Here is a 109807-nt window from a genome sequence, read left to right on the forward strand (position 1 = left end):
GCACTACTCGTGTTCAGTGAAAAAATCAAGGAAAGGAGGTATCCAATAAAGGAGATGATACACAACTTATAGTAAAAACCAATCATGGAAAAGCAGTGTAAACTAGTCGAATAAAGCAGACCGGTGACTGAATTAAAATGACGGAAAGGCAGGACAACCAAATTATTGACCAGTTACTGGTGAACAGTTAGTGTACTTATCAAAACATAAAAAAAGTTTGTGATAAATCTTATTATACAATTTTGTACAATCAACAAATCCAGTTATGAAATTAATTCATATTAGACATAAAAGAAATTTTAATACACACATACATTTATCTCTCCAATATGCTTATTGATCATTCTTATTAAAAAAATAATAATTTGATCTGCATCAGAGATGGATCTAAGCTTTGACACCACAAAGACCAGCTAGAGTAAGAAATTCATTTTATTAACTTAAATTGAGATATACTGTAAGATAGCACATTTTTTAGCGAGTAAAGTAAAAAATATTTAGTCGATAGTCTTATGACCGAGCGGTAGTCGATTACTTGAATACTCGTTGACATCCCAAATTGGTATGGTAATTTACTGTTTTGCAATAACTTTGCATACTTTTTGTAGTTAAAAGTGATACATGTGTGTGGAAATTCAAGATTAAACACTATCAATTTTTTTAAATTTTAAAATTCTGACTTATTGTTTTTTTTATTTGATGACAGATTCTGTTTTTCCCAGAGGGAACAGATTTAACTGCCAACACAAAAGCTCGGAGTAACAGGTTTGCAGAAAAGAATAACTTGGAGCCCTATGAATATGTGCTTCATCCTAGAACTGCTGGTTTCTCATTTCTGGTGGAAAAAATGAGAGAAGGTAATTGTTTATATCATTGCTTCATTGTTTTAGAAGAAAAAAATATTAAAGTCTCTGTGAATTTGTTGAAACTTATTTTAATTGTTTCACAGTGATAAGGTTTGTAGATTAATAGAAAGAATATTACTTCTCAGGCATTGACGAAGTATTGATAATGTATCATTTTCTAAATGATAGACATACCTGTGTAATCATAAATAGGTATCAATGAATAGTATTTGTTATTTTCTAGAAAGAACAAAAATGGTCTTTATTTCCTGTAAATATTGATGTTGTACATTTTGTAAACCTCATGTTCTTTGTTGCTATTCTGTATTATTGTGCTTTGCTTCTCCATAATCAGTACCCAACTATTTTCACATAGTACATATATAAACAAAGGATTTTTAAAAATAGCGTAAGCATAATATGCCGAAATATTGCACAGCTTCCTTTTTAAAAGAAAATATGTCAGCACACTAGGGGATAGAACCCACAACCCCTACAATGTCAGCGCCCAGTGGCCCACAGAAGCTAATATATTACACAATGTATCTTTAAGTATACATAGTTTCATACATTTTTCACAAAACAAGAAATAAAAAATGCAATTCCAAAAATGGTGTGCACCATATGCCAAACCCTGATTACTTTTTAGGCACAATACATGCAAAACAACACTATTATATAGCCAATAATCACTCTATTGATGATGTGTACCTATTGTCATTCTGTGATCACTCTACTGATGATGTACCTATTGATGATGTGTACTCATTGACGATGTATACCTATTGATGATGTGTACCTATTGTCATTCTATGATCACTCTGTGATCACTCTACTGATGATGTACCTATCGATGATGTGTACTCATTGATGATGTATACCTATTGATGATGTGTACCTATTGATGATGTGTACCTATTATTATTTTTCTGTATCAGTGATCACTCTGGATTCCATTCTGGATGTCACCTTAGGATACCCAGAAAACATTCCTCAGAATGAAATGGACATTCTGGAAGGGAAGTTCCCTCGACAAGTTCACTTTCATGTTCAGGCACACAAGGAGGCTGAGTTACCCAGAGACAGGGAGGGGGTAGAGAGGTGGTGTCAAGAATGCTGGCAAAGGAAGGAAAAAAAACTGGAGGAATATTATACGAAAACCAAAGTGTTCAGCAATAAGCCAATCCAAACCTGCGTTAGGGATGAGCAAGAGGTGGAACACTTGTTCAAGTTTGCCTGTTTGTTCTGGACGGTGTTTGAGATTTGTGTTATAGTGTTTTTGATTTATGCTCCTGTTCTCAGATGGTTTTCTTTGTTCTCTATAATCACATATTTGTTGATTAGTAAATATGGTGGAATCGATGCTTTATTAGACAGCGAGGCATCAGATTTGTCTAAATGAGAATCTGATGTTCAATCAATATACATGTTTTGTATAGGATTTTTTAACTTTTGGATGAATGTGACACATGTTTTTGTTTAAGTTTGTTAGATTTATAAATTATTTATAATGTTTTCCTGAATTTTAACTTTTTACTTTTTATAATTGTAAAGATTGTACATGTATATTCTTCAGAGTATAGTATTAGTAAATAGACAGTTTTTGAAAATTTTTAAATGTACAAATTTATTCAGGGCGATTTACCACATTAGTTTGTTCATTGTTTTTTGTAGCCTTTAAAAGGAAACTTCAACAGTTCATTGACTTGACATGCTTAAGATGAATGATATCACAAAAATGAAAAATTCATGTGCCTACGGGTAATACAAGTATAAAAAATATATTTCAGAGTAGAGGCACTCAAATATTGTCAGTCAAAATTAAATCCGGAGTCAGCATTAGTAGCAGAATCCACCAAAGATTTTATTCAGTCCATTTCCTCACATTTTTTACAAAATTTGTTACTGTACTTACTCTATAAATGGATATCTTGCTGAAAACAAATTATGACAAAGCTTAATACAATAAATCATGAAAAAAATCAGTGTTATCAAAAATCAAATAATAAACACTTTAGAATTCTTTTCAATATTTATGTACTATTCAGAATTTAAGATAAGGAAAGTTTGGGGGGGATAAGCAAAAAATGTCAAATTCACAGTAAATTCTATCCTTCTCTCAATGCATTGATTTTTTTTGGTTCTGGTGATCAGAAAAATTACCCATTATTTTTTTTTATTTTACCTTTTTACCATAGATAGTTTTGATTAGCTTCTGGCTTTTTCACATTTCTTGACAAAATTTATTTTTGGTTTGTCTTGAATTTATATTTTCTACCCAGTTTTTTATTATTTACTTATTGTCAGTTTGTTATGAAAAGAACTGCAAAATGTAAGAACCATGTGCGGTATTTTCAAGTTGTGGATATATTTTTTTTGTCGGAATTTTCTACTTTGCACCAAAGTGGCTTTGAAGTACGCTTTCATGAAGTACTTGTATTGTGACGGTTACCAAAGTTATGGCTTCACTTGGCTTTTATATACATTTTATTTTGCATTAATCTTCTCAAAATTCAAGATATTCATGATCAAGAGCACATTGGGTACAAGTAATTTTTTTTTGGGGGGGGGGGGGTAAATATTAAATGGGTAAATATCCTTAAAATTAGTCTGATTTCATTAAGATTTTTTTACCCATTATAGTACTGGTCCCTTGAGACATCAGTGATTCAGTTCTATATAAAGAAAATGAATTATTAGGTGTGCATGGACTTGTGAGTGATAATCTCTGTCAAACTACATGTATGTCTCAGGCAAAATTTGATTTACATATCAGACTATACTGACAATTGTGTTTTGCATTTGTATGGATGTTGGTGTGAATGATACAACTGTATTTCCAACACTTACCATATCTGTATGGCACATGCATCTTAGGAACTTAGATAGTGAATTTGAAATAAATTGATACCTTTTGGTAAATCTTTAATGTTAAAATGTTTTATCTTTGTTTTGAATAACAGACCAAACCTACTCCTCTGGTGTCTGCATGAAAATTAATATAGATTCATAGTCTTACTCTGAGAGTGACAGCCATTTTTATCAAACAGGAGACAGGACATGTGCTCAGGGGTTTGCTCAAGACTGGTAGTGTTTGCTGAGAGTTTGTCAAAAAGACTATACTCCTCAAAGGCATTTCACTAGTGTCTTTAGCAATCTACCAACCTTGCTTTTAATAGCAGCTAGTTTTAAAAATAATAAATCATTTATTATTGTTTTTTTAAAAGGGCTTTCAAAGAAAAGTGGTGCTTTCTTTATATCAACCAGTTCCATGTGTGTGTTGCACATTCTTTAAGGAACTACTGAACAAATGAAATGTGTCTTTTCTCTGGTATTGTCATTATGATAATAAATACATTTACTGTGATTCTAACTGGGGCTCATCAATCTCTCTCAGTGTCTTAGATATTGATTGATCAGAGAGCAGAGGAAAGTTTGGATAGAAAGGTGAATACTGTAAACCAACTTTTATTCGTGTGCGAGAAATTTTCGAGAGGTTCGCGAGAGCCTTGTTATCGCGAATATTTCTCGCCGCGAACCGGTCCTTAAAGTCTCTCTTTCTATTAACAGCAGATCAAAAAAAAAAATCTTGATCGCAAAAATTAATCATCGCAAACTAGTTTACCCCCGGTAAATCGCGAAATAAAGTCGTTGCGAATAAAAGTTGGTTTACAGTAGTCATTTTAGTGTGGGATATATACCAAACTCTATATATCAGGGGAAATAGCTTATATTCAAATATATTTTTCAGGAGTATTAAAAGTAATATATATTTATAAATTTTTATGCCTCCGTATCGAAGATTCGGGGGTATATAGTTTTTGCCCTGTCCGTCCATCTGTCTGTCTAGCTGTTTGTCCGCAAAAACTTTAACATTGCTCATAACTTTTGATTGGTTTGAGCTATGCCTTTCATTTTTCACATGTGTATTCCTTGTGACAAGACATTTCTTTGTGTACCATCATATTTGACCTTGGAGTTTGACCCAGTTTTAAAAATTTTCCCCAACTTTAACCTTGGCCATAACTTTTGAACAGTTGGTGCTAGGGCTTTCATACCACACATGTGTAATCCTTGTTACAAGACCTTCCTTTGGATACCAACAACTTTGACCCTTTGACCTTGACCTTTGAGTTTGAAGACTTTTGAAAAACTTTAACATTAACTATAACTTTTGAACCCTTGATGCTATGGCTTTCATACTTCACATGAGTAATCCTTTTGACAAGACCTTTGTATGGATACTAACAACTTTGACCCTTTGACCTTGACCTATGAGTTTGACCTACTTTTGAAAAACTTTAACATTGGCCATATCTTTTGAAAGGTTGGTGCTAGGGCTTTCATTCTTCACATATGTAATCCTTGTGACAAGCCTTCCTTTAGATACCAACAATTATAGCCCATTGACCTTGACATTGGAGTTTGACCTACTTTTGGAAAACTTTAACCATGGCCATTTCTTATGAACAGTTGGTTGTAGGGCTTTAATACTTTACATATGCAATCCTTGTGACAAGACCTTACTTAGGATACCAACAACTTTGACCCTTTGACCAGGACTTTGGAATTTGACCTACTTGGAAAACTTAAACCTTGGCCATATCTTTTAAACAGTTGGTGCTAAGGTTTTCATATTTCACATGTGTATTTCTTGTGAGAAGGCCTTTCCTTGGGCACCATTAATTTTGACCTTGACCTTGATGTTTGACTTACTTTTGAAAAACTTTAACCTTTTCCATATCTTTTTAATGTTTGCTGCTAGGGCTTTAATATTTCACAGGTATATTCCTCGGTACAAGACCTTACTTTGGGTACCAACTTATTTGTTTTGCATTTGAGAAAGTTTAACCTGCGCTATAAGTTGCCATACGGGGGCATCAGTGTTTCACAAACACATTTTGTTTATATATGTAGCTGCAATTAATTCAACAGTAAAGTGAAATGTTTATAATTTTACATTAATTATATGCTTTTATTACTTCCCTCTTAAGAGATTTTTTGCTCATTACCTGTACTTGATTCAGTTGCATGGTTCTTTTAATGTGATGGTTTTGGATCAGTGATTTTAAATACATGTAAGTTATATAGATCCATTTTCTAAACAAATGATGTGTAAATTCAGACACAAATCTTATTAGGTGAAGTAATCTTGCCATGTAAATAATTACTACCCCTATACTAGCTAGGATTCTTTGCAAAGGTGTGTTAATTTTATACAGAAGAATTTATATTAATGAAATTAATTCTACCAGGGAATTTTTTTTTTTTTTGGGGGGGGGGGGCAAAAAGCCCTGGCCCTAGATCAAATAGAACAAAGTTTGGTGTGATTAGTAACCTGACCAGTACAAGTACCATATTATATAGGTTTCCAAATAACACAATAGTTGACATGAGAAAGGGTTGTTATATCCTTGCATTGTTGATTAACACTATATTGCACATAAAACATTTTGACATTTGTACTGATAGATTTACAATGCATGTAACAATTTAAGTGTGACAACAACATCAGTTATAATTGAAGGCTGTGCATGCATCCCTCAGGCTATGGATCCCGAAATATTGAGTGGGATTTTACATTTACATGAGTCACGGTCATGTTACCATGGTCATTACATTAAATTTATTATGCACATCCTTGAAATTGGTGAACCAAAACTTGACAACAAATTTTATTTATTTTTTGTATTCTGTATGTGTCACATGCTCATGAATAATCTAATCCAATAGCCAATTGTGGTTATTTACCATGGTAGGTAGATGGTAGTTTTGCCCTGAATAGCAGTATACACTGCCATGCTTGAATGAGGTTCATGGAATGATTAAGAGGATAAATAATAAGAAACTTGTCACGGTAAGTGCGTCTTATATTTGTTTTGTAGTTTTCTTCTTCATTTCACATTATCGTCAGTTTGATTTTGTACTGTTCAGTTTTGATAAGATTTTAGACTGTAATTGTTAAAGTGTTGATATTACTGGGTTTAAGCCAACATAAGGTCAATATTTTGACAGCTCGTTCATCTCAGAAAGAAGTACATGTGTTATTTCCAATCACAATGCCTTTACAATGAATATATTCTGGTACTGGTAAGATAACTTTTTTTTAATCATTTACAACTTTTAAATGTTTTACCTCTCAGTATCTTTTCTATGTGCCGCAAAACACTAATTGGACAGAGATGTATTGTCTTGAGATTATTAGTTAGGCCCTTTGTTTCAGGTTTAGTGTACTGGGTTTTTTAAAACATCTTTGTGTCTAAAATTACCCCTTTTTTTTAATGATTGATCAGACCTAGACTGTCATGACAAATATGTTAATGATCGGCAAACATGCAAATTGCTGTTATTTTCTTTCATTTGATGGACTACTATAACTTTTTGGCAAGAGAGAGGCAAGTTTGCTTTAAAATATTTTTTTACATTCAGATTCACTTGGTTTAAATCAGAAAGTAATGCTTAATTATTATTCAAAGTCTTGGGGTGTATTGGTCTTTTAAGCTTATTCAGGTAGTTGACACTGGAATGACCGTGGGGTTACTGATGAAGTTGAAAAGGTCGCTGTTTTCTTGTGCAATTATCTATTATTTGTATGTAAGTGGTTTGTTATGATTTATATGTAAATGGTTCTAGTTTGCACCAGGCAATAAAACTTGGATGTCAGGTCATTTCTGATCTCATTTTCAGTTTAACAAAAGGAATTTATAGTGGAAAAGTGAGACTGAGATCAAAATTGAGCTCGTCTAAGTTTTATGGCCCCAGAGCCATTTGAAATGTAAGTTAGACTGTATCAAGAATGTTTTATTGATTAAAATACATTTTGTTGTGCATAATATCACTGTAATTGCATGTTGGCTTTCAAAGGTAATTCAAGGAGTAAATGTTTGCATTGTACTGCTGTTAATAATTTTCAAATTAGGATAATCAGCCATATAAAATTATTGATCTAAAGAACAAGGTTCACTTACCCTTTTTTTTTTTTGCCCTATGAATTTCAGAAAAATCAAAACTGCTCAGTTTTAGTTGAAAATACATTAAATTTCACTTGGACCCTTGGTGACTGCATATCTATTGAAAATGACATAATTTTCTCTCTAGTCCATGTATTTTGACATCATGAACTGCATCTTTCGAATTTGTGTGAGAGTAACCCTAGTCAATCAAAAATATGCAATAGCTCACCAACATATTTGGGTGCAGGGGAGAGAGACTAACACTAAGGCTAATAAGTCGAACAGTGTGCAAGGTCCTACCCCAAATCTCTTTGGTAGGTGTGAGACTAACCTTATTCAGTCCAATAGTGCACAAGGACTAACCCTTATCAGTTAAAAGGTGTGCAAGGACTAACCCTAATATCTCAGGTGGGTGCAAGCAATAAGCAAAATCAGTCAAATTGTTTGTGAGGACAAATACTAAATTAATGCCTTTTGGATAACTTACAATCGCATCAAGGATTTATGCTGGATTATTGTGACGTCATACTGTAGATTCCTTATTTTTCACGAGTACTTATTATTGCGAAATGGCTCTTTAACGTCAAATTGCGTGAACAATAATTTGCAAGTGGATGGTTGATCAAGAGATTTTACATTCATTTGATTTCAGCACTATAAATATAAAAGCGAGTAATTTTATTTTGCGAGTGGTGCTTCTCGCAAAATTATGCTATAATTAATTCTTCGTGTTTATTTAGGAATCGACAGTAAACAATTGTTTCTAAACATCATCAGACTTTGGTGTGTTAGACCTTTGCGCTTTAGCACAGCACGTCTCTTAGGAGATGAGCCATCAAACTTTGGCGTGACCATCAGACTTTGGCATGACCATGGAATTTTGGGGTCCTGCCTATAATATATATAGATATACCCCAGTGATGAAAAAAATTATAATAAAAAATGTTCAAAATATTCATAGGAACAGATTACAAATAAAGTTGATTAAATTAAATAAAAAATGAAGCTTTATAAAATTCCTTATTATGTAATTTTTAATAACTGGAGCAAAAGTATTTTTATGTTGTATCATTTTATGAAACGGAAACAAACGTTTCAGTTAATAAGATAAAACTATTTTGAAGTGGTATATGATATGTAATAATTTGGATTATGTTTAGAACAATTCTTATTAATAAACACTTAACAGGTCAATGTAAGGGCTTTAGTTTGCCTGCAGTGATGACAACTTCATTAATAAATTGATATAAAAGATCATGGATGAAGATCATCGACAAAACCCATACCAAAGTATACATCTGGGGAGGATCCCCCTGAAAGAAACAAAGCCGAGTGTCCCAGAGAGACAGGAGAGTACCAAGAAAGGGGAGGGGGAGAAACTGAGGGTGGCTCTACCAGAAAATTACCTTCAGCCATTGGAAGCAAAGTCTTTGGTTCAACTATCTAAACAGCCTGGTTCTCCACTTAAACCTTATAACATCAAAGGTAAGCATACATTAAATACTAAATTATGAATCTGAATAGGACCAGTTTATCCAACATCTCTCCATTCTTGTCTGAGTAGAACTGAATTTTATTCAAAGGATAAAATTAGTTTTTATCGTATCAAAGTTTCAAGAAACTCCATGGAAATACAAGTACATATGTACTTGTTACAATCATATGCATTACCTGTTTGATTGAAGGTCACAGCCAAAGTCCTCTCTTTATCAACATTGGAAAATCAAAATTATGACATAATATAGGAAACATGTATAGGCATTTTATCTGCTTTCAGGACAGATGATACAAAAATTGGATGCCTGGATTGATATATATTTTTGGACCTATATTGATTGTAAATGGTGCAAATATTAAATTTCTGAAATAGAGAGAAGTTGTAAACTTTATGATGTTCAAAATTCTGCCTTTTTGCCATCACTCTTATAAATCTATACAACTTTTTATCACATTGTAGGACGTACATTGTTCATTTTAGTGTGAAACCTTGAATGAAAAATTAAAATCTTGTTATCTATATGTGGTTAGAATTATTCATTTTACTTATATAAACATGGTTTAGATGTTATTTTCATGACTTTTTGAAAAAAAAAAGTTTGTATCATCTGTCCTTCAGAAAAGAAAATTTGTATTCCATGTGCATTATTTATAAAAGGAATTCCACATTTGTTTATCAATTAAGAGTTGTCTCCCTGGACAACACAGTCTAAAATAGATCATTTTCTGAATTTTAACTTTTCCTTTAAAAAATTGTTTATTCGAGATTAACAAAGTAGATGTTTTAAACGCCCTTGTACAAATTAAAAAGAGAAAATTACATATGGTAAACATAAATAAATAAAAACATTGAAGGTAAAATTTTGTTTCTATAATGTACATTGTCCATCAGTTGTTATTGTAGGCAGCTGTAAATAAGAAGTGATTTCTAGTTGAGATTCCGTTGAAAGATTTTTTTTAGAATTCACATCCCCAATAAACCTTAGACAAGTTGAGAAGTTTTGTGCATTTGAATGAAATAAATGAAAAGTTGGAATCTAAATACAGTTAAACCTCCTTATGTCAAAGTCATTGAGATATAGATGAAAACTTCAAGATATCAGCGGATTCAAGATAATGAGGTTAAAATCCTTAAAGAGAAAGTGGTCAAAACTTCAACTCACTTTGAAATATCCATCGTATTCGAGATATCAATGTTTGAGAAACCAAAGTTCAACTATAAATAATGTGTTAAAACTGTATGGGGATATCACCTGATACTTTTCATTGACTTTTCATGAAGTTATACATTTCTTAATTGAATACTTTCAGCTTCTCAGAAATCAAAGGATTTTCATGATAAAGTAAAGCAAAATGTGTGGGAATTTTTTGCCCATCGGGAAAAAATTAAAATTTTTCTTGAAGATTAAAAATAATTTAGGCATAACAAATTGGCAGAGCAACTTGTAAATGTCTAAGAATATGTAGAAATAATCAAAAACTGATATAACTGATTTATTGAAAATATCCATTTTATTTTATTTCCTTTACCATTTTTAGCTCACCTCAACAAAGCTGGGGGAGCTTATGTAATACCCTCGGTGTAGGCGTCCCAGGTTAAGGTTTTTGGAGCAGTTTTCTTTTCAAGTACTTCTATGGCCTATATTAGTCAGAGATGCATGGAGGATGCTTCTAGTGTGTTTCATTGTACCAGTCAAGGTTTCAGATGCTGCAATTTCAGCTAAAGAATGACCAGGTTAATGTTTTTGGAGCAGGTTAAAGTTTTTGGAGCAGGTCTCATTTCCAAGTAACTATAAGCCCTATATTGACCAAACTTGCATGGATGATACATCTAAGGATGCACACTACTGAACTTGCTTCGGATGCTGGATCTGACCTACATTTTCCGGATGAGTGACTAGGTTAAGGTTTTTGGAGTAGATCTCATTTCCAAGTAACTATAAGAATATATTGACCAAACTTGCATGGATGATACATCTAAGGATGCACACTACTGGACTTGCTTCGGATGCTGGATCTGACCTATATTTTCCGGATGAGTGACCAGGTTAAGGTTTTTGGAGCAGATCTCATTTCCAAGTAACTATAAGCCCTATATTGACCAAACTTGCATGGATGATACATTTAAGGATGCACACTACTGGACTTGCTTCGGATGCTGGATCTGACCTACATTTTCCGGATGAGTAACCAGGTTAAAGTTTTTGGAGCAGATCTCATTTCCAAGTAACTATAAGCCCTATATTGACTAAACTTGCAAGGATGATACATCTTAGGATGCACACTACTGGACTTGCTTTGGATGCTGGATCTGACCTGCATTTTCGGGATGAGTGACCAGGTTAAAGTTTTTGGAGCAGATGTCATTTCCAAGTAACTATAAGGCCTATCTGAACCAAACTTGCATGGATGATGCATCAAGGGACGAACAATCTCAAAACTTGCTTCGGATGCTGGATTTGACCTACATTTTCTGAATGAGTGACTAGTTTTAAGTTTTCAGATAAGTCTATTCCCAAGTAACTGCAAGCCCTATCAGACCAAAATTGCATAAATGTTGCATCTAGGGATGCACACTCCTAGATTATTAGTTTAGTGTGGGACTTTGCCTTACTTAAAGACAACATTCATTGAGGTGAGCTCTGTAATCTCTGATTACCTATGTTTTAGCAATAAATTCAATTGTCAAAACAAGTAGACAGTACAAGATATTGTGGTTACAATTGTGTGACGAACATTTGTACCAGTTCAAGCAGTGTGTTTAATTATTATCAGGCATTATGCTGATGTGGGTTGTGAAGTCATTGAAGCGTCCTCTACTTTTTTTAATGCTTGATTTTTTTTTTCATTATCCACTCAATCATTTAAGAGTAGATATAGCTGTTTACGGATTTGTACCCTGTTAAATGTCCAAGGTGTACCCTACTGAACAGGTGAGAGAAGCATGGAGTTTGATAACAAAAAAAACCCACTAACCTGACTACTGGGTAGGTCATTATTGTGAACTTAGCAAACAGTATTGTTCTGAGTAGAAAAGCAGCTGTAGTAGTGTATTGTAAAAATAAAATCTGTTCACAAGTAAGAGCTGATAATGTGCTGGACAGGACCCAAGTCAGGGATCACAGGCAGAGTTGTGATGTAGGGTTTTGTGTGGAAATCAATAAGACATCTTTGGTATTTAGTAAATATGAATGGCTGAGAGTAGTCAAGATTATTTGGAGATCCTTCCCGATGAAGATGAAGAAGACAAAATGAATCGGCCATCCATAGAGATACCTTTACTGGAGGGTGCACACTCGGGTAAAAACACGATATCATATGTGTGGGTGATTTACTGCTGGGTCAGATTGTGACAGTATTTTGTGCCTTAGAGTTATTGTCACTGTTTTGTCTATTCATGGATGTGAGGATTGGTCTGTATTTGTTTTCCTGACAACTGTAAGTTTTCATTCATTCTTTACATTAGGAATTCCTTGGCAATTTTATGGTAGGTCATTCAATAAGTATTTTGTGTCAATACCATCAACTGGTCAATACCTTTCCATTGTGTTTGGAGATTTTACTTAATTACTCCCCACTGCCCCAATCATTACATTCACATTGCTTTATGACCTCTGGGGGTTAATTGAATTGTTCCATGTGGGGTTACCACTGTGAACTTAAGAAGACAGGTTAATTGACCTGTGACCTAGATTTTATGTCAACAATGACAAAGCCTGACTACCAAAGTAGAGGTTTAGTGGATACTTCAGCTGTTTATTTGTGACTTGCTTCTGCTGTGGGCCTACACTCTCTAAACTCTCTGTCAATCATAGCTCATTAATTGCTGGAGTGCGTAGGCATTCACAATACCTCGGACAGTGCAGTTGTTAGCTGCCATGTGCTAGTGCATTGTTGAGATGGAATACTACAATGACTATAGGTTTACTTGTAGGGCCTCTGTTCCATATTCTAAATGTGGTATGTATTAGTTTGTCAAGTCTTTAATGTCACAAACATTTGCTATTACTTGTCTGATTGGGTTTAGAAATATAAAATAGAAGACATATAAATGAATTCCGCCTTTTTAATTTTCATGTTTGTATCAATGAGTAAAAGTTGATATGCTGACTGTTAAATTTGATCTATAAAATTGATATATTTCTTTGAAACAATGAGTATGTAACCAAATTCAAAACTAGGTCAACATTTTAATCAAATGCACATGCTTTCCTCTGGTGAATAACAGACATCCTGGCTTAATTTGATGAAATTTGGATAGGTGAAGTCCTTTTTGTAAGTCATTGTCAGCATGCAGTGTACGTTGTAGACTCAATCAATTTAAAGATGTATAAGAGAATACCAGTATTTATTATTTAGTTGTTTTTGTGAAATCTTAGGAAAAAAGTCTGTACACAAATTAAAAAGTCTATATATGATGATTTTGTAAATGTGGAAGAATAATCTAACTTCATTTGAAACAAATAATTTAAACCTGACACGTACCATTAAAAATAGTATAAAATGAAATAAATATGAAAATTTTATACTGTATGAGTTAATTACACCATACATGCTGAATTTTTTATTATTTTAAGGATCTCTGGATGTTGACCAAGTGAGCCCAGAGTTCCCCATGCAGTCTTCCGGTCAGTACCGACCAGTCAGTACGACTAAAACGTACGACTATGCAGACTGTCCACATCAATACGAGGAACTCCCACATCCTCAGTGAGTAGCTCAGGGCAGTCTATCATTGATTTACTCCATCAGAATAGTTTAATACCCTTTTTCCATCAAATATTAATTACTATATAATGGGAAAAGTTCAATAATTTCCATGTTTTGTTATTTTGCCCTTGTTTCGTGACAGATCTGTTGGTATTAATTACTATATAATGGGAAAAGTTTGATAATTTCTCTGTTTTGATTTTTTATCGTTTCGTGACAGACCTGTTGATTCTGCATAAAAATATGAGCTTTGGAGAAAGTTGATATTGCGAGATAATTTGGCAAACAGTAAAGAGTTTTGAAACAGAAATTCAGGAGGTATCTTGTATTACTTTATCAGATAACTGCATTTAATGCTTACGTCTGCTGCAGTTTGGAAGCTATCTTTAAAATACATGGAGTTGTGTGAGTGCATGACGCCATGTAGAATTTACAAGAACTTTTCATATCTTTGTTGGAAAGAAAAACATTTATCCATCATCATTTTTTTTTTCTATGGAGAATCAATAATTCAGAATTTATATGACTTTTTTATCATTTGACATTTCAGGACTTGGGTTAAAAAAACATTAATATTGTTGAATAGGATTGTAAACTAAAGAAAATGTCAATATACATCAATCCCCAAGTCACCCACATATCTCCACAAAGTGTAGTAACCTTTTAACTGAGGTTCAGTAACAAACAGGTTCTGGTAGCAATGCCTCTAACATATGGTAAAACAATAAACAAAAAATCATCAGGCTTTAAAGGAATCTGTTACTCCTGATTCATACATAATATATTGATATTTGACCATTTCCTAGGGAAGCAATGAATATTGAGAAAATCCCTGTATAATCCCGGCATAATTGGTAGATAAGCAAGGATGGGCAGAAGTTACACAGGGAAATTGATGTTATGTGACTGAGATAAAAATTACCTAATCCCCAGATAATGATTTAAGGACAAATGGTTATTAAGTATATCTGATTAATATGTAATCACTGTGCATACATACATTACAAAAAAAACAGAAATAACCAAACAAATAGTTAGTGTAGTGTCTGTTGATATTGAATCTGTATTGATTGACAATAGAATCATGAAAAAACACCTTATTGTAGAATGCTTCAGTTTCTCAGACATGCAGATGAATGTATAAGATTACAGAGTAACTTCTCTATGACCCAAATACATGAATTATGAATAAAAGGATGCTCTGTGGATGTGTTCATCCACCAACCCAGCCAAGCTTATCTAAATCATTTAAATTAATTTTGACTTTTAGAAATAATGTAATGTTGGTATATATAACTAAAAGTATTCAAGCATACTGATCTTCTCAAAATCTACCTCCTCTCCATTGCCTAGGACAAACATATGCTTTGATTTGAAACTGATACATTTTTTGAAATTTATCTTATTACAGAAATATTTCAGAATCTAATGTAAACTGTGGGTAATTTATACAGCAGTCCATGAAATGCAGTACATATAATTAGAACTAACTTTGATTCAAGTTCATTTTAACTTTTCAGGCTACAGCCCAATGGCATGTCTCCAGATTCCGTGGACACTCATTCCTCCAATGGCACCACAGTTACATCTGGAATACACTCAGAGCATGAGGAGATGGACGGGGCAGCTCAGTCATCAGAGGAGAGGTACCATTTTGTATTGATGAAAAAGTCTGGAGCAGTTGGATGTTTCTTCAGGCTCTCCAGATAATCTTAATACAAATTATTTTTGACATCATGTACACTGTCTTTGCTATATATTGTTAATTTCTTTCTTTTGCTATTTTATAAAGACTGTCAGTAAATTTTATGTTGGGAGTACTGGAACACAGAGAACAGAGCAGTAAAAACTTATCTTATTTTTCACAGGAAGAGGTTTAACCCACTATATGATGCCATGATCAACACCTCCCCCGTCATTTACAATAAAGTGAATTCTACTGTGAAGGCTAAGCAGGACCTGACAGTGATGTCACAGCTGAGACTGCTGAAGCTGGCTCTCCTCCTTCTAATACTCATCTCCATTGCTTCACTCTTCATCAGTATCTATGTTGTCATTGCATTTAGTGATGGTAAGAGTTATCTCCCTTAAAAATCTCCAACACAGATATATTTAAAAAGTAGATTTTTAGATAATCTTTGTAAAAAGAAAAGAAGAAATACCCTAGACTTTGACTGAGGTTAATTGCCATTTTAATGCACATTTTACAAATCCTTAAGTACAAATCTATGTGTAGTGTTCATCTTCTCAGGTTCGTCCATTATCACTTAAACCTTGACCACCAACTTATACATGTGTATCTGTAAATAAGTTCGTCTGAGAGTAAAATACAATATAAAGACAAATATATAGTGCATAAAGCTTACATACTGTAATATAAAGTTGGATGAGGCAGATACAAATGTGGGTCTTTGGGTCAATCTTGCTTTGGTATAGTTCTTCAAAGTTCAAGTATATGACTTAATATGGATAATATTTGGATCCATTACGAGGTCACAGTGTGATTGTTTTATAAGTTAATAAGTTCAGTAACATCTGTTTTAGGTCCAGATAAGGTAGCATCATTAAAGAGAGAGTTACAAAGTCTACAGTCCAATTATACCAACATAAAAATGAAGGTAGGTGGCAAAAGAAACTTCATGCTTTAGATTTAAAAATATATTTATGTTTATTTGGAAATGTTCAGGGCATGGAGTTAACAAATACATACACAGTAATGGTAGGGTGGAAAATGGTCATGAGGAATAAGGGATCATATTTTCAAAAGACGTCTCTTTGGAAAATTCTTAGTGCAGATAATTATACTTTGGGTCTGGATGAAATATTCAATAGAATAACTTCTTTAAGTGAGATTAAGGATTAGAAGAGCATTGTATTTTATATAATCAGAATCACATGGTCAGGCATGATGAATGTTTGGAGAGGTATACTTGATATACTCAACATGTCGGAAATTTAATCCTCTAAGCCTCAAAGAAATGAAAGTAACATCATGTATAGTTATGTATGTTGTCTTTGTTTTGATGTAAAAATCCCATAAGTAGAAGGTTAACAACCTATCATTTGTATTTTTAGATGATGATTCTGGAATCACTTGTTGCTGGCAATAAGTCTTTTGAATATATCAGTGACCTTGATGATAAGGTAATTATGTACTCTTATAAAGAGACCATGTACAGTCATGAATGTGCAGATGTATCCTGTATAAGTGTGCACTTGAATTTTCTCCTTCCATTGTTTTATATGTATTTTGCCACTTGTAGTTAGGATCTGCCTAATTCTAAAAGAATTTAAAACTTTCTGAATGTAATAACTTTAACACATATTTGTAAATACATATCCCATCCATTTTCATGGAATTGATTTCAGTCTGGTCTTTGGAGTTATATTCAGGTAAAATGGTTTTTGAGTAAAATCTGCATGTTAGATATACATGTATAAATATCTATACAAAACACATTATTTATGCATTTTCCCCTGTGCATGCAGATCCTGTCATTATCTACAAAAAACAAGAAAACCAACATCCTCATTCAAATTACATTTATACATATGTAGAATCATGTGAAGGATATTAAGTAAAAAGAAAATTATTACATATAACTTTTTCTTAATGTCGAAGAATTCTGTGGAAGGGAAGAATACTACTAAGTTTATGAACAATAAAGTACACTAATCTAACATATCTGATGTATTGGGAATATACTTTCTTCAATATGAGTACTGCTGTGTTGGAATTTTATCTGTAAATTATGGCACAGATCTGTAAGTCTCTACTCTTTTTCAGCTGATCCATTTTCAACAACAGACAAAGGAAAATATATCATCACTACATACAAACCTCCTACATACAAAGACTGACATTAATCAAATTGAAGATCACTTAAGTTACAGTTACCACAATCTCACTTCCATCATAGAATCCCAGAATGCAACATTTCAGGAACAACTCCTGAATATCAGCAAAATGCAGGGACCTCAGGTAAAAATGTCAAAATTCTGAAAATCCTCTATGTGATCATGATTTAACAATAAAACATAATTTATCCTGTTATGATATGTGTTCCATAATTCTTAAAATGTCAGAATATCGCCTAAAATTTATTGCTTTTTATGCCCTTTTCACTACAGCTTTTGAAAGACTTATTAATTAGAAAAATGTGATTACAAGCTTAAAGGGGAATAACTCCAATATAATAATTAACATAGAAGAATAAAAATGTGGAAACAAAAAATTCTTTCAAGAGAAATACTATAAATATGTATTCTTTATTAGTTTGATTTACTACCTGCATTGTGAATGATAAGAAGGTTGTTGTTGATTTATAAAAGTATGATTTACAGGGTCCTCAGGGTGTGGGTAACCTCAGTGCTTGTTTTATGGAGGAAGAAGTTTCCACCTCACCAATTGACACAACGTCGACTTCCACACTAAATCCTTTTCCACCACGGGAATATTTGGAGGTATCCATATCTTTATCATATTTCTGAATATTTACATTTGCCTTTCCTTATATGACAATACAAATTAAATTGACATTTAATTTTTAGGACACCTGAGTCACTCAGGTGACCTATTGCTATCTATTTTCGTCCATCGTCGTCCATCGTATGTTAACATTTCAGGGATGGGGTAATGGTAATTTGTAATGGTAATTGACAGTAATTAATTACAAATTTCGATGTAATTGAAAGTAATGTGTAATTGGCCCAATTTTCAATTACATGTAATTGTAATTTAATTAATTACTTTTGAGAAAAGCATGTAATTCACAATTACTTTTCAATTACATTCAATTACACTGGTGTTTGATAAATGGGAAATAGCCCCCCCTCCTTTTTTCAAATCCCAAACACTTTATTCAAGAAAGGTTAAATGATTTTTAGGACAAAATGTTCTATAATATATTAAAAAAAAATTATGTTTTCTTTATTTAGTGAATTGCTGTTTCCTCTCTTCGAAACTTTTTAATCTTATTTATCTCCTTGTTTATAAATATATTAGATAAAATCAATAATTTCAATTAAGTTGTTTATGAATTGACACTTAAAATATCTAGTTCAATGGCTTCTAATCCTTTGTTTGCCATACCTACAGCTTGTGTAAGAAGTGATTAACAGGTGCTAATTAGTGCCCTAGGGTCATGTACATATTGACACTTAACTTAGAGATTTTACACACATTTTGACTTTACCTATTGATAGTTTTATACACATACATTGACTATGTCTTCCCACAAATCTTTTTTTAAAATATATAATTTGGTGTTATAACACCAATTTTTCTATTTTGATAAAAATTTTTGGGAAGACAGTAGTTTAACACACAATATGTCAAATACTATAACATTTTGAGATGTAGAGCTTAGGATGATGAAAAAAGCAGGAAACAAGGCAAAACGCATCCATTGATTTGCATAAATATATCAGAAAGCTTAAAAACGGACACATGAATTAATGGAAAACAGCACCCAGGTCCTGGAAAAGGACCATGTCCCAGTTGAAAATTGGCTCCTTTTTCCCCAAAAATTCAGGTAACAATTCCCAACTGATGACAAAATTCAATTTTTTGAAGCTGTTTATATAGAGAAACAACATGTTTTGAATTTTAATCATTTTTAAACATATATATCATGTGTATATGGGGAACAAGTCATCTATTTAACTCTTTAATCAAGAAATAAATATAAATCAACAATATTTCCTGATTTTGCCACTTTTTCGATTAAAAATTCGCAATTAAAAGGGTACAGGACCCTGTACCAAAAAGGGTCAATTAAGCCCTGAAACTTGCTATATTAGTCAGTTTTTATTTATTCCTGTCACAAATGCTCCAGTGTAAAATATCTTCTTTGAGGTAGAAAAATCTTTAAACCTGATAGATGTAGGTTAGGGGACACAATATTTTAAATTTTCATTAACATCTAAACAATGTTTACTTAATGTAAAGAATAGTAACTGAATCTATATGAATATAAATGAACGTTCATGACTATTTATCATTGTTTATTTTTATATGTTTTTTCTTAATGTAATTTGTAATTTAATTAATTACATTTGCAAAGTAATTGTAATTTAATTAATTACATTTCAAAATCCTTGTAATGGTAATGGTAATTTAATTGAAGGTTTTGGGCAAGTAATTGTAATTTAATTAATTACTTCCCTATGTAATTGACCCCATCCCTGTAACATTTGCACATTTTCAGCTTCTTCTCTGAAACCGCTCAACCAATTTCAGCCAATTTTAGCATATGGCATCTATGTGTGAAGGGGAACAAAATTTGTGAATTTCATGGTCCCTGCCCCCCTGGGGCCTGAGGGGTGGGGCTAAAACCACCAAAATTACTGCAATCTTTAAAAATCTTCTTCTTTACTCCTGGACATCAAGCAGTCAAACTGTTGGCATAATTGTAATAAGCATTGAGCCCTCTACCAAAATTGTGAAATTCATGGCCCCAGGGTCGGGGTTCTGGTGCTAGGGCAGGGCTATATAGATCATATACTGAAAGTGCATTTTTTCTTTAAAATCTTCTTCTCTACTCCTGGGTATTATTGAAACTAATTAAATACATAGTTATGATAAGCAAGAATGACTCTATCAAAATTGTTAAATTCAAAGCTCCAGGGGCTGGGATTCTGGTGCTAGGGCAGGGCTATATAGATCATATAGTGAAAGTGCATTATTTTGAAAATCTTCTTCTCTACTCCTGGGTATAAAATAAAGTAACTAAGAACATAGTTATGATAAGCAAGGATGCCTCTTCCAAAATTGTGAATTTCATGACCCCAGGGTCAGGGATTCTGGTGTTAGGGCGGGGCTCTATTTATTATATAGTGAAAATGCATTAATTCTTTAAAAATCTTCTTCTCTGCTCCTGGGTATTATTTAAACAAACTAAGTACATTGTAATGATAAGCAATGATGCCTCTTCCAAAATTGTGAAATTCATGGCCCCAGGGACGGGGTTCTGGTGCTAGGGCAGGGCTATATAGATCCTATAGTGAAGGTGAATTATTTCTTTGAAAATCTTCATTATTTGAACAAACTAAGTACATTGTTATGATATGCAAAGATGCCTCTTCCAAAATTGTGAATTTCATGGCCCCAGGGTCAAGGGTTCTGGTGAAAAGGGGAGGGGGACTCTATTGATGATATAGTGAAGAAGCAAAATTTCTTTCAAAAATATTCTTTTCTGCTTCTGGTTAAAAAGCAAAGAAGCTAAGTATATAGTTATGATGAGCAAGAGTGCTTCTTCCAAAGTAGTGAATTCATGACCCCTGGGTCAGATATGCTGGTGTAAGGGTGGGGCTCTTGATAATGTAGTGAAAATGCATTAATTCTATTAAATAATCCTGTCTGCTCCTTAGTGTTAAGCAGATTAAGTTGATCCCAGAGTCAGAGGCTCTGGTGTTTTTTTTTTTTTTGGGGGGGGGGGGGCTCTATTGATAATAGAGTGAATCTGGTAGTTAAAATGCATCATTTCTTTAAAAATCTTCTCTGCACCTGGGCATGTCAGAGGCAAAAAGAGTAAAAGTTTTAATAAGGAAGGGTATTTTTACCAGATTTTTGAACATCTGGACCATTTCGTCAAGTGTTCTGGTCCTGGTCAGGGCTCTATTAATTTGCATTCTACTGAGGGGAGTTATTCCTCTTTGCCATTTACTTTTGATGTACTTGAGAGGTTAACTAAATCAGAGAATTATGCAAGAATTTTTATTGTATAATACAAAAAGTACTTTCATAGTTTTAATGATCAGATAGACTTGTAATTAATAGATAAATAAAAATGAGACAAAATAACTTGTCTTATTAAATGTTCATCAAAGACCAAGAGAGGCCAATGTAAGATTTCAACAGGGGATTAAAATAGTGTATGGTGATAGTGATAAATGGGGAACAGATTAGAACCTAATTTATAAACTGTAAATGAATACATGTACTAGAATAATTATTTTGTTGATCCTGGTCACCCTACTATCTTGCTTTTGGGCAACAAAGCTTCGCCTTTCAGTTCATTTCATACCAGTACTCTATGGATCCTCTAAATTGTTGTATTATACTCAGGTGACCGTTAAGGCCTTTGGGCCTTTTGTTAATGACATGAAGTTGGTCACATGATCTGACTTTTTGGCAGTCTAGACTGTGACGTCATACATGATTATGTTGCATTTCCATAACAAAGTCTAAATAGTGTATTTTTTCTTTGTAACATGAATAGATTTAAAAATGTAAATATAAAAAATAAAATATCAGAAGATTTTAATAAATATACCTTTGGGCATTATAGGATTTGATCATATGACCAACTTCATGTCATATCCCAATGAAACTTTAAAAAATGATATCTTATTTCTTAATTACACACTTATTGTTTATTGTATTTTTTTTTTTTTTGTATATTGTATTTTTGAGATAGTACTATTAATTTTTTTTTTTTTAGAAATATGTGGTGATGTTTGTGACATGTTCTATTTCTGGAGGAATGTACCACACCTTAAAACTTACGACTATAGATAGACACAAAGTGCAGTATCAGTGTGTTTGTAGTGGGCGGGTAAGTGGGGAGACTGTTAGAAGATGTCGACTTCATGTGTGGCTCTGTCCTAGACTCTCGTGAAGTCATACTAATGAACACTGGGTAAAACCCAAGGTCCACCAGCAAAATCCAAAGAAATCTAGTCAGGAACCGAATCATTATCTAATATTTTCTCTCAGAACTCTGTCCAGCCACCTATATTTATGTAACATACGACCAGATAATTTTACAAGTTCTAGAAAGATCAGCCAAATAATTACATGTACATGTATTATGGGCATGGCAATTTAATTTTACTGCATGTGTTCAATAATGTCTCTCCTGTTGATCTTGGACAAAACTTTTTTTTAAATCAAGGTGGTGAATAATTTTGCTTCTTTTTTACACAGACTAAATGTCAGATTATTTAGATAGGATATCAAATGTAAAAATCTGTTGTTACTTCTAAGATCTAAAAATAGCTTGATTTTCTCTCACTATTCTCTCCTACAAATATTCAAGATTTCTCTTTTATTGAGGACTGTTAGTTTATGGAATACAGCTTACAGATCACTATGGATAACAAGAAACCTGTGATGTAAACAGAATGGCATAATAAGAGATTTGAAGGGAAATGAAATTTTAAAAATATAGAAGTATACAAGTTTGACAGTTGTTATAGGTATAAATTGTACCTTGTTATAGCAAATGGATAAATAACCATTTTATTAATTTTATTTTTTATTTGTACCTTATGAAAATTTTGTTTGTTTCTCTTTGTACAATATATATGCAAAGGTGCTATATTGTTTCAGGTACCAATGTACTAAGTCAATGAAAATAAAATGTGATGCATAATATTGCTCTTTGATGAATTTTTATCTTTCAAGGATCAATCCTTTTGTGTTAATATTTTATTTATAACAGGTGAGAAACATGTTCTAGCTGTCTGTATAAAGCCTTAAATAAATTTTCTGAATTGCGGAAAAATCTTGTCAGCTTCAATTTTTTTTTTTTTTTTTGAACATTGATAAGTAAACAACAATAGGTGTATTTTTTTGTACATGTATTACACGTTTAATCTAATTGGATCTTTTTAAAACTATATCAATTGAGTAGCATACTTGGTAGAGTGTTATTTACAGCTATGAACATGGCCTGTGTTGGTGTTGACCAAAAGCCTGAAGTAATGGAATGATTTAAAAGTGTACCTACTAGCTCTGACTTTTAAAAAGAAGTATTTCATATGATACTACAGGAAACAATGCATTTTTTATTAGACCTAATTATATCTCTTAGAGTCTCTTAGATGCTATTATACATACCAGGCTATGTGTTAAAGTACTTACATGTATATATATATATGGTATGATATCTCTCTCTCTCTCTCTCTCTCTCTCTATATATATATATATAAGTACATGTACTGCCAGCTGCAGAAGTTATTTCCCATGAATGCCTCAACCTGTACACCAGAAGAAAGAAAATAAACAGAAAAGCAGATTTAAAACAAAAATACTCAGATTTAAGTACAGTACTCCACCCCCACAGCTCTGTATGGTGAACAGCAATGTGTTTCTGGTCCTTTATAAACAGCTGATGTCGTTATCTGATCATCTCTTGGTCTTGTACAGTATCTGATCATACAAGGAGTGTCGACCAGTGCCCCCCAGACATCTCTATCTACACTCGGAATGACTCCAATCTTTATGGAAGTATAGCACAGAAAGAGAGGTAGGTACAAATTGTTGTCTACTTATAAAAAGTAATTTAAACGTTTCATCTTAAATATTTTGATTGAAAATAAGAATAGGGGACGACCATTTGATATTGATTCGGGGGGGGGGGGGGGGGGACTGGCAAAATTATTCAAAATCAGATCATTTATTTTCTTGCCAGTCAAGGACAGATTATTTATTCATTTTCTTGGCAGTCGAATACGCATTATTTATTTTCAACATTTTCGAGGACAAATTATTATTTCCCGAATCTGCAAGCCGCCCCTCCCTTTGCAGAATCAAATGGTCGTCCCCTTAGATTGTACTAAACTTGTATAACTTTGAGGTTTTACTTCACTTTTTCTGTCTCGTTACATGTAAGTTGAGCTTAGCAAATTTTTCTAATGCCCTGAATTTGTTAAAATGCACTGAGAGTCAGTCAACACGTGGCCTTTTCAGTATTTAGAGGATGTTTTTGGTGCATTGTCTATTTGTCTGACTTGCTCTTTTTTTTTCTTTCGGTTCGTTTTTAGATGAGATGGTTCATGTGTGTGCTTCTTTGTATTTCACTGTCACAAGGTAAGACAAGGCCGTCATCAGGAGGAGGAGTGTGTTGGGTGCGTCAGTACCCTCTTTAAAAAATCGAGATTTTTTTTAAGCAAAGTAAATTCATTATTTAGTGTTTAAAATAATTTTCTTAAAAATGACTTCCAGAATATACCAGAGCCATCAAAATGGCACCCATTTTTAATTTTAACAAGATGTGTTTGTGAAACACTGATGCCCCCGTATGGCAGCTTATGGCGAAGGTTAAAGTTTCTTCAAATGCAAGTCAAAATCCAGGCCAAAAGATAAAAAAATGTTGATACCCTAAGAAAGGTCTTGTCTCGAGGAATACACCTGTGAAATTTGAAAGACCTAGATACAACTGTTCAAATGTTATGGCGAAGGTTAAAGTTTTTTAAATAAAAGTCAAACGTCAAGGTCAAGGTCAAAGTGGTTGGTATCCAAAGGAAGATTTTGTCACAAGGATTACATATGTGAAGTATGAAAGCCCTAGCACCAACCATTCAAAAGTTATGGCCAAGGTTAAAGTTTTTCAAAAGTAGGTCAAACTCCTAGGTCAAGGTCAAAAGGTCAAAGTTGTGGTTGGTATCCAAAGGAAGGTCTTGTCGCAAGGATTACATATGTGAAGTATGAAAGCCCTAGGTCCAACCACTCAAAAGTTATGGCCAAGGTTAAAGTTTTTCAAAAGTAGGTCAAACTCCTAGGTCAAGGTCAAAGGGTCAAAGTGGTTGATATCCAGAGGAAGGTCTTGTCACAAGGAATACACATGTGAAGTTTGAAACCCTAAGCACCAACTGTTCAAAAATTATGGCCAAGGTTAAAGTTTTTCAAAAGTAGGTCAAACTCCAAGGTCAAGGTCAAAAGGTCAAAGTTGTTGGTATTCAAAGGAAGGCCTTGTCACAAAGAATACACATGTGAAGTTTGAAACCCCAAGCACCAACTGTTCAGAAGTTATGGCCAAGGTTAAAGTCTCATAAAATTTTGCAAAAGTGGGTCAAACTCCAAGGTCAAGGTCAAAAGGTCAAATATGATGATACCCAAAGAAAGGTCTTGTCACAAGGAATACACATGTGAAATATGAAAGTCATAGCTCCAACCAATCAAAAGTTATGGGCAAGGTTAAAGTTGACAACAGACAGAAAGAAAAACGGACAAACAGACAAACAGACAGACAGGACAAAAACAACATACCCCCGGGATCTTTCGATCCGGGGGCATAAAAATCCGTCTTTAGGAGTTGGAGTATCCCTCTACCCCCCCCCCCCCCCTCACCACCACCAAAATGGCACTCATTTTTAATAAAAATCCGTCTTTAGGAGTGGAAGTATCCCTCTAAGCGCCCATCCACCCCTTCCTTTCCAGAAACCTGGTGACAGCCCTCTGAGGGCGACACAGCTAGCCTAGCTGCTAGGCTAGATATTTAGGCTAGCTATCCTAAATAGCAGATAGGCTACATACGTTCAAAATCTTAGCTTTGTGTAGACCTACCCTGGCTGTCTACGTAGTCACTAAGATCCTTAACACACAGGCCCGAAGAACGCGGGGGATGGGGGGGGGGGGCCCTCACTTATTTCTGAGTGAAGTATTTTGCTATATAGTAAATTTTCCTTTAGATGCTGCCCCCCCCCCCCTCCACACACACACACACTTTTTATTAATATAAGGTCGAGCACTGTCAAATTCCAGGCTTTGGACAGTTAATTAGCTTTTTGTTTGTCAGATTAATTTGGGAAGCCCCCCCCTCCCAACACACACAAATTTTGAAACTGTTGCTACGGGCCTGACGCAGCTCTGTGTAAAAGAATCAACTATTCGAATGTCTGTTTCCTTAACTTCATCGGAGAATGAAATATTTTTATTTGATTTTTTAAAAATGTCTTTTTATATTCATTAATTTAGCAATTTAAATCTGCACAAATTACGTTCCTGAGTGAAAACTTTTAAAAGATAAAGATAGATTGATGGCCTGTACCTAATGTGGTAATCACCTTCAAGCAAACTATATAAAAAAGGTCCTTTTTTCGTCTTCCAGCTCAAAGTTGTTCTAAATATATTGATCTTATAATTGTTGTGGAGTCCTCCAATGCTACATCGTTGGTCACTGCCGACGGTAAACGGACATGGCACCCGGCAATCCAGCTGTTCCTTACAAGTCTGTTGGATGGCATCACTCTTGGTGCCGAGTTCTTCCGTGTAGCCATTGTGCTCTACAGTTCCGCGGTTGATGATGTTATGACTTTTTCTGTCGACAGACAGTTTGCACAACACGCCATCTCTTACTTGCGCCCGAACTTCGAAGGAGCAAATTTACATATGGGTCTTGAGGAAATGAACCGAATGTATCAGTACTACTCACGACCAGGCGCCACTAAGCGCGCTTTACTGGTCACTGGATCACAAATTGACGATGACTCTAGCACGTTTGCTGAAGTTTGGCAAGCACGTATCATGAATGTGGACCTCCTGGCTATTGGTTTTGGTGAAAACGTAATAGAAGAAGAGTTAAAGCAGATTGCTTCCGATTTTGCCGTGACCACCGATGATATTGGAATGCTGTATGCATTAGTTAACAGAGCCCTTCAGAGGGTATGTTTAGGCAAGTAAAAATCTTTCAAAATAAAAGGACATGGGCGAACAAGATGTGCAAAATGCCTTTACCTTCAAATATATCAATTCAAATTGTAAACAAAGTATTTAAAGCAAGTTTTAATTATTGAAAGGTATGAAATTATGACAAACAAAACTCTTCTGTGGAAACATTCTCTTGGCAAAAATAGTTCTTTGGTTTAAAAAAAGATTTAAGGATTTCTTGTGATTTGAACCCAAGCGATAAAAATCCTGTATCAGTTTTTTCTTCTTGGAGACTGCCACGCTAACCACTACACCACACAACTCATTACAGTTGAAGGCATTTAAATCTTGTTTGCGATATGACCCTTGAAAAACTAGACTTCAAATATTTCTCGGAAAGATATGAATTTTGTGCGTCATAAAAGTGTATTTTTAAGGTATAGAGTGGGTCCTTGCTCCATGTTTTTGTTAAGCTTTGAAGATATATCCTTTCAGCAAAAAAAAAGGAGCAAAGACCCACCTATATAGCTAAAAAGTGTTATATATGAAGAAATGATCATTTTTGCCCACTTTGGTGCTATTGCATAGACGAGTAAGTCTCATACTTGTGAGATTGTTGTAAATTGTGGAAATTTTACATACAGTATACATTGATGCTAACTGAAATATCAAAGAAAATTGTGTTATAATTGAGAATTAATTTTTCACTTTCTTAATTGTCGAACCAAAGGCATTTTACTCGACGTGTTCGCCCATCTTCTGTGTAGCCTAGCACCTTTTCGAGTCCAGATTTTAGTAAATGTGGTCCAGCGGTCGGCTTTTCATACGCAAGTAGTATAAATAAAATGAATCTTTTGCATTTGTGTCGTTCACCCATGCTCTTTACTACAAACTTTTGTATGTGAACCTTTTAGTTGCAGAGTCAATAATCTAAGCACTAAATAATCACGACTTTTGACTATTTAATTATATTTCTTACTCTTTTTCATGTCATTCCAAATTAGTCTTTCTCCCCGTTGTTTTTACTTCTATACTATATGTACTATTAATATTACAATTGTGTTGATATTCATTAATCGATTTTTAAAAAATATTTTTCTAGACCCAGTTGACGGCATTTGGTCTTCCTGGATGAACTGGAGCACGTGCACGGCTTCTTGTAATGGTGGCTATCGCTCACGTGCACGTTCCTGCAATTCACCTCGGCCCTCCCTAGGCGGTCAGCTTTGTGATGGCATGCCAAGTCAGACAGAAATCTGCAACACACACGGCTGCCAAGGTCTGAATAGTTTTTTGTCAATACCGATTTGACTATACATGAAATGTGTTTCGTGCATAAAGGAATACAAGCAACCGCGAGTGGTAAAAATTGCCTCAGGGGTAAATGTATAGGGTGGCTAAAAAGTTCGATTTAATATATATTTTTGTTTTTATCTTATATATTTTACATTTTAAACGGTTTTTAAATACTTAGGAATGGGCTAAAGCTCTCATCATGTCAAGACAAATTTTATGCTTAGGAATTTCGTTAAAATTTTCTTGAAAAGAAGATAATTTTAAGTTTTCTCTTACGATGAAATTAATGGTGATGTAGTTTGAAAAGTGTTTCTGGATATTGTTCACTTAATAGTTTTTTGGAGAACTGCTGTACAAGTATTGTCTCTTTAGATGAATGGGGAGTAGGGATTTGGTCTACGTGGAGTGACTGTTCCATTTCATGTGGGTCAGGCAGACAAGTAAGGACCCGCTGGTGCCAGGGACAGTGTGGGGGCAAGGAGGCAGACACGGAGTTCCAGTCCTGCTCCAAAGCAGACTGTCCTTCTCCTGGTAGGTCTGATAATCTAATCACCTGGTAGGTCTGATAATCAATCAAGTGGACCACCATCCATAATAGAGAGGATTGACTACATGACATGTATTTTCCGGAGATTCATGTTACTTGACATCACCTTTCTAATAACTTTCTAGTTGATGGTGCTTGGACTGAGTGGGAAGCAAGGAGTTCTTGTGAATGTCACACAAAGACACGTCAAAGACAACGGGAATGTTCAAATCCTCCACCATCCAACGGTGGCAAACCTTGCTCTGGTTCCTCAGAAAGTAGACAAGCCTGTCCCCAAATTGATACAACACAGTGCCCCGGTAATATTCAGAAAAAAGTTTCAAATCAAATCCATTTTACAATGCATACACAGGTGCCCCCTTTTTCGGCACATATTCCTGACTTTCTGATCATTACAATACGTCCCAAAAAGCAACTCACAAAACGCAACAGCCTAACAGTTTAAAACGAGCATAGTATCCAGGATACACTAACCCCCTCCCCCCGGAAAAAAAAACATTATGTAAGATATACTTTGTTTGGATCACATTCTAATATTTAGTCTGGATATTAAATTAATTGGTTGGGAATGGGTCTTCTTTTAGAGAACGGTAGCTGGTCGTCATGGTCGGAGTGGAGCACATGTTCAAAGTCTTGTGGGGAAGGAATTTCATCTCGAACGCGACATTGTAACAGACCGCCGCCACGTAATGGCGGAGCATATTGCTCCGGGACGAAGTTTGATCAACGTAGATGCAATCTATACGCATTGTGTCAAGGTACCTTGATCAGAAGATATTACTTGTATTCAGTAATAGCTTTTAAGTGTATGCGTTGTTATAATGATTTTATATTCGCAGATTGTCCATACAAACCCTCACAACAAGGAGACAATTGGTACTTGATGATCCTCTACGACTCTTGGGTACCACAGCGCTGTTCTGATGGTGACGTTTTCTCCGCGAATGTTTGCAAATGTATTGCAAACAAAAACATCGCCGACGCTCCAAGTAAGAATCTTTGGCAGCCTTCTACCAAAATTCTAACTTTATAGATCAGAAAAATAATACATTGTGTAACATTTTTTAATACCATTTTTTTTGTCAAAGGATGTGATAAAGTTTTAAATCTGGATTTTCTGTCAAATGCCGAAAATGCTCAGAAACTGGAGTCAATGTACGATACTTTACGATACGACGGAAAAGGGAATGCAGTGTTCAATAAAGACACTAGAATAGTTTTATGGCAGTTTTATCAAATGGAGCTGGACTCCGGATTTAGACTGTCTGTCAGAGTGAAACCAAACGGTGACCTTCATTCATCAATGACTTTATTAAGCTATGGAGACTGTGCCTCAAACATGCATCCGTCCGTAACGATCATGTTTCAAACTCTTGAAGAAAAAATTGTGAAAGTGATATTTGGACTTTCTTTACAAAACAAAAGAATGATGTCCTTTCTTAATGTAACCTCCAAGGTAAGTTTATATACAACACATTCTTATTTTGTGCTTCTTTTGAGGTTTTATTTTGCGTTAGTACTGTTTGCCTTGATAATTAAGTTTCATGTATATCTTTACATTTTTAGGTAGATGACCACCTTGATTTAACTCTCCACTTCACTGGAAGAAGCTTTGGAGGTGAAGTGAACAAGAAACTCTCAACGATCACATTTTCTGAAACAGGTAAATTATACCTTGATCTATACTTTTAATTATACATACAGATTCAATCGAACATTAGAAAATTTTTAAAAAGTTGTGACAGGAAATGAGGAATCCAATCTGTATGATGTACAAGTAAATGATAAGGCCACTTTTCTCTCTCTTTCTCCATCTCAGGGAGGAAGAATTTGATCGAAAAATGTGCAATTGCAAGTGAAGGGTGCCATTGTGAAACATTACATTGTCACCTCCCACTTCCTCACTGTCACCCTTGCATTCTTTGCTCCTACCCTCCATACATTTCCTCACTGTCACCCTTGCATTCTTTGCTCCTCTTCTCTATACACTTCCTCACTGTCACCCTTGCATTCTTTGCTCCTCCCCTTCATACACTTCTTCACTGTCACCCTTGCATTCTTTGCTCCTCCCCTTCATACACTTCCTCACTGTCACCCTTGCATTCTTTGCTCCTCCCCTTCATACACTTCCTCACTGTCACCCTTGCATTCTTTGCTCCTCCTTTCCATACACTTCTTCACTTCTACCCTTGCATTCTTTGCTCCTCCCCTTCATACACTTCCTCACTGTAGTGTTACCCTTGCATTCTTTGCTCCTCCTTTCCATACACTTCTTCACTTCTACCCTTGCATTCTTTGCTCCTCCCCTTCATACACTTCCTCACTGTCACCCTTGCATTCTTTGCTCCTCTTCTCTATACACTTACTCACTGTCATCCTTGCATTCTTTGCTCCTCCCCTCCATACACTTCCTCACTGTCATCCTTTGCATTCTTTGCTCCTCCTCTCCATACACTTCCTCACTGTCATCCTTGCATTCTTTGCTCCTCCCCTTAATACACTTCCTCACTGTCATCCTTGCATTCTTTGCTCCTCCCCTCCATACACTTCCTCACTGTCACCCTTGCCTTCTTTGCTCCTCTACTCTATACACTTCCTCACTGTCACCCTTACATTCTTTGCTCCTCCTCTCCATACACTTCCTCACTGTCATCCTTGCATTCTTTGCTCCTCCTCTCCATACACTTCCTCACTGTCACCCTTGCATTCTTTGCTCCTCCCCTTCATACACTTCCTCACTGTCACCCTTGCATTCTTTGCTCCTCTTCTCTATACACTTCCTCACTGTCATCCTTGCATTCTTTGCTCCTCCCCTCCATACACTTCCTCACTGTCATCCTTTGCATTCTTTGCTCCTCCTCTCCATACACTTCGTCACAGTCATCCTTGCATTCTTTGCTCCTCCCCTTAATACACTTCCTCATCGTCACCCTTGCATTCTTTGCTCCTCTTCTCTATACACTTCCTCACTGTCATCCTTGCATTCTTTGCTCCTCCCCTCCATACACTTCCTCACTGTCACCCTTGCATTCTTTGCTCCTCTACTCTATACAATTCCTCACTGTCACCCTTACATTCTTTGCTCCTCCTCTCCATACACTTCCTCACTGTCATCCTTGCATTCTTTGCTCCTCTTCTCCATACACTTCTTCACTTCTACCCTTGCATTCTACCCTTGCATTCTTTGCTCCTCCCCTTCATACACTTCCTCACTGTCACCCTTGCATTCTTTGCTCCTCTTCTCTATACACTTCCTCACTGTCACCCTTGCATTCTTTGCTCCTCCCCTTCATACACTTCCTCACTGTCACCCTTGCATTCTTTGCTCCTCCCCTTCATACACTTCCTCACTGTCACCCTTACATTCTTTGCTCCTCTACTCTATACACTTCCTCACTGTCACCCTTACATTCTTTGCTCCTCCTCTCCATACACTTCCTCACTGTCATCCTTGCATTCTTTGCTCCTCCTCTCCATACACTTCCTCACTGTCATCCTTGCATTCTTTGCTCCTCCCCTTCATACACTTCCTCACTGTTACCCTTGCATTCTTTGCTCCTCCTCTCCATACTCTTCCTCACTGTCACCCCTGCATTCTTTGCTCCTCCTCTCCATACACTTCCTCACTGTAGTGTTACCCTTGCATTCTTTGCTCCTCCCCTTCATACACTTCCACATCCCTCCCCCCATTTCCTTTGTTGCCATCACATTCTTGCTCAATTTTACCAACATTCTAATAAGATGGGAGCAAATGACCCTATCAGTTAATCATGTATGTTTCCTTTTTAACAGAATATTTACAAAGGCAGCGAGGTCCTTTGGTGTTAGGAAAAAATGTATGTTCCAACTCTCCTGGTTTTCAAGGACTTATAAATCAGGTATTTTTTTTTTCAATTTACCTGTGCTGAAAGCTTAATTGAGCTTTTCTGATCGAAAGGTGTCTGTCATTCGTTTATCATGTGTTGTTATTCAAAACTTTTCATATTTTCAACTTCTCAAAAACCAGTGGGCCATTTTCAACCAAACTTGCTACAAAGCATCCTTAGTTAAGGGGATTAAAGTTTCTTCAAATGAAAGGGCAACAACCTCTTTCAAGGGGAGATGATTAAGAATTGGTAAAAATTTAATGGCATCTTTTAAAAATCTTCACAAGAATCACCGAGCCAGAAAAATAAAACTTTGAAATGAAATGTAGATTCAGATTTGTTCAAATCATGACTCCCAGGGCTAGGATGGGGCCAAAATAGACCAAGTTTTACATTGGAATATATACAGAAAAATCTCTTTCTGAAGAACAGTAAAGTCATGATTAGTCATATTGATATGGAAGCATTCTCAAATGGTGAAGACTCAGGTTTGTTTAAATCCTGTCCCCCAAAGCTAGGGTGGGGCAACAATGGGCAACATTTTACTTAGAAACCGTTTCTTTAAAACTATGCAAATTGAAGAAAAATGAGATCAAGGTCAAAGAGAAAGGTCAAGGTCAACGGTTTTTGATGCAGTAGAATAGCTCTCACTAAAACGTATCTGCATATTAAGTTTGACAAAATATCTTGAATGGTTTCTGCATATTAAGTTTGACAAAATATCTTGAATGGTTTATTTAAAACTGAGTTAAACACTTATTTAAGAAAGGTGAGGTTAAGGTCAAAAGAAACCTCAAGGTCAAAAAATGTTGATGCAGTTGAGTATATATTAGCGTATGGTGTTTGATAAAAATATCACGAATGGTTTCTTTAAAACTGAGTTAAACACTAATTTAAGAAAAGTGAGGTCAAGGTCAAAGGAAAGGTCGAGGTCAAAAATGTTGATTCAGTTGAATAGCTCTCAGTAGTATGTATCAGCATATGAGGTTTGAAAGCACCATCTTTAACATTTCTTTAAAACTGACTTATATACTAATTTAAGAAAAGTGAGGTCAAGGTTAAAGAAAAGGTCAAGGTCAAAAAATGTTGATGCAGTTGAAAAGTTCTCATCAATATGTATCAGCATATGAAGTTTGATAAAAATATCTTGAACAATTTATTTAAAATTGAGCTTTGAACTGAGCTAAACACAAAGCGTGTTGGAAGGACGGAAGACGGACATTACAAACTCTATAAGCCCTGGTCATATTCATGACGGGACATAAAATATCTTCTCTAAAACAGCAGGACCATGTCAGTCATATTGATATTGAAACAGCCCAATGTTGTGTTGATTTAACTTTATCTATTTCCCAACAAGGAATCAATTAAAGAGGGAAATTAAAAAAAAAATCTGCTAGCATAAAGAAACTCAGGTATGAATTGTGGCCCATGGGCCTCTCATTTAAGCAATCAAGTTAGAATTCTTGCTACAAAAGGTAAAACTGTCCATATTTTAATGCATCAACTTCACTGGTATTATGAATTAAAGGTGCATTGAGACTAAAACAATCACTTCTGAGTTGCACATATTTCAAAGTTCTACAACTACTTACTTTTAAACACTCAAAATTCCTCATGCACACATTTTTTTTCAGATACAACTCTACAGCTGTTAACATCCTGTGTGTGCTTCATCTTCTCCCAATAATACAAAGGAAAAAAACCCCAAAATTCTCAAACTGTAGACATTTCATTTTCGATTTTTTAGGAAATGTTATTATATGACATGAGCATTCATATTCAGAGCAACATCAATCTCAGTGATAAAAGTTTGATACAAATGAAATTACATGTATTTGCATATAAATGTCCATATGATGTTTTTCAGTGTGTGAATTGCTTGATATTTATCATTAAAACCTGTATAAACTTAATGATAGTAGTTCAGTTATAAATATGTACCAGCAGTATCAAATGGGATTACATTACTGTTGGTATTACACATATCACCCTGTTGTAGAGATCTGGATCAACATGATACTTAAGATTCAGACTACAGAAAAGTGCAATGTATTACATTATACCAAACAAAAAACTGACATTCCACACACTTTTAGTCTACAATTATTTATCTACAATTAACATCTTATATGTATATATAACGAGATACTTCATAACACTGATGATATGAGGCACAGAATGGAAAGCATGACAATATACATGTGCAATAAAACATCTAAGATACATTTTAAAACAAACAGCACAAGTTATGATTAAGCATGTAAGTAGAATAAGAAAATAAATTAATATAAATGGGAGCAGAATTTAATAAATCAAATTTGTTCTTAATTTTTCAAATTCTGTTCCCACTATGAATGTACGAAGAAAAATCACAAAAACATATATTCACCTACTATCTATTAAAAAAATCCAAAACTTTCACGTATTCACCTACTAATTTATGAAATACACCCAATACACCTGAATCAAATTTTAATATCCTTATACTGTATACAGCCTTTATATCTGCAACATTTACCTTTAAAATGTGAAAATTATATGGTAAATTTTTATTTACGAGTGTAATGAAATATCAAAGAAAGGGAAGAAATTCATGAACTCAAACCAAGAAGTATAGAAATGTAAACATTGAGCAAAATGAAAGATGTATACAGTATACACTCTATCCATATCATACATGTATATCATGTGTGTGTTTTGTTCGATCCCTGCAGCATTTAACAAAATCGAACAATATTAACCAGATTTCCTTCTCATATTGAGTCTGATGTAAGCACAATAAAATCATATAAAGTCAGTTAACTACACATATCAAATACGCTAAGACACTCTGATATACTGTATACAGTGTTATTTTCACCCCGTGTTATTTTTGCCCTTGTGCACTTGCGAACATTGTTGCCCCTTATAAATTCGCCCAGTCACAGTTCTGTTTAAGGAATTATACTGTGTTCTTTGAATTTGCCCTGTTTTAAATTTGCCCATCTGTGATAAGGGCAAAAGGGGCTAAAATAAAATGGGTGAAAATTTTCCTGTATACAATAAATATATTTGTGTTGTTGAGTAATGGAGACTAGATGGTTTTTCGAGAAGGCCATGTCTTGGTGTAATTATGTCCCTGGTTGTAGTGGTTGTGTTAGGATGAGGAGGTGACAGATTTAGAGATGGAGACACTGGAGGAGGGTCGTATCAGAGGAGGAGGCTGTTGTAAAATTGTCCTCTGGGGAGGATTCAATCTGTCAAAAGAAAGAAAAATCAAGTTCACAGGGTTTAACATGAACATTTACATTTGCATATGTTTTTTCCATTATACAACATTATTTGAGCAAGGCAAATTTATGTCTGTGTATAAACAGGTTCGTCACCTGAACATAAATTCATTGTCTAGTGATAAACAATTGACATAATTTCATAATGACATCGTAAGTGGTTGACATGTTCAACACATTTAATTTATACCATTGAGGTTTTAAAAAAAAAAAAGTAATGACCAAGAACAATAGTGTTCCATTTAAGATAAGTCATACATTTAATTTATACCATTGAGGTTTTAAAAAAAAAAAAGTAATGACCAAGAACAATAGTGTTCCATTTAAGATAAGTCATACGTAAAAGATTTCAACATTAAAAAAGAAGCAACGAAATTTCACATGGTTTTATTTTGGGAAAAAAGCAACTTAAATTGGGGAAAAAATTGGTAATTTTTGTGAGAGGAAAGGACAGATATTCGGCCCTAAATTGGGTGTAGAAAAATGGGTAATTCTTGATTATTTCTTTTTTAATTAAACCCCTCCCCTTCCATAAAAAGAAGGAGACGAAGGATTACCCTGAAATTTCATTAGTTTCATATGAAAATTGTATCTGTGATCAAAGCACAACATTTTTTATCTGAATATTTTAAAGTTATATTGCTTTTAAATTGGCTACATAACATTCAGATTACCGGTCTATTTTATAATTTTGCATTCGCCAAACACGTCATATTGTTTTGTTCTCCTTTTATGTAAAAAAAAAAATTAAAATATTTAAAAATAAAAATCATCATGTTATTATTGATACCGTTTTCAGAGCTCTAAAATGTGGGAGATGTTTGTTTTCCCTCCCTTTAGTTGAGTTATTTCTCCTGTTTTCTGAAAAATTATAATTTTTTCACTGGTTTTGATCTAATAAAAGCGCTCTTCCCATGAGGTCGGAGCTTCGTTGCATGTATTAGCTCTAGAATTACCACAGTTATCCAAGTAGGATTGTACCATCTAATGAGGGAAAGTTGAAAAGAACCACTTAGAGGGAAACGGGTTGACCACGAATACACAGATACATTTACGGTGAGACCTGATGAACTCAAGAACTGAAGACTATGATATATACAAAGTAAGTACCAAAAGTGAAAAAAAATGTTTATTGACTATCTGAATTCAAGATTATCTCATTGCAGCAAACTGTCCCACCTTCTGTCACTGTCAACAGTGTCGGTTCCCATTTCCTCGAATCAAAACAAAACATTTCATATAACTGTACAGTGTACATATTGTACACATGAATAATTTTAAAATAGATGAAGAATTTAAAGTTTGATACATTGAAGTTTGATATGGACAAATACGAAATTTCCATTTTATCTGTAGAAGTAACATGTTCTTCTGTGGTCCTTTTCACAAAAAATCTTACGACTAAGATAAAACTTTGACAACTTTATAATTTTTTGTTTAATAAAGATATTATTTTTTTTCTAAAATATTATTTGCAATTGTAATTTAATTTATGTAATAGAAACATATAGTTTTGTGACCTACTACAGCTTAGATACTTGTTAGAGCAAAGGAAAATTTTTGTCTTAGTTGTAGGATTTTTTGTGAAAAGGGCCACTGGTCTCTGACCAGTAGAGCTATAAACTGAATCTGCATGTACAGCCTATTCCACTTGTATTGAAATATTATTTTAAATATCACTTATTTTTAAGTAAAACTAAATCCACAGTCTGTTTCTCATTTTCTTTGCAATAAAATATCTGTTAAATTGAAATCACTTATATTGAATTATTGATTATTTTGAAGCAAATTATCGTCCGCTGAGCTAATGAGTTGCTTTTATAATGGTTATATTGAAGTCCCCATGGCCAGTGGTTGGTGACATTGCAATTATACAGATAGATGCTAAGGTGTCAGAAGATAAAATTTCACCTAATACGTTTTCATTGCATGTTTCAATATATAAGAAATAATTTACTGAGGGGTATTACATTTACATATGATCACAAATTGATGGTGCTTTTGAACAGCCATTTGAACACACACTTGTGTAAGTGAGTAATCACGAGAAAGAAAAACATTATCCTGAAATACCTAAAATGAATCAATGTCAACCCAAGATAAAATGTGAAATCTGAATCCAAATTAGTGAAGGATTTTGGGATAAATCCGAGCACACTCTAGCAAAGATATACTTGTACAAGCAGCATGCTTGTGTTATTGAAGCCTTCGAGTCCAAGCGAGCCTGGTGACTTTTCCCCTAACTGATTAAGACTAAGATTAGAAAATTATACCAAAAATTGAATGCTGAAATCAAATGGCTTTTTTCAAATAAAACTTTTATGAACAAACTATTTCATTTCCCTATTAAAATGTCGTAGATTTAATCGTGTGATTGGGGTTTGTCGATGCATTTTAAATCTAGATCAGGATTTTGAAACATCTTTTTAGACCAAGTTCACATATTTATTGAAAGAAATGTGTTAGTCCCTTGAATTTTAATATATCCAAAATAGACTGTATTAAGATGCTTGCAAAGTAATCTATTGCAGCCTTGCAATATCACCCTTGTCATGGGGTTAAAGACTTAATAAACACTACATAGGAATGATTGCATATTAATTACATGTAGACTGAGACCTATTGTAGCCCTATCCTAGCCTGATGAACAATATAAAATAACTTGAACATTACATAGCAATGCTTGACAATTAGTTTGACACATCACCCAAGTTCTTTGAAGGATACAATTACATGATAAGAAGGTGAGCACAAAACTGTGACATAAGAATGGAAATTAAGTCTATATGGTCAATGCTTTATTTTTCTCCATGAAATTTGAATGTATACTGTAAACGTACTTTTTTCCAAAGAGTCATAATTCTACAAAATCACAATATCTGTTCAATTAGTGGGCAGAAAATTACTCTGATGTTTGGATTGTCACTGTATGACCTTCATGCATTTTAAGTACATTGAAACAAATTTCCACCAAAAATTTTATAACCATATACAAAGCCTAAATAAATCCCACATGGGAAAAATAAGGTCTGCAGTACTGTGTGACATAAATTACTTCATATTTAATGCTAAAACTGTCATATTTACAGTAGAAAAAGATTCATAGATTAATAATAGGCACAGAAATTAAGTTTAAATAGGAAGTATACTGACTCAGCTACTGTCAGAATAAACAAAAAGAAAAATAACAGAAATCTGTATGGGAGATATTTCAGAAGTTGATGCTTGATGTCACTGAAGATTTCAATGTGATGACATGATAGATCTACAATTTTCCCTACCTAGTAGGCTATTAATGATGGCCAGCATCAACTTTCCATTGGCTGTGGGCTGATATAAAAGAGAAAACAAATGAAAGCAAACCCAAAAGCACATCAAAAAGAGGAAAAACAAAACATAAAAAATATATAGAATAAACCAAACTAGTTCAGAGAGATGAAAGAAACTGTTAAATACCTTGACTGTTGAGTAATCTGAGGAACCTTGAGTCCTGGGGTCTGAGGTTGTTTCAGAAGGGGAGGAGGGGCCGTAGAGGAGGCCGGTGAATTAGTACTGGTTGTAGAGTCCTCTATTCCATTGACCTCTTCCTTTAACTCTACCTCCATCTAAATATATCAATTAAGAAGAAAATAATGCAAAATTACAGCAATATTTACTTGTATAAACCCAAGTCATTTGACTTAAACAGACCGACTTTTTATGACCTGTAAATCTTTAGAATTAATATCAACTGACTAGTGTACATGTATAAAATAAATGAAGAGAAAGTTAAACCTTTTCTTCCTCTTTTTCGTCAGTGTCCAGCTTGTCTGAGGAGTCAGTTTTTCCATGTTCTGCTTCGTATTCAGCAAGAACTTCATCCAAATTGTAGCGTCTTCTAAAATTAACAAAGAAGCTACGGACATGAGCCTCTGTTTTGTTTCCAATTACCTCTGCAATTGCTTGAAAATCTTTTCCATATTTACGTACACCTGTCAAAATGAAAAAAAAAAATTGTTAATAGTTGACATATTTTTCTGAATTATTGCACATTACAGATTTCCTTCAGTTACATTCTTACTTCTTTGTCCTCAGACTCCTTTAACTATAAAGGATCTGAAGTGCACTTTAAATCAGCAGGGAAAATTCACACAACAGAATCTCATAGGTGTTACATGTATACTCATTGATAACAAGTGGTGTAACAATACAACAGTATATCATGATATGTTTGACTCAAAGTCAGTTACTGATACAGTAACCTAGAGAACCGTTTTCCCCCCTTCTATATGGTTTACAGATAATAATTAACAGCATTTAAGCAAGTTACAAATGAAACTACATTTTTAAAGATATAAAATTCTGTATAATTTATACTAAACCCTAAAGTTATTAAAAACATACTGAACCCTTCTAACTTTTGAGAAGTTGGTTTTTGTGAACTTTTTATGGAAAAAGACCTATCAGTACATATCATATTATGCAAGCCAAAAAATCAATATACAAAATATGTTTTTTGTGAATTAATGTTTATCCCTTGTGGTAACTATGATCCAATGAAAAAAACACTGACTCCCCTATACGACCTCATCTTGACCCCCTACTGGTCCTGATCTGAATAAAATTAAATTTGCAATACATAAAGATTCATGGAAATTAGTCTGTTGATGTGATGTTCTTGTTGAGAACATTTTATTCAAGATTCTATGTAAAAGTATTCTATGGCCTCATCCTATCACCGGGGGCCATGGTTTGAATGAGGATCATGACATATCAGTCTAACCATGGCCTTACTTTTAATAGATGTTTTTGCCCTAGCTTTACCAACAGTGTCATGATGTGGAGAAACTTAAACCTAATCTACAAGGAGCACTGCTATAAACTCTGATGCCTATACTGACAGGCTGCCTACATGGGATACCATTAATCTCAGCCACGCAAATGTCAAGATTATTATCACCCAAAAAGAACTTTTGTGTCAGTTTGAGCATTATGGCAGATATTCTAGAAAGGAAGTCAAAACTGTAACAAGTTCATGCATGGACATGTAGACTAAGGAAGATAATGAACAGATTTCAATAAGGAGAACTCAACAAAGTCTCTGGCTTTATGGTACTTTATACAACTTAATATGATTAAAGGTAATGACCCTCTGATAGGAGAGATAACTTCCACAGAATATTACCCAAAAATTCTCTTCTTCAGGTGTTATTTACCCAAATGTTTGTTCATTTACAATATTTCACACCTGTTGCAAGAAAAAGTTAATAACACAAACATTTTCTTGTATTTTCCTTTGCAAATATTATGAAAATTATTTATATTATTTTACCAAAACATTTACACTCCCCTTTTCTTAACTGTTATTAAATTAGAATATATGTTTATCTTTTAGTAAAAAATGTAAAAATTTCAATAATTTACATGCACCATATACATGTATAGATTTTTATTGTTGATCAACAAAATATTTAAAAAGGTAACTCTTAATGATGGACTCATTTTTTTTTTACCAACACAGAATACAATGTGTTTTCCCCACTTAAAAAGCATCTCTTCAATATGTTTTCTATTATAATTAGGTATGACAATGAAATTTATTTATATATATATACCTAATATTTTTAATTTTATGTCGTGATAATATATTATATTGCTCTTTCTTTTCACTGTCACATTTTCTTTACACCATAACAAATTACTTTCTAAGAAAGGAAGCCTCACTTCATGCTTTATACTTTTTCCCATTGGAATCTAAGGCTTTTGTTGTTGATGAAAATCAATGCTGGGAATTTCAATTTCTTTTTTTGATGAAATTTAGAACAGAGGGATATTAGACCTTTAATGGAGTCTCCAAAATTTTCAAAAGAAAAATAACCTTGAACAGCAAGAAGAAGTTCTTCATTTGTCCATCGAGCATTGATTCTTGGGTTAGTCTACAGAGAAACAAATGAAAATATCAAATATTTTACAGTATAAAAATGTGACATAAATGAGTATGAAATTGTGACACAAATGGGAGAAAAAAATGACATGTGACAATAAAGACAACTTGTATCCTGTTGTTTCCTGCTTACCTCTGGTGGTTTGACATCATCAATTCCAGCAGCCATCTTGTGTTTCTGAAGACTGAGCATCTGTTTATTATTCTGAACCTGTAAATATCACAACTTAATCAGTTCCAAGGTTCTGGAGCACATTATTTGGTCATCATGTTCTGGAAGATTTTTTTAAACATATTTTTTCTTTCTTGCAACCTAGGTCTAAAACTAAGGTCCATTTACAGTTATCACTTTTAACATTGGGTCAAATGTACCATTTTAATACTTCATTCAATATGTTTAAAATCATATGTTGTGCCTACACTGTACTCTGTTTGCCTCACATCAAGTGGTTATGCACCTTTTGAAGTCAGACTAGAACCATGACATATGATGGACACTTTCTATTTATCAAATGATACCTGTCTTTTAAGGGAAACCAGTTCCTGATCTAAAGATTTCAGCAGAGCCTCGGCTTGGCCTTGAGGACCATTAACAATGACCTGTAAATCATCATAGTTCAGGAACATGCCTCTGGGGGGCTTTCTCTTGTGCTTCATTGGATTATGTCGATGCTGTCCGTGGTCATGTCGTTTAGGACCTGCTGTTCGCATCACTCCTGTTCTCCTGTAAACAGAGCCATTAGTTTGTAATTTTTATCTATCAAAGTTTTATTTAGATGAGCCCTTTGGAAAATTAACACTCTGCATGGAATTATTGCGGACATTGGAAATAAAAAATATCACTTTTATTCTAGATATATGTAAAGGGGTGGTAAGAAAATTCCATCTGTCTTGTGCAATTTTAGAAATAAATGCCAGCAATGGTTTATCTAATAAACAATGAACTCACTTTTGAACTTTAAATTTATGTTCAAATTATGTTTGACTGAATCATGGGCAACAATTATCTCTGGTATATACCCCTAATGTTTTTCCATTTAAGAGTTGTAGATAGAACAATGATTTAATACTTTTGTACCCTGTGATCTTGATCTCATCATGATTTTGTTTCTTGTGGGGTAGGGTAATGAAGCTTAGTATATTAACTGTTAATGAAGCTTAATATATTAGCTATGAAGCAATTTTGTGGACCTCAAAAACATTGATGTTACAATACATATTTTTTGCAATACCTCCAATACTGATAACAAGAGTTACACAAGGATCCTTTGGGGGTTATATGAAGTTGAGTTGTACGAATGCCACAGTTCCCACAGGTGTCTTTTTCTTCTTTCTATAAATATTTATATTTGCATGTGATTATAGAGAGAGAGAGAGAGAAAGAGAGAGAGAGAGGATATTCAAAGTTTAGCATTGGATATGGAATTTATTTCACAAGTGGGACAGGATATTTTGATATTTTCATGAGTGCCAAGCACAGGTGAAAATATCAAAAAAATTGTCCCACAAGTGAAATAAATTCCATATCCAACTCCAAAAATATTGAATTTTCTGTTTATTACATTTTCTTTGATTTTCCCTTTGCCTCTGTCTTTCTGTAGCGCAGTGTCACAGGCTGTGACGTCATAGTTGAGCAGATGAGACATCATAGCTTAGCGATTGTGAGATTGAAAACATTGTAAACATTGATTTCAACAACATACCTGGAGAAACTTTGGCAGTTTTAGTCTCTGTCAGGATGGGTTTTTTTTACTCTCGCTATCTTATTACAGACCAGGAAGTATACTTTTTACAACATTCTTTGTGAAGGAAAGGAAAATCTCGAGTTTTGTTGCACTTCTGATATTCTGTCACACTGTGACAGAACAACTATATGATATTCTTTCACACTGTGACAGAACAACCATTTGATATTCTTTCACACTGCAACAGAACATCAATTTGATATTCTTTCACACTGTGACAGAATATCTCTTTTTTTCAATAAATAAATTACTGTATTTCACTGTATAAAATGTAATAATAGTATTTATACATTTGCTAATTAGATACTATCATGAACTGTAACAAAACTTAAAACGTTGCTGTGACGTCATGCCTTTGTTCTTGCAGTCTAAAAATTTACCTGTAGCCGTCCGATAATAATAATTAACAGTCCAATAATATATTATAGGACGGCAGTGATAACAAAATCGGACAGTAAAAAAACAACAACTAGAGTGAAATCAAGGTTTAATTTGTCCAGAAACCAAAAATTAACTTAGGGAGAAAAATTCCGGGAAAGCGAACGTGAGGAAATTATGTTGTTAAAAATAGCAAATCCAAGAAGAAGCTGGAGTTTTAACCTTCCTCAAAAGTAACACTTTCTATTCGGTTTTTGCAAAGTGTTTTCGATACAGCACCGTGAATAAGCCAATTTAAATCCATTTCTGATAAAGAACCAGTCTGCGAATCTCTTCATTTAACGAAATTTGATCGTCAATGACCGCACTTTTGAAATCCAAGATTTTCATTATATCATCCAATCAAAATTTTAGATAAAAATCCGAATTTTTACTTTAAATGCATTTTGAAGATATTATCCAACACTTTATCTGTATCAATCTCAAACGCACTTAATGAAAAAAAAAAATATTCCGAATCATAAAAAAATCCTTCTTCACCTGACCACTGTCCATAGTTCCTGCTAAGCCAAACGACTGCCTTTGAATGAATGAATGAAACAAAAGAGTTCACTCACTGATTTTACTGTCTAAAGAAAAAGAAAACTTTCTCTTTTCTTTTGTCTACTTATTAGATGGTTTCAGGTAGAAAACTATTGATGCCTGAACTCCTATTGGGTAATTATCGGACTCCTCCAGGTAACTTTTGGACATTTAAATAGCAATGTTTTAAGTAAGATATATGCCTCATACAATTCTATATGTAAAATTATCAGACTGTTTTCGGCCCTAACGGGCCTCAAACAGTCTGATAATTTTACATATAGAACAGTATTCGGCATATATCTATTACATAACAGAACTAGAGGTTCTCAGTCTATGCGAAAGTCTAAAATTTTTACAGGACATAATGTCTGGTAAAAATATATATTTTACCAGACCAAGCATTTACTTACCAGACAGACCTTTTTTCTTTAAATTTAATCATACATCATTATGATAGAGACTATTAAAAGGAGGGGGGATTCTCACTGTTAAATTGAACCTCAAATAAATCCAGATTTGAGATTATAAAAAAATTATTTTAGGGAAATGTACAAGCTTACTATTAATAATTTTCCTTTATAAAAGGTAATATACAATTCAAAACAATTTTTCCTTTTTCTGGTTATCTGACACATACAAACGAAATACACATTGTCAAAGACTTTTTTTAAACTTAAAATGCACTTTAAAATATACTTATTTCTTTCCTGAAGTAACTCATTGCAGTTACTCTTGTTTAATAATGAAAATAATTTTGCTCAAATGAATCTACGTATGAGCTATCTATGGATCTATATTCCATGACAGAGGAAATTCGAGTTAGAAATAAACGATCATGACAGGATTCTTATAGATTGAAATAAAACATTTATTACTGCTAAATGGATCAAATAAAGGATATGTGTGGACAATAAGACCATATGTACATGTAAATTCAGATTTTTAGGCCTTAATTTTTCATCGGACAATTGGTCCTGTATCCTGAATTTTTTTACCGACCCGAACCAAATTTTACCGGTAAAAACCGACGGTCCGGTCAGTGACTTTCGCATAGACTGGGTTCTGTGAGCAAGCTCACAAAATAATACCCTCTACTGCAAATTTGTTTAAAAGTGCCCATTCACATTTATTTTAAGTGTGCCCTTGAACTTGCCAAAATGACCTTGGTTAAAAAATATGATGCATCCTCTGGTCAAAAACAATCTTTAAGTGAGATATGGCTATCCAACGTTCTCCATTAGAAAATTATGGACCTGACATGACTTTTACACTTTTTCTGAGTGACTTGAACTTGTCATGACCTTGGGTCAAAATTATGACATACTTTAAGTTCACAAATAATCATTGTTTGAAATTTAAACTTCCAACAAATGACCTTGAACTTGTCAAAATGACCCTGAGTCAAAGTCATGACACATTTTAATAACATAATATTTGTGTGAAGTATGAACTAAATTGCTAATCCAGTTATAAACAGGACACAAATAGGAGTGAAACGGTTCACCGCGGTATCAATTCACCGCGGTATTTTTTCTCAGTTTGATACACGGTGCAAAATCTCTAATTTTCGGTTCGGTTCATTTTTCAGTCGGGATCGTTATTCAGTCAGGTTTGGCATAAGGTAAAACACGTTACTCAGTATAAATAAGTATAGAAAATGTAAATTTTTGATGACTGATACTGTATAGGGGGAAAATAACTCGCGGTGTTAATATTCGCTATATTCACGGTGTTGATAAATCCGTGAATTCAAGAAACAGTGAATAAGTTTTCAATAACCTCCATGCTATATTTGGTAATTTGAAAATAGATACGATAGGTATATATACGTAGATGCAGTACATTGTCATTCAGTAATTACGAGAAATAATTGTCATTCAATTATTTTAATTATCATGCTTTACTTTAATTCAATCAGCAGATAATAACCTGTAATCATTATAAAAAAAAGAAGAAGCTGTTTTACTAGACAACGCTGAATGTCTCATCAATCAAAACACATGGGACATTGGTTTTGATTACCCGTGCGTATCTAACGTTACTACGTAAATTTATTACCTGCATTATGAACTACGCTAGGTATATAAACGTGCAGTACATGGTCATTTCAGTATTACGAGTTGTACTTATCATTCAATTATTTTAATTATCACGCTTTACTTTAATTAAGATCAGCAGATAATAACCTGTATTTGTTTAAAAAAAGACTGTTTTAATAACCAATGTTATATGTTTCCTCTATCAAAAGACGTGGGTCAAGGGTTTTGATTATCCTTGCGTAACTATGTTACCACGTGTATTTGCATGTATTTGTTACCTGCATTATCATGCGTATTAGTTTTTATCGACATTTTGGTTTTTATAAATCATTCAAATAACTATCGAACTTGCTGAAGATGTGGAATTATATTATTTCGTCGACTTACATTAACACATTTTTTACCGTCCAGTAGTTTTTCGCCGCGATGTATTATACCTTCGGAAAGATCTTGGGGTGTACATGCACTCATGTAATAGCATATATGGGAAAGTCATCAATTAATTATTAAATCTAACTATTTTATATAAACCTACCCTGTGGTTGGTGAAGTGAATACATGACGCTGATTTATGTCGTTCTAGCTTTGCTATGGATTAAACATATATAGACAAGGGAGGTAACTTTTATTATATACCAATTCCGCGAATTCAACAAACCGCGATCGTGTCAGAGGAGAGAAAAACGTGAAAATTACAACCCGTGAAATTAATCCCCTATACAGTAGTTTGTTAAATAATTTTTGACAGTCAAAAAATTCTTATCAATTTCTTCTAGTCAATTTGCAAATAAAAATTCGTAAATTAAGTGACTAGATTTAGTAAAAGAAAGCATAAAACAAGGTTGAATTTGTTTCCTTCTATCAAAATGTATTGTATCGAGAATAACCGTACCGAGACAAAATTATACAATATGTATCGAACCGTGAAGGAGGTGTATCGTTTCACCCCTAGACACAAAGGAAAATATAGGGTGAGACCCCATTTTGTTCCCTGCTTAGAGGTATTTTTTAAAAATGATGCAATAGTTATCTATCTAAAACCTCTTGTCATACCTGTTATAAAATGTTTGTCTATACTGACCCATGTAATACCAAATGACCCATCACCCAACCCATTGCAGCATCTAATTAGGCATCTTATTCCAAAATGAGGTTACTATGACTGATTTAACCTGTCTTTGAGAAGCAACACACCTTTCACCTGGATGCATCTGTTGATATGGTTTGAAGATTCTAGTTCTAAAAGTGTATATGATATAAATTTGTGTATAAAATGATAAGAGGTATCTGAGGATTGCCACACCAAACTGATTTGTGAAACAAGAGGCCAATGGGCAACACAGCACCTGAACACTTTGGTTAGAGAAAAGCAAAAATCAGTTCAGTATTAAAGAGTCGTCCAACCCTACCCCAGGAGGGGCAAGGTCAAATTTACACTATGTAATGAAGCTTTCAGACAAACACAGGACACCCTTTGATCAGAAAAGCTCACTTCAGCCTTAGGCTCAGGTGAGCTAAAAAGGGTTTATAAATGTAAAAAAAAAAAAGGTAAACAATGATGCACAAATTTACCCCATTCTCTTTAGGAGTTTCTTCATCATCACCAGAGCGTTTTCCATTGGAATCCGACTCTTCATCACTGAATGGTAAACACATTTAACATAAATAACTTTCCTATCAAAGCACTGGAGTAGTTAATCAAGTTATGATGATGATAAAGGGAGCTAATTAGAACATCTCAAAAGGATTACAAGTCAATAGTTCATGATTTATGATTCAATTAAAGGGAGCTAATAAGTACCTCTCTCCTGTCTTGTTCAACTTTTTGGCCTGTTTGTCCATTAGACTTGTGCGAGATCGAGTTTTCTTCCAGGAGTAGTAATACTTGACTAGACTTGCTATGGATTTGTCTGGTAACTTTAGAGAAAGGAAAATTTTATAAAAATGCTACATCTGGGTACACTATTTCTTTTTTAATCAATAGAGAAAGAAAGTAGTCCATTGCAACAAAATTGTTCCTAAATTGCAAACAGTATAAAATTATTGAGTCACCTATTACTAAATATGTGTGGTAAATATAAAAGAAAACTCCACTTTGAAAACCATTCTCTGATTTGAGATACTTTTTAAAGGAAAGAATTGTTTGCTGTATCCATATCAATACCCTAAAATAGGGAAACTCCTTTCCTTTACCTTTATATTTTTATATATATCTTTGTGAGTTTAACACATTAATTTTGCAAGAAATTGAGTCTAGACATTGTGGTTTTAACCACTGAGTGAGAATTTGACAACTTTTTCTTTGAGGGTGCCTCATAATTCAAAAACAAATTATGGGAAAAGTTATGGGAAAGAAAGAACATTGTTACCTATGGGAAATTTATTAGTGGGCAGTACCCATCTATTAAATGATATTCTCCTTGAATAAATAAACAAATGACAAATACAATATTCTTAGGGATTAGGTTCTATAATATATACATGTCACATGACAATACAAAATGATGTCCATACCATTTGCCTAATTCTGTGGAAACTCTTTCCATGGAAACTAAATGCTTGTTCAAATAAAACTTTATCCTCCACTGTCCATTCATCAGGGAATGGGGTAAAATTGGGTAAATCTGCTAGAGCCTTCTCAATGTTGTGCTTGTGCCAAAATAACATCCCAAGTGCCTGGAAATATAAGTACGATATTTGTACTGTAATTTCTGAGGAATTCCTTCTTTTCAAAAATGTTGAAACAGTGACTTAATTTCTGCAGACCTGCCTACCCAATTGCAGAGGTGTAATCTTAATTCTCATTGTGGTGGAAATTCAGGGATAAAGGTGTAATCCATCATATTTTCCTGTTTTTATGTTTTACTGTGATTCCATATCTAAATACGCCTCTATGCTTTATATCATGTAATAATGGAAGAAAAATGTTGTCAACATAAAGTCCAATACACATGTATCGTTAATGCAGACATACAGACATTTTGGATCACCACGTACTAAACTTATTTGAACCTTTCACAATAAAGCATTTTTTCAACCACCACATCAATTCATTTAAATATCAAAAATGGAAGTGACATTCAAGTTTTCATCTTGAATTTAAAATATTTTAAGTTTGAAACAAAAGATGGATTGAGGGAATATTGAAGAAGATACAGAAATATGAGGGGAGATAATATGAGTGGGGATTAATTTTAGATGTAGTCGTTTGATACCAACAGCATTCAGTTGGAAACAACCACAATTTCAACCTATAAATGCAATTGGGTGTTATGTATTTTTGGACTCTTTTAATAAGTGCTTGGATACAGTTTCAAACAATGCCAAGGATTTGCTCGATACTGAAACAGTAAATTACAGAGAAGGCATAAAGTTTGTATACAGATCTGTGGGAAATTAATTGGGAAATTATTTTCATATTTGTAGGTTGTATTCAAAAGTGAACTCATAAAAAATTATTAATAATACAATATTTGTTCACAAAAAATTTAAAAGCATACAATTGACATTCATATGGCATAAAAGAATAATTTAGTGCTTAAAATCAGAAGAATTATGCCAAAAGCAGAAGGGTACTTAGTAGGCAGGTCTGTATCTGATGTACACCACTTGGAACAGTTTCAAGCTACATGTTACCTGCTCTGTGTTATACCCATGTTTCTCTTTTGCAATGTTGACATACTCATCAACTAAAAGCAAATCAAACAGAAATAATTAAAATAACATTTTAAAATTCTATGAGATTTTTAGTACATGTACTTTTCTGGAGAATATTAGATTCTAATAATAGTAAAGTTAGTTACTCACCTTTTCCATCTGAGAGATCTATTGCTGGAGCCCATACAAGGATGGCATCATTCCTAGGATCTGGCTTAATCTCTAATTGTAAGATACAGATAGAAAATTTGACAATTCATATAATTTTTTAGAATTTCTTTTCTCTCCTTATTTTTGAATAAACTGACCTGGTTTGTACTCTGGAACTTTAGCCTGATAGTCATTCCCTACACGCATTCCACCTCCCTCTGAAAATGATATGATTTTTAAAGCAATGATACTGTTTTAAGTTTTAAAACCCTTTAATGACATATAAATTATTTCTACATGGAAAGAAAAAATAAATTACACCTCATGTTCTCAACAGGAACAATAACTTAGCTCTTCCTTGGGACAAATAAAGGTGCAAATTTGAAATTTCCCATTTCAATACATTTTTGAGTTACTGCACAGATAGCAAAACAAGCTATGCCCTTTCACCCCAAGATCTGAAAAGTAGTCTCAGCAAAGCTCTTGATCAGACCATTTTAAATATTACAATTTTTAGTGATTCAAATTTTTATCCATTTTCAGTCAACTTATCCCATACTAAACCTAAGGGAACTGCATTTTTTAAAAGGTTCAGTACCCAGAACAATTAAGCAAGATGTCTTGGTTAGCAAAATATATTTCTAAGCACTTTCAATCTTGGCCCCACCCTGAGGCAGGAACCCGTTAACTCGAGACATGTGATTTTTAATTGGAAGTGATAGTATACGTTTGGTACACAATTTTTCAAAACGCCATTCATGAGATAAGAACTTTTTTTAAAAATATAATTCTATTTTGAAGTGTAGTCCCAACCTTGAGCATGAATCTTAATACAGGAGTTAAAATTTCCCAGAAGCAACATGTGGGACCAACTAATTCTGGATTTGGACTCGTTAATAAGAAGTGCTTGAAGACTTTGGGACTTATAGAATATTTTTAAACATATAAAAAAAAAAACATTTTTTCCCCAAATTTGTAAGGGATATATTGTAGATTCAGAGTAGGGCTTTTATACAACTGAAGAGTGACCAATGGACATTATTGGCAATGCTCCTGTATGGTGGTCTTTAACCTCTCTATTGCTTATATGTACACAATGTAGCCTGGCAGATGGTTCCATTGGATGTGTCAAAGAAAAATTAATGCTTGTACCGAGGATGTGTACAATATGAACAATCCTCAGCTGTTGTTACAGACCTGCCTTCCCTTTTTATTGCAGAGGAATAATATGAATCCTCATTTTGGTGGAATTTCAGACATAGGCACAATTCTTCATATTGTCCTATTTTGAATGTCTCACTGTGATTCTATATAATCTAAATCAGACTCAGTGTTGTACATTATATGATAATTAAGAATGAAAAAAATTATTTTCAAATCATTTACCGACATAATTTAAATTCTCTGTTCTGTAAAACAATAAAAATATCCCCATCCTTACACCCATACATGTCTTAACTATTCACTCTTAATGACGTATTTAGTCAATAGCTTGCAATCACAACTAATTCAATCTTTTGGTGGTATTACTATCACGTATCATTAAAATCATTTAAGTACATGATGAATTTACATCTGCTTCCTCTTCCAAATTCTTTGGAATGCACTGTGTTTAGGTTTGGAAGCCATATTAGTTACGATAAAACATTTTCTACATTGCACTCTTAGAGAACTTTAGTTCCCTTGATAAAGACAGTGTTTTACAGATCTTGTCTATGAACATTAATAAGTCATACTTGAACTCAAAAGCAAGTCGTCCATAACAAAAAATCCTAAATAACCTAATTAAGCAAGACATTTTAAAAGTGTAAGATAACTTTTTATGGCGTAATAGACTAATAGCATAATCTAATGATAAAATAAAAGCAGAAGAATTAAATAAGCCAAGAGCTTAAGATTAGGCAGGTATTATGCACATTTAGAGACTTTATTCATGGTGTAGTGGTCACTGAATGTCTCTGGTTTTATTTGGCAGTTTTGTTTCAGAAACAAAACGGAAAAGGTCCTAGGATAAACTCCTCCACCACTTGGCATGCATAAGAATTGGTCCCAAGCTTGTTCGTCTTTTTTCTAATGTGTATATTATATTTTTTTATATAAAAATTCAATGAATTGATCGTTTATTGTAAAACAAAAATCTGCCATTCAGCAAGCTCCAATAATAACCTTCAACTGAGTTAAATCTATCCCCCCCCCCCCCTCCCCTCCCCAACCTTGATATTACCAATTAAAAGCACTTAATGCAAGATATTTGAAATTCAAATATCTTAAATGATTTGATCAATGATTAATGACCTTTAAAAACAAGAAGAAGAAAAAATGGCATCAAAAATTTACATTGAAAGGGATATATAGCAACAGCTGTACAAGAGTTGCCTTTCCTTCATGTATAACATTATATACTTTTCAAAGTTTTTTCTCATATACTTATAAATATCTGAACTGTTACATAAGAATTATTTAAGCCATCAATTTTTATCGCTATTTTTTAGCAGAGCAAATTTTATAAGAAGGCCAAGACCTAAAAAATATTTTCTTGAACACTTTAACATAAACAATGAAAGCTGACAAGGACGACAACTCACCATGATCGGAATCATCGCTGCTTTCGTCTGATTCGTTAGGACTAGAACATCGAGATCGTCTTCCATTCCTAATATCAACAAGATTTTTCTCGGCCATAACCATCATAAAATAGGTTATTAAAATTGACCACAAAAAGAAAAAGATCCGTTCCCCACTTTGTCTCTGCAAAAGTGTTGGTTCTGAGGCACCTTACTAATTCTTCCGGCAATGACAAAATAGAACCATATCCGTTATGCCAAAACCTTATTATCCTTCAGTAAAGAAATGTGTAATTGTAATATTTATTCTGAAAATACAGCTACAGATATCATGATATTTTAAATTTGCATATAAACTAGAATTATTCAATATTTGATAAATTTTGTATTCATGCGCCAAAGCAAGTCCGAACTTATTTTGTTAATACCGTATAATTTCGACATTATATTGTTGATCGTGCCCTCTGTGCTTCCATATGTATAATTTTTCTTTTTTCAATAATTTAAAGAAAGTGTTTTGAAATTTTGGGGAGAGAACACGAAAAAAATAAATCACAAATGTTGATTTTACAGTCTTTCAATCAGTGGTCAAGAGGACGGGTTTGTTTTTTTTCACTACATCGTTCGTAGAATTTTTATACAAGATACACTGAAAAAAGATTTGTTTGATATTGCGTGTTCATTATGAAGAATATTTGCATTGGAAAAATTTCATTAAGGAAATAGTTTCAATTAGTTTTCTTCAACTGGCGTTTTTGTCAACACTTTTGTGCCCCGTTTGGGCTGCCGTAGTAATCGTTTTACTCCGTTTTGTAGTCAAATGAAATGGCCATGCGACAAAAAATATGTTTTGAAGGGGAAAAATCATTTTATTACAAGTATTATTATTTTAATTCATTTAAACTGTGAATGGTCAGAGTTTCTGATTACATTCGATATGTATATACATGATGTGCCGAATGGCGAAGACACGTGTGTACAATCATGTAATCAAGCAACGTCAACGGATGTTTCTATTCCAGAGTTTAATCCTGTGTCATGCATCACTATTGTGTTTTCCTTTTTGATCTTCTAATCTAATGTTGACATTTATCCGCTATTAATGTACTATGCCCATGATCCCCGAAACCACGACTTTAATAAATGATTTGATCGAGGAACAAAAACTAGTCTTCATGTTTTTATAGTTTTTTTTTTTAAATTATATCATTTAAAGCACACCATCCCTCTGTTCACTGAAAATGAAATCAAATTTTGCAGTTACTCTTTGACGATTTTTCTAAAAGAAGTCTAATTTCTAAGTAAAACTCAGTGCAAATTAACATTTCAGCATATTAATTTGACAGAAAGCACCTTTCAACTTAATATAGTTTTATAAAGGAATATTTGTTTTAACCATATTTTATTTGAAAATGGCAAGCAGAAAATACGGGCAAGTAACTAGTACAGAAAATCAGAAAAAGATTCGGAATCAAGTTTTAAAAAACTAATACTAATCTTTTTCCTTATTAAGGACAGATGATAAAAAAAAAATGGATGCCTGGATTGGTATATATATTTTTGGACCTATTTTGATTGTAAATGATGAAAATAATAAATTTCTATATATTAAGAATTTGTAAACTTTCTATGATGTTCAAAATTCTTCCTTTCTGCAACTCTCCTTCTTAATCTGTAAAAATTTTCGTCACCTAAAATCACATTATTGTGAAACTTAGAATAAAAAATTAAAATCGGTTAAACTTATTTATTTCACTTGAAAATAAACATGACTTAATATGGCTCTAGCACCAACTGTTCTAAAGTTAAGACCAAGGTTAAAGTTTGGTAAGTTTTTGCAAAAGTGGGTCAAAATCCAAGTTCAAAGTCAAGAGGTCAAATATGTTGGTATAACAAAGGAACTAAGGTCTTGTCATAAGGAATACACATGTGAAATATGAAAACCATAACTCCAACCAATTAAAAGTCATGGTCAAGGTTAAAGTTTTTTTCAAAAGTAGGTAAAACTCCTAGGTCAAGGTCAAAAAGTCAAAGTTGTTGGTATCTAAAGTAAGGTATAGTCACAGGAAGTACACCTGTGAAGTTTGAAAGCTCTAGCACCAACTGTTCAAAAGTAAAGACCAAGATAAAAGTCTGATAAAATTTTGCAAGAGTGGATCAAACTCCAAGGTCAAATATAATGGTAGCTGCAGAATTGTAGCTCTCTGTTTGAGAAAATTCGGACAGACAAAGCTGTCATGATGGTACCCAAAAGAAAGGTCTTGTCACAAGAAATACACATGTGGAATATGAAAGCCATAGCTCCAACCAATCAAAAGTTATGGGCAATGTTAAACAGGCAGACAAACGGACAAGGCAAAAACTATATGCCCCCGAATCTTCGAAAACGGGGACATAAAAAATGAAACTATCGTTGAAAGAAGTTTTTTTATAATGTGTATCATCTTTTAGTTGGACGACTTATATTCAAATATTTTCATTTTAAATATGATATTTTATCAATATACGGAAACTTACCTTATAAACTGCATTTTGACATATATATATATACATGTACATGTCCATCAGATATACCTGTCCTTAAAAAAAAGGCTGACAAACCAGAGAACTTCTTGTACACATGTATGTCTTGTATTTAAAAAAAAGCTTGCAATTTCTTTTGTTGGACTTATTTCGCTTTTTTTTTTCTTCATAAAACGGGCTATCGAATTCTTTTTTTTTACTGAAAAATTCTGAAGTCATTTCACTTCTGATTTGTCACTTCGCTCTAGTATACTTGCATTAAAAAAAAATCATTTCATCAGCGTCGGTGAGTATTTTAAAAAATGTATTATTTAATTCTATTTTATTTAATTTTAGAGGGATGGGGCTGCCCCCTTCTAAATCTGCGAGTGTCTTCAGCAAGGACTAACGATCACAGTGCGTCCAACTAATTTCAGGCTCGTAGCAACGGTTTCAAAAAGGGAGGACTTTAAAAAATCTTACAAGTAGGAAAAAAATTAGACTTTCCATAAATGAGAAATGAGAGGGACAACTTCCCAAAACAATGTGACAAGAAAGAAAAACACTGCTCAACTTAACCTTACAGCAACAAAAAGTGTGTGTGTGTTCGCGGGGGATGGGGGGGGGGGCAACCAGCATCTAATTGAATATTTACTATAGCAAAATACCGTATAGTCAGAAAAAAGTGGAGCCCCCCCCCCCCCCCCCCCGTTCTACGGACCCGAATTCTTACCTTTTACCTACACATAAAAGTCATCCGCTGATTTAAACTTTGAAGGTATCGATAAACACAATCGATTACAAAGATAAGGTAGATTTTATTTATTTATCTATTTTATTTTATTATTTGTTTACTTATTTATTCCTTGGTCGACATATCTATGCACTTTCGGTAAAATTTTAAATTCGGTAAAATTATTTTTAAAAAAAAGAGAGATCTTTGATTCGTTTACATTTCCGCAACCCGTGTTCTATAGACATGGAATTCCTGTGTTAATAATTTGATAAATGTATATATCGTGCTAATCAGGCAAGTAGTACTCACCGTTCTCAGTTGAAAGGGGGAGACTAAATCGTTCACAAGCAAAATAAAAAAAAAAAAGGAAAATTGTCCATACTCGAGAATATTCAATTTCGTTGGTTAGATCGAGGGGTTTGTTCCAACTTTTTTCAACAAGAAAAATCTTGAATACAATTAACATAGGAGGTGCAAAAAAAAGTGGGGGGGGGGCTTACAATCTTAATATTAAATTAACAGTAAAGTTTTATCTTCGAAAAATGAGAGGTGCCCCCCTCCCCCCCCCCCCCTCCCCGTACTACGGTCTTTCTTGAAGAAGACGAGCAATCCGGATTTTAAATGTGTGTTTTGAGAGACTTTTCACTTTAACTTCTTACATTTACTTCCTTTCTTAAGGAACCCGCGACTGAAAATGCAAGGCCGAGTTTTATCTGTTTTTTCTTGACCAGAGCACAGAAAATTTGACCATCATAAGAAAACGAAGTAGAACAAGATGTAAAACATCTAGTATTGACAACACCTTTCCGTTTGTCATGCAATTAGTTAAATTGTTTGTCATCTTCCTGTCTTTGGTTCACTGACGAGAAATTTCTTTCTTGGACGCGACAATTACCTGCGTAAACAAAAATGGACGGATCAGGACAGAACTTTGCTTCCTATGGGAGTGGACTTACTCCCCAGCACCAACAGGTAGGCTGGTAGGCTTAATTAAAGTTCATGAATACTTACCACAGGCACATGACCATATCCTACACTTGACGTATGAATGGTGTAACCCCACTCACCCAACTTATGAGATTTTTTAGACACTATAACCATAGATATATAGCTTGAATTGCTTGCTATATAGCTTGAATTAGCTTTATTAAGCTATTCAGAATAGATTAATACAGAGCTCCAGATAATTCTTTTTGCCCAAAGTGTATTTACTCCCTGAATTTCAAATCAATGCAGATTTTGATTTTCAGCAAATGATTTAATAACATTTAGGTAATATATTAATGTTATGACCTCTTTGGTGATTTTGAGCTTGATATTGAAATAAAGGTATTGTAGAATAGGAAAGAAAAAACTAAAATGACAGTTCCTGCATTTATGTCAATAAAACTTTTAAATTGCCAACAATACTTTTTGCTAAAACTGAAAACATTTCTTTTGGACAAGGAAGATCATCATACTTGCCAACTTTTGAAAATTTCCTTGGGGGAGATTGCCCATAACGACATTTTTCAAAGTTCTAAATTTACGGCATTTTGTTGTGAAAATAAGTATTTGTTGTTTTTTTTTAAATATCAGTCTAATACCTTGTATCATATATTACCACTACTTCTTAGTGTTTTCTTCTCTATCAACTTCAACAAAAACACAATATTATTTGAAATTTAAAAAAGAAAATTTTAATCAAAATTAGGGAAGTTTCTAGTATGCCGGTCCCCAGAATCACGCGATTGCGCATGAGCAGTTATTTCCCTTGCCGTTGCTATGCAGAATGTAAACAAACCGCCATTTTCCCCTCGCTTCAACAAAACGCATTCGATCGAGTGATTAGGGTTAGGGTATATTGTTTTAAGATTGGAACTGTTTTATAAATCCACTCTTAAATCTTCCTGACTTTGGGCTAATTCATGTAATTTTTGCTTACAAAAGGCACTGCCAAGTGCCTTTTGTGACCAAAAACTTGCATGAATCAGCCTAATGTTGAACCGTGCCGATATACCATCTTATAGGAGTAAAGCATGAAACATGCAAAACTTAAACAGACCGTTAATTAAATATGGCATTGTATGCGATCTACGAATTAGGGTTAGTGTATATATAGCTCGGATATTGTAACTGTTTTATATTCACCCATGCTCGCATCTATACCACTTTGGGCTTATTCATGCAATTTTTGCTTACAAAGAACAGGAAAGTTTTGCGAAACTTGGATGAATTAGCCTTGGTCTAATGTTGAAACATGCCCGATATTGTGCGCTAAGTTTTGGCAAGTAATTGGTAAAAGCGACTTACCGTTTACTTAAGCTCGATATCCTAACCTCCTAATGTCCATATTCAGAATATTTTTTTCTTTCAAATCAATGGTGATGCACAATTCAATCAACCAATTACTAGTAATTAGTTATCACTTGTTAAATCCCTGCATTTCTCACAAAAATCTCGCAATTTTAGTAGCATTTCACTTTGAGTCCTATCAGCTACTTCTTCATCAGTCTTCATTACGTCAAAACACAAGTGACGCACGTCATGAATATTTATGAGATTACGTCAAAAACTGATCATGTGACCACATTCCTAAACAACGCAAAATGGAGTTTTATCTACTAAACAAGTACGTTATTTTACGAAACCTTTTAATTCTCATTTAAAAAACTGTGTTTAAAAACCAGTTTTTTAAACCCAATTTTTCACAAGGAACACGATTTTTGGCTCAATTTTGCGATTTGTGGCCTTTTTTATCGATTTTGTCGATCGCTCACGCGATCGTATTATATTGTACACCGCCTTCGGTGGCACCTATTTTAGCGCCATATTTATAGGGACCGGTATACTAGAAGTGTTCCCAAAATTATTTAATATGTTAATATAAAGATAAACATTACCCCCCTGCCATAAGCAGTGTCATACACATACAGATTATTACATGGATAAGGATGTTAAACTTAGTTACAAATAAGCTATTATGCAAGTTACTAAAAGAGTTCATGCAGTTACTGTTTTTGTCTATTGGTAAATTACACATTTTATAAAGCTACTAAGTCACAGATAAATAATTTGTAATTTTTTTAAATCAAAGGGAATACTAAGAAGAAGTCACTTTTATATGTTTTCATACAAAGTCTGTAAAAGGCATGGTACGTCTTCTCCTTTCTAACTTTTTGTGAACCACTCCTGGAATTCTGCTTTAAAAAACTAACGGTTTGTACTTGCAGACCATAGTACCTATGTTGCAGACGTATCTTTTCAAGTTGGATTTTGGCATTGTCTTTTCCATGATCAATGACGTAGTTCGTAATTATAGTGAGAAATGCCGTATTTCCTAAACTTGAAAACCTTTTATTAACAGCTTATACGTATATTGTCAAATTTTGCTGTAAAGTGTGATCTCGTCATAAGTTTGTATCCTGTCGTGTGTATTTCTAAAATTTCCACATCTGGCATGATTGTCTAGGTTAATATACACTGTTAATGAGAATCGGGAGCAATTAAAACCACAGTAATGACTGGTTGCACAGTTGACACCTTGTTGATTACCTGTTATCAGCGGCAATAAACAGATATCTACCGATAAACATTCGAACTGTCAGAGACCAGAAGAGCTTATGCGATAGTAAGGTGTCCGTCTGTCTGTCTGTCCGTCCGTCTGTAAACAATTTTTCAAAATGCTACTCCTCCTACAGTTTTGGTCTGATTTCAATATAACTTGGCACACAAGTAGACTACACTAAGATACATAATTCTGTGTATCGGTTTTTGATTTCGATGAACAGTGTTGCCATGGTTACTAAAAATAGAAATTTCTGTGAAAAACATTCAAAATGCTACTCCTCCTACAGTTTTGATCTGATTTCAATATAACTTGGCACACAAGTAGACTATACTAAGATGCATAATTCTATATATCGGTTTTTGATTTCGATGAATGGTGTTGCCATGGTTACTAAAAATAGAAATTTCTGTGAAATACTTTCAAAATGCTACTCCTCCTACAGTTTTGATCTGATTTCAATATAACTTGGCACACAAGTAGACTACACTAAGATGCATAAATCTGTGTATTGGTTTTTGATTTCGATGAACGGTGTTGCCATGGTTACTAAAAATAGAAATTTCTGTGAAAAACATTCAAAATGCTACTCCTCCTACAGTTTTGATCTGATTTCAATATAACTGGGCACACTAGTAGACTATACTAAGATGCATAATTCTGTATATCGGTTTTTGATTTCGATGAATGGTGTTGCCATGGTTACTAAAAATAGAAATTTCTGTGAAATACTTTCAAAATGCTACTCCTCCTACAGTTTTGATCTGATTTCAATATAACTTGGCACACAAGTAGACTATACTAAGATGCATAAATCTGTTTATCGGTTTTTGATTTCGATGAACGGTGTTGCCATGGTTACTAAAAATAGAAATTTCTGTGAAATACTTTCAAAATGCTATTCCTCTTACAGTTTTGGTCTGATTTCAGTATAACTTGGCAAACAAGTAGACTACACTAAGATACATAATTCTTTATATTGATTTCTGATTTCGATGAACATTGTTGCCATGGTTACTAAAAATAGAAATTTTTTTGAAATACCTTCAAAATGCTACCCCTACAGTTTTGGTCTGATTTTAGTATTACTTAGCACACAAGTAAACTACACTAAGATGCATAATTCTCTGTACCAGTTTCGGATTTCGATGAACAGTGTTGCCATGGTTACTAAAAATAGAAATTTTCTTGAAATACTTTCAAAACGCTACTCCTCCTATACTTTTTGTCTGATTTCAGTATAATGTGGCATACAGGTAGATTACAGAGATACATAATTGGTGTTATTTTTTTTTGATTTTGTTGAATGATGTTGCCATGGTAACTTAAATCAAAATTTTTGTAAAATTGTTTTAAAAGGCTACTCCTCCTACAGTTTTAGTCTGATATAATAATAAATCTTGCCACAAAAGAGACTTAACCAAGGATCATTATTCTATTTATTGCTGTTGCAAAGTTTCAAGTCCAAGTGCTACTTTTATCTTCCTTTATAAATACAACCAGTAGAGCTACAGTCTCGTCAGAGACTTCTGGTTTGTATTGAAATGAACAAAACATTTCTTCACATATAAGAATAATTTATTCAAAGAAGTTGTACCTGTTGTAAAAGAAAATAATTTTACACAAGTGGTGTTAATTATTATGTATTGAATATTTATATTAATATCTAGCATATTTATATTTATATATTTGACCCAAAATGTGAAGTAAACAAAGAAAAACATAAGTCAGAATTGTTTGCAATATTTCGATATTTCTTCATACGTATCGATATGCGTATCATCCTCACATTGAATCGATATTATCGATTTCTCAATATATCGTCCCAGCCCTAGATGAACCCATCAGAAGAAACGTTATACATGTATATCAACTGTCCTACTTAACAGAGAACTCCAGAGAATCTAAGGGAGCTCTCAATTGGTAAATTTAAATACATGTTATGTGTGATGTCTCTCTACAGCAAGTTATTTATTGAATTGGTCTTGAAATAAAACAGATCTTGTTTTTTAGCTCTACTGGTCAGAGACCAGAAGAGCTTATGCGATAGTAAGGTGTCCGTCGTCCGTCCGTCTATCTGTCTGTCTGTCCGTCCGTCTGTAAACAATTTTTCAAAATGCTACTCCTCCTACAGTTTTGGTCTGATTTCAATATTACTTGGCACACAAGTAGACCACACTAAGATACATAATTCTGTATATCGGTTTTTGATTTCGATGAACAGTGTTGCCATGGTTACTAAAAATAGAAATTTCTGTGAAAAACATTCAAAATGCTACTCCTCCTACAGTTTTGATCTGATTTCAATATAACTTGGCACACAAGTAGACTATACTAAGATACATAATTCTGTGTATTGGTTTTTGATTTCGATGAACGGTGTTGCCATGGTTACTAAAAATAGAAATTTCTGTGAAATACATTCAAAATGCTACTCCTCCTACAATTTTAGTCTGATTTCAATATTACTTGGCACACAAGTAGACTACACTAAGATACATAATTCTGTATATCGGTTTTTGATTTCGATGAACGGTGTTGCCATGGTTACTAAAAATAGAAATTTCTGTGAAATACTTTCAAAATGCTACCCCTCCTACAGTTTTGATCTGATTTCAATATAACTTGGCACACAAATAGACTATAATAAGATACATAATTCTGTGTATCAGTTTTTGATTTCAATGAACGGTGTTTCCATGGTTACTAAAAATAGAAATTTCTGTGAAATACTTTCAAAATGCTACTCCTCTTACAGTTTTGGTCTGATTTCAGTATAACTTGGCAAACAAGTAGACTACACTAAGATACATAATTCTTTATATTGATTTTCTGATTTCGATGAACATTGTTGCCATGGTTACTAAAAATAGAAATTTCCTTGAAATACCTTCAAAATGCTACCCCTACAGTTTTGGTCTGATTTTAGTATTACTTAGCACACAAGTAAACTACACTAAGATACATAATTCTCTGTACCAGTTTCAGATTTCGATGAACAGTGTTGCCATGGTTACTAAAAATATAAATTTTCTTGAAATACTTTTAAAACGCTACTCCTCCTACACTTTTTTGTCTGATTTCAGTATAATGTAGCGTACAAGTAGAGTACAGAGATACATAATTGGTGTTATTGTTTTTTGATTTTGTTGAATGATGTTGCCATGGTTACTTAAATCAAAATTTCTGTAAAATTGTTTTAAAAGGCTACTCCTCCTACAGTTTTAGTCTGATATAATAATAAATCTTGCCACAAAAGAGACTAAACTAAGGATCATTATTCTATTTATTGCTGTTGCAAAGTTTCAAGTCCAAGTGCTACTTTTATCTTCCTTTATAAATACAACCAGTAGAGCTACAGTCTCGTCAGAGACTTCTGGTTTTTCCTATATGGTTTTAATATGGTCTCCTCTGCTTTTTAACACATCATGTACTCTTTGATAGCATTGCCGTATAAACTTTTTTTTGTCTGGCTAGTGTGACATTGTTTTTATTATGTATTACAACCGTTTCAATATCATCTTACATAGATGACACAAGCTTTGTTTTTATTATGTACAGTGCGGACTCGTTATTACGGTGACGGTTTTATAAGATAAAACGCTTATTACGTTGTAAATTCAAAGCACAAAACCATTTCTTAACAAATCTATACAAAATAGAACCGTTTATTACGATGTCCTAAAATGCCGGGACTCGGTATTACGATGTAAAAATTCTGTCCAAAATTTTTTTTCACTCCGTGTTTATTCAGTGTTGATCGACGGTAGACACTTAAGGAGACGCTAAATAAACATTGAAACACTTGTGCTCTGACAGAGTGTTAACTTGCAGGGCCGTTAGGTGATTAGTGACGCTTGACTGCACACACCTTGACTGTTCTAGCGAGGTCAGCAGAACTGGAGACATCGTGTCAAAGCCATTGTTAAACAATTAAATTTAAATTGTTTATTTATAAACGTAGTCTCTAGTTTATCTATGTCTGTAAAGTTTATTTTATCTTTTATACTTTGGTTAATAAATAAAATTAATTTATTAAATAAAAGGTTACATTTAATCTTGTGCATGTATGTTAAACACGTATTGTGTAATTTCGTTTGCAATTAAATTGCGGTAATGGACAGCTTGGGTATCAAACATAATTTTGGCCAAATTTGAACTTCACTTACGTTTTAACAGCTTTGATTGTGGCTTGGACTACCTCACAGGTGTCAGCAGAAATACAAATCGATAATTGCTGAACTGCTAATTGAACTCTGTTCAGTAATTTAAAAAATTAAATTTATTTTGACATATAGCTTGTACGTTGTCAAATTCCGTCCTTAAATATGCCAGTCACACTCTTTCATCAGTTGTTCACTGCTGCTCTAAGCTCATTGAACACCCAAAAGCTCACTAAAAATTGTTGTTTTTATGTAGTAAACGACTATAAATTGAATATGAAGACGGCTTGTTGAATTTTTTACGAACGCATTATCTACAGAGTCAGAAACGAAAGTAAAAGTAAGGAAATGGCGGTAGATAAATGAAGATCCGATAGATCGCCGAAGTTTTTATAAGAAATATACGTATTTCTTTTAAAATGAAAGAAATAGAAGAAATATCACCATGAAGATATCTATTCAAGATAAGTTGTTAATAAATCATATATGTATTAGCGTTTTGATTAGGAATTAGAACAGAAGAAGGGAACAAAAAGGCAAAAATACACCTTCCACAAAAAAAAACAAACTTTCAAAACGATGTTTTAATGGATTTTATTGGGAACTTTTATTACGTTGCCCTCGGTATTACGATATTTTCCCGTGACAAAATGAACATCGTAATAACGAGACCGCACTGTATTACACTTGTTTCAATATCATCTTACATAGATGACACAAGCTTTTGTGTTTTGAAAGTAAATATGCCTATAGTGCATAGTCCTTTTATCTAAAGAAATAAATTTTTATCTAAATCTTTGAATTCCTCCCGAACTGAAAATCGTCGTCACCATTACTAGAATATTCCTGGTTATTAAAACGCTTTTAAATCAATATTTCATTTTGAGAAAAATCAAACACTGAGCTAACCTCAATTCATATTATTAGCTAAGTTGTCTTGTATTATTCAATCCATTGTACGAAGTTCTTTTGTAGTGTATTGCTTATTTACGAATGCTAATGCATAACTGTACACCCAATTTTAATTTTCAATGCATATTTCTGCAAATACGCACCTTATGTGGAGCTCTGTTAATAAAGCTATTTATATGCATTAGAAAAAAAGTCGCAAGTATTTGACTATTCATATATATATGTACTATAGATTATCAAAAAGCAACCCATATAAAGATAGTTCTAACATTGCAGTTTTTGAATACTTTTAAGGTTTTGCCAAAAGTCAAAATGTCCAAAAATTTATTTTTACAATAGCTCCAAAACTATGTGAGGTATAAGGTTAAAACTTTTACAGTTTATAAATATATCATTGATTAACAGATAGAAAGTATCACTTGTCAATGAAAACAAATATTTAAAAAAAAAAAAAAAATTTGAGAAAAAAAAAATTCAAAAAATGTGCATACTTAAAAAAAATGCACTTGCTTGATTCTGTACTTTACGCGAAAACCATCATTGCAGAAATAATATATGTTTATCAATGAAGGGCAAGTTGGACGTGAATGGTCTCTGAAAGGCTGCTATTGAAAGCATGACATGTATAAAGACAAGACCCCTATAAAACCCACCATTTGCAATGTATTTTCGGTTTCAGATCTTAACATTTGGACAAAATAAACAGGGAAAACAACTTTCCAGAGACTATCGAAGTCCAACTTGCCTTTCGTTGATAAACATATATTGTTTCTGCAATGATGGATTTCATTAAAAGTACGGAATTAATTTGGTGTTTTTTTTAAAAATATATGCATTTTTTTAAAAAGAATTTTTCTCGATAAATATTTTCTTAAAGTATTTGTTATCAAGTGATACTTTCTATCTGTTAATCAATGATATATTTATAAACTGTAAAAGTTTTAACTTTATAAACCACATAGTTTTGGAGCTATTGTAAAAATAAATTTTTGGACATATTGACCTTTGGCAAAACCTTAAGCAAAAGATGTTTTTCCATTGTTTGGATAACTGTACACCACCTTGTGTGCATTGAGGCATGTATAAGTATGATTGCTTCACTTTGTGCTGAATTATTACCAATCATCTTGTTGACCAGAATAGACTCCTTTATAAATTCATTTAAGAAGTAACTATGTGGTCACAAATCAATTGCTTTATATATATAGCCCCAGAACTTTTATAACTTTGAGTATAGAGTCTCTCAAGGAGATGCAATTTGATGACAGAGGGATTTTTACATTGTTTTCAGAAGAGTTCAAAGTTGAATACTATCACTGCACCAAGGTGCGACTTTTTGCAGGTCCAGCACAATCTCTTGATTTAGCTATATAGCTTGAAATAGCTATATAGCTTTATTAAACTATTCAAAATAGCTTGATAAAGCTATTTTTATACAGTTTTTCACAAAAATGTTTTTTGCAAGAAATAGACAAAAAGTCACAAGTATTTGACTATTCATATATGTACTATGGGCTAACGAAACAACAACCGAAATCAAAGATAGTTCTAACATTGCAGCATTTGAATACTTTTAAGCAAAAGATGTATTTCCATTGTTTGAGTAACTGTACACTACCTTGTGTGCGTTGAGGCATGGATAAGTATGATTGCTTCTCATTGTACTGAATTATTACCAATCAATTATCTTGTTGACCATAATTGGCCTCCTTTATAATTTCATTGCAGAAGTAACTGTATCAATTGCTTTATATAGCCTCAAAACATTTAGAACTTTGAGTACAAAGTCTCTTAAGGAGACTCAATTTGATGAGTGATTTTTACATGCATTATTTTCAGAAGAGTTCAAGGTTGAATATTATCACTGCACCAAGATGCGACTTTTTGTGGATGCTGAGAAAATAGCACATTTAAGAAAAAAGTGTGATAAAATAGCTAAATCAAGCTATTTTGAATAGCTTAATAAAGCTATATAGCTAAATCAAGCTATATAGCTAAATCAAGAGATAGTGCCAGACCTGTTTTGTACATGCTGAAAAAATAACACATTTAAGAAAAAAGTGTGATGAAATAGCTACTGTAGCAGACCTGTTGAATTTTGAAATCACTGTCAGACATTTGGTCTGACACAGTCAATTGTTCTGTCGGACTGGACAAAGTTTTGTCAGACCAGATACATGTACCTTATTTTGACACTGAGAAAATAAAATAAATAACTGCACCAAAATGCCCTTTGTTATTTTCAACAACCTTCAATCTCACAAGTTTCTTTTCTTAGGATAGAGAGTCTTTAATCAAAGACATAAATGACATGTTTTACGTCTTTGCTGTAACAGGGACATATATACAGTAGTATATAGGTCCCTGGCTGTAATAAATTTAATCGACCATCGTCATCATGCGGCCATTTCTTCTTTTTTGTGACATTCACGTACGCACCCCGATCCCGATCTTTTTAAAATTTGGGTCATGCTCAATTTTTTTCAAACAGTCATTTGGACCAACATTTTCTTGAAAGTTATCAGTCCAGACAATTTTTTTACCAGGCCTTACAGACAGGACCGACAGATTTTGACAAGTCTGCTGTAGATCACTTAATTTTTGCTAGATAGTCATAAACTCTTTGTTAGCAAGACAAAATTTTCACGAATCGTGTGTATTGCTCTATATAATATTTAGAAATACTAATATATGCAAGAATGAAATTTTCGCGAGCACTCTGTCTCGTGTTATTATGTGAAAATAAAGTTCTCACAAATAAAAAGTGATTTACAGTTAATCAAGTTATTCTGAATAGCTCTATAAAGCTATATAGCTAATTCAAGCTATATAGCTTAATCAAGAAATTGTGCTGGACCTGTATATAGCATATAACTGTATAACACCTTCATTCTGATATGATTTTCATTTATAGCTCTACTGGTCAGAGACCAGAAGAGCTTATGCAATAGTAAGTTGTCCGTCGTCCGTCCGTCTGTCTGTCCGTCTGTCTGTCTGTAAACAATTTTTCAAAATACTACTCCTCCGACAGTTTTGATTTGATTTCAGTATGACTTGGCACCCAAGTAGACTACACTAAGATACATAATTCTGTGTATCGGTTTTTGATTTCGATGAACGGTGTTGCCATGGTTACTTAAAATAGAAATTTCTGTGAAATACCTTCAAAATGCTAATCCTCCTACAGTTTTGGTCTGATTTCAATATAACTTGGCACACAAGTAGACTACACTAAGATACATAATTCTGTATATCGGTTTTTGATTTCGATGAACAGTGTTGCCATGGTTACTAAAAATAGAAATTTCTGTGAAAAACATTCAAAATGCTACTCCTCCTACAGTTTTGATCTGATTTCAATATAACTTGGCACACAAGTAGACTATACTAAGATACATAATTCTGTGTATTGGTTTTTGATTTCGATGAACGGTGTTGCCATGGTTACTAAAAATAGAAATTTCTGTGAAATACATTCAAAATGCTACTCCTCCTACAATTTTAGTCTGATTTCAATATTACTTGGCACACAAGTAGACTACACTAAGATACATAATTCTGTATATCGGTTTTTGATTTCGATGAACGGTGTTGCCATGGTTACTAAAAATAGAAATTTCTGTGAAATACTTTCAAAATGCTACCCCTCCTACAGTTTTGATCTGATTTCAATATAACTTGGCACACAAATAGACTATAATAAGATACATAATTCTGTGTATCAGTTTTTGATTTCAATGAACGGTGTTTCCATGGTTACTAAAAATAGAAATTTCTGTGAAATACTTTCAAAATGCTACTCCTCTTACAGTTTTGGTCTGATTTCAGTATAACTTGGCAAACAAGTAGACTACACTAAGATACATAATTCTTTATATTGATTTTCTGATTTCGATGAACATTGTTGCCATGGTTACTAAAAATAGAAATTTCCTTGAAATACCTTCAAAATGCTACCCCTACAGTTTTGGTCTGATTTTAGTATTACTTAGCACACAAGTAAACTACACTAAGATACATAATTCTCTGTACCAGTTTCAGATTTCGATGAACAGTGTTGCCATGGTTACTAAAAATATAAATTTTCTTGAAATACTTTTAAAACGCTACTCCTCCTACACTTTTTTGTCTGATTTCAGTATAATGTAGCGTACAAGTAGAGTACAGAGATACATAATTGGTGTTATTGTTTTTTGATTTTGTTGAATGATGTTGCCATGGTTACTTAAATCAAAATTTCTGTAAAATTGTTTTAAAAGGCTACTCCTCCTACAGTTTTAGTCTGATATAATAATAAATCTTGCCACAAAAGAGACTAAACTAAGGATCATTATTCTATTTATTGCTGTTGCAAAGTTTCAAGTCCAAGTGCTACTTTTATCTTCCTTTATAAATACAACCAGTAGAGCTACAGTCTCGTCAGAGACTTCTGGTTTTTCCTATATGGTTTTAATATGGTCTCCTCTGCTTTTTAACACATCATGTACTCTTTGATAGCATTGCCGTATAAACTTTTTTTTGTCTGGCTAGTGTGACATTGTTTTTATTATGTATTACAACCGTTTCAATATCATCTTACATAGATGACACAAGCTTTGTTTTTATTATGTACAGTGCGGACTCGTTATTACGGTGACGGTTTTATAAGATAAAACGCTTATTACGTTGTAAATTCAAAGCACAAAACCATTTCTTAACAAATCTATACAAAATAGAACCGTTTATTACGATGTCCTAAAATGCCGGGACTCGGTATTACGATGTAAAAATTCTGTCCAAAATTTTTTTTCACTCCGTGTTTATTCAGTGTTGATCGACGGTAGACACTTAAGGAGACGCTAAATAAACATTGAAACACTTGTGCTCTGACAGAGTGTTAACTTGCAGGGCCGTTAGGTGATTAGTGACGCTTGACTGCACACACCTTGACTGTTCTAGCGAGGTCAGCAGAACTGGAGACATCGTGTCAAAGCCATTGTTAAACAATTAAATTTAAATTGTTTATTTATAAACGTAGTCTCTAGTTTATCTATGTCTGTAAAGTTTATTTTATCTTTTATACTTTGGTTAATAAATAAAATTAATTTATTAAATAAAAGGTTACATTTAATCTTGTGCATGTATGTTAAACACGTATTGTGTAATTTCGTTTGCAATTAAATTGCGGTAATGGACAGCTTGGGTATCAAACATAATTTTGGCCAAATTTGAACTTCACTTACGTTTTAACAGCTTTGATTGTGGCTTGGACTACCTCACAGGTGTCAGCAGAAATACAAATCGATAATTGCTGAACTGCTAATTGAACTCTGTTCAGTAATTTAAAAAATTAAATTTATTTTGACATATAGCTTGTACGTTGTCAAATTCCGTCCTTAAATATGCCAGTCACACTCTTTCATCAGTTGTTCACTGCTGCTCTAAGCTCATTGAACACCCAAAAGCTCACTAAAAATTGTTGTTTTTATGTAGTAAACGACTATAAATTGAATATGAAGACGGCTTGTTGAATTTTTTACGAACGCATTATCTACAGAGTCAGAAACGAAAGTAAAAGTAAGGAAATGGCGGTAGATAAATGAAGATCCGATAGATCGCCGAAGTTTTTATAAGAAATATACGTATTTCTTTTAAAATGAAAGAAATAGAAGAAATATCACCATGAAGATATCTATTCAAGATAAGTTGTTAATAAATCATATATGTATTAGCGTTTTGATTAGGAATTAGAACAGAAGAAGGGAACAAAAAGGCAAAAATACACCTTCCACAAAAAAAAACAAACTTTCAAAACGATGTTTTAATGGATTTTATTGGGAACTTTTATTACGTTGCCCTCGGTATTACGATATTTTCCCGTGACAAAATGAACATCGTAATAACGAGACCGCACTGTATTACACTTGTTTCAATATCATCTTACATAGATGACACAAGCTTTTGTGTTTTGAAAGTAAATATGCCTATAGTGCATAGTCCTTTTATCTAAAGAAATAAATTTTTATCTAAATCTTTGAATTCCTCCCGAACTGAAAATCGTCGTCACCATTACTAGAATATTCCTGGTTATTAAAACGCTTTTAAATCAATATTTCATTTTGAGAAAAATCAAACACTGAGCTAACCTCAATTCATATTATTAGCTAAGTTGTCTTGTATTATTCAATCCATTGTACGAAGTTCTTTTGTAGTGTATTGCTTATTTACGAATGCTAATGCATAACTGTACACCCAATTTTAATTTTCAATGCATATTTCTGCAAATACGCACCTTATGTGGAGCTCTGTTAATAAAGCTATTTATATGCATTAGAAAAAAAGTCGCAAGTATTTGACTATTCATATATATATGTACTATAGATTATCAAAAAGCAACCCATATAAAGATAGTTCTAACATTGCAGTTTTTGAATACTTTTAAGGTTTTGCCAAAAGTCAAAATGTCCAAAAATTTATTTTTACAATAGCTCCAAAACTATGTGAGGTATAAGGTTAAAACTTTTACAGTTTATAAATATATCATTGATTAACAGATAGAAAGTATCACTTGTCAATGAAAACAAATATTTAAAAAAAAAAAAAAAATTTGAGAAAAAAAAAATTCAAAAAATGTGCATACTTAAAAAAAATGCACTTGCTTGATTCTGTACTTTACGCGAAAACCATCATTGCAGAAATAATATATGTTTATCAATGAAGGGCAAGTTGGACGTGAATGGTCTCTGAAAGGCTGCTATTGAAAGCATGACATGTATAAAGACAAGACCCCTATAAAACCCACCATTTGCAATGTATTTTCGGTTTCAGATCTTAACATTTGGACAAAATAAACAGGGAAAACAACTTTCCAGAGACTATCGAAGTCCAACTTGCCTTTCGTTGATAAACATATATTGTTTCTGCAATGATGGATTTCATTAAAAGTACGGAATTAATTTGGTGTTTTTTTTAAAAATATATGCATTTTTTTAAAAAGAATTTTTCTCGATAAATATTTTCTTAAAGTATTTGTTATCAAGTGATACTTTCTATCTGTTAATCAATGATATATTTATAAACTGTAAAAGTTTTAACTTTATAAACCACATAGTTTTGGAGCTATTGTAAAAATAAATTTTTGGACATATTGACCTTTGGCAAAACCTTAAGCAAAAGATGTTTTTCCATTGTTTGGATAACTGTACACCACCTTGTGTGCATTGAGGCATGTATAAGTATGATTGCTTCACTTTGTGCTGAATTATTACCAATCATCTTGTTGACCAGAATAGACTCCTTTATAAATTCATTTAAGAAGTAACTATGTGGTCACAAATCAATTGCTTTATATATATAGCCCCAGAACTTTTATAACTTTGAGTATAGAGTCTCTCAAGGAGATGCAATTTGATGACAGAGGGATTTTTACATTGTTTTCAGAAGAGTTCAAAGTTGAATACTATCACTGCACCAAGGTGCGACTTTTTGCAGGTCCAGCACAATCTCTTGATTTAGCTATATAGCTTGAAATAGCTATATAGCTTTATTAAACTATTCAAAATAGCTTGATAAAGCTATTTTTATACAGTTTTTCACAAAAATGTTTTTTGCAAGAAATAGACAAAAAGTCACAAGTATTTGACTATTCATATATGTACTATGGGCTAACGAAACAACAACCGAAATCAAAGATAGTTCTAACATTGCAGCATTTGAATACTTTTAAGCAAAAGATGTATTTCCATTGTTTGAGTAACTGTACACTACCTTGTGTGCGTTGAGGCATGGATAAGTATGATTGCTTCTCATTGTACTGAATTATTACCAATCAATTATCTTGTTGACCATAATTGGCCTCCTTTATAATTTCATTGCAGAAGTAACTGTATCAATTGCTTTATATAGCCTCAAAACATTTAGAACTTTGAGTACAAAGTCTCTTAAGGAGACTCAATTTGATGAGTGATTTTTACATGCATTATTTTCAGAAGAGTTCAAGGTTGAATATTATCACTGCACCAAGATGCGACTTTTTGTGGATGCTGAGAAAATAGCACATTTAAGAAAAAAGTGTGATAAAATAGCTAAATCAAGCTATTTTGAATAGCTTAATAAAGCTATATAGCTAAATCAAGCTATATAGCTAAATCAAGAGATAGTGCCAGACCTGTTTTGTACATGCTGAAAAAATAACACATTTAAGAAAAAAGTGTGATGAAATAGCTACTGTAGCAGACCTGTTGAATTTTGAAATCACTGTCAGACATTTGGTCTGACACAGTCAATTGTTCTGTCGGACTGGACAAAGTTTTGTCAGACCAGATACATGTACCTTATTTTGACACTGAGAAAATAAAATAAATAACTGCACCAAAATGCCCTTTGTTATTTTCAACAACCTTCAATCTCACAAGTTTCTTTTCTTAGGATAGAGAGTCTTTAATCAAAGACATAAATGACATGTTTTACGTCTTTGCTGTAACAGGGACATATATACAGTAGTATATAGGTCCCTGGCTGTAATAAATTTAATCGACCATCGTCATCATGCGGCCATTTCTTCTTTTTTGTGACATTCACGTACGCACCCCGATCCCGATCTTTTTAAAATTTGGGTCATGCTCAATTTTTTTCAAACAGTCATTTGGACCAACATTTTCTTGAAAGTTATCAGTCCAGACAATTTTTTTACCAGGCCTTACAGACAGGACCGACAGATTTTGACAAGTCTGCTGTAGATCACTTAATTTTTGCTAGATAGTCATAAACTCTTTGTTAGCAAGACAAAATTTTCACGAATCGTGTGTATTGCTCTATATAATATTTAGAAATACTAATATATGCAAGAATGAAATTTTCGCGAGCACTCTGTCTCGTGTTATTATGTGAAAATAAAGTTCTCACAAATAAAAAGTGATTTACAGTTAATCAAGTTATTCTGAATAGCTCTATAAAGCTATATAGCTAATTCAAGCTATATAGCTTAATCAAGAAATTGTGCTGGACCTGTATATAGCATATAACTGTATAACACCTTCATTCTGATATGATTTTCATTTATAGCTCTACTGGTCAGAGACCAGAAGAGCTTATGCAATAGTAAGTTGTCCGTCGTCCGTCCGTCTGTCTGTCCGTCTGTCTGTCTGTAAACAATTTTTCAAAATACTACTCCTCCGACAGTTTTGATTTGATTTCAGTATGACTTGGCACCCAAGTAGACTACACTAAGATACATAATTCTGTGTATCGGTTTTTGATTTCGATGAACGGTGTTGCCATGGTTACTTAAAATAGAAATTTCTGTGAAATACCTTCAAAATGCTAATCCTCCTACAGTTTTGGTCTGATTTCAATATAACTTGGCACACAAGTAGACTACACTAAGATACATAATTCTGTGTATCAGTTTTTGATTTCAGTGAACGGTGTTGCCATGGTTTCTAAAAACAGAAATTTCTGTGAAATACTTTCAAAATCCTACTCTTCCTACAGTTTTGGTCTGATTTCAATATAACTTGGCATACAAGTAGACTACACTAAGGTATATTATTCTGTGTATCGGTTTTTGATTTCGATGAACGGTGTTGCCATGGTTACTAAAAACAGAAATTTCTGTGAAATACATTCAAAATGCTACTCCTCCTACAGTTTTGGTCTGATTTCAATATAACTTGGCACACAAGTAGACTACACTAAGATACATAATTCTGTTTATCAGTTTTTGATTTCAGTGAATGGTGTTGCCATGGTTTCTAAAAATAGAAATTTCTGTGAAATACTTTCAAAATGCAACTCTTCCTTCAGTTAAAGTTTGATTTCATATAACTTGGCACAGAAGTAGACTACACTAAGATACATAATTATGTGTATCATTTTTTGATTTCAATGAACGGTGTTGCCATGGTTACTAAAAATAGAAATTTCTGTGAAATACTTTCAAAATCCTACTCTTCCTACAGTTTTGGTCTGATTTCAATATAACTTGGCACACAAGTAGACTACACTAAGGTACATTATTCTGTGTATCGGTTTTTGATTTCGATGAACGGTGTTTCCATGGTTACTAAAAACAGAAATTTCTGTGAAATACATTCAAAATGCTACTCCTCCTACAGTTTTGGTCTGATTTAAATAAAACTTGCACAGAAGTAGACTACACTAAGATACATAATTCTGAATATCTGTTTTTGATTTCGGTGAACAGTGTTGCCATGGTTTCTAAAAATAGAAATTTCTGTAAAATATATTCAAAATGCTACTCCTCCTACAGTTTTCACCTGATTTCAATATAACTTGGCACACAAGTAGATTACACTGAGATACATAATTCTGTGTATCAATTTTTTGATTTTGATGAAGTGTTGCCATGGTTACAAAAAAATTGAATTTCTTTGATGTACTTTCATAATACTGATTTGCCTACAGTTTGGTCTGATTTTAATATAACATGGCATGCAAGTAGACTACACTGAGATACATAATTGTTTTAATTGTTTGTTTGTTTTTTTTGATTTTGATGAATAATGTTGCCGTGGTACCTAAAATCGAAATTTCTCTAAATTCTTTTAAATGGCTACTCCTTCTACAGTTTTAGTCTGATTGCAATTCATCTTGCCACAAAAAGCGAGTAAAACAAGGATTACTATTTATTCATTGCTGTTGCAAAGTTTCAAGTCCAAGTGCTACTTTTCTCTTCCTTAATTGTTATAAGTACAAACCAGTAGAGCCACAGTCTCGACAGAGACTTCTGGTTTGTTAAGTTTTAGAAATTACCCATCTACCAGTATATAAAATACTCAAGGATTTTGAAAACAAACAGGATCCTAACAGGTGGTCCCCTCTTCAAGAGAGATTTTCAATGGAAGAGGAGTAATTAACGAAAAAATTGTAAAAACCCATCCCATGATTTTGGGTCAAGCATCCCAAATAGAATTTATAGACAATTTATTTTATTACAATTTTAATGTATGTGTAGTGGTTTTGGGGGGGTTGATTCAGCAGTTTACTGCATTTAGTCTTGCCTGCATTCTGTGGGCAAATGTATAGAAACCATGCAGTTATAGCCATAGCTGCAGAACTGTAGCTGCTCTTTGGTTAAGAAAATTCAGAGACAAACAGAACAGAGAGCTACAGATCCAAGCATCGTAAAAACCTTCATTATTTACAGTGCTGTTTTTGTTGCTCGCTTTGGGTATTATTTCTTGAATTATATGTGTATCCCTGCTTAAAGCAATGTATGTGTTAATTAACAATGTATTTTACTCTTGCTATTGATACTTTAACTTTCAATGGCTCCAAAAGCCCTATATGGCACTGGAATGTCAGTTTTGAAAATTCACATCTGACTGTGACTGACACTCATGTTGGGATCATGCTAAAATAACATGCCTGAGTTTTTGGTAAATAAAGTTTCCGGAATAGGAGAAAAATATATGGTAATTGACAGATATGCTTTGTCATAAGTCGTTTTTTTTTTTACAATGCTTGGATCTGAGCTCTCTGATTTGTCCGTCTGTATTTTCTCAACCAGAGAGCTACAGTTCTGCAGCTATTAGAGCCAGGACTTTGACAATGATAGATGTGTTTATTACTAAGTGTGGCATTTCTGCCATTATGTAGGTTATAAGTGTTTGTTTGGCTTTTCTCATATTTTTATTAATTTCTAGAAAGTGATAGTTTTGTTGTTTATAACTAGGAATCACTTTATTTGCTTATTTATTTCCCTTTAAATTTTAATTACCAAAGAGTTTTCAAAAACTGTTCAAAGCAGGTTTATACCTCTGTCTTCAACTTTTTTAGCTCACCTGAGCTGAAAGCTCAAGTGAGCTTTTCTGATCACATTTTGTCTGTAGTCCGTCTGTCTGTAAACTTTTCACATTTTCGACTTCTTCTCCAGAACCACTGGGCCAATTTCAACCAAATTTGCCACAAAGCATCCTTGGGTGAAGGGGGTTCAAGTTTGTTCAAATGAAGGGCCACACCCTCTTTCAGGGGGAGATAATTAAGAATAAGTGAAAAATGAATAGCATCTTTTAAAAATCTTCTTCTTAAGAACCACAGAGTCAGGAAAGATGAAACTCATGTGAAAACATCCTCAGGTAGTGTAGATTCAAGTTTGTTCAAATCATGACCCCCGGGGGTAGGGCGGAGCCACAATGGAGTATCAAAGTTTTACATAGAAATATATAGGAAAAATCTTTAAAAATCTTCTTCTCAAGAACAGCAAAGCCATGATGAGTCATAATTATATGGAGACATTCTCAGGTAGTGAAGATTCAAGTTTGTTCAAATCATGACCCCTGGGGGTAGGTAGGGGCTACAATGGAGGATCAAAGTTTTACATAGAAATATATAGGAAAAATCTTTAAAAATCTTCTCAAGAACAGCAAAGCCATGATGAGTCATATTTATATGGAAGCATCCTCAGGAAGTGTAGATTCAAGTTTGTTCAAATCATGACCCCTGGGGGTAGGGCAGTGCCACAATGGAGGATCGAAAATTTTACATAGGAACATTAGGAAAAATCTTTAAAAATCTTCTTCTCAAGAACAGCAAAGCCATGATGAGTCATAATTATATGGAGACATCCTCAGGTAGTGAAGATTCAAGTTTGTTCCAATCATGACCCCCGGGGGTAGGGCGGAGCCACAATGGAGGATCAAAGTTTTACATAGAAACATATAGGAAAAATCTTTAAAAATCTTCTTCTCAAGAACAGCAAAGCCATGATGAGTCATAATTATATCGCAACATCCTCAGGTAGTGAAGATTCAAGTTTGTTCAAATCATGACCCCCGGGGGTAGGGCGGAGCCACAATGGAGGATCAAAGTTTTACATAGAAATATATAGGAAAAATCTTAAAAAATCTTCTTCTCAAGAACAGCAAAGCCATGATGAGTCATAATTATTTGGAGACATCCTCAGGTAGTGAAGATTCAAGTTTGTTCAAATCATGACCCCCGGGGGTAGGGCGGAGCCACAATGGAGGATCAAAGTTTTACATAGAAATATATAGGAACAATCTTTAAAAATCTTCTTCTCAAGAACAGCAAAGCCATGATGAGTCATATTTATTTGGAAGCATCCTCAGGTAGTGCAGATTCAAATTTGTTAAAATCATGACCCCTTGGGATAGGGTCGGGCCACAATGGGGGATCGAAAAATTTACATAGGAACATGTAGGAAAATATCTTCTTCTCAAGAACAGAAAATCATGTTTAGTCATTTTGATATGGAAGCATCCTCAGGTAGTGTAGATTCAATTTTGTTCGAATGATTACCCCTGGATATAGGGTGGGCTCACAATGGGGGATCGAAAATTTTATATAAGAACATATAGAAAAAAATTTCTTCTCAAGAACAGAAAAGCTATGTTTAGTCATATTGATATGGAAGCATACTCAGGTAGTGTAGATTCAAATTTGTTCAAATGATGACCCCTGGAATAGGGAGGAGCAACAATGGGGGATCAAATTTTTACAAAGGAATATATGGGAAATTTTTTTTTAGAAATCTCATGTACAACAAAGCCATTTGTTATATAGACATGGAAGCATCATCATGTAGTTTAAAATTCAAGCCCCCCCCCCCCCCCCCCCCACCCTTATCTTTTCTATGCTGAACTGATTTGTGCTTTTGCCCAGCCAATGTGCTCAGGTGAGCGATGTTGCCCATGGGCCTCTTGTTTCTCTGTCTTTTATTATGTGTATTAATCATAATTTGCAGAGTCCAATGATGTCGCCTGCAGCTTTGAGCAGTTTTTCTCTTGGAGCCACTCCAAACCCAGTAATGCCACCATCAAATGCAAGTTTGTACCCCCCTCAAACCCCAGTGGCCCCTATGACACCAGGAGTACCTGTCACCCCTGGAGGGCCCCCAATAACTCCAGGAGGGCCTATGACACCAGCAACCCCAGCATCAGAAGGTGGAGCTGGAATGGTCCCCCTTAGACCACAGTTACAGTATGTCTTATTAATGTTCAACAGTATCATTATCAATTTTGTTCATACTCCCACACATAAGAGGTATATTTCTTATTACCTCAAAATATTTGAACAATTGATCCATTTATATTCCTCCCTAAATAAGGAAAAAATTGTGTACTTAAACATAAAATTATCTGAATGATTTATAATCATCCCAGAATGCTCCTAAAACATGCTTATTGGTGTATTGAATTAACACACATATAAAAGAAGACTTCTATACAGAAATCTATTTCTTTCAGAAATATTGTATGCACTGTAAATCTTGGATGTAAACTGGATCTGAAGAAGATCGCTCTTCATGCAAGAAATGCAGAATACAATCCAAAACGATTTGCTGCCGTTATCATGAGGATACGAGAACCCAGGACTACAGCACTCATATTTAGTTCAGGGAAAATGGTCTGCACAGGAGCAAAAAGGTGTGTTTTATAGGACTTTTCCCCTTAGTTTTATGTGTATATGTAAATGAGATGTTTATAACTATTTACCTGTATCTTTTGAAGAGTGAAAAGTTGTTAAATTATGATGTACTGTTTGCTTGCTTGTGACCTTGTTCTCATTATCTGTCATTTTTAGCTCTGATTATCAGAGACCAGAGGAGCTTATGCAAAAGTAAAGTGTCTGTCATCCATTCATCCAGCTGTTTGTCTGTAAACGATTTTTCAAAGTGCTACTCCTCCCACATTTTGGTTCAATATCGATAAATTTTAAATATTTTTTTTCCATGGGGTTCATAGTTCCATGGAATCACAATTTTTATTCAATCTGCAGGTAGAAAATTGCGCTGATTTCTTGGAATGTCATTACATGTCCTTAGTGCATTTTAAATACACTGTGACAAATTTGGCGCATAATACATAGTGTTAATAATACATAATACATTGTGTAAATTAATTTCACATGGAAAAAAAGTATGTCTACAGTACTGTAGATCACGAAATTTTTGGACACCTAATTTTCATGAACAAGCTATTTGGTATTTATAAAACAAAATTTTCATGAATTCTGGTTATTGCTGTATATAATCTTCATGAAAAAAGAATACATGAGAATAAAATTTTTGTGTACCCACAGTCTCACATAATAACACGAAAATAAAGTTCTCACAAATAAAAAGTGATTTACAGTTGCTTGGTACACCAGTAAACTACACTAAGATACCTAATTATTATATATTTTGGTTTTTAATTTCGATGAACAGTGTTGCCATGGTCACAAAGAACAGAATTTTTTGTGAAATTCTTTCAAAATGCTACTCCTCCTACAGTTTTGGCCTGATTTTAATAAAACTTTCTATACTAAGATACTTAATCCTCCCTATCAGTTTTTGATTTTGATGAATGGTGCTTCCATGGTCACTAAAAATAGAAATCTCTGTGAAATACTTTCAAAATGCTCCTTTTGTACAGTTTTGGTCTGATTTCAATAAACCTTTTTTACACAAGTAGATTATACTGTGATACATAATTCTATTCATTGATTTTTGATTTTGATGAATGGTTTTGCCATGATTACTATAAATAGAAATTTCCTGAAATTCTTTCAAAAAGCTATTCTTACTACAGTTTTAGTTAGATTGCTATAAACATACTTGCCAACCTCCAACATGGAAAAATCTGGTCATGACCAGATTTGGAAAGTAAAAAATGTGGTCATAACGTGTAACGACATTCAGGACATATCTACCATGATTAAATTATAACATATATATTTTATTAGTATTTAAGTATTGAGAATTCTTTTATTAAACAGAGGCTTTAACTTACAATGTACAATGACAAAAATTTAATATATATTGATTAAATTTACATGTTAAAAGAGCATTGAAGGTTTCAATATTCAGTATTGACCTGAATTAAGTGTGCTTTTTTCTTAAAAGAAAGCCTTTTCAGAATCTGCATTGCTTATTTGAAGCACATGTTTGTGTTAAATTTGAAAGTATTCCAGTTTTGGTTTTGAAGTTATTTTTCCTCTCCCAAATTAATTAACAAGTGCAATATGTATTAAATGTACAGTTCTACACTATCCTCGATCACTTTATTTTATCTAATGAAAGTTGTTTTCCAAGAGTCCTTGATATGTACATACATGTATATATCGTTTCTCTTTTTCTTGGTTCAATTTGTTTCTGCTGGGCCTGAAAACGATCTATAGTTCTATCGGAAGCCATTTTAAATTTACTTCAAACTTTGATTTGTCAAAACAACTCCCAGGTAATTGTTAACACCTGCAATGATAATTTACTGGTAAACAGCCTACTGAACATCGCCATCGGCATTGTTTACATAGATCCAAGCTTGGGTTGCAACTGGAAGTTAAAAGTGCAACCTAATATATGAACCAAATCTGAAAATAGGGAGATTTTCGGATTGTTCGGCAAAAATTGGGAGAAAAGCATGACCCGCCGTGTCATAAAAAATAATCGGGTTAAGGGTAAAAAAAATCGGGTGTAACCCGACGAAATCGGGTGAGTTGGCAACTATGGCTATAAAACTTGCCACACAAAGAGACTAAACCAAAGATCATTATTCTTTTTATTGCTGTTGTCCTAGTTTCAAGTCTTAAGTGCTTTCCAGTAGAGCTACAGTCTCTCAGAGACTTCTGGTTTCTATTATACAGTGAGGATCAGGCAAAACTTGCAGCAAGAAAGTATGCAAGAATTGTTCAGAAGTTAGGATTTGCTGTAAGTATCCTAGTTAAGGATAGGTATTGTAGATTTTATTGCTTACTACACATAAATTACTGTCAAATTGAATGAAGTTACATGTGTTGTTAGTAGAAAATTACATGTTTTAGGACCCCCAATCAATATACTGATACTCTGTAATAATTATACCATCATTTGCAATATTCACACCATTACCAAACCTGAATTTTAACCCCCCCTCCCCCCCCCCCCCCCAAAAAAAAAAAATTCTACACCTATTGAGGTTGTATTCAGGATTATGAAAGGAAGATAACTCTAGCTCCTGGTTCGAGCCATTCATATGGTTCTTGTGGGATTGTCATGGGATATCATATATAAATGTGTTTTTCTAAGTCTATTTAATGTCTTGACATGCATATCCCCCTATTGTACTAAGGCCCACCCATTCTTTTCATCGTAATTCATAAAACATCAAATGGTCACAAACCAGAACAAGTTTTGCTGTTATAGGATCTAAACAATCAACAATAATGTAATATTTCTCATAATATTAAGGAAACTATTCATCAGATGTTGTTTTTAGCTCACCTGAGCTGAAAGCTCAAGTGAGCTTTTCTGATCACCCGTTGTCCGTCTGTCCGTCCGTCTGTAAACTTTTCACATTTTCAACTTCTTCTCAAGAACCACTGGGCCAATTTTAACCAAATTTGGTACAAAGCATCCTTGAGTAAAAGTTTAAATTGTTGAAATAAAAGGCCAAACCCTCTTACAAGGGGAGATAATCAAGAAAAGACAAAAATAGGGTGGGGTCATTAAAAAATCTTCTTCTCAAGAACCACGGGGCCAGAAAATCTGAAACTTATGTGGAAGCATCCTTGGGTAGTGTATATTCTAAATTGTTTAAATCATGACCCCCGGGGGGCAGTGCGGGGCCACAATAGGGAATCCAAGTTTTACATTGAAATACATAGAAAAATCTTTAAAAATCTTCTTCTCAAGAACCACTGAGCCAGAAAAGCTGAAACTTATGTGGAAGCATCCTTGGGTAGTGTAGATTCTAAATTGTTCAAATTATGATCCCCGGGGGCAGGGCGCAGCCACAATAGGGAATCCAAGATTACATTGAAATACATAGAAAAAATCTTTAAAAATCTTCTTCTCAAGAACCACTGGGCCAGAAAAGCTGAAACTTATGTGGAAGCATCCTTGGGTAGTGTAGATTCTAAATTGTTCAAATTATGATCCCCGAGGGAAGGGCGGGGCCACAACAGGGAATCCAAGTTTTACATTGAAATACATAGAAAAAATCGTTAAAAATCTTCTTCTCAAGAACCACTGAGCCAGAAAAGCTGAAACTTATGTGGAAGCATCCTTAGGTAGTGTAGATTCTAAATTGGAAAAATCACCGGGGGCAGGGTGCGGCCACAATAGGGAATCCAAGTTTCATATTGAAATAAATAGAAAAAATAATCTTCTTCTCAACAAACCACTTGGTCAGAAAAGTTAAAACTTTTGTAGAAGCATCCTGGGGCAGCGTAAATTCTAAATTATTCAATTCTTGACCCCTGGGGGGTAGGGCGGGGCCACAATAGGGAATCCAAGTTTTACATTGAAATATATAGGAAAAATCTTTAAAAATTTTCTCCTCAAGAACCACTTGGCCAGTATTGCTGAAACTTATATGGAAACATCCTGGGGTAATGTAGATTTTAAATTGTTAAAATAATGACCCCCGTGGGTAGGTTGGGGCCACAATAGGTATTACAAAAAGATCGTCTGGTAAAGAACAGCAGGGCCAAAGTTATTCAGGTGAGCATTGTGGCCCATGGGCCTCTTGTTATTTTCTATTGATGAAAACTATCAAAATTATCTAGATTTATTATTAATTGGTCTTAGAAATAGGGGCCACTGACATAAGTTATTGGATTTCATCCTTTTGAGGGGAAAATAAACGAAAACTATACCCTGCACTCAGAAGCACACTTATGAAAGATCTTTCTCTTCATGTCATTGTACTCCTCTGGCTCTATTATCATGAAACATATGAGACCTAAGTCTGATGTTAAAAAAAATTATATATCAGGGCTGCAATATAATGCTATAGAGGTCAAACATTCCAGAATAAAAATGATTTGTATTAAAAATTATATCTGTAGAGTGCTTTAATTACAAACTTTGAGTTTCAGTGAATTGGCATCTTTCAGAGGATTAAAAGTTTAACTAAGTCTGTCTCATGGGGCCTAGTCACCCAAAATCTGCCTGATTCTTCCTTACTGAAAGATATACTTTCCAAAACTTGTTTTGTTGATATTTAATATATTTAGTAGGTCTCAATAAAAATTATTATTTTTCAAGCAAGTATGGTGAAATGGTTAACTCATTTTAACTTGGTTGACATATCTACATGTTAGGTACAAGAAGCTCAAGATAATCTGATCCTTTACAGGCAAAGTTTTTGGATTTCAAGATTCAGAACATGGTTGGAAGCTGTGATGTAAAATTTCCTATAAGATTAGAGGGTTTGGTTTTGACCCATGGTCAGTTCTCCAGGTAAGATCATTAAAGATTTACACACTTCAGGATATCCAGAATGTTGTTCCCTTTTCTCAATTTGCATTATTTATATTTAGTTACTTTTGAGTGATGTTGAGTGTGTTTAATCTTAACAGCTATGAACCTGAATTATTCCCAGGACTGATATACAGAATGGTGAAGCCTCGTATTGTGTTACTTATTTTTGTCTCAGGAAAAGTTGTACTCACAGGTCAGACTCGGCAAAAAAAAAATATATATACATGTATATCTTTATATCATTTGTCATGGAAGTTATCCTTCTTGCAAGCATAATCATAATTTTTGTCAGGCTTAGAAAATGTTAATGCCATGGATAATGATCTCTTGTAATATTTTCAAATTCTTTGGACCATATACTATACCACTATGCCTGAATTATAGAATGCTATTCCCTGAAACCAGTTTAATTTATAAATCACTGTCTATTAATCTTTTCATATTTCTCAGGAGCCAAAGTTCGAGGAGAGATTTATGAAGCTTTTGACAATATTTATCCTATTCTGAAAGGGTTCAAGAAGCAGTGAATGTGTTACAGATATTTGGTGTGAATGTGGCACAAGTGTAAATGAACTGTGTAAAAGTTTTTGCATTTTGAATTAAATGTTGTACATAATCAATAATCAATGAAAGGAGGGTATCTAGTAAGAGATAAACTTTGGTTTAATTTTATGTTTATATGTAAAAGGTTGCTGTCAAACTATTGTAATACATAAAATTACTTTTTTATAATAAAGTGAATTGAAATTCATCTTTTTTTTTGTATGGTTATGCTTCCATGATTCAACATGATGTTTCATATGTTACTTTATTAAGTCCAGTGTAGAACATAGAATTTTTTGGGGTATTGCTTAATTTTTATAGTGTTGCATCTCACTGTTAGATTTTTGGGGATTTGATGTTAATCTTGTGTTTATATGTGAGTGCATGTATTGTAAGCAGAGAAAAATGTGTACTTCTCTGGTACTTGAAAATGTCATTAATATATAGCAACCTTGGCTAAATGTAAGTATAAAACTGAACTTCTGTTTTAAAGATTCCTACTTATATAAAAATAAAAGTTACTAGATGAGAAATAAATGATTTAAAAAGAAATAAATAAAACAAATATTAAATAGATAAATAAAGTATTTGGATTCACTTGGTAGGCTAGTTGTGTCAAATATTCAGAGTCAAAATTGGATCTTCCATTCAAGGAAATGTACTAACAATGTAACATGAAGCAACCCCCTTCCATCCACACATAGCTATATTGTATTGCTTATACATTTTGTATTCTTAAATCTTCTTAAAAAAAACAAAAAACAATGACTTATAAGTTTTTAAAATTAATATGCCAACAGTGCTATGAAATTCATATTCAAGGTCATTCAAATTTAGCCAGAGAACAATCATTTAAACTGAATATCATCATCTTTTCACTGTGTCATCAATCACAGAAAGTGTGCATACTTAACAGTGCACATTATTCAATGATCATTATCTTTTCACTGTGTCATCAATCACAGAAAGTGTGCATACTTAACAGTGCACATTATTCAATTTGTATGTGTATGTAAACTTGATGTGATTTATAACTGAATGCAATGTATGAAATGATTATTTGATGCTTATGTTACTTTTTTAGCTCGCCTGAGCTGAAAGCTCAAGTGAGCTTTTCTGATCACCCATCGTATGGTGTCTGTCCGTCCATTTAAAGGGGGAGGAAATAAGCACCACCCTCAATTTTACCTGGTCTGTGAACCCCTGTCAATCAGATGAAATTAAGCCTGAGATTGGATACTGAAAATTGATTGACATTTTGTTACCTGCCGTTGTGTATATCTTGTATACCTTGGCTCGGGATCGTACTGATCATTGAATTAACATTCAGTCTTTGATGCCTACCGCATACATCGTGATAAAGAAGCAGCCAGAGCTGATATGATTTTTTTTTACTTTATGATAAAGTAATTAGCCATATATGATTTATATTTAATCAGTCTGTCAAATAATTAAATAAATGAAAAAGAAAATCAGTCATGTATCTATTTAAATTGTAATTAAGAAAGGGGGTTCATTTCACTATACAATCTATAATGCGGTATAGATTATCCAAATTTACACGTACATCGATTTTACTTAAAACAGAAAATACTGAATTGCTTTGGAAGCATCGTGTAATTTATTTAAATAATAATTCCTTTTTTATAATTATGAGATAGTCATATTGTCCAAGTTGAAAATTTTAAGACGTGTAATATTTCTTCGAGACGTGGTGATGAAAGTTACGGTAAAATAACCAGTTTTAAACAGAAATAAGCTGTATTATAAAAGCTGTCATTGCGTGTGCAAGTTATGTTTAGAATTATGGATCCCGAGGAAAAAAGTAGGATAAAGTGATTATATTCCCGTTTCGTCTGCCTGTCGGAGAAACAATACGCGGATGCCATGACCATTTTTACGAAACATGCATCATGGGTTAATCACATAGGAATTATATTGAAAATATTTATCTAATTTATTATATATTTTCTACAAAATTTAGACTTCCAACAGGATTTCTAAGTTTTAGAGACTTATTCAGGACCGCGCTTTTTTCTACTTTCGTTTTGCGAATGACTATTTCCCTCGGTGTCACCAGATTTCAACCAAAGATTTGAAATTTATTAATGCACAAAATTAAACTAAAATTGTCTCCTTTATTCAAATATATTTTTAAAAAATAATTGAACTAAAGGAATCAGTCTACATAAAAAAATTAGCATGATTTATTTCAGAAATTTGACGATCAACATTTCGATTGACCAACACGCGAAGTAAAACAATGTCTTAGGAAAACATTTTCAGGTAATACTGTGTATATAGGTAGCTATACACAAGCCAGCTTGGTTCCCTCGGGGCTTCTCAGCCGTTTCAATTTAGCTCCACCCCACACCAAATTTACCTGAGGAAAACCGACCGGTTGAAAACCTCGGCCTTTAACCGTCTGTCCATCTAGCTGTCCATCCATCTGTAAACTTTTCAAATTTCTGACTCCTCAAAAACCACTGGGCCAGTTTTAACCAAAGTTAGCACAAAGCATCCTTGGGTGAAGGAGATTCAAAATTGTTCAAAAGGAAGGGCCAAGTCCTATTCCAAGGGGAGATAATCAAGAAAAGGCAAAAATTGGTTGGGTCATTAAAAATCTTCTCAAGAACCACTGGACCAGAAGAGATGAAACTTCTGTGAAAGCTTCTTGAGGAACTGTAGATTCTAAATTATTCAAATCATGGCTCCTGGGGATAGGATGGGGCACAAGAGGAGATCAAAGTTTTACATGGGATGTTATAGAAAATAAATTTGGAAAACTGTCTCAAGAACCACAATTGCACCATTCGTGTGCAAACATTCCTAACTTGAGTGGATTCCTTTTTCCTTTTTTTTTTTTCAAATTATGCATTGTGGGTTAGAGTTAATAGCTTAAATCTAGGGATCAAATTTTACATAATGCACTTTCTTCTCCATTATTGCAAGGCCGTAATAGTCATAATGATATTCAAGCATTCTGATTTGTTGTGTGAATACTTAGTACATGTATTGCGATTACCTCGTGGTTATCTAATTTACTGCTACTCTTTTGCCATAAAGTCAAGAAAGTTCGAAATCTCACATCATTTGCATAACATATTGTTATGCCCTCTTCGAAGAAGGGATGGCATATTGCTTTGCCGCTGTCTGTCGGTCAGCCAGTCTGTCCGTCCACCTACAGTTTTAGTTCATTTTCTTCGCAGAGGTTGCACATACTGAAATGAAATTTGGTATACAGATTTATCATAAGAATATCTAGGCCAAGTTCTGTTTTGGATATGATCAAGCAATTTTTGACAGAGTTATGCCTTTTGTACGTAGAAAAATTCCAATTATTTGCAGTTTCCATTCTTTTTTTTTTTTTGCAGAGGTTCACATACTGAAATGAAATTTGGTATACAGATTTATCATAAGAATATCTTGGTCAAGTTCTGTTTTGGGTATGATTGATCAATTTTTGACAGTTATGCATTTTGTACTTCAAAAAATTCCAATCATTTGCAGTTTGGTATACAGATTTATCATAAGAATATCTAGGCCAAGTTCTGTTTTGGATATGATCGAGCAATTTTTCACAGAGTTATGCCTCTTGTACTTAGAAAAATTCCAATTATTTGCAGTGTCCATTTTTTTTGCAGAGGTTGCACATACTGAAATGAAATTTGGTATACAGATTTATCATGAGAATATCTAGGTCAAATTCTGTTTTGGGTCTGATCAAGCAATTTTTGACAGAGTTATGCCCTTGGACTTTGAAAAATTCAAATTATTTGCAGTTTCCATTCATTTTCTTTGCAGAGGTTGCACATACTGATATGAAATTTGGTATAAAGATTTATCATAAGAATATCTAGGTCAAGTTTTGTTCTAGGTCTGATCGAGCAATTTTTTGACAGAGTTATGCTCCTTGGACTTTGAAAAATTCCAACTATTGGGGGGGGGGGGGGGGGGGCATAAGTGTTTCACAAACATCTCTTGTTTATGCTAGTGACAATTGAATTATTCTTTGAATTAATTCAAATGAATATGCTGAAAGTACAATGTATTGCCAATGGTTGCACTACAGAAAGTTAGTCATCTTATTCGGAATGTTTAGACTTCCGAAAGTAAAGGTTTATCAGAAAGAAATGGTTGAATTTATTAGAAGAAGAGTCAGCTTAGTGGAAGATATCTACAAAAATGTAACTCAAGATAACTAGCATCTCCTGAATTTTATCAGCGTGGTGCACCAAATATTTAGGAAGATATTTCACCAGGACTTCTTTTTCATGTGTACCTTAAAAATCTACAGTGACCAATATCCCAGTATGTTGAACAGCACCTTGCCACCAGCTAATTGACATTTCCTACCTCCACTGTAAAAGGGTTAAGTAATCGTGTTATCCTTTAGAGAGAGAGTGGGCCTACAATATGGGATTTTTCATGGGAATATAGAATTCTTTTTGGAAATCTGATGAAGAACAGCAGGGCTAAAGTTACTTTTGTGGCCAATGGACCTCTTGTTAATGCAAACAATCACACAATATTTCAAAGATATTCTCTAAAATAATTTTTCCATTTACTCAAATGGTTATTGTGACATCAAGCTATGCCAAGTGATGTGTTATAGACCATTGCAAAAGCACTAGATATGCTATATCTTCAGGAATTTCATGAGAAGAACAATGCTGGAATGTAATTTTTATACACCTGTCGTAAGACAATACTTATGGAATGATGTTCGTAAGCGTTTGTCTGTCTTTTAGCTTTTTCATGTCCAGCTCATAACTTTAATACTGTGAGGCCTAGAATAATCAAACTTTTGTCAGCTGATACATTTTTGATAGAAAGTTTATAAATCTCACATTAAAAGTAGGTCGCTGTGACCTTTAATTTAAATGATATGGCCAAATATGGCAAAATCCTGTCCGTCTCATAACTGGAAATCTATTAGACCCAGAATCATCAAAATTGGCCAATTAATGCATCTTAGGTAGAAGGTGTGTCACATTTTTCTGAAAGGTATATACCTCGGTGCAGAAAAGATTTTCAAAGAATTAAAGCATTTTCACTATATGATCATTTTAGCCCTACCCTAACACTAGAATTCCCACCCCTGGGGTCATGAATTTCATAATTTTGATAGAGGGCTTATTGCTTTTTATAGTGATGCCAACAGGTTACTTGATGTTCAGGAGTACACAAGATTTTAGAAGAGTTCATTAGTTTTACTGATTCTGGCCACATCCTCAGGCCCCAGGGGACAGATGTAATGAAAATCACAGTTTTTGTTCCCTCTGCCCATAGATGATACATGTATATACCAAAATTGGTTGAAAAGGGTGCAGTGGTTTTAGAGGAGAAGCTGAAAATGTTCAAACCTTAAAGCATAATGGACAACGCATGAAAATGGACAAAAACATATAGCAATATGTCATCTGAGTGACTTATCCTGTGGGTGTGCAGTAACTGTAGTGCAATTGAAATTAAATGTATCAACTGCATCAACTCCTTGTACTGTAAATGTGGAACAATTTGCCAGGAATTTTTTTTTTCAATTTTGTTTACATGTGGGGATTATATTGCATAATAAAGGAAATAGACTGATCATATATTATATATGAGTTATACATTTCATTTTGGGCTTAATTTTGCTCTAATCACAAAAATTACCCAGAGTAAAATATTTCCACTCTTTCTTTTCCATGTTTTCTCTCATTTTGCTTCAATTAATCATTGCATCGATCTACATTGATCAAGATTCAGGAGAGGTTTATTGGAATCAATTTATCTATTTGTTCATCCATTTGTGCATCTTTATATGGAAGTTGACGAATAGCTATCATTCCCAAGTTCATAAAAACAATACAAATTATGAGCAGATCCAACAAAGACCTCTGAAAACAGAGGTGGGATCAGATGCCATGAAGGAGTAAACATCCCCTGTCGACTGGTCACACCAGCCATGTGCTCCTTGCCATGATAGGGTGAATGGAAAAATCCACAGACAAATCAGAGTGACAATAATGGCCTAACAATATGTATCATGAAAGATGTCATTCAACTTAACAACAGATTGTATTTGCAAACAAGGTCATTGCATCAACAACAGAATTTGCAAAATGTTGAATTTAAATGAGATTGTAGATATCCTTGTATCATCAACTTATTTGACAATAGCCTGCATCATTTTAGAAATTGTTTGGATGCAGAACATGCTCTCATGTATTGAATCAAATGGGAGACATAAACTCCACATGTTATATTGTTACATAAATATTAAGACTGCTTGATATCTAAAAAGACTAAGACTAAAACGTTGAAGTCATCACATTTATTATAAAGTTTAGTTGTCAGTTTGCCATCAATGTCTTTCACTAGTATAACATGTATAAATATGAAACAGATGTGTCAAACTCTGTGGTGTCTTTAATTCAAGTTCGATGGGATATACTGAATGCCCAACAAGGGGTATTACTCCCATCAGCAACCTCATTCATTCTTCTCTCATCATGCTTATAGTCATAGAGTTCTCATGACTTAAGCAAAGTTTATACATAAAAAGTTAAAAGAAAATTATCATTGCATAATTTTTTCTTTGAAATGTTTATTTATTTGTTTATTTTTTTTTTGCAGTGTAACCATTTATTTATTTGTTTGTTTTTTTCAAGTCTGACTTGTGCAGACTCATAATCAACCCCCCCCCCCCCCCCCCCAAAAAAAAACAAGAGGCCCATGGGCCACAACGCTCACCTGAGTCAATATGGCCCTGCTGTTCTTTGTCAGCAGATTTCTTCTTCTATATATTCATACGTAAAGCTTTGATCAACTGTTCTAGGCATAACCTATCCCCAGTTGCCATGTTTTGAATGAAATTGAATCTAAACTTTCTGAGGATGGTTCTATATTCATATAACTAATCATGGTTTTGCTGTTCTTGAAACGGAATTTTATGTCTGCCATCCTACCCTGGGGCTCAGGTGAGCTAAAAAACCAAAACATTGGCTTGCAGTGATGATTTGAAAAAAAGAAAAAAAAGAAAAAGAAAACAGAACAAAACAAAAAAAAATTTATTTAGGTAAGAAATGTCTGTGCAATTCTCAATAGATATTGATCTTAATGTTAAAAATATAGTTACTTTGAATCATGTGTTAAGGGTATAATAAAATTGTCATACTTCAAGAATGAATCCCTCTAATTGCAAACAATGTATAAATGATCTAAGATTATTAGATATAATTGCAACCCCGTTGTTAGATGAAAATCTCAAGACAGACACTATGAAGAGAATGTTCTTTGTAGCAAAATATAAGTTCGAGTGATCAAGATACAATTCTACATAATTTCTCTGTTTTGTTTGAGCAGCTGCTAGCAAAATCCATGCCGGCAACATACACAGCATTTAGCTTGGTTTAGACCTGATTTAACACCGTAAAGAAAATAATTGAGAATAATTCTGCAGAGAGAAGGAATTATTCCAAAGTTACATGCACTCATATCAGGAAAATTTGCTAAATAAAATGAATTAAAGTCTATAAAGATGTAAAGGTGTACATTCAATACATGTACACTGTATATTGTAAGAAGCTCAATTCTATTAAACAGAAATTGAAAACCATGTTTGCCTCAACATGTGCCCATATCTACCTGAAGGAATAATGCATAATAATTTGATAGACTGTTATTACTTAAAGGAGAATTCAAGAAGCACTCCTCTTTCCCTACTTTCTGGGCACATATTGCATTGGGTTGATGGGGATTGGGGAATCATATGTTTTTGACATTTTCAGTATCTTCCAAAGTGCTTCAAATGTAACTTATAATAGAATGTCAAACAGTATTTTCAAAATTGTTATGACAATGGTCCACAAGGTAGAATCTTCATCGGGCTGGTCCTCGGTAGATGTGTGTTCATCATTAGATTTCTGGGAATCCTGCTCATTTTCAGATGTATCTTCAGTATAACTATTGTATAAGGCATCTAATGTTGCATAGTCCACCTCTACATCAGGTAGTTTGTACACAGACAAGGTATACTTCGAGGTCCTATAAAAAGGATGTCCAAACACACCGACTGCCACTGGCCTCTTCATTTTGGAAGACACTTCTATTAAATCAACACCACAAGTAATAGACTTCAAATCATAATTTTCATATGAAGGACGTGACTCACTATCTGACACATAAATATCAGCATCACCTTCATGGGACACAAGTTCCAGTCGCAGTCGTCCACGGCTTTTGATACGATAGATTGTGTAATTCCCTGCTAAAACTTCTTCTGTAACGCTTTGTAGAAATTCTTCACCATAACACTTCAGTAAAACTAATGACACTATTAGAATGTGCAAGAGAATGTTGAAACCATAATGCACCCAAGCCTCCATCCTGAATGATAGGTGGAGAAAATCGAACCAGAGTGTTGAGTAAAAGTGGTATGGAAATGAGCACTACAGATTGTGTTATCGCTGCAGACTTAAACAGTGCGTAGGAAGGTTTTACTCCAACAGAGTATAATACACACAAATCACATCTTACATAAGGCGTGGATTAATTCTAACTATTATAATTCTCAGATTCCAAAAGGATGTACACCCGAGCTAGAGAAAGAGAAACTAACATAATGAAGTAATCGTTCTTGGAATATTCGATATACAATCTATGATAATAATTATCCATTCTATATAGTTCTGTTGTGCATTAAGTAACAAGAAAGCCCATACGTTATAAATTATCATAATCACTCAATTATTTATTGAGGATTTTATTACTGGAATTCGAATTTATTTATTTTGTATAACGAATAAGTCAAGGTACGATTTTATATATAGTAACCGTTGATGACGTCATCAAACCAAAACATGAAAGTGAAAGTTTATGAAGAAAGCGTGTTTAATTAAACCGCGATAGAATAATCATGACATCAAAATGGAGGTAGAATTTCCCACAGTGCCAACACAGGAGATTGTTGTAAGTAGAATACTGTAGAACAGGTCGGGACCAATCGCCCAAATGGGATATAATATTAATAATCGGTGTGGGATAACTATAATAATATCCCAAATGGGATATAAATTTACAGTGCAAAAAATGAACATTTTTATTTTGGCTACTAATATCCTAAATTCGCATCAAAATACTTAAAAAGGAGTAACTTTAAGCAAGCAATTTTTTCTGCAACCCTACAGTTTGTTAGATTGATCCCATATTAAAGAAGTTTAGGAACTTCCGAGGGATCAATCTCCTAAACAGTGGGCATGCAGAAAAATTAGTCAACAAAAAGTTATTTCTTTATAAGTATCTTAATGCGGATTTGTGATATTTATAGCAAAAATAAAAATATTCATTTTTATGCCCCCGAATCGAAAGATCCCCAGATTATATTGTTTTTGTCCTGTTTGTCTGTTGTCAACTTTAACCTTGCCCATAACATTTGATTGGTTGGAGCTATGACTTTCATATTTCACATGTGTATTCCTTGTGACAAGACCTTTCATTGGGTACCATCATATTTGACCTTTTGACCTTGACCTTGGAGTTTGACCCACTTTTGCAAAATTTTATGAGACTTTAACCTTGGCCATAACTTCTGAACAGTTGGCGCTTGGGGTTTCAAACTTCACATGTGTGTTCTTTGTGACAAGGCCTTCCTTTGGATACCAACAACTTTGACCTTTTGACCTTGACCTTGGAGTTTGACCTCCTTTTGAAAAACTTTAACCTTGGCCATAACTTTTGAACAGTTGGTGCTTGGGGTTTCAAACTTCACTTGTGTATTCCTCATGACAAGACCTTCCTCTGGATATCAACCTCTTTGAACCTTTGACCTTGACCTAGGAGTTTAACCTACTTTTGAAAAACTTTAACCTTGGCCATAACTTTTGAACGGTTAGAGCTAAGGCTTTCATACTTCACATATGTAATCCTTGTGACAAGACCTTCCTTTGGATACCAGCCACTTTGACCCTTTGACATTGACATAGGAGTTTGACCTACTTTCAAAAAACTTTAACCTTGGCCATAACTTTTGAATGGTTGGTGCTAGGGCTTTCATACTTCCAGGGCTCGACATTAACGCTTGTCCGCTTGTCCGGTACCAATGGAAAAAAATTACGGACAAGTGGATATTGCTGGGCACTTGTCCGATTGGACAAGTGTATTTTAATGTAAAGAAGTCTCCAAATAATTTAAAAATGACTTGAAAGTTTACCGGTACTTTAGATACGGAAACAGTACATAAAAACCGAACTTCGATCCCGATATGGTTCGCCATGTAATTGAGTTCACATTCGATCGGGATCAAAGTTCACTTATTGCATACTCAAAGGCATGAAACTTGCGAATTTATGTTGACAGTTTCACTTGTGAACATTGATGTTGTTGTCAGGACAGAAAGTCTAGATAAAATTTTGTTTTATGTGTTTGTTGTATTTATGAATAATATCACCCACATGTAATGGACTTTATTTAGTTTTCCAATTGACAGTTTTAGATCTTTATTGAAAAAAAATCGGACAAGTGAAGTTGAAGTTCGGACAAGTAAATGTCTTGGTCACTTGTCCGAATGGACGAGTAGGAAAAAAAATTAATGTCGAGCCCTGACTTCACATATGTAATCCTTGTGACAAGACCTTCCTTTGGATACCAACAACTTTGACCTTGACCTTAACATTTTACTTACTTTTAAAAAACTTAAACCTTTGCCATAACTTTTGAACAGTTGCAGCTAGGTCTTTCAAATTTTACAGGTATATTCCTTGAGACAAGACCTTTCTTTGAGTACCAACATTTTTTATCTTTTGGCCTGGATTTTGACTTGCATTTGAGAAACTTTAACCTTCGCCATAAGCTGCCATACGGGGGCATCAGTGTTACTCAAACACATCTTGTTTTGAATTTATATCCCATTTGGGATATTATATCTATATCACAAACGGGCTATTATATCCCATTTGGGCGATTGGTCCCAACCTATAGAAGGTGAACACACGTTTTATTCTACAAAAGTTTCTACCTTTTACAATTCCTAGAGGTAAGTTGTTCCACTCCTTGATGGTACAAGAGAACTATGAATACTTGTGAAAGTTGCTTCTGCACTATCATTACACGTATATTTGAGGGAATCAGCAGGATTCCAGTTCCCCAAGAGCAAGTCTATTTCCCGAAGCTTCATTGAGGGGAACTGGAATCTTGCTGATTCCTTCAAAAATATGCTTTAACTGTTTTAATATACCGATATAAAAATTAGACCAGTTTACTTTTAACTGCAATACATTTTATGAGCAGTGTAAGATTATATGGCGTACAATGGAAATATTGGTACTTTTTGTGATAAAATTACATTCTTTAAAGGATGGGCTGAATTTCTTTTTATAGTACTTTACTAATATTGGATAAAGTAATATTGCAAGAAATATTCATTTTAATTATAAACAAAATTTTACTGTGAAAAAGTAACATACTCTGCCCTTCACTGCACACTAAATGTGTCAATTTTTACCATGATAATGTCACTATGACAATTGACTCATTTCTTATATAAATAAGGCCTTGCCTCCTTATTTGTAACTTTAACAGGCTGCGTAATGAAATTTTTGATTTTATTTGGAACACATTGAAACTTTTTATCAAGATTTATAGAAATTTATAGGTGTTCTGATGCATATTACCGGTAATTCATTAAACTGATACAAAGTATTAGAATTAAAAATTTATATTAAATATTTTGCAGATAATCAATTTTTTTACTGTGATTTTCAGAAAATCTGCAAAATATATCAAATTACACTTAATAGTGAAATATATAAATATCAGAAGAGGTAAATAATACATGATGTTAATGTAATTAAAACAGTGAAAATCTGAATTAAATTTGTTCATCTCTAATAAGTAGTATCCCAATGACATTCCTGTTGAATTAAAAATGATTTTATGTGTCTAATTTAATTGAAAGGACTGGGAGTATACCATGAGGAGAGAAATGCAGGAAATTATACCTAATCTCTACTTAGGTCCATATGCTGCAGCAAACAAGAACAAGGTAATTTTTCCTTACTTTGCAGCCAAGAATGATCACTAAAGAAAGTATCATATTTAGATTAATTTTACAGTCATGTTATTTTAAATTAACTCATCTAAAAGAAGATAATCTTTTTCTGGCTCTGCACCTTAGTCCCACATTAAAAGTTTTTAATGCAGGTCCATTTCTTAAGTATCTACAAGCCAAATCAGAACCAAACTTGTATGGATGATGCATTTAACAGTCATGCTTTGATATTTGCCTCTGACTTCATAATTTTTCTTCCTTTCCTTTTTTTATAATCTTTTTTCTTTTCTTTTTTCTTTATTTTTCTTTTTGGTTAAGAGATCAGATAAAGGTTTTTGGAGTTGGTCTCTATGCTCCTACCTGTAGCAAATGATCATATATAATTTATCTAAAGATGCATCCTTAAGATGCTGAATCTGACAGGATTTAGCTGAGATAATACATGTACTAAGTTTTTGGAGTAGGTTTCCTGCCTAGAAACTGTAGGTATTATCTGAAACAAAAATGCATAGATGATTCATTTAGGGACATATACTACAATGATATATTGCATTGAAGAGGTAAAATTTTCTGTTTGAATGGAACCTTTTGAGTTTATATAATGACTCACCAATTTCTTCAGAAAGGAAAAAATTGTCACATATTTCATTTGAATACCGATGGAACAGGTATTTGATAAATACAATAGCCAATCAGATTGACAGTTTACATAAACACTGAGTAAACACATTTGTTGATGGATACAAGTGTTGTGTTAACACGAACAAGAATGATAAAGTCATAATTATGAGCAGATTTATTGAAATATGTGAGTTTTACAGAATCAGGGAGTCTCTTACTCTCTCCTAACTTCATAAAATCCCCATTTCAGCAAAACTTGTGTCGCTAGTCTCAGAGAGTGTAGTGTCTTAAAACACAGCGACAAATATTGCTTTCTCATTTCTAAAGAAATGGGCGTGGCATTATGTAGCAAGTGACATTCGATAAGAAGGACCCGAAAGTTCCATTCAAATGAAAAATTTTACCACTTCAATGTACATCATTGTGCATGTCAAGCTATGAAACTGATACATGTTCAAAATATGGTAAAATTCCTTAAACCCAAACATATGAATTCAATTTCCATTGACGTATCAAGAAGAGAGGATTAGGTATTGACTAATTTTCTATGTCAGAGGTGGGTGGATGTGATTCATGACTTTTTATCTATGTGGGATTTTTTGCCAATAATTCTCTGATTTTGAGTAGAACTCTTTCGTGAGATATCCAACCTGGATCATTATTAAATATAAAATGAAAGGAAAATGGAATTAAAATTACGGAAATTGACCCCCTTTCCCATTTTCAACAGGCTAGAAATGTCACAATCTAATTAAAATTAGATGTTAGATCCGCTCGCATACTCGCTACACTAACTAGTGTAGCGAGTATGCGAGCGGATCTAACATCTAATTTTAATTAGATTGGAAATGTCACAAATTTACTGAATATTAACACATTCTCATTAAGGGTTTTGATATGGCTATTCACAAAACTGATATTATATAGTCATTTTTGCAATGAAATTATACATTTATGACACTTTTTAAGTAATCAAGTACAGTGTAATTCAAAAGTTATGCAGTTTCAATTAAAAAATCATAAAGTATAATTATAATATTTGGATTAAACATTGGGATACTTCAATCTCACATGGTACACACATATGTGCTCAAAGGATGCAATATTTAACAGAAAAAAAGGTTGAATCATACAATTTCCCCCATTCATTGGTTGCTTTTATTTCTTTCCTAATTATATGTGATGATATTAATATCGTAGTATACATTGTATACATAGTAGGTCTTGTGTATAAAGTATTTCTTATTCAAGCTTAAAAGCTACAAAGTATTTTATATAGATATATGATTTTCTCTGCAGTTACGCTATCTAGAATCCATGGGAATAACTGATATTGTATGTGTAAGACATGCTGCTGAGGCTAATTTCATCAAACCAAACTTTCCAGACAAGATGAGGTATATATAAGTAGAAGATCAAAGCCTTTGGCATTGTGCTTAAAGCTATATATGGCATATTTGAGCTAAAAAATAAAAATACAAGATTGAGTGTAGATGAACATGATATTTCTTATTTACGTTCATATTAAAATTTTCACAGATTTTGAACTTGAATAACCCCACATTTCTATAGTTAAATTGACTTTAAACAGTGTCTGATATTTAAATACAGAGTCGGTAAATAAATCGGTTATTGTTTTAAATTTCTAATATCTATTAAATGCGATTGATTTAAATTGTGTAATTTACAGGAAAGTCATATCTTTAAAAAAAGTAATAAAACAAATAGAAAGATCTTCTTAATTTTAGTTAGTCTGAACTTATCAAAAATACGCCACATATGACTTTAACATTTAACAGGGCAAAAAATTCATATGTTTTATCTCAGTTTCTTTTGTGTATATTATAACAGAATTCTGTTAACTTTAGGGATATTTGTTTTGGTTGTAATATTAGAATTTGAATTTCAGTACTGGTAATTTTTGTGCAATTAAATATCAATTACAGATACTTGGTCCTAAATGTTGCAGATGTTTATACAGAAAATATTATTCAGTATTTTCAAAAGGTTAGTGTGATTATCTCTTTTATTTATATAAGCTGAATAAAGTGTTTTAAACAGTTTTCACTTGGTTTCAGGGATTTCATTCACTTTAATATGGTAATTTTGGCAATTATCTTTTCATATATCCATTTCTGAGAAATATTTGATGTAAGGTATTTCATAGCTTAATGAAGATAGATACAGTAATTGGATTTTTTTTAGTAAACAAGCAAGCTATTCATGTGAACAAAATCTGTGAAACAATGCAATGAATGCCAAAATAAATGACATTTGAATTAGGGCTGGGACGATACAACTTTTTCTATATCGATACGTATCCCGATATTTGAGCCACGATACGATATGTATCACGATATGTTTATTTTGTTGTAAATTCTTTTTTTATATTGAAATGAACAAAACATTTCTTCACAAATAAGAATAATTTATCCAAAGAAGTTGCATATCTGTTGTAAAACTTAATTATTTTGCACAAGTGGTCTTAATTATTATGTATTTCATATTCATATTTATATTAAGCATATTAATTTTATATATTAAACCCAAAATGTTAAGTAAACAAAGAAAAACATAATTCAGAATTTTTTGGACGATATGTCGATATTTCTTCATACGTATCGATATGCGTATCATCCTAACATTGAATCGATATTATCAATATCTCGATATATCGTCCCAGCCCTAATTTGAATACTGATTTCCTATTCATAAAAATATTTGATGCAAGGTATTTCACAGTAATAGACAAAGCCTGCAAAAGTATTAGATACCCATTATATTCACTATAGTAATACATTCACTACCTTATTTGTGTTCTAAATAATGTAACAGTTTCAAAAAATGTAATTACATGTAATTTTGAAAGGTCAATACATGTACATTCAAACTGAAGACATTGAAAGTATACTTGTGATTAATTTTATGCCAAAGGAAAAATATTAAAACAAATTATATTCCCATGGATTAAGATGCTAAAATGCATGTACAATATTGTTTGATTTTCTTTTATGGATGTGACCGTGTGATTCACTTGTATCAGAATGACTGATTTCCTAATTTCCTTTTAAAGGTGAAGGCATTTATAAATGAGAGTTTTGCAAGAAATGGTAAAGTTCTTGTCCATGGAAATGCTGGGATGTCTAGAAGGTATGATTGGTACTCTTGAAGAGTTATTAATGCTTTGAGTAAAATTATGTTCAGTGGTGTTGGATATGATCTGTGAAGCTTAAAGGCCTTTGCAGGACAGTGTTTGACAGTTTCTATGGTTGTATCCAATGACTCCTAGACATCACATTGCAAGAACTGGAATTCGTGATTACACTGTTGATCTTCAGTTTTTACATATATTTCAGCAAAATAAAATTAAAAGTAGGTTACAGTTGAACTTCGGTATCTCAAACACCGATATCTTAAATGCCATGGATATGTGGAAGTGATTTGGAAATCCCAAGCACTTATTCTTTAAATATTTTTTACCCTCAGTATTTTAAATCTTCGGATTTATTAGTATTTTCAGTCTTAAACAGTCAGGTAGACTTGTAAATAACAGATGATTGAATAAAACTCAGTTTAAAATAACATATATATGTACATAAGATATAATTCAAAGACAATGAGAGGCTATTGCACTGGGTGTACTCAGTGAATATTGTACAATTAGGGACTCTCTCGTTGGTGAATATGGTTTTTTATTCACCAGAAAAATATCAATATTGACTGAGGCAAAGCTGAGGTCAATATTGATATTTTTCTGGTGAATAACAAACCATATTCAAACCATATTCACCACCAGAAGAGTCCATAATTGTTTTATTATATAGTGCTGATTTGAATGGTTTATTCCCCGAACGTCTACTGGCTAAAACAACTATTTAATTATCACACTCAATTAAGAGGCCCTCTAAGGAGTCCAGGTAGAGTTTACCTGTGTTGCCTTGATTGAACAAACTAGTCAAAATCAAATAATTTAATATTTACTGATAAAACTGTGTACTAAAGCATAGATTTATTGATTAAATTTATTGATTAAATACTTGCTATAATTGAAGGCACTAAACAATTAAATATTTTTTCGCGTACAAGTAATAAATAATTTATTATAAATTATTTTCAATTAAGCATAACTTTTTTTAACCTAACACTTGGCACTTAATTGAAGCATCACTTACACCACATTTTAAGCTTTGTTTAATCTATATTAAACAAGGAGAACTTTTTTCACATCGCATTTACAGGTCCATAGAACGAAAAGGGGGGAGGGGGCATTTTTCTGAGCAAAGACTTTTCCTGTAGTATAGTCTGTTCCTCTAGATCTAATATGTAAATTTTCATTTAGATGTTGCCCCCTCTTACACTCTGTTGCTGTAAGGTCGAGCGCTGGCGAATATTCCAGCACTTGAAAAAAAAATCTACAAACAGAGAAAGTCCACCCCTCCCCACACACGAACACACAAAATAGGATTTTCAAGGTTTTTTTTTAATTATTTAAATTTTACTTGTTAGATTTCTCTGGGGGGTTGCCCCTTCTCCCACTGTTTAAACCATTGTTTGGAAGCAATATCTAAAGTTGGGGGGGGGGGGGGGGGTAAAATTCAAAATGATTTTTTTTTCAGATATAATCGTATCTTACTCTTCTTGATAGATTTTTTGCCAAAATAAATTACATGTATATTGTGATTGAGCTTTATGATACAAACTTACAAAGATTTTGAAATTATTTATTGTTATAATATTTAAAATTAATGCTTTGAAATGATGATTAAAACTAAATTAATTCAAAAGTATCTAAAGCAAAATTTATTTAAAATGACATATGATCGATAGATTTTTCCTGTTTAGGAAAGAATGCTACTTACATGTTCACGGAAATTTTATTTAACCGATCTTTAAGACATCTCCTCTCAAATATGGCTTAAGTATTGAAAGATCGATATTAGTTTAAATTAATTTTTATGAAATTTGGGGGCTTTCTAAGGAGAAAATGAAAAGATTGTTTTAATTGAATAAATAAGACATTGAAGGCTGCATGATGACACAATTTTCATTAATGAACTGTCATAAAAAGATTTTTTAAAAATCCCAATTAAAAGTTTTAACTTAAGTGTGTTCTTTTTCATCAGTTATAAAATGTTAGAATGTTTGGAAAAAAAATCCAGCAATAGGCTTGCCTAACATTTTTCCTGCTCAGATACACAGCTGGCTCCTGCACTTGCAACCATTGTTTACAATGTTAATTGAAGTGTTGTTTGTGATGTTACAATCGCCGCTGCACAATCACTGACCCTTCGGTGAATGCGGCCTCAAATCTGGTGAATATATAGTGTTACGAACTGTTTGTGTTCATATAGGTTACATAGGGAGTATAAATAGAGTATACATGTGTAATAATATGCACTATAGTTTTGTTATGTTAGCTGATACTAGAGGGTAAATAGCACTGGCCTATACAAGCAAGTTTCTGAGTTGTTGCTGATATCTAACTATTTTGTAAATCCCTGAAGTCCTGAACATCCTTTATCTCATTTTTGAGTTTCAGTTTATCTTGTGTAATTATTTAATTATTTATTTTTTCATGGATCCTTTACAGGGTTGTATTACACTCAGGTAACTATTAAGGCCCTTGGACCTCTTGTATTTTAAAACTTTTCTGTGTACATGTACAAAGTAATGTTTCTATAAAATAATTTCAGTGCATCACTAGTGATTGCCTACATCATGGAGAAATATGGCCTATCTTATAGGTATGTTTTAAATGTAAGCAAACTAGAATTATTAAGAATAAAAGATTGATAATTTTCACATTTCCCTGTCTTTTAACATCACCTGAATCACTGATTGCTCTGGTTAGTCCATTGCTGTGCAGGTATGCTGTGAGCATCATTTGTAAATTTAGAAGATAACTAGATGAAATCCCGCGCAAGCGCGGGGAATTGAATTTAAACCACTACCGTCAGAAAATATATTGTAGTTTCTACTGACAGCCTACAGGCGTATAGCAGGAAGAAATACTTTGTTCAAATGAAGCAAGAAGTAGATGTACGTCTCCACCCTCCCCCCCCCCCTTCCCCTTTTTGTAAAAGCTTGAAAAAATAATTTCATTAATTGACGTTTATTGTGGAACCTGTTATACTATGTTATGGATATTTTACTTCAGATGCTCTTATTTCATTTCCGTCAAGGATAAAAGTAGCGAATATGCACATTTTACTGATAAATTGATTGGGGGGGGGGGGGGGAGTAAAAATTCACAGGTACTTGGGTCTTGATTTATAAATATGTATGTACCTTATTGATATGTAAAATATGTACTTTACCTTTTTTTTACATATCAGTATTACGGTACAAACATATTTATAAACCAAGAACCAAGTACCTATGTAAAATTAGCTTTTAACGCCCAATGAAATAGCACAGAGAAAAAAACTGAAATGTGTTGATTAAAGCACGAAATTTTATACCTTTAATTGTATTTAAACATTACCTTATTTATTAATTTTCTTTTTTTATGTAAGCAAGTTTATTACGAAATACAAATCGTTCGTTACGATCCTCTCAGTAAGGAATATATATACAAATTTTACCGATAAATTTATTAAGAAAACTTACAACATATATGTAATTATAGTTTTTCGATATTTAAATATATTCAGAACTTATAGTGTTATCAATGATTTACCATTATTTCAATGACCATTCACACAAAAGCTTTTTTTATGTTCATGCAGCTATAATCGCCTCGTTTTTTTCTTTTTAACATCGGGCTTGATGCTTTATGATGTTCTAGAAGCTTCCGTCAATATTAAGATCGGTGAATGACGAAAATAGTTTGCACATTTCCCTTTTTAATCGGTTATCATAACTTATTTTCTTTTATATCATTTAAATAAAGTTTTGATTGAATAATTCAGTGATGACGTTTTATGAAATAAATAAACGATTGCTTGTTGTCAGTTTCATTAAAAATTGCCAGTAACTTAGATCCGCCAACCGGAAACGTCACCGTACTCACGTTTTTGCTATTTCATGGCTGTTTATAGAAAATGAAAGTATACTTTTAATTTAATGTACGATACTTACTATGCGAGTGAAATCTAAATATAGTTTACGGACATCATCTTGTATATAGTGCATTGTTAGAGGAGTAATTAAGAACTCTGGTGCACCCGTTTCGGAGTTTATTTCCAAAATTTGTTAATTTATAAGTATAGATGACTATAATGAACACTCTACCTAAATTGTGAAATTCATGTCCCGTGTTCAGAGCTAAGATCTGAGGTTGAGGATTACTTATTATTTATTGAGGTGCTCTATATCTGCTCAAGTGACCCTCAAGGCTCATGAGGCTGTTACTTTAAAATGTTACAAAGAATATTTAAAAAAAAAAAATCAATCCACAGGGATGCATTTGTCCATGTCCAGCAGAAGAGGTTCTGTATTAACCCAAATGAGGGATTTGTACAACAATTAAATGTAAGTCAAAGCATTTCAAATACTGGTACCCTCTGAATTCTGCATGTATTAAAGCACTTCAATGAGTACAATTTATATAGAGTTTATACTGACTTTTCTTCTTTCACTAGGAATATGAGCCAATGTACAGAGCAAGACTCAGTTTTGAACACAATTATACCCCTCTAGAAAGTGGTATGTTGATCTTTCATACTTTTCTAGGGATTAAGTTTCACACATTGGAGTATGCATACAAAGAGTTTTGCAGTGTTTATTTGCATTTATAGGAATGTTAAAGAGAAAATACTCGGAGGATAATGAGTCTCCACAAGACAGCATGATGATACTACCTACTTGACCATTGTCAGACTGTATTCTGAAGTTATTGTCAGTATTTCCCCATAAATGGACAAGAAGAATAGATTTTCCTTGTGGACTCTCAGTAACCAGTCAGACAGATCTACAGAGTGAATGCATGATTTTTACCTTTCTCAGGCATTTGAAACATTGTAATACATGTACATGTGTACATTGTTTTCATGATGGCTTACTTTTGCATGTACTCCTTACTACATTATAATTACTGCAGCATATTGTTATCAAATCTTTTACCATGTTAAATATATGTATATTTAAAATTTAACACTATGATTTACTTACTTTTTAGCTCACCTGAGCCGAAGGCTAAAGTTGTTGTTGTTGTCGTTGTCATCATTAACTTTTACAATTTCAGCTTCTTCTCCAGAACCACTGGGCCAATTTCAACCAAACTTGCCACAAAGTATCCTTGGCTGAAGGGGATTCAAGTTTATTCAAATAAAGGGCAATGCCTTCTTCCAAGGGGAGATAATTAGTGAAAATTTAATGGCATCATTTAAAAATCTTAAAAACTAGTGGGCCAGAAAATATTAAACTTATGTGGAAGCATCCTCAGGTAGTGTAGATTCAAGGTTGTTCAAATCATGACCCCTAGGGGTAGGGAGGGGCTGCAATGGGTGATCAAAGTTTTACAAAGGAATAATTAGGAAAAATCTTTAAAAATCTTCTCAAGAACAGCAAAGCCATGATTGTTAATATTTATATGGAAGCATCCTCAGGTAGTGTCGATTCAGATTTGTCCAAATCATGACCCCCGGGGTTAGGGCGGGGCTTGCAATGGGCAATCAAAGTTTTACAAAGGAATATATAGGAAAATCTTTAAAAATCTTCTCAAGAGCAGTAAAGCCATGATTGGTCATATTTATATGGAAGCATCCTCAGGTAGTGTCGATTCAAGTTTGTTAAAAACATGACCCCAGGGGGTAGGATGGAACCACAATGGATGATAAGTTTCATATAGGAATAAATAAGAAAAATCTTTAAAAATCTTCTCAAGAACAGCAAAGCTATAATTGGTCATATTTGTAGGGAAGCATTTTCAGATAGTATAGATTTAAATTTGTTAAAATCATGACCCGGCCCAGGGGCAGGGTGGGGCCACAATGGACGATCAAAGTTTTAAATAGGAATACATAGGAAAAATCTTTAAAAATCCTTTTCTCCATGATTAGTCATATTAATACAGAAGCATTCTAAAATAGTGTAGATTCAAGGTTGTTCAAATCAATCAATAACCGGGGGGGGGGGGGGGGGGGGGGGGGGGGGGCACTACAAGATAAAACTTATAGGAACATTAAGAATATAATCTTTAAATATCTTCTAAAACCATTAATAGTCAAAGAAATATTGAAGCATCCCCAGTTTAGGGTAAATTTAAGTTTGTTCAAGTCATGCCACCCCCACCCCCCTTCTTAATAGGTTAGGACCACATATATTTAAACTTTTCAATACTAAACTGATTTCTGCATTTCCTAGCTAAAATCTGAGCGATGTGGCCCATAGGCCTCTTGTTATTCTTTCAGTTCCAAAACTTTCTCGAGACACAATATACAGTTAAACCTTATTATCTCAAACTCAATGGGACCAAGAAAAAACTTTGAGATATCTGAGGATCCGAGATATGGGGGAGAAAATACTTGAAGAATAAGGGATTGGGACTTCTAAATCACTTCGACATATCCATGGTATTCAAGATGTCAGTGTTCGAGATACTGAAGTTCAACTGTATTTGGAATTATCTGTTGTAAAAGGATTCAGCTAATCAAAGTTTGTACAGTTTAAAAAGTTGTTCAAATGAACAAACAAGAAACTAAATTAGCAATTAGAATTATATTGCCCAGCATTCTGAGGTCTGAGATTGGAGGCCCGTGAACCCACAATGCTAAGAAGTTTCTAAACACGTTTTAATAATATATATTGATCTGAAACACTCTCACATGTAAATCGTGAAATTCTACAGTAAATTTTGAAGAAAATAAACTTCAAAATGTGAATTCCCCTTTAAGCAATCTTGAATCCACAATACATGGGGATTCTGAATATCAATATGACTTGCTCTGGAGAAGAGGATTTTTTTGAAGGTATTCCCCTTGTATTTATGCATTTTGTAAAATTTGATCTATGATTTTAGCCCTGCCCCAACCCATGTATACATAATTTGAACAAACTTGAATTAACAGGATATAGGAGTGTTTACATATCATTATGATTGTGTACCACCTTGCCTTTCTCGAATTAAAAAAAATCCTATATATTCCCATGTAAAATTTTGAATACATATTCTACCCCTTTGTAGCTTCAAGCCATTCTGCCCCTTTCTAGCTTTAAGCCATGAATTAAATAAAAATAAATTGGCTTTAATGATTTTTCCTCCATATATTTCAAGTGAATAGTAGCTCAACCTAAACCCAAGGGCAATTGTTTGAACATTTTTAAATCTGCACTAACTGGGATGCTTGCATAAATAATATGATTTACATTTTGGCCCTGCAGTTCTTGAACAGATTTTAAGAGTTAATCTCCTTTTGTGGTCTCATCCTAAATTTTGATCTGCACTACCTGAGGATGATTGCAATTTAGCATTGCTTATCATTGCCCTGTTTTTCTTGAGAAGATGTTTAAGGATACACCAAAGGCTTTTTATCAAGATTTTCAACAATTTTGAGATTTTTGGCTAAGAAAGAAGTTAATCACTGCTTTATAATGCATTTAAAATTCTTGGTAATCATGAAATGGTTTTTTAATTATTCAACAATAATGAAACATAAACACTACCACATGTGAATGTTCCGTTATTGAAGCTTCTGATTTGATCTGCGACTGCCTGCTCATGAAAGACGCAATAAATCACTGTGACCACTTGGGGAATTCTTCACTAGCCACACAGAGGTTATCAGTAATTAAACTACAGGGACTCTAGATTTAGAGAAGGAGATCTAACAGATAGCTGATGACCATAAAATAGGAGGCGGAGCTTAGCTCTTGCCATATTGCCGGGAAATCCTTCTGATTCAGAATTGAACCTATTTTACTTAATTAAAAGCATCTAAATACAGAAATGAACCTCCCATTCTTGTGAATATGCATAGGAAATATGGCTAAGTGACAGGTATCCAAAGCTGAATCTCCAAGGTGTCATATATTTCTAGCTTTGGCAGATTTTGTTGTGTAATGGGTTTTTGCCCTCTACTGCAAAGTAAGATCAGACAGTGTGTAGTATTATTTCAAAGGATTCAGCTCCCTTATTTATTGACCATTTTCTCTGAAAATTGGATGGGTTGCTTCTCAAATGTGTGTTCACAAAACTATCTCAGATTTTTGATATCTAGCTTAGTTTTGGAATTACTGAGGGAAATGTTAAATTAGGCTAATAAATTGGTAACATTGAAGTGCAAATGGCTGTAACTTTTGAATTAGAAGACTTATCAAAAATCTGAGATACAGTTTTGAAGTTCAATCTTAAATCTACCTTGAGGCAAAATGACCACTTTGAGGGGTTAAATACAAAAATGTTGATTTATAAAATATTTATGCACTAAAATTTACATTAATATCTAAATAATTTTTTAATAAGTTATTAATTAAAGTTTAAATTAGGATAATTACATGTAAATAGTAAATTTAACAAGCTTTCAAATGATATATACTTTTATTATGTTATCTTTGATAATGAAAGAATAACATGCAAATTAAATTCTGGCATTTGGAAACCTTTGGTGTATCCTTAAAGATGGTTTCCTATATTTTCTCATGTAATACTTCAATCCCTTTTTGTGGCCACACGTTATCAAGTGGGGGTAAAGACAAATTAACATTTACTAGGGCCAAAAAAAATTGATCTCAAGTTTCTCAGGCCAAAAATTTCAAAATTTAATGCGGCAGGCAGGTTCTCTCTCTCTCTTTTTTTGAAGCAAGTGTTCTTTTTTTTCTTAGTCCATCAAAAAAAGAATGATATCAACTGATTCTTACTTATTTGTTCTCTTACATTAATTATAAGACATGTATGAACTCAACTTTAAATAATGTTATTCAAAACGTGTATAAAAGTTAATCCATAGAAAACCATTTTAACAATATATTGAGTATCTGATAAAAATCATGTATGAGAAGGGGAATAATTCATTTTTTTTTCAACTTGGAAAAACAGAAAATTAAGTCATTTTACTTTACAGTATGTCAAAATAGATCTATGCGGCACTGTTTGACCTGATGCAGCGGTGCTTGGGAAACTATAGATTAATTTTTGGGGGGGCCTAAGGAAGCTTTCATTTAAGTGTTGTCTTTTCTACCCTGTGGTTTTTGAGGAAAAGATTTTCACCATTTCTTAATGATCT

General features: G+C 33.4%; 5 protein-coding genes across 6 annotated transcripts in view; 3 read left to right on the forward strand and 2 right to left on the reverse strand.

Moving 5' to 3' along the window:
- The window catches only part of LOC133183457 (lysocardiolipin acyltransferase 1-like), a 10213-nt gene extending 7883 nt beyond the window's left edge, over positions 1 to 2330 (forward strand). Inside the window, exons 4-5 of the mRNA XM_061318416.1 lie at positions 707 to 857; positions 1784 to 2330. Coding sequence (XP_061174400.1) covers positions 707 to 857; positions 1784 to 2247 — 615 coding nt within the window. The 3' untranslated portion in view covers positions 2248 to 2330. The remainder of the gene's footprint in view (positions 1 to 706; positions 858 to 1783) is intronic.
- A 9907-nt stretch (positions 2331 to 12237) lies between these two features.
- LOC133182041 (uncharacterized) lies at positions 12238 to 34888 on the forward strand. Its single transcript, XM_061316748.1, has 19 exons — positions 12238 to 12595; positions 13873 to 14005; positions 15526 to 15651; positions 15874 to 16076; positions 16550 to 16623; positions 17081 to 17149; positions 17814 to 17987; positions 18350 to 18469; positions 24776 to 24821; positions 26842 to 27345; positions 28480 to 28659; positions 29049 to 29207; positions 29349 to 29522; positions 29808 to 29981; positions 30063 to 30212; positions 30312 to 30679; positions 30790 to 30886; positions 33016 to 33101; positions 34727 to 34888. Exons 1-19 carry the CDS (start codon positions 12487 to 12489, stop codon positions 34745 to 34747), a joined length of 2967 nt encoding a protein of 988 aa, XP_061172732.1. The 5' UTR covers positions 12238 to 12486; the 3' UTR covers positions 34748 to 34888.
- Positions 34803 to 53635, reverse strand: LOC133182040 (REST corepressor 1-like). Of its 2 annotated transcripts, XM_061316746.1 has the most exons (15): positions 53424 to 53635; positions 50997 to 51056; positions 50839 to 50910; positions 50668 to 50720; positions 49546 to 49707; positions 48833 to 48948; positions 48604 to 48670; positions 43517 to 43617; positions 42804 to 43008; positions 42418 to 42495; positions 42219 to 42276; positions 40136 to 40332; positions 39818 to 39966; positions 39643 to 39691; positions 36221 to 36328 (listed from the first exon to the last, which is right to left on the reverse strand). In XM_061316746.1, the coding sequence occupies exons 1-14, from the start codon at positions 53527 to 53529 to the stop codon at positions 39670 to 39672; spliced, it is 1446 nt and encodes a 481-aa protein (XP_061172730.1). In that variant the 5' UTR covers positions 53530 to 53635; the 3' UTR covers positions 36221 to 36328; positions 39643 to 39669. The 2 variants fall into 2 exon arrangements, with proteins under 2 accessions (XP_061172729.1, XP_061172730.1); XM_061316745.1 differs by lacking the exon at positions 39643 to 39691 and having other exon boundaries at positions 34803 to 36328.
- Positions 53636 to 57342: 3707 nt separating this feature from the next.
- On the forward strand, positions 57343 to 105738 carry LOC133182043 (TATA-box-binding protein-like). Its single transcript, XM_061316750.1, has 15 exons — positions 57343 to 57612; positions 78968 to 79203; positions 79470 to 79649; positions 81850 to 81913; positions 84324 to 84427; positions 84547 to 84641; positions 84899 to 84906; positions 96930 to 97016; positions 98943 to 99040; positions 99590 to 99650; positions 100717 to 100793; positions 103337 to 103387; positions 105044 to 105116; positions 105227 to 105290; positions 105383 to 105738. The coding sequence occupies exons 1-15, from the start codon at positions 57550 to 57552 to the stop codon at positions 105451 to 105453; spliced, it is 1332 nt and encodes a 443-aa protein (XP_061172734.1). The 5' UTR covers positions 57343 to 57549; the 3' UTR covers positions 105454 to 105738.
- On the reverse strand, positions 92033 to 93560 carry LOC133183458 (UPF0669 protein v1g209471-like). Its single transcript, XM_061318417.1, has one exon. It carries the CDS (start codon positions 93361 to 93363, stop codon positions 92794 to 92796), a length of 570 nt encoding a protein of 189 aa, XP_061174401.1. The 5' UTR covers positions 93364 to 93560; the 3' UTR covers positions 92033 to 92793.
- Positions 105739 to 109807: the final 4069 nt, after the last annotated feature.

The sequence above is a fragment of the Saccostrea echinata genome, unplaced genomic scaffold (genome assembly GCF_033153115.1).
Source record: "Saccostrea echinata isolate AGI-Se365-2 ecotype Australia unplaced genomic scaffold, CSIRO_AGI_Sech_v1 ptg000009l, whole genome shotgun sequence".
Classification (NCBI taxonomy): Eukaryota; Metazoa; Mollusca; class Bivalvia; order Ostreida; family Ostreidae; genus Saccostrea; species Saccostrea echinata.

Excerpts from the sequence above, each read along its gene's own strand:
- LOC133182041 (XM_061316748.1), top strand. The coding sequence starts at position 12,487 with ATGGCTGAGAGTAGTCAAGATTATTTGGAGATCCTTCCCGATGAAGAT. Across the intron at positions 30,213-30,311 it reads AAACATCGCCGACGCTCCAA|GATGTGATAAAGTTTTAAAT; the intron begins GTAAGAATCTTT and ends TTTTTGTCAAAG. Across the intron at positions 33,102-34,726 it reads TTCAAGGACTTATAAATCAG|ATACAACTCTACAGCTGTTA; the intron begins GTATTTTTTTTT and ends ATTTTTTTTCAG.
- LOC133182040 (XM_061316745.1), bottom strand. The coding sequence starts at position 53,529 with ATGATGGTTATGGCCGAGAAAAATCTTGTTGATATTAGGAATGGAAGA. Across the intron at positions 42,277-42,417 it reads ATGATGTCAAACCACCAGAG|ACTAACCCAAGAATCAATGC; the intron begins GTAAGCAGGAAA and ends GTTTCTCTGTAG. Across the intron at positions 39,967-40,135 it reads ACGAAAAAGAGGAAGAAAAG|ATGGAGGTAGAGTTAAAGGA; the intron begins GTTTAACTTTCT and ends TGATATATTTAG.
- LOC133182043 (XM_061316750.1), top strand. The coding sequence starts at position 57,550 with ATGGACGGATCAGGACAGAACTTTGCTTCCTATGGGAGTGGACTTACT. Across the intron at positions 79,204-79,469 it reads CCCCTTAGACCACAGTTACA|AAATATTGTATGCACTGTAA; the intron begins GTATGTCTTATT and ends TATTTCTTTCAG. Across the intron at positions 84,428-84,546 it reads ACCCATGGTCAGTTCTCCAG|CTATGAACCTGAATTATTCC; the intron begins GTAAGATCATTA and ends TAATCTTAACAG.
- LOC133183458 (XM_061318417.1), bottom strand. The coding sequence starts at position 93,363 with ATGGAGGCTTGGGTGCATTATGGTTTCAACATTCTCTTGCACATTCTA.